At 34.3% G+C, this 141,299-nt stretch overlaps 19 protein-coding genes and 1 pseudogene across 33 annotated transcripts in view; 11 read left to right on the top strand and 9 right to left on the bottom strand.

Moving 5' to 3' along the window:
• LOC140812957 (uncharacterized) overlaps positions 1-13,502 on the top strand; it is a 14,415-nt gene extending 913 nt beyond the window's left edge. For 5 of the 8 annotated variants that reach the window (XM_073171343.1, XM_073171342.1, XM_073171339.1 and 2 more), the window contains exons 3-20: positions 2,628-2,684; positions 3,628-3,655; positions 3,737-3,859; positions 4,555-4,666; positions 5,214-5,251; positions 5,361-5,414; positions 6,335-6,403; positions 6,544-6,729; positions 7,831-7,910; positions 8,202-8,324; positions 8,394-8,661; positions 9,155-9,241; positions 9,339-9,506; positions 10,033-10,157; positions 10,296-10,434; positions 11,649-11,773; positions 11,877-12,050; positions 13,196-13,502. In XM_073171343.1, coding sequence (XP_073027444.1) covers positions 2,628-2,684; positions 3,628-3,655; positions 3,737-3,859; positions 4,555-4,666; positions 5,214-5,251; positions 5,361-5,414; positions 6,335-6,403; positions 6,544-6,729; positions 7,831-7,910; positions 8,202-8,324; positions 8,394-8,661; positions 9,155-9,241; positions 9,339-9,506; positions 10,033-10,157; positions 10,296-10,434; positions 11,649-11,773; positions 11,877-12,050; positions 13,196-13,232 — 1,993 coding nt within the window. In that variant the 3' untranslated portion in view covers positions 13,233-13,502. Of the gene's footprint in view, positions 1-2,156; positions 2,221-2,627; positions 2,685-3,627; positions 3,656-3,736; positions 3,860-4,554; positions 4,667-5,213; positions 5,252-5,360; positions 5,415-6,334; positions 6,404-6,543; positions 6,730-7,830; positions 7,911-8,201; positions 8,325-8,393; positions 8,662-9,154; positions 9,242-9,338; positions 9,507-10,032; positions 10,158-10,295; positions 10,435-11,648; positions 11,774-11,876; positions 12,051-13,195 lie in introns of all 8 variants that reach the window. The other 3 variants (XM_073171345.1, XM_073171344.1, XR_012113799.1) reach the window with 3 other exon arrangements.
• On the top strand, positions 13,395-16,679 carry LOC140812958 (uncharacterized). Of its 3 annotated transcripts, XM_073171347.1 has the most exons (8): positions 13,395-13,511; positions 14,008-14,267; positions 14,385-14,468; positions 14,742-14,882; positions 15,338-15,403; positions 15,503-15,670; positions 15,782-16,111; positions 16,220-16,672. In XM_073171347.1, exons 2-8 carry the CDS (start codon positions 14,028-14,030, stop codon positions 16,322-16,324), a joined length of 1,134 nt encoding a protein of 377 aa, XP_073027448.1. In that variant the 5' UTR covers positions 13,395-13,511; positions 14,008-14,027; the 3' UTR covers positions 16,325-16,672. The 3 variants fall into 3 exon arrangements, with proteins under 3 accessions (XP_073027448.1, XP_073027449.1, XP_073027447.1); XM_073171346.1 differs by lacking the exon at positions 13,395-13,511 and having other exon boundaries at positions 13,934-14,267; XM_073171348.1 differs by lacking the exons at positions 13,395-13,511; positions 14,742-14,882 and having other exon boundaries at positions 13,931-14,267; positions 16,220-16,679.
• Positions 16,680-19,875: 3,196 nt separating this feature from the next.
• LOC140813345 (protein CUP-SHAPED COTYLEDON 2-like) lies at positions 19,876-22,314 on the bottom strand. 2 transcript variants are annotated; one of them, XM_073171853.1, is made up of 3 exons: positions 21,540-22,314; positions 21,127-21,410; positions 19,876-20,585 (listed from the first exon to the last, which is right to left on the bottom strand). In XM_073171853.1, exons 1-3 carry the CDS (start codon positions 21,721-21,723, stop codon positions 20,079-20,081), a joined length of 975 nt encoding a protein of 324 aa, XP_073027954.1. In that variant the 5' UTR covers positions 21,724-22,314; the 3' UTR covers positions 19,876-20,078. The 2 variants fall into 2 exon arrangements, with proteins under 2 accessions (XP_073027954.1, XP_073027953.1); XM_073171852.1 differs by having other exon boundaries at positions 19,876-20,618; positions 21,540-22,310.
• Positions 22,315-25,653: 3,339 nt separating this feature from the next.
• LOC140812548 (probable aminotransferase TAT2) lies at positions 25,654-28,310 on the top strand. Its single transcript, XM_073170843.1, has 7 exons — positions 25,654-26,072; positions 26,649-26,988; positions 27,087-27,305; positions 27,424-27,483; positions 27,598-27,753; positions 27,853-27,946; positions 28,078-28,310. The coding sequence occupies exons 1-7, from the start codon at positions 25,813-25,815 to the stop codon at positions 28,206-28,208; spliced, it is 1,260 nt and encodes a 419-aa protein (XP_073026944.1). The 5' UTR covers positions 25,654-25,812; the 3' UTR covers positions 28,209-28,310.
• A 343-nt stretch (positions 28,311-28,653) lies between these two features.
• Positions 28,654-31,152, top strand: LOC140812549 (D-amino-acid transaminase, chloroplastic-like). 2 transcript variants are annotated; one of them, XM_073170845.1, is made up of 5 exons: positions 28,654-29,168; positions 29,518-29,582; positions 29,861-30,033; positions 30,148-30,821; positions 30,895-31,152. In XM_073170845.1, the coding sequence occupies exons 3-5, from the start codon at positions 29,915-29,917 to the stop codon at positions 30,990-30,992; spliced, it is 891 nt and encodes a 296-aa protein (XP_073026946.1). In that variant the 5' UTR covers positions 28,654-29,168; positions 29,518-29,582; positions 29,861-29,914; the 3' UTR covers positions 30,993-31,152. The 2 variants fall into 2 exon arrangements, with proteins under 2 accessions (XP_073026946.1, XP_073026945.1); XM_073170844.1 differs by lacking the exon at positions 28,654-29,168 and adding an exon at positions 29,180-29,435.
• Positions 31,153-36,009: 4,857 nt separating this feature from the next.
• LOC140812275 (homeobox-leucine zipper protein ATHB-52-like) lies at positions 36,010-36,855 on the top strand. The gene is given in 2 exon segments (XM_073170508.1): positions 36,010-36,690; positions 36,692-36,855. Coding segments are annotated over 2 exon segments (621 nt in total). The 5' UTR covers positions 36,010-36,117; the 3' UTR covers positions 36,740-36,855.
• Positions 36,856-40,466: 3,611 nt separating this feature from the next.
• Positions 40,467-44,161, top strand: LOC140813202 (uncharacterized exonuclease domain-containing protein At3g15140-like). The gene is made up of 6 exons (XM_073171678.1): positions 40,467-40,788; positions 40,919-41,112; positions 41,986-42,066; positions 43,326-43,451; positions 43,683-43,806; positions 43,952-44,161. The coding sequence occupies exons 1-6, from the start codon at positions 40,549-40,551 to the stop codon at positions 44,150-44,152; spliced, it is 966 nt and encodes a 321-aa protein (XP_073027779.1). The 5' UTR covers positions 40,467-40,548; the 3' UTR covers positions 44,153-44,161.
• Positions 44,162-45,315: 1,154 nt separating this feature from the next.
• On the top strand, positions 45,316-54,932 carry LOC140812583 (uncharacterized). Its single transcript, XM_073170895.1, has 6 exons — positions 45,316-47,042; positions 48,920-49,060; positions 49,376-51,128; positions 52,597-52,856; positions 52,932-53,740; positions 53,820-54,932. The coding sequence occupies exons 1-6, from the start codon at positions 45,759-45,761 to the stop codon at positions 54,910-54,912; spliced, it is 5,340 nt and encodes a 1,779-aa protein (XP_073026996.1). The 5' UTR covers positions 45,316-45,758; the 3' UTR covers positions 54,913-54,932.
• Positions 54,933-61,351: 6,419 nt separating this feature from the next.
• Positions 61,352-63,000, top strand: LOC140812934 (anthocyanidin 3-O-glucoside 2'''-O-xylosyltransferase-like; annotated as a pseudogene).
• Positions 63,001-74,572: 11,572 nt separating this feature from the next.
• Positions 74,573-76,460, top strand: LOC140811556 (uncharacterized). Its single transcript, XM_073169506.1, has 2 exons — positions 74,573-75,296; positions 75,421-76,460. The coding sequence occupies exons 1-2, from the start codon at positions 74,745-74,747 to the stop codon at positions 75,808-75,810; spliced, it is 942 nt and encodes a 313-aa protein (XP_073025607.1). The 5' UTR covers positions 74,573-74,744; the 3' UTR covers positions 75,811-76,460.
• Positions 76,160-77,027, bottom strand: LOC140811332 (uncharacterized). Its single transcript, XM_073169188.1, has 2 exons — positions 76,854-77,027; positions 76,160-76,687 (listed from the first exon to the last, which is right to left on the bottom strand). Exons 1-2 carry the CDS (start codon positions 77,025-77,027, stop codon positions 76,160-76,162), a joined length of 702 nt encoding a protein of 233 aa, XP_073025289.1.
• Positions 77,028-77,385: 358 nt separating this feature from the next.
• On the bottom strand, positions 77,386-78,599 carry LOC140811557 (uncharacterized). Its single transcript, XM_073169507.1, has 2 exons — positions 78,187-78,599; positions 77,386-78,080 (listed from the first exon to the last, which is right to left on the bottom strand). Exons 1-2 carry the CDS (start codon positions 78,355-78,357, stop codon positions 77,469-77,471), a joined length of 783 nt encoding a protein of 260 aa, XP_073025608.1. The 5' UTR covers positions 78,358-78,599; the 3' UTR covers positions 77,386-77,468.
• Positions 78,600-81,182: 2,583 nt separating this feature from the next.
• LOC140811649 (uncharacterized) lies at positions 81,183-83,931 on the bottom strand. Its single transcript, XM_073169675.1, has one exon. It carries the CDS (start codon positions 83,704-83,706, stop codon positions 81,370-81,372), a length of 2,337 nt encoding a protein of 778 aa, XP_073025776.1. The 5' UTR covers positions 83,707-83,931; the 3' UTR covers positions 81,183-81,369.
• Positions 83,932-88,085: 4,154 nt separating this feature from the next.
• LOC140812885 (uncharacterized) lies at positions 88,086-92,332 on the bottom strand. Of its 2 annotated transcripts, none has more exons than XM_073171260.1 (7): positions 91,834-92,332; positions 90,682-90,909; positions 90,252-90,325; positions 89,474-89,633; positions 89,271-89,390; positions 89,067-89,175; positions 88,086-88,469 (listed from the first exon to the last, which is right to left on the bottom strand). In XM_073171260.1, exons 1-7 carry the CDS (start codon positions 92,062-92,064, stop codon positions 88,288-88,290), a joined length of 1,104 nt encoding a protein of 367 aa, XP_073027361.1. In that variant the 5' UTR covers positions 92,065-92,332; the 3' UTR covers positions 88,086-88,287. The 2 variants fall into 2 exon arrangements, with proteins under 2 accessions (XP_073027361.1, XP_073027362.1); XM_073171261.1 differs by having other exon boundaries at positions 90,682-90,919; positions 91,834-91,961.
• A 1,263-nt stretch (positions 92,333-93,595) lies between these two features.
• Positions 93,596-96,327, bottom strand: LOC140813189 (transcription elongation factor 1 homolog). Its single transcript, XM_073171658.1, has 5 exons — positions 96,225-96,327; positions 95,232-95,372; positions 94,304-94,374; positions 94,109-94,130; positions 93,596-94,017 (listed from the first exon to the last, which is right to left on the bottom strand). The coding sequence occupies exons 2-5, from the start codon at positions 95,342-95,344 to the stop codon at positions 93,957-93,959; spliced, it is 267 nt and encodes an 88-aa protein (XP_073027759.1). The 5' UTR covers positions 95,345-95,372; positions 96,225-96,327; the 3' UTR covers positions 93,596-93,956.
• Positions 96,328-99,605: 3,278 nt separating this feature from the next.
• Positions 99,606-101,420, top strand: LOC140813065 (serine/threonine-protein kinase-like protein At1g28390). Its single transcript, XM_073171483.1, has one exon. It carries the CDS (start codon positions 99,881-99,883, stop codon positions 101,303-101,305), a length of 1,425 nt encoding a protein of 474 aa, XP_073027584.1. The 5' UTR covers positions 99,606-99,880; the 3' UTR covers positions 101,306-101,420.
• Positions 101,421-102,006: 586 nt separating this feature from the next.
• Positions 102,007-105,607, bottom strand: LOC140812550 (uncharacterized). Its single transcript, XM_073170846.1, has 9 exons — positions 105,475-105,607; positions 105,300-105,372; positions 105,071-105,149; positions 104,149-104,233; positions 103,710-103,818; positions 103,306-103,394; positions 103,153-103,217; positions 102,994-103,072; positions 102,007-102,425 (listed from the first exon to the last, which is right to left on the bottom strand). Exons 1-9 carry the CDS (start codon positions 105,598-105,600, stop codon positions 102,285-102,287), a joined length of 846 nt encoding a protein of 281 aa, XP_073026947.1. The 5' UTR covers positions 105,601-105,607; the 3' UTR covers positions 102,007-102,284.
• Positions 105,608-109,106: 3,499 nt separating this feature from the next.
• On the top strand, positions 109,107-113,789 carry LOC140812462 (probable E3 ubiquitin-protein ligase ZFP1). 3 transcript variants are annotated; one of them, XM_073170729.1, is made up of 7 exons: positions 109,107-109,258; positions 109,509-109,547; positions 111,165-112,022; positions 112,132-112,535; positions 112,673-112,771; positions 112,874-113,038; positions 113,367-113,789. In XM_073170729.1, exons 3-7 carry the CDS (start codon positions 111,179-111,181, stop codon positions 113,511-113,513), a joined length of 1,659 nt encoding a protein of 552 aa, XP_073026830.1. In that variant the 5' UTR covers positions 109,107-109,258; positions 109,509-109,547; positions 111,165-111,178; the 3' UTR covers positions 113,514-113,789. The 3 variants fall into 3 exon arrangements, with proteins under 3 accessions (XP_073026830.1, XP_073026829.1, XP_073026831.1); XM_073170728.1 differs by having other exon boundaries at positions 109,509-109,586; XM_073170730.1 differs by lacking the exon at positions 109,509-109,547 and having other exon boundaries at positions 109,122-109,258.
• A 1,224-nt stretch (positions 113,790-115,013) lies between these two features.
• Positions 115,014-118,621, bottom strand: LOC140812777 (glutamate receptor 2.8-like). The gene is given in 6 exon segments (XM_073171133.1): positions 115,014-115,568; positions 115,887-116,284; positions 116,405-116,717; positions 116,798-117,566; positions 117,569-118,043; positions 118,111-118,621. Coding segments are annotated over 6 exon segments (2,649 nt in total). The 5' UTR covers positions 118,418-118,621; the 3' UTR covers positions 115,014-115,181.
• Positions 118,622-136,349: 17,728 nt separating this feature from the next.
• LOC140811331 (uncharacterized) lies at positions 136,350-137,420 on the bottom strand. The gene has a single exon (XM_073169187.1). The coding sequence runs from the start codon at positions 137,418-137,420 to the stop codon at positions 136,350-136,352; it is 1,071 nt and encodes a 356-aa protein (XP_073025288.1).
• Positions 137,421-141,299: the final 3,879 nt, after the last annotated feature.

Raw genomic sequence — 141,299 nt, 5'->3', positions numbered from 1 at the left:
AGCTTTTGGATGTGTTATGTTCATAGGAGCTTGGAAAATTTAAAAACTTTTAACTTTTTCAAGGACTGGAGGAGAGTATGAGATCAAACATTTAACAACTCTCGACTTCAATGAGGACTAGAAGGGAGTGAAACTCTTGGTCTCACTCTACTTGCTTGTCAACGTGAGGTTCACACCTACACAAACTTAAGTTTGATGCTAAAGATGATGTGATTAACAGTTCTGGTGTCTAATTTTTTCAATAAGCATAGATTACTAGTGAACATTTTGGGAGTTCCGAGAATTTCTTTTGACATTGTCTTTATTGGTCAAGACAAGATAACTAAATCAACCAGTGAATGATAGATCTTCCGCTAATGTGGCAATGATAAAGTGTCATTTTTTTAAAAACGGATATTTACAGTTCAATAATGCTAATTCCGAGGTTCCAAAAATTTTGAAGTGCACAATGCGTTTGTAATATATTAGGTTATCTGAAGGAAGTTTTAGTCCCAATATTTTCTCTATGCACCTTATCAATGGCATAATCGTGTATACTTTACATTATAGAGGGTACTTAATCCGATAGTTACAAAATGCATGTTGCGATGACCAGTCTTACTGGACCTTTGCATTTGTTAAGTTACGCCAAGCTGCAATGTGAATCACTTGGACGTTTTGCAATTATTTGTGAAGACAAAGTCTGTATACTTCTTATTAGATTTCCTCCTCTTGTGGTTGCCCTAATACTGATGGTGGATTATCTGATGTTGACCATTTGAAATTGTCTGTTTGGAAACTCATGAGCTGGTATTCATAATGGTCGGATATGAGGCCAAGTTCCAGAAGAAGGGATGTAATCGAGTCGAGCCGAGCCGAACTCTTGAATGTTTGAGTTTGGTTCGTTTATAATCGAGCCGAGCTCGAGCTTTATTTAACGAATATATGCATAGCTCACGAGCTTATTCAAGCCTTTATCGAGTCTAAACAAGTTTAATAAATATGAATGATACATTTAAATATTCATTAAATTAATTAAAAATTAAATTATATATTTAAAGAAAAATATATTATTCTTATTAAAATTTGTAAATTTATTATAATAAATAAATTTAATAGATTTTTCTATATATTTCATACATAATATGCAAAATCAATAAATCAAATATCAAAACTATTATTTTTTCATCTAAAAGATTACTCATGAACTTACCAACGAACGTGTTCACGAGCTAACGAGCCGAATATTGTAAAGCTTGAGTTTGGTTTGTTTATCTTAACGAGCCTCATTAAATGAGCTCAAACGAGCTTTTATCGAATCGAGCTAGCTCACAAAAGGTTTGGTTCGTTTACATCTCTATCCAGAAGCTTAGAAGCCCATGAGTGATCCATTAGTTATTTATAGAGGTTCATTTACGAGATCGAAGTCTACGAGATTTCATAGAGTCTCTTGATGGAATAATGTAGTAGTTGGAGGGCCAAGCAAAGCATCATAGGCCAATTTACGGAGCAAGAGTTGAACTGAACCAACTACATTGATGTCCATGACTAGGAATTAGAAAACTTAATTACAAGCTCGATTCATTTGGAATTTCCAAGCATAATGTTTCTACATTTTGAATTGTTTGAAGTGATTGGAAATAGATCTTTGTTGACCTCTCATTCAGCCAATTGGTGAGTAAAAAAAACTTTGGAGTTCCCTTCGTTATTTTGTTCGTGGATCATGGTGAGGGCCACATCAAATCCTTATCTTATGTAATGATGGTTTTGACCATAAAATTAGGTAACATGTGTTAAGATGTTGTCGGGAGACAAGCAAGTGATAGGCTTGGGCTTTGGCTCATTGCCTCCTTCTGAATTATACTGCTGCAAAGGGACACATGACACAACATATCATATGGAGAGGAGGAAATACATAGCTATGAATTGCCATTTAGTGTAACCTTTAATTAGAAATCTTGGAACTGTATGGTTTACTAATAAACTAACTAAATCCTGCATTCTATAAAAGTTAGGTACAAGAGAATTTGGGGCGATCCTTTTTCGTTTTTCCTATCTGAAGTGAAATTTTTTATACATGTTGAAAAAGAGGGAAAAGATCAAAGTGGCCCAAGAACCAGTGGAATGAACCTAGTCTATAACGTTCATTCTTTGAATTTTCTTTAAATCATACCCAGGTGCTAGTGATTTGGGTGTTCATTTTGATTTTCTAGCAAATTGAGATTTGAGATGACACCCGAGGTAATGGAATTTCAAAATTTTACCTTTGCTTCTATTTGTTGTAGTAACTTGGTCATGTTCTTGAGTTTTTGAATTGTTATATTCATTGCTTTTGTTTGTAGTGTGCGAGAGTAAAAGTTAAGCGAAATATTTAAAACATTGTCATGTTTAGAATAAAACAAAGTTAAGGATTGCAGCAACTATGAAGGCTAATTGATTTTTCCAATACTGGTGGTCTTGATTATTTTCTTAATGTATTTCTGTGGTTTCAAAGTGTTAGTGGTTTGTTGCTTTATTAATGAATCTTTTTATTGTTTATTACCTTTCAGGTTCGTCTTGATTATTTTCTCAATGTATTTCTGTGGTTTCAAAGTGTTAGTGATTTGTTGCTTTATTAATGAATCTTTTCATTGTTTATTACTTTTCAGGTTCGATAAGGAACTGAACAAAGAGGTTGCCCTAAAGGTCATTGATTTAGAAGAATCGTGAGTACAAATTAGACTTACATTTGCTAGTATAAGATGTTTGATGTGCCTCTCTTTTTACTTTGATGTTTTTTGACGGAATGAAAGTTTCTTATTTTAGATTTTTCATTTTTTAGATTTCATTAGCAGGAGATGATCTGAATGTCACTTGTTGCATCCACCTGTTTGTACATCTTTCTTTCTCTGCCATCAAGAAACAAAATTTGTCTGCACTTTCACGTGCCATGTGGGAGGAAAAATACTGGGGTGGAGTGAAGTTTGTATTATAGTTATTTACTAGTTCTCAAAAGGATTAGGCATGTTTTTTTGAGAAATGTGAATCTGGGAAGTATGAACTAGAGGGAGGAGTGTGGTGGATCCCCTGAACCCAGATGCAAAAGGTACTCATGTTATTGTTTGAATAGTGTATGTTACTAGCTGGTGGGGTTATTACACGCAATGTAGCATTGGACATTGTATAATCTCTAATTTATTGCTCGTTGAGATGATTCTTAGAGTCAGTTGTTGCGAAGACATTTGTTGGGCAGTTAGATTAAAGTAGTATAAATCCTGGATGCTTCATAAAAGGGTATTTCGGGCACGACAATCAGCATTTATCATGTGTTGAGAAACTTTTCCAAAAAGCTTCATCACTTGTTTTTTGTAACCGCTGTCAACTTTGTGTACAACGGTAACTTATTCCTCGAGTCTGTACTCTGTGTGGCATTATCAGGGTTCTGGTTATAGTGGTGTGCTTTGAACTCTTGCCTAAAACAAGGTTTTAAGTTTTCTATACCATGGATTGCGCAGCAGCAAAATATGTCAATTCATCCACCCTTCAAGAATTCAACACGATGATCGAATACTTTTATTAAGCTCTTTGACTCTTCTTTTAAGTCTTCCATTTCTGTTATCCGTGATAATTTTTTCCTGGAGTATCATCTATTTTCTTCTTCTCATCCAGGGAAGACGAAATAGAGGACATCCAAAAGGTATCTTCGACATCTCTGACTTTGTGGGTTGAAATTTTAACGCTGAATGATTGCCTTTTATTTTTTTTTCTTTGTTGACAGGAAATTGCTGTTCTTTCAGAATGTCGCTCTCCTTATATTACTGAGTATTATGGGTCTTTCCTGACTCACACCAAGCTGTGGATTATAATGGAATACATGACTGGTGGTTCTGTTGCTGATCTGGTGAGTCGCTAACATGTTCTTTTATATTTTCCATTATTTTGTCTTTGAAAGGTTTTTACTCCAGTTGAGATATGCCATACTGATTTAATGTTGGCAGGATGACAATGTTAGATGTCAAGTTGACTTGTTGTAGTTAATCTGGGACCTTTTTTATTGTTATATTTATTAAAAAATTTGAAGTTGATTGCCGATATCCTTTTATCAACTGACACCTCCTTCCTTCAAAAACTAACAGTTGGAGATCTATGTTTCTAATCTTTGATGTGTAAACCTTATGAGCTTTCTCAAATTTCTTTTTCCAGTCAAGCCTTGCCAATTGTCAGGTGCAAGTCTATGTATCTATTTGCCATCGTGGGATAGTCATATTTTTTCTATGCCCTTTTCTGAGAGAGGCATCCAATGGTATTGAACCTAAAAGCTGTAAACTCTAGGAGTCTGTGATGAACAGCAGTCTCTGATGCTGTGGTCAATTGGGTACTTACATACAAGGCCAGCCACTTAATTTGGCGTGTACCATGCTTTTACTTTGTGTAGACGCTAAGGCGTGGGCATTTTATTGCCCTTAAATTTATAACCATAAAAATGGAATTTAAATTGCCTCAAAGGCAATGATGTCTTCTAAACAGTAGCTTGAGTCATGGAAAAAGATATACTCATTATTCACAGGATACTAATACTGTTTTGTACCTCTGCAGATTCAACCTAACCAGCCACTGGATGAAGTTTCGATTGCTTGGATTTTACGTGATTTGCTTCATGCAATAGACTATCTCCACAATGAGGGGAAAATTCATCGAGATATCAAAGGTAGATTGGTAGGATCAATCACTTTGTTTGGCCACGTTGGATCTTTACAGTTTTTTGAACATGTTAATTTTTAAAAATCGTTACTTGGACTGGATTTTTGTAGGTTTGCTGTGAATGGGTCATAAATTGGCCAAGTTAAGATGAGTTATAAATCATCTTGTTGGATTAGGTCTAATTCATTTCACCCTTACCTCTCGGTGTTTTAAGCACACCTTTTCTGGCTCGAGTCGCACGACCATTTTCCACCTAGTTCTAATTTTAGATACTTGGAAACCTACCCAGTATTTCTGGAGGAAATCCTTCTTGTTCCAGTTTAGCGCTCCTAATCATATGTTAGATGTATTATGCACCTGAAACCTTTAATTTTTCCAAACCTATAAATTACGACATTAATGATGCCTAGGGTATACCCTTGTATTGCTTCTGTTCTATCTTCAATTTTCGTATTAGTTTTTTTCCTTCTCATCATTGTATTTGAATTTTATTAAGTCCTTTTCCATCATGTATGAATTTGTCTAATGACAAGTTTTATAAAACATTTTGACAGCCGCAAACATTTTGTTGACAGAGAGTGGTGATGTCAAGGTATTATCCGTGGTTACGAAAATTTGATATGCTTCTATTATTATATCAGTCTACTAACTAATTGGCTAATGTAGATGCACTAAGTTGATTTGTCATTTTATATGAATAGGTTGCAGATTTTGGTGTTTCTGCTCAGTTGACGAGGACAATTTCACGAAGAAAGGTATCGGTTTCTTAATTTTAGTTCTTTTCTCTTCTTGAAATATGTTCCTTGCGACGATCTAGCCTTTTATTTTGCCCTATATTAGTCCCCAAGTTGCTCTGCATGGCTCTACATATATATGATCCCTTTAAGAGGTGAGCCTCATTGTCATGATATTGAATAGTATAATCTAACAGAGGATGTCAAATTCAACTTTTCACCAGTCAATCATACACTTTCTTGATAGAAATGAACTAGAAAAATTAAGAGAAAAGATTGCATGCCTTTGATTTCCCATAAACTGATAAATGGTCCACAAAACAACTTTTCAGCCTAAGATCTTAAACTATTAAATTGTTAATTTGTTTCTTGTTCGACCTATCCAATAAGTATGGCATCCGAATTATACAATGTTAATGTTTTCAATATTGAAGTTGAGAAAAGGATTCAGTGTCTTTCTACTTTAGAGTCTAGATATAACATGACAGTGGGAGCATGATTTTTTCATCTCCATGTCTGTTTCTATCACTAATATGATTTTAAAAAATTGGTATGTTTGAATGTTTTTTTTTCGTCTTTTTGGTGGGATAATAGGTTCTAATGATATGATACAGACCACAATTTTAATAAAAATCTTGCTCACTGCAATTCTTAGTGCGATCTAGATTGTTCGCAATTTTAGATTGTGCCTAATAGTTTCATAGTGAGCACGATGACTTTGTTGACGTGAACTCTGCCGCATTTTATGTGCCTCATGATTTGTATGCTTTGACTTATACCAGTATGTATTGACAGCATCGTGTGACCACTTACCACATCTCTATCTACATGCCATTATATTTCTTCATTTCCGCATAATCATGGACATGTCTGTATTCCTATGTTTCTTTTTTACTCAAGGACTGCTTGATTCTCTATCTGATGTAACCATAATGTTGCAGACTTTTGTAGGAACACCATTTTGGATGGCACCAGAGGTAATTCAGAACTCCGAAGGATACAACGAGAAGGTAGACTCATGTCAATGATAACTTTTCCCTAACCTTGTTTATTTGTGAGTTTTATAACTTCAGTTATATTTTTTTGGACACACTTTGTGCTATACTTCTTTCCTTCTTATTATAATGTGGGAAACTTTGGCTTCAAGCAGGCAGATATTTGGTCTTTAGGGATAACGGCGATCGAGATGGCAAAAGGAGAACCTCCACTTGCAGACCTCCATCCTATGAGAGTTCTTTTTATCATTCCTAGAGAAAACCCTCCACAGCTAGACGAACACTTTTCTCGTCCACTTAAAGAATTTGTTGCCCTGTGTCTGAAGAAGAATCCTGCAGAGGTAGCATTCTTTTAGCCCATTCTTTCCATTCCACATATCTATCTGTGTGTTTGTGAGTGTGGTGGGAGAACTTGCAATTTTAGGAGATGATTGTTGTGAAGTCATGGAAATCAACTTTATATCTTCAAACCAGATCATTTCTCTCTCCTTGACCACATTAAGATTTTTCAGAATGTCTAAAGGAACTTACTTTGTTTGCTTGATACATTTTGGAAACTCCTTTTCATTTAAATAGCCATGGTGGTCATGGGAGTTCAAGTTTTCCTATCCTGGGTGGTTTTTTCCCTTGATGAAGAAATCAAATCTAGTCATTGTAAAAAAGACCTGGGATTGTCCTGGCATCCCTGAAATGCTGCATCTAGTCATTGTGTGCTAACAACAGATGGAGCAAAATTCTCTTACACATGATCATTGCTCACTGTAACAAATTGGTTTTGTGAGGAATATATTTGCTGCTGCCTGTTAATGAATGCATTTCTTTCAGCCATCCGAATATCACACTTAGTGTAATCCTACCACTTATCTGTTATATTTGTTCTTGAATAGATACTTTGTCTTGGAAGTTGCTGATTTTTCTTGTGTGTCCCTATCAAATATTCGATAACAAGCTGATCAGTCTCTAGGAATTTGTGCCTTCTTCACAAGTCTTGATCATCAATGGATCTACATAACAATCATTGATCACTTGTTACTTGAGGATTCTTGATGGTTTCTTTTCCTAAAGGGTAGTACGGGAAAAAAACAAGAAAAACAAAAACAGATGCTAATCTCCTATATTCTTTTTTGTGTTTGTTTCTTGCATCAAATTGGCTTTGACATAAATGACATTTTAACATGGACTCACTTTCTCTTTAGCTGTATGTTTCATTAAACCTATAATTTGAGACCCTTCTTTGTCTGTTTATTTATTCTTGGTATCCTTGATCAATGTGCTAACACTCTGCATGCTGCTGACTAAATTTGGTCATCGGTTTGGTTGTGATAATGACTTTCTTGTCCATCTTTGAAACTATCTTGTTGAGAACTGTTTAATTTGCCTTTGATGCTGTTTTGTGTTTGTAGCGCTGTTGTGGTCATTCTTTTTCTCTCTCTCTCTTTTAGAGGACAAGTGCAAAGGAACTACTTAAATACCGATTTATCAGAAATGCTAGAAGGAGCCCGAAGCTTTTGGATAGAATCAGGTATATTGATCTATTTGTGATTGGACACAGTTATTCTTTAATAAAATGTAAGGTGTCTAAACAAAGTGTGGGCTTCCTTTTATTTCTCTACATATAATACTGAACATTTGTCCATGAGTTAATCATAAATTATGGATTTAAATACGGTGAAACGTGCAAATTACATTTGGTATTAATTGCTATTTGATAACACCAGAAAACTAGAGACATGTGTCAAGATTCTTGCGTTAACCTCCACATTTTGCAGTGTTATTTCAGTGACTTATAAACTTGAAATTATTTACCATGTAGAGACCGTCCCAGGTTTCAAATAGACGGAGAGACTCCTAAAAATGGTCCAACTATGTCAGAGGAGGATTCTGGAACTTTGAAGGTGGCTAGAGATTCGGGATTTGAAGACACAGTTCGTGCCAGGTCAGTTGAAAGTGTCGAAAATATCATTTATGTAACTCGTTGCTGTGCTGATTGATGTTAAAATAACAGTAGTCAGGTATGGGGTCTAAGAAACTCCGGATGGGATTTTAGTATTGGTGGATCAACAAGCACTGGAACTATTCGGAGTGCAGTAAAACCACCTCAGGTGAGAGATAGGAAAGCTGAGGCCCCATTAACTCAATATATTTCTAGAAAAATCTCAGACAGCAGCACCCAGCGAGCTACTCCTTCTGGAAGTATCATTCATTCTTCATCAGCGGTGTCTGTGGAAAAAGATACTAACCATCTTGGGCAACAAGAAAACTATATTGAAGAAGTATGGCATTTCTATCCCTTTCTGTATATCATGTGCTGTTGTAGGTTATTTATGGCTTATTGTTAAACATCGTCTAAAGCTCAAGAGCTGGTTATTTGAATATGCTTAAGCTCAATCGAATTATTCATGGCATTGAAACAAACTAAATTATCAAATTTAGGTCTGCTCGAGGATAAGTATTATATCCCGTCTCAGCAGCATCGGATAGCCAATTCTTGCAATCATCGAAACATCACTTGGATACTCATGGCTGGGGTTGACCTACACTTTCTATATTAAGATTTAAGACAAGCTTTAAGATTAATCGATCAAGTTTTCTATTGCACTTTTGCACCTGTGACATGTTAATAGGTTGGAGATTATTCATTGATGGCATGTTGTCATTGGTTGTTTGAACCTTTGGTCTCCTCGTTGGTCATAATGCCAACCAAGGCTCTGTTATGTTTACCAACATTATCCCATTAGTCTCCAATTTTTTGTTTTCTCCTTGCAGGATGATGTGAGCGGCACAGGAACTGTCGTTGTACGATCTCCTAGGGGAAATCAGATGTCCTCTATGTTCAGCTACCAAAGTTCCTTGGTTTGATTACTGATTAGCCGAGCTTATAAACATACTTATTTTTGTTGTTTCATTCTCATCTAAATCAAGGCTGCTTCTTTTTTTTTTGAATTTCCAGTCTAGCAGCACTTATGACTCTACTGAAGACGTTTCCATCAGTGGCACGGTCGTTTATCGTGGCCAACATGATGATTCGGATTCTCCTCGGACTCCAAAATCTAGACTGGGGCTTCAAGAGAGAACTTTTAGTGCGGCTCTTGAAGATAGTGAAATAAACCTTGCCGAGGTTAACATACTTCGATTAATTTTGAACCTTCTTATTGTCATAACATGCCAGTGTATAGGTATGCTGTAATATTCTCACTACGAAGGGCATATCCCTGGCAGGCTACTGGAGAATCATAATCTCATCCTAGAAGCAAAAATTTCAATTTTTATCTTTTATATTTGTCTCTTTGCAAATATATTTAGTCCGTCATGTCTTAAATTTCGGTTTTAGCATGTTTTTTTTTAAATTTTAGTCTTTTTTTCCCTGCATGACGCTGACAATGACGCCAATGCAACCATGCTCCTAATGTGCTTCTGTGAAAATTGTCAAAAGTTGAAAAATATATGACTAAAACCAGAATTTGAAATGTAGATCGATCAAATTCGTAAAAAAAAAAATATGAGACCAAATTGCAGTTTTTCTCATCCTATAAATTGTATCAGTTCTCTTTAAGTGATAAAGTAGTATGAGTGTAAAAAATGGCTTCCATTATGTTGATTGTATCATTGTTTTCTATCTTAGCCTTAAAATACTATTCATTCAGGCCAAGACTGCAATGCAAGGAGGAAGAAAAGGCAACTTTAGAGATAGATCTGCACTGAGCAAGGCCAACAGGGATGTGCAAGTGAGCAGAAGATCGGAACCAACAACAAGCTCTGATTCATCACGGTAAGTAATTATTCCCGATCAAGTGCAACTTCTTGAATGTGAGGGTCTCCTGGAAACTTTCCTCTTGGATAAGTGCATTTTACCTGCATAATTTTTAATTTCTATTTACTGTAATGAAACCTGTAATTTTCTCTCCAGACATTCTCACGATTACTTTGATGCACAAAAAGCATTTGCAAGATCACACCCTTCAAGCGATGATGAAGACAATTCCAGGAGTTACACAGCAGCTTTGTCTACCCCATTATCAGTCCTTCTGATACCTGCACTTAAAGATGTAAGCAACGAGATTATTAGTAGTGGCTGCTTCTTGAGTTTCCTCCCCAATTAAATGTTATTTTCCGAAATTGATTTTTGTCTCACTGTTATCGTACCTCGTAACATGCAAGTTTTGCGTTAACCTACTATGTTCAATTGAAAATATGGCTTGTTGAAGGATTTGGTCATATAGTATTTACAATAGGAGCTGACGATGGAAAAAAGCATTTCAAGATAGTGCTAAGCCCCTGTCAGCTGAGAGTTTTCAAGCATTTCTGGTTAGAATTTAGATATGAACTTATTTTTATTTTAGCATGTTTGGAAACTGAATTCAGAAAGTATTCATAAGCTGCTGTTCATGTAGATGTGATAAGACTTCTGGGAGAGGCTTTATTTAGCCTTGCAACAAGATTGGGTTATCAGGCTCAACAAATTTCTATCTATGAATAATATTCACCATTAATTTAGTATTTACATGGTAAAACCTATTGGAATTTTTTTTTAAGCATTACTTAGGGTGGTGCAGAGAACATACTGTAGGATAGGGCAATGGATGATGCAGCGGTAGAATTCAAGCAATAGCTGCTAAAAAAGGATGTGAAGTTGTTTAAATTGATTTGAACTTTAGTATATTCTTTTCCAGTATGATAAGGTCTTATGGAGTTAGAATTTTTATATACGCTGGAGACAAGTCATTTTCCCAGCGAATTTCCATTTTTTGTGTGTCTGCATCCTGTGCTGATCTGATGAATTTACCCTTTTATTCTCCTAGTTTAGAAATTGTATTTTGGGTGAGTTTATATCAAGACTCTGTCACTCCACATCTTCTGATTTTGTTGGCCCTGTAAACTACAATGTGTTTAGGGTCAACTTAGTTTTTTTTAGCCTATTTCAACTTAGTTAATATGTGACATATTGTCGAATTATGCACTGTGTTTTACCTTTTCGTTAGGAAGTCAGGATCCCTTTTTCCTGATTTGAATTCATGGCTGGCACTTTATTTTTAACTTTCTCATCTCGGAGAAGAGTCAATTCTTGGCCATCAGTCGTCAAAGTCACGTTTGTTTTGTCCACAAATCCAAGAGAAGCGTTGATTCGTTGCTAAAGTCACGTTTCTTGTTCCCTCGAATCCAACAATTTTCTTACCATTTTATAGGAAACACTTCTTTTTGCGAAAACAATTGATTCAGTTCCTCCATGTAACTCTCTTTGTCGCATTTATGTACAATATAGGTAATTGCTGATGATTCAGGAGGATCAGTCCTCCAGAAAGTATCGAACTCTTTAATGGACATGGAACGTATTAGGCATGGGTCTTCCGAACTACTTGTCACCAAGTTACTTCAGCGATTGTCTAGGTTTATTTATATTTTAACTTCAAAATTGCCATTTTTGAATGTCTTTGGCTTGTGAGAGAACATACATCATAGTATTATTTCTGAATTATAATTAATTTTCTAGTTCAAAAGAGAGTTCTCTGAAAGACCTGCAAGAGCTGTCAGCTCGGATCTTTGGGAAGGGCAATGTCGAAATGCCATCTACAAATACAGAAGACGATAGCAAGAAAAAGCAACAGATTAAGGAGCTTCACTCAAATGCCAACATGAGCCCACTTGCTAGGTTTTTGCTCTCGAGGTTTGTCATTTCTTACCTTGCATTTCTATGTTAGAAGCGAAATTCATGAACCAACATATTGGCACCTGAAGTGTTTAAAATAAAACTGCGGCAATAACGTGAATTTTGTTTAACTTTATTCTTAGCTGTGATTTAATTATTTCCATTGTACGCGAGTATCAAGATTTTAAATATTTTTGTTAATTCATTATAAGCTAGTTATCATAATATTTTTTGGCACTGTAATGTGTCATGAATATCACAATATTGAGTCACTCTTAAAATGTATATTGACTTGCTTAATATGATCTATTAGTTTTAAATGTCATGGACATAGTTTGTTTTCCTTGATATGATTTCGAAAGGTGAGAAATTATCCGACTGCTTAGTTATTACCCAATCAAAAAACTTTTAGGATTCCCGAATGAAGGCAAGTGCAATGTGATTATTGGAACCGAAATGTTAAGATAATGTTAGGTTGAGATGCGGTAGTTGAGGAATGATTGCCCTATTACTCTATCATAGAAAAGATGAACAGTTCATAGAAAATAAATAGCCATGAAAATTAAGCCTGCAGACCACTAATCACAATGATTAGAAATTACAGACGGAAAAACATCACTCAGTTAATGTATGACACTCGGCGCAATTGGATTTTCAATGGACTTGGGTATTGAACCTCTGAAGTGGTTTTTTCAACTCTTGGTTCTGAAATGAAGGGCTTGTGCATTATTAGTTTGTCTACATTATTGCTGCGTCTAGAAACTAGTTATCGGTAAACTAGCCATTAAGAGAAGACAAATAAACTTGCCATTGTAAAAGTTTCTTTGTCGTTTCCAAATGTTTGTAAGTTGCCAGTTCTACCTGTGTTGGATGGAACATCTTGATTTGCTTACTGTCCGACATAGGTGGGCAATTCTGTTCTTCTGGAAAGGACACCTTTGTTTAATGAAGAATGCCCCTTTGTTTAAAAGAAACAAATATTTTTTAATCCATCATCCCACTTCACGATGTTATATATAATATCTAGATTGTGTATAATGTATATTTCACAACAGAATGCTATGAACCCATTTTATCCCTGAAATTCCATAATTTTTATATCTTCTTTCTGTCAACAACTCTCCCATATTCTAATAGATACATGTTAACCTCTGTACATGCAGATGGCAAGGCCATGCTTCCCGAGATCTAAATACTTGAAAAACGAGGTCAGAATCATATTTTTTGGTGGGTTCCTGTCTTGTTTTTTTAGAGTTACATGTACATATCATTCAAGGAAAGCTGTAAGTTCGCCTTGGTCATTTTTGTTGGTTATTTTGTTTACGCGATTTTCTTTTTCTTTTCGACTCTGGTGCAAGACATCGGCGATAATTAGTTTAAAATTTGTTATTTATTGTAAGAGTGAAAGAAGCACGTTGTGTGTATCAAGATATTTGTGATGGGAACTTGAATGTTGCCATTCATTGAACATTTCTTGAGGTTTTTTTTCCCTCCAAATAGTAACTTTCTTGAGTTTTATGACCTATTTATCGATCTTTTCCATGCTATTGATGGGAGCTTTGCACCCCTGTAATCTGTATAATAATACCATTTCTCCAGACTGCATTTTGCCTGTAAATTTGATCGGAGAGAAGAAAAACATAGAAAATGGAAGAACAGAGCTTGTCAAGATTTTTTTTCTCCTTTTCTTGTCTATATATCTTGTATGATGTATTGAAAAAGTGAGACAGAAGCCTCAATTATTCATTAAAAGTTTTGATTCGATGAATGATAAAACAATACTCCATATTAAAAAATCTTTATTTATTTTACCGATATTAAATAAATGGATGCTTATTATTGTTCACAATTTATAAAATGCGTTTTAAATGTATAAAATTTATTTTAAAATTTGAGAAAAATATAATATTTCAGTACCCACAAATGTTTCCGGTACTCGAAAATCATAAGATGTCAGCGGCGCTGTCTTCTGTAGGTCATTTCTTCAAGCATCTTATGTCCCGCCAACCCATCACCACCTTCTCCTCCTTCCGCCGCCGCATCTCGAACCTCGCTCCGCCCAACCGCCTCTCATCCATCTGGTCAGTTAAGCTGCTGCTCCAGAAGCAACGACGGAACCGCAATTTCACAACCATTAGCTATTATCCTCTTTCGTTGAATAGCAGCATTACTGGCGACGATTCACTCACCTCTCCTTACCTCTCGGTCCGAATTTGCTGCCCAAGTCACGCCACTGTAAGCCTGCTCCACGTACCTCTCTCATTTACCGTGGTCTGCTTGCGTCTCTGAGTGTTAGTTTCTTCTGTAGTTGGCATTACTTTTGATACGTGGAAGTTGTTTTTTGATCACTAGGATGCGCTATCGGAATCTCTTATGTGTTTCGGAGCTAGTTCGACTACCATTGATTTGCAAGATGACCATGACTCCGATAAAGAGGTAGCAAATAGTCCTGATTGAGGACTTTACTTATTCTGTCCAAATGGATATCGCAAACGAGAGCTTGTTTCGTTACAGCACAATCCATAATCTTATTGTTTATCAATTTGATGGCATTAGAACTTCAAATTCTGAAAGCACATTTAATATCGTTGTTTGATACCATTCAAGCGGGAAAATAAATCAATTATACTGTTAGAGGAGGAGAAGTTAACTTGCTACAGAGTACCGACGCAGATGACTGACATAGGATTTCCGAATTTCAACCTACAGATATGGATCACTACTATATTTAATGTAAGCCAGGATGTGAGATGCTGCATTTCGTTGGCTGCAGACTCTGTAGGATTGAAAGAAATACCGAATTACGAAGTTGAGATGCATGACCATACTGACTGGATCAAACAAACTCAGGTTTATGGGCATCCATTCGTGAATTTGTTTCTGTCTTGACTCAGTTGTAATGATTTTGAAGCCAAACTTTGGGTTTTATGACTTCAAAATCTTTGGGGTTCTGTTTCTTGCCATTAGCGATAGTAGTAGAATCCTTCATGATTTAATGATATGCGGAAATTCAGTCTTCAAGCTATCATCTGAGAAAGGATTTTTAATTAAAAAAAATATATTGATCACATGGGTTGGGATGAATAAATTCTAATGAGTTGATGCAGTGTATTTAATTAGTTAACATTCTTTGTCAAGATTTAACTTCTTAATTTTCTTTGTTTTTTTTTATTACACTCACAAGTTTTTCCTCAAGGATATCTGGAACCCACCGAGGATTCTAGCTTTCTGAATTATGTAGGTGCCTTTAGGTCTTTTAATCAACATTAGCTGATAATGTTTTTTGTTTACCGTATTAATTTCAGGAATCTTTTCATCCGGTGGAAATTACGGAGGGAATCTGGATTGTGCCTGAATGGAGAAGTCCTCCAGTAAGATTATAAGCTCAATTTTCAGAGTTGTTTGTTTTCGTTATTTTATCAGTAACTATCAGAAATATCAATATGCTGATGTTCAGCACGGCCTTGCAGAATCCCTGGGCAATAAACATAATTTTGAATCCAGGTTTGGCATTTGGAACTGGAGAGCATCCCACAACAAAATTGTGTCTACTGCTGCTGCATCAATCAATAAAAGGAGGAGAATCTTTTCTTGACTACGGTACAGGCTCGGGTATTCTCGCAATTGCAGCACTGAAGGTACTTGCTTTCTAACAGAAGGCATTATAAAATTTTGATTAAGTCTGCTGCTTCAAAGCTATCAAAGGTTCCATCTACTCCTTTTCCAACTTCGTTGTTGTTTGAGTGTAGTTCGGTGCAGATCTGGCAGTTGGATTTGACATTGAACCGCAAGCAATTACATCTGCAAAGCATAATGGTGCTCTGAACGGCGTGAGGCCTGATAAATTGCTACTGAGTCTTGTTCCTAGCAAAAATAGTCGTCACTTTGAGAACGAATTTCAGAATGAAAATTCAACCGAGCATGATCCAAACAATTCAAAAATTATTTTTGTGAAAGAGAAGTATGATGTGGTTATTGCAAACTTATTACTCTATCCTCTGCTGGATTTGGCAGATCGAATTGTCTCATTTGCGATGCCTGGAGCTATTGTTGGCATCTCTGGTATCATATCCGAACAGGTATAGTTATGAAACCGATTAATCACTTTCTTATATGGTGAAATCCTTGGGATTGTCAATGATATGATGAGAGTTGTTTTTAACATTTTATCATCAATTCTTGTACAGGTTCCATCCGTCATTAAACATTATTCCCAATTCCTGGATAACATTACAGTATCAACAATGGAAGATTGGGCTTGCATAAGTGGTTCGAAGAAAAGCACTAGTTAGATTTATGTTCTCATTTCTTAGCTGCCAACATGAGCTTTGTGCTTGTGTTCTGCATCCATTTTTAGGTTAATATGCTAATGACATTGTACCACAGACATAGATTCAGCTGGCTTCAAGAGAAACTCATGGGGAAAAAATCATCCTATGATCTCTATATTCCTGAGAGGCCAACATCTAATGCAGATCGCTCTAAAAAAAGGTACAACTTTTGTTTACCTCCACTGATTTTTGATGGTACAAATACATAAACATTTACATACGATCCTAAACAGCAGAACAAAACTGTGTCTTGGGTCTCACTCGTAGTAGAATGAGCATTAGCATTCAATTCCGAGTCTGCTCCATTTGTACTACTCACTCAGCCACAAAATGGATCATATTTGAGACACTGGATTTTGAATGCATTTAACTTATTTGGCTTAATTTAATTCATGCAAATTTCAAATTTATCCTAATCAATCAATAGAAGTACCCGTAATAATAACTATGATATGTATTTCGAACATACTAGTGAATATAAATCGAAATCTATTTTTAAATCAAATCTCTCCACCAAACTAAATCCATTCTTAATAGGACGACCTCAAGTTACAAACTAAGCACAATACAAGTATCATCTCTGGTTCAAAGACATTCCTGTATGGATTCAAGAATTTTAACTAAATGTTTTGTGGTAAATATGAGTCAGGTTGACCCACCTCATGAATATAAACTCGTGAGACAACCTCACAAAAAACTTACTCACTATTATGTGAATTGTCTCCAAGAAATGAATCCAAGTTTAAGATAATATATAAAAGACTCGCCAACACTTGTTCCAATTCCTACCAGTTAACATCGAGTGTTATGTCCTAGTTCACATTATATTATGTGCTGAAAAAAGATGATTTTAAATAAGAGAATTCCACTTATATAAAATGGTAAAAAACTGAAGCTTTTTAAAATAGTTTACTATATTATTTGTATCGTTAAAAATAAATAATACAAGTGATAATCACCTTTACAAATTCTGAATGTGGTGATACGTACATATATATGTATTTATAATATATACACGTATATGAATATCTGCAAAGATTTGATCATCATTGTCACGATGAAATTCCAAAAAAACTTGCACTATTATATCAGTTCACTTGCCGTAGTTAAATCCGTACATTCATAGTCTCTCCCCGGTTACTTTGGATTATTCTATATTTTTCTATTTATCATGTGATCAAATATTAGTCCATAGGTTATGGACATATATGTTAATTTTCATAAAAATATGAATTACTCACGTGATCTAATGATATTAACACTGACGATATAGTATAGACTAACACATTTACTCCTCAATCATTAGGTTATCAATCGAGTTTTTATCCATTGACGCAGATGTCTTCGTATTCTTTCACTGTCATTAGGCTCAGATTTCTCGGTCACATTAATGGGTTCGTATTCTTTCAGATTTGTGGTCAAATTAATGGGTTTGGACCTTTAAGGAATGGTCCATTGGCTCGGCCTCGTCAGGATTTTCATAGAGTTTGCCCACTAGATATATTTTTGGACTCTTTTTATTTTGGAAGAGAACATGAACTCGGACTTTTCCTATCTCTGACTAACAAGGAGGTCTGGCCCATAACGGACTCCACCAATTTCAGATATGAACTTGGATCCGTCCAGATGTAACAATTTAGAGGCCTCAGATGCATTTTAATTTTAATATAATACAAAACTTACAGTTTTGATATGTTGCACACCTATCGTGCACACCTATGTGAGCTCCGATGAGGTATCACTCACTCATTGGATGCGTAATTTTTCTATATTTCATCACATCCAATAGGTGGGTGATACCTCATCGGTGCTCACATAAGTGTGCAAGGTAGGTGTGCAGTATATCAAAACTGTACAAACTTAATGTGTATGATCAATTAAGAGCAATAATTAGATTAAACGGACCCGTAAAACAGAAAAGGATAGATGTGATTGCGGAGAGAATTGAAGTAACACGTCGAACTGTTTAGATCCTAATTGTTTCGGGGAAAAAAAATATTGGGATACCTCGGAATTCGGATCGATACAAATATATTTATTACATTAATCCGAGTAATTATTGCTTGGGTTTTAATTTTATTTAAAAAAAGATATTTTTTTAATAACATTTGGGTGATCCGAGAAATTGATTCCTCGGATAATTACGTTAATATAATTTTCTCCAAATTGTTATAGAATTTAAACCTATGATATTATATCCCCTAAAGAATCTCATTGTCCTCACACCGAAACTTGCCCTCGTCATGTCATACGCATTATTTCAAATGTAAGGCTGTGTTTGGTTGGAAGGATTGGATAAATTAATGATTAGTACGTAAATGATAAAGAAAATGATTGTGGTAGGATTGTAATATATGGTGTAAAATAATATTATGTTTGGTAAGATTTTTAAGTGTAGGATAATTTTGAATTTATTGATTAAAAGACGAAATTGTCCTTCCTCTTCGCGACGGCGACAGTGATGGCGGCGGCCGGCGGCCGGGCGGAAATGGTATGCCGGAAAAGGTCGGCGGGTGAGATGGCCGGAAACTATTGCCGGAAAATTACCGACGGATTACGAAAAACCGTCGCTAAGAGCGACGGTTTTTGAAAAACAGTCGCCGATCTTGTTTAGATCGGCGACGGTTTGTCTCAAACCGTCGCTATTAGCGACGGTTTTTTTACAAACCGTCGCTAATTGGCTGTCGTCAGGTGTTCGACCGGCGGTCGGCAGTTCGTCGCCTGTCGGTGGTGGTCGGCCGCGGGCGGCGGTCCGTCGGTGGTCGGCCGGCGGCGGTCGTGGAGGCGGCGGTGGTTGCGGGAAGTGGTGGTGAGTTTGAATTTAGGAGAAGGGTAAAATTGGAAAAATAAGAGGTATTAAGAGTGGGATAAATAATCCTAGGGGGTGAGGAGGTATTATTTTAACCTACCTAATATAACTTAATCATACCTAGGAGGGATAAGGTAGGTTTATTTAAAAATGAACCAAACGCTTGATTGGGCTGGATAAATTAGTCTATCCCTGTTAATCCATCAAACCAAACGGGGCGTAACAAGGTTAAAATAGAGCAGCACACATCTCATTTGCATGCGGGAAAAACACGAAAACAAAATTTTTTGACATGGCAAGTAGCGAGGACCAGATCGGATAGTGAACTTCCGAAATGTACTGTTTCAACATAATAATTACACCAAAATTATATATGAAAAGTGTGACAAACTTTAAATAATAATTTGGGTGAAACAATCTGCGTATTGCAGTCTATTTTTTACTCAACTTCTCATGTTATAAGTTTGTTTAAATAATTAGTCAAATGGTAAAAAATTTAAATACACTATAAATATTCAACTTTATATTCAAAAAAATAAAAACAATAAAATTAATAAAAAAAGTTAAAAATGACATATTTAAATAAAACACACACAAAATTACCTCCAAGAATTTTGTCTTGATTGTAATATAGAGTATAAGATATATAACGAACGGTGTGATAAATCATAAATTTACATTAAAATATAAAAGAAAATTTTAAATATTCAGCGTTAACTAGAAAAACAAACCACAGAAAATTCATACCATGAATTCGGTACAACAAGAAGAATAATAATGCAATAAATCCTAGAGAAATAGAAGCTGGCAACATAAATGCACTACAAGTTCAGATAATCCTGCATGCATTCACATATATTTAATACTAAAATTTAGATAAAAGCACAAGGCAGTGTAGGTTATTAATTAGAAACTCCACATGCAATCGAGCTCGGTGGGGCCGATCTTCTGATTCTCCGGCGGAGGAAATTGACCCAGAGAGCCATATCCAGACAACGGATCAACGTCGCCGCCTAGCATGGACGGAGCAGAAATACCGGGGAAAAAGTGAGGAAGCTGAAGATTTTCTTGAAGTGTCCTCAGGCTCGGAGTTGCCGAAGCAACGAGGTTGTGCCTTGGAAAATAGGAACCAGAAGATGAAGCCGACTGATCATGCATAATGGAGGAGTTCGGCGGCGGAAACTCGAAGAGGGAATTGTGGTTGAAACTGGCCGGTGCAGTGGTGGAGAAACAGGGCACGTGCTCCTTGGATTTGCCATCGGCACCATTGTAGGAGGAGCTGTCGTGGTCAGTAGAGGTGGCCGAGAGTTCGAGCAGCGGCGGCAGTGAAACTGAAGACGGGGAGCTGACTTCCGGGTTCACTTGGATGCCAGACCTCTTCTTCCCACCTCCGCCAGAACCACCTGCGCCACTCTTTTGAAAAACCCTTGAAATCACCCATTCGTCCTAGAAGCGAAACAAGTGCAAAATTCCTCGTTTTAGGGTAAACAAAAGTCAAGTTAATCAAATAACACATCAAAGGTCACTTCCAAGAAATGATCCGTTCAATCAAAGTCCTTTACCTTTATATGATTCAACGTTAAAACCACTTTCTTATCACCGAAAACCTCAAACATTTCAATCCATTTTCACGCATCCCGTCAGCGTCAAGACAGCCACTGGAACTACTTATTTACACAACGACGTAAAACATAAAAGGCTGAATGTGAATGTGTCGTTTGATCGTATTCATCATATGAAATTTAACGTGCCACTCAAGTAGGACAGTTAAATCAAGTTAAATCTGGATTAATTATCTCTAACAATGGCGACTGAAGTTCATGTGAACAATTGAATAAAATATATCATTGATGTAAAAATTATTACAATACGCGATCCAAAGCATCGCTATTAACCAATTATTGACAAGAAAAAAACGAAATGATTTGAATATGCAGAGAATAGTTGAACTTACCCTGGAGTTCCTGGACAAATAATGATATGCAAGCTTTCCTTCGAGGCGGTATTCATGCATGACCCAGTTGCTCTTCTCTCCTTTCGGAGCCCTGCCCAAGTAGAAAACTAAGGTTTTCTTCATACCCACAAGTGAACAAGTCTTGGAGCTGTAGATTTCCCGGTCTTTGCCAGTGGCTTTCCAGTAGCCGGCCTCGGTAGCCCGGTTAGTCCTTAGTCCTGTCGGGTACTTTCGATCGCGAAGGCTGAAAAAGTACCATTCTTTCTCTCCCATTTTCGCTCTCCCTACACACGCAGTCTTTAATGTAAGATGAAAGCAGAAACCTTCGTACAGCCATGCAAAATTCGGTGCGTTTTTGCCACATATTAGGAAACAGAAACTAGAGGGAAAGAGTCTAAGGAGTAAGAATATACCCGGGAGATGCCACGGCTCGCACTTGTTCAGATCGACTTCAGCGATGGCTCTGCTGGTGAAATTGCAGTTGAGTACCTTCTTCAAGAGGTAGTAGGTGATCAGTTCTTCATCAAGCGGATGGAATCTGAACCCTGGAGGCAAATGTGATTCATGGCTTTCGTGGAAGTAGCTGTAACCCTCCATTTCAGGCTATCCAATCCAATCCAAGAAACCAAAAACAGGAATTCAAAGACAGTAAATTATTATCCTTACTCAAAAGGGTAAGTTTATAAGCAAGCAAATTAAACCTAGACTTAGAACAAGCAAATCGTTGAAGAATTCATCATCATACATATCCCACACACACGAGTCGGAACTTGGGAATGAAAAACTCAGCCCCATCGGGCATTGTTATGGGTGCTTTTGTAGTTGGGGGGAAAAAGGTAACGGGACGATTAAGCTTGAGGAAAAGAGCTGAAGTGTAACAAGGGGGCGTCGTGTTTTCACTGGGGATTTGATGAAGAATCGAGTAGTAGGAATAAAGGCAAAAATAATAATAAGGTATGATATGACTGGAAAAAATCTGCTTGGGCTGTCCTCTTCTGCAACGTCTGCACTCTCTCCTGAACCCTTTATCACAACCATACGGCTACGGGACATAGGGGTAGGGTAGGGTAGCTAGGAACTGCTGTGTATGTATAGGTCTATAAGACAGTTTCAAGTATGCGTGCGTGTGCAGGTATTTCCTATGTCAGTGAAGAAAATGAAAGGGTTGGAACAGAAACTAGTTGAAAAAGTAAGGGTGGGGGGAAAATGATAGATTTTTTCTTCATGAATTCACCATTGTCGATAAAGCTGATTCATATATCTCTTGTGTCAGCGCAGTACACACATTAAATATTAATAATAACAAATATTATTATAATATATATCTATACTCTTAATTATATATATATATATATATATATATATATATATATATATATATATATATATATATATATATATATATATATATATAGTCCAGTTGAAATATATGAGAGAAATTCGGAACTGCCGTTTTATTTTTCTTTTCGTTTTTCTAAATTCATTATTTTAAATTTTCAATTTAATATCTCAGTATTTTTTTACAATTAAAATATAATTCTCATTTAATTATAAATTAAATTAATTATAATTTTTTTAAAAACAAATAATACAAATGTCTTACAAAAAAAGGTCGCTAGTTATAAAAAGAATTGACTAAGTTTTTGTGAGGCGATCTTACGAATATTTATCTGTGATATATGTCAATTGTATTAATATTCACGATAAAAAATAATTATTGGATAGAGACGAGATTTATAAATAAATAATAAATAAATAAAAGTCATTTCTTTCCTTTTATACATATTTATTATTATTTTCTACCATTTTCATTTTTCTTCTTCTGTCGCCATCAAATCACATGCTATGCTCCTCCCTTGTTTTCCTCTTTCCTTTGTTTTTTTCTTCCACTTATTTGTCCTTGCATGTAAAATATTGTTTACTAAAATTCGTTAAATCTTGAAAGATCACTCCCTTCATGTAAAAGCTAATGGTATATAAATATATATTATACAGTCAAATATTAATTTTACCAAATTTATTTGTTAATTTTCATAAAGTTCGAGATAATAAATATAATATTTAAATATAAATGGATGTTTTTTTTTGTGATTGTGACCAATTTTGAGGTAGTTATAATTATATAAAGTAAAAGACAGGAACAGAGGCAAAGAAAATAATGAAAAGTTAAAATAGACAGCAAACAGACTCCAGTCGCGATTTTGGACGACGATTTACTGACATTTAATTAATTAATTGGAGAGCTAATTTTATAATCTAAAAATCATAATTGACTCATTGATATCTGGCCTAATGAATGTGTGTTTCCTGTTAAAAAATTTCGCAATTAATTCGTTTGGAAATAAGGTTTTTCGTTCTGTCAAAAATTTCATTTTTTCAAAATTTGAACATTTTAAAATGACATGAATAGATGTGTACATTCATAAAGTGAAACATATGAAAACACAACTTTTGATTTATTGTCTAATTAATTTATTTTTTTAAATTTATCTACAACACACACACATATGTACATATTAGTTACCCTGCACACGCGATGCGTGTGTGTACATTTTTTTTATCAGTATCGATGGACTAAAGTGAAATTTGAAAAATCCGATCATAATATTCGAAATTTATGTTTTAATAATTTATATTTATTATAATTCAGCCAAATGAAAAAAAAATATATTAAAAAATTTGAGGAGTGTGAGTGGCATTTCTATTTCCACTGAAAAGAGCTAACATTTCACTGCCATTTACACTGAAATTGTAAATGGAAAGCTGGAAAATATGGCTGTTAAAAGTTGCTTTCCGCAATTAATATTATTACAGTTACATCTGATAGATACTTAATTGTAAATAGAGTGACTCTCATGTGAGACCGTCTCACGGATCATAATCTGTGAGACGGGTCAACTCTACCCATATTCACAATAAAAAGTAATACTCTTAGCATAAAAAGTGATACTTTTGCATTGGTGACCTAAATAAGAGATCCGTCTCACAAATAAGATCCGTGAGACCGTCTCACACAAGCTTTTGCCTTGTAAATATGCTCCTTGATTTCCATTATCAATTCCCATGAAATTACAATTAAATGTGAAAACAGCTTCCCCATCATCGAAGCGTATCAATTAAAAATGTGGAATGTAAAGTCATAAATGTCTACTTAATTTCGTTGCATTAATTATTAATTTCAACCGACTTGTTTTATAAGGACAAAATTTGTTTTAGATTTCCAAGCTCAGACTTAAACTTATATTTAGATTTAGAGGTGTCAAAATACGACACGATCCGTCAACCCGATACGGAAAAAATCAGGTTCGGGTTGGGTGGATTCGGGTTAGTGCCATGTTAGGCGGGTTTCGGGTTGGGTCGCGGGTTGACCCGCGAACTTTTTTTTTTGAAAATATTACCTATATTTTTATATATTGTATGTTTGAACAACATTTATTGTATATTTATATGATAAATTTTCATCATTTAATATTTATTTTACATATTTTTATTTTTTTAACAATTTTTTATTTGATTTAGTAAATATACTTTTAATTTTCTACGATTAAAATTTCAAATTTAAATCGAAATGTTTGTTATTATGTGTTTAAATTAAAATATTATTTTTTAATTTTTTTGAATTTTTTTCATTAATTTTTTTTAAAAAAATTAATAAAATTCTAGTTAGACAGGTTGAGTCGAGTTATACGGGTTCGTGTTCGGGTTGGGTTCGGGTTGAAAAAAAATATAAAAAAAATTTCGCGGGTTGACCCGAAACCCGACCCAACCCACCCGATTGACACCCCTATTTAGATTCTATCATAAAAGGAAAAAACTTGTGTGAGACTGTCTCACGGATCGTATTTTGTGAGACGGATCTGTTATTTGGGTCATCCATGAAAAAATATTAATTTTTATACTAAGAGTATTACTTTTTATTGTGAATATTGGTAGAGTTGACCCGTCTCACAGATAAAGATTCGTGAGACCGTCTCACAAGAGACTTATTCCAAAAAATTATGTGTTTGTGTTTTTTGATCTACAACAAAATGTGTTTGCACTCCCTAGGTTCACATGTATTCCCTCGGATGAAAATGATATAAAAATAAAAAAAATATGATTATAATATATGATATTTGAGTATCAAAAGTTTCATATCCGATATTAATATATGATTTTTGAGTACCTAAACATGTATAATAAATATTTGTATTAATGACATATTTGTTTTCTGGATGAAAATCAGTACAAAACATTGAAAATATAGTATTAACATATAATATTTGAGTATCATCTATTTTAAATCTGATAGTAATATATGATTTTTTTTTTAGCACCAAAGCTTGTGTAGTAAATGTTTAATTTTTTTTAAAATTTAATATCAGGAATTAAATCGGCCATTCAACCGAATTAGAAAAAAAACAAGGTTTCGGCTACAATGAGTCGTGGAAGACAAATAATTCTTTCGGATTCTGAACCCAAAGATCCGTTTAGCAGCACCCAAACCGGGTTCATTCAAACCTCCTCCTGGCTGACATAATGTCCCATGCAAAATCAGCAAAACTCCAAAAAATTTGCACCTTCAATTTCCCAGCATTTAATCTTGTGGCCTTCGAATTACGAACCTCAAAACACAACCCAAAAAACAAAGCCAGAAAATCTGCTCCTCTACAAATATAAGCGTAGACCCGGTACTCGGTTCTTGTCATGGATGCTCAAATTTTGGGCGTGGTCCAAGAATTTGAAGCGCCAAATAATGTTACAATTAAAGGGATTCTGGGTTTGTTGACGGACAGCGTAGATTCTGATAACGATGGGAAAAAGGTGATTTCTTTGGGCATTGGGGATCCAACTGCCTATTCTTGCTTTTACACGACTTCAGCGGCACAAGAAGCTGTTGTGGAATCGCTGCGTTCTGCTAAATTCAATGGATACGCTCCCACTGCGGGCCTTCCTCAAACAAGAAGGTAATTTTTTTCCATTCAAGATGTATGTGTTTCTGTTTATATTTTGGTAGAATGCCTTGTGTTCGTCAGATGTTTAATTATAGATTTGATTTTGTTTTCATCGTTTGGATAGTGTCAAAAGGTTTCATGCATGATAAGTAAATAAATTATAAGGGGATCTGGATATTAAATAAATTGCACACACCAAAATTTATGTATAATTTTCAGTTGAAGGAGTGAATATTGGGCCCCTGTCGTATTTTTAAACGAGGGCTTTTATATTTGCAAGTTCATTCTTTTACTGTCAACTTGAAGATGTGAATTTTGAAGAATCCACCTTTTTAGATAATATAAGGAAGAACAAGTTGATACATTATGCTGATGAGACCTGAGACTAAGAACTTCCACCAAACTTCTTGGGTAAAAAAATTTCGGTGCTCAAACAAAGTGGAGAGTTAATTGTTGTCGAGGTAGTGTCTGTTCGATTAGGTTCATGGTTTAGTTTTCTTTGTGGATCGATCTTTTTCAATAGCTCATGTGGATTCAGTAAGTGTATTTACCAATTTTCTGATCTATATTATACTGATTCCTGAACAGAGCACTCGCTGAATATTTCTCCCGTGATCTTCCATACAAGTTGTCGCTTGATGATGTTTATGTCACGTCAGGTTGTACACAAGCTATCGAAATAGCTCTGTCCATCTTAACTCGCCCTGGTGCTAATATCTTGCTTCCAAGACCATGTTTTCCAGTTTATGAACTTTGTGCCGCATTTAGAAATCTTGAAATTCGACATTTTGATCTTCTCATTGAAAAGGGCTGGGAAGTTGATCTCAGTGCGGTCGAAGATTTGGCAGATCATAATACTGTTGCAATGGTAATCATAAATCCGGGGAATCCATGTGGAAATGTATATACTTATCAACAACTTAAGAAGGTATATACTTACTTTTTTTTTCTTGTGATGGTGATTGTTCGATGCTTTTCTTTATAAATTATATGGTCCCTTATAGATATCACATGAATTGAAATTAGATTGCCGAAGTTGCAAAGAGGCTTGGAATAACCGTAATTGCTGATGAAGTTTATGGGCATCTTGCTTTTGGGGCCAATCCTTTTGTGCCAATGGGTGTTTTTGGATCTATTGCACCAGTTCTTACTCTTGGATCGCTTTCAAAGAGATGGTTAGTACCTGGTTGGCGCCTCGGTTGGTTGGTTACAAATGATCCAGATGGCATTTTAAAGGTCCCTAAGGTTTGTTTCCCCCTCTATAATTCATGCATATAATATTCTAAATGCAACATTTGCGTTGCACATACAGAATTGGTTACTCGACCATTGCTTAACATGCCATTTTTGTCCATCCTTTCAGTTTCTTGAGCGGCTCAAGAAGTACTGCGACATGTGTGGAGGTCCTGCAACTTTCATACAGGTCAGAGCATCACTGTATCGATGATTTTCGGTTTTGATCAAGAACTTAAATGATCGTCGAGATGTTCTATTAGTTTCCTTGTATCTCAGCACCGCTTCTTTTTTAATGTTTCAGGCAGCAGTGCCAACAATTATTGAGGAAACACAAGATATCTTCTTCAAGAAAACTATAAATATGCTGAAGCAAACTTCGGATACTTGTTACGACAAGATTGAAGAGATCCCCTGCCTTAGTTGTCCTCAGAAACCAGAAGGATCAATGGCTTTTATGGTGAGTAATCAACATCTTTAGGATTTTATCTGTGATATCAAAATTTTGACATGTAGCCAAATTCTGATTATTTTGTGTAATACATGTTCGATGATGTAGGTGAAACTGAATATCTCCCTTCTGAATGATATCGACGATGATCTCGACTTCTGTTTTAAGCTGGCCAAAGAGGAATCTGTCATAATTCTTCCAGGTAAATTACAACCGATAATTTCGCTTCCACATCCCAATTTGTTCAACGACTTGAAGATTGTTCGTAGGAACGTATTTAAAAGAATTTCACTTTAAAACTTGTCTTGAAAGAATCGCGGTGGTGTGTTTCAGGGTTAGCTGTAGGTCTAAAAAATTGGCTCCGAATCACGTTTGCAGTCGGGCCATCTGCGCTGGAAGAAGCATTGGAGAGGGTGAAGTGTTTCTGTGAACGCCATTCCTCTCTACAAAATGGACATCCTTAAGGCTGAGTTTACTTGCCCATATAGGATTAATAATCATTTTTTATCTAATCCCATCAAATGTTTATTAATAAAAATTTTATTAATATTCATTTTTTATTAATGATTAAATAGACAATAATAATTTATCATCTTATTTTTAAAATTCAAAATACACGTATTATTATTGACAAAAACTTATGTGAGACGATCTCACGGGTCGTATTTTGTGAGACGGATCTCTATTTGGGTCATCCATTAAAATATTACTTTTTACGCTAAGAGTATTACTTTCTATTGTGAATATCGGTAGGATTGACTCGTCTCACATATAAAAATTCGTGAGATCGTCTTACAAAATACCTACTCATTATTATTTATTGATTAGTATTTCACAATCAACTTAAATATTTTAATAATCACTAACATTATCTTTCCTATTAAATCTCATCTACTCACGTAGACATAAGGTAAAAATATTGCTTGTGTAACATAAAATTGCTTTAATTTTTGACTAGTGACATTGGGTAGAATGTCATTAGCCAATGAAATAGAGAGGGAAAAAAAGCCCTTTTTACTGTTTTCCTCAATAATTTTAGACACTTTTTTCCGCCTTTTTCCCCAAAGATCGATAATATATCGAGAAAACGATGTAAATTTAATATAATTTTAATGTATTTCAAATGAATTTAATATTAACTCTTTCTCAAATTAAACCACTCTTTCGAACCAAATTCAAGAAAGACCATGTCTGAAATATATGTTTCACTTCGTGAGAATAAGAGAAATTGGGAAATATACAAAACCAAATCAAAAATGGAAGAAACTTGCATTTGGATTAAAACTACGAAGTTGAAAAAAATTTGCATTTGGAAATGAAAATCCCTGTTCACACCTCTAATCCAGATTAGACTTACCCTGACGTAAGAAATATTCAGTTTCACCCGCTTCCGTCTACACTTGCTGGAACTGGTGATTATTAAAGTACGTATTGATTCCCCGACTCTATCATTCTTGGCTTTGAGCAACGACCCGTTTCTGCTTGTATGTTTCCCTTTTTTTCCTTTCATTACATCAACGATTAACAAACTACGCCGGCTTGTCTCATTATTCATTTCTTTCTTTCTTAAAAAAGCCCACCACTTTGGTACTTTCTTAGTGAATATCGACACACCCATATCTCGTTTTTGCGGAATTCTTAGCTTTTTTGTGCTATGGCAACTTCCGATTCTGTCTCCGATGAGAAATCCGGTACATTCTTTTATTTCTTGGTTTTTTCTTAAATGTCGTGTATTTGATCCAGTTCCTTTTCTCATTCTTCTCTGATATGCAGTAATTGTACCCGAAGTGGAGAATGGCGGAGATTTCAGTGTCCATGTGTTCTCATCGGCAGAAGAGGTGAGGCGCCTACTTCTTCGATTTAGCTTAGATATGATCTCTTTGAGTTGCTTCTTTAATTTGTCTGTGTATTGGTCTAGGTTGGTTTCAAAAGAACTGATTTATCACATCAAATATTTCATGCATTATAAAACGTGATTTACCAGCTCCTGAATTGCTGATTTAGTGATGTTTCATGTTAGCGTTAAATCTGTTTTCTCTGCATTTTCTATGATGTTGGATGTATTTGAAAAACTTCTACCTTGATTTCATTTTCTTGGTTTTGTTATCATATTTAGTTGCTTTCAAAGAGGCAAGAGGAATGGCTGGGAAAGTCAAAGCCATATCCGGCCATGTATTCCAGCATATTTGGTGGGATTATTCTTGACCCTGCTATGATGGTTATCCCCCTAGATGATCACATGGTTCATCGAGGTCATGGTGTCTTCGACACCGCCATTATTCTTGATGGGTACGTACCCATCGCCGATTACCTCATTTTTCGAATTCTGTGTTCTGTATCAAAGAATTGTGATTGATGTTTTCGAAATCTCCAACTTGAATGGTAAATCGTTGCTACTCGCAGACACCTCTATGAATTAGACGTCCACCTAGCCCGTTTTCTCAGATCAGCTACAAAAGCGAAAATTGTTTCACCCTTCCCTCAATCTACTCTTAGAAGCATTCTTATTCAGCTCACAGCAGCATCAAATTGCCGAAAAGGAACTCTAAGATACTGGTTAAGTGCGGGGCCAGGGGACTTTCTACTCTCCCCTGCAGGATGCCCAAAATCTGCATTCTATGCAGTAGTCATTGATCATAACTTTTCTCAATGTAAAGAGGGAGTCAAAGTAATAACATCTAAAATCCCAATGAAATCTCCCTTTTTTGCTACAATGAAAAATGTGAACTACCTCCCAAATGTTCTATCCCAAATGGAAGCCGAGGAGAATGGAGCATTTGCCTCTATATGGGTAGATGAGGAGGGACATATTGCCGAAGGTCCAAATGTGAATGTGGCATTTATTACTCGTGAAAAGGAACTAATCTTACCATTCTTCGACAAGATTTTAAGTGGATGCACTGCTTTAAGGCTTCTTGAACTGGCACCTAAATTAGTCGATCAAGGGCGTTTGAAGGATGTTAGAATCAGAAACTTGACTGTGGAAGAGGCCAAAGGGACGGCTGAGATGATGTACGTTGGAAGCACGCTTCCCATCTTGCCAATCATCTCGTGGGACGAGGGGCCTATTGGAGATGGTAACTCACTCTAAACTTTTTGGTCTCGGTTATTAGACTTTGCATTGAAATTTGATGTATGTGCTTGATACAGGTAATGTGGGAGAATTGACGATGGCCCTCTCGGATCTGCTTTGGGAAGATATGATTTCTGGTCCCGAAACGCAAAGGATCCCGGTTCCTTACAAGTGAGGATTCAATTTTCTTTGGATGTTTAAAGATGGTTGTGATTGTTTCTGGAATTCTGTTTTCTTCTTCATGGAGCACGCTATTGTCAAGACCAGATTCAGTAATTTACAATAGAAATGAGAGTAAATAAGCAGTTTTAAGAAATGTACAAGTCATTCCATGCAAAAGATCAGATCCAACATTCTTGCATTATCACAATGTTTAACTTAATTTTTACAATAAATAGAGTTAAAAAATAACTATATTTTGGCCTTGAAAAATAAAATAAAATTGATGGCCCAAGGAAATATATGGAGTGAAAGTCCATCGAAAGAAAATATTTCTCACATTAGGTTAAAAGATAACTGATGGCTGAAATTTTGAAGAGTTATAAGAACGACTAAGTTAGGGGTCATGAAACGGACCGCTACCACACATACATGGTCGTGTAAAAAATCGAGTATCAACCGTTAATGAGTATCGAACAAAAACAGAAAGAAGAATTCAGAAGCTACACAACTCATCAATTAACAAATCAAGCAAAAATGCTTAGCAAATTTTGTTAATTCTAGTTCATTTTATTTTACTTATTTTCAGTTTCTATGATTTTAGTTTTCTTAACTTTAGCATATTAGATTTAATTTTTAATTTCTAATTGTAAAAATGTCGATTCATAAAAATATAATTTGTTTTGTCGTTGTTTATGAATATTTCTTTCATTTTCTTTGTTTTTCTAAATTAGTTTCTGGTTCTTGATACTTACCGAAAGAGTTGAAACTAACTCCTGATTCGAGGCTAACATAGTTTGGTTTAGAAAGGGGATTTCACACATTTGACATGATTTCGTGACTGGCCCGTCACGTAAATTTTTTTGTGCAAACATTATATTATCATTATCATTGAATTTATTATCTCATCTTTTAAGTAACGGCCCATTCTACAAGCCCAAAATTTATAAATAAAACCCCAAGAAGCAGTGTTCGTTTCTTATTGTCGTAAATATACCCATTATCCCACACGAAAAATAGAAGTTGGTAACTATTCTCTACCTCGGGGGACGAGGATACGAACCTAACCAAAGAAAGTTACAGCAAAGAGTAGGTCTCATGTGAAACCGTCTCACGGATCATAATCTGTGAGACGGGTCAACCTTACCCATATTCACAATAAAAAATAATACTTTTAGCATAAAAAGTAATACTTTTGCATGGGTGACCCAAATAAGAGATCCGTCTCACAGATACGACCCGTGATACCGTCTCACACAAGTTTTTGCCTACAGCAAAACAAGCAAAGTATAATATATACTAAAAAGAGTCTAATGTGAGATCGTTTCACGGATCTTAATCTGTGAGACGGGTCATTCTTATCCATATTCACAATAAAAAACAATAATCTTAGTATAAAAAATAATAATTTTTCATGGATAACTCAAATAAGATATACATCTCACAAATACGACCCGTGAGACCGTCTTACACAAATTTTTGTCTACTAAAAATATTTTAAATGAAAAAAACAATGAATAAAAATTTCATAATAAAATTGGATCTACTCATTTTCATTTAAAAATATGCCCAAAAACATCACATTTTCCAAAATACACTACACAAAAATATTTTAAAATATATCAATGTTTTGACTGTTTTTTTTAATGATAAATGATTTTGAGTCATTATGTAATTCGTATCCAATAATATCAAATTCGAGTGAATATAACACATTTGAATTTTAGCAAAAACTTAAATGTGCATCAATTTGGGAATGTATCAAATGAATTTATTTTCGAGAGTTCAACCTGTTAACCGATTATTGAAATGTCGGATCATATCATGTCGAAAATAAATTAAAATATTTTTTTATTGTATAAGAAAATAGCCTTGATAATTGATATATATTAAGTAACAATCCAACAAAAGAGTGGTAGAGACCAAAATAAATTTATACATCTTATTTACAAGTAATAATAATTATTATATAGTTATATTTATTAATATTGTACCAATTTTTTAATTTTAAAAAAACAACTCGTTTAGTTATTAGTGATTCACCACCGATTTATTTGATTATTTTATGGGTCAATTTAAATTCATTAATTAAACGATTCCGACCGGAATAGAATCGGGAAAAAAATTAATTGGAACTGTCTTTTTGTTTTTTCCCCCTTCAAATGCGAAATTTGGTGTTCAATAATGCTAAAGTATGTAATTATTTGGTGCTAGTTGCTACAAAGGTGCATGAACTAATCAAGCTTCCCAACACTAAATGTTAACAACTGTGGGGAATATTTGACTCTCCAACTACATGCAATGTTGAAATTAGCTAGTTGAAATTTAATGCAGCAATATAGAAATTTTATATATATATATATATATATATATATATATATATATATATATATGTATATTTGTGTGTGTAATTTGAGGTCAATTAAGGTAGACAAGTTCAGAATGGTAGATTTCACGAAACTTCCTAACGGGGTTTGTTTGATTCATAAGTTCATGTTGACGGCGGTCGACAATTCTTTAGCTATATATCAATCTAAGAGTGTAAATATTTTGGTAATAAATAAATAAACTAGTGAAAAGTTATATCAACCGATCTAAAAACAACATGTTGCATTAAATGTTTGCAAGTGTACAATTAAAGCTCGGAAAAATTATATATACGGATAGCCGATATAACGTATGTTTTTTTTATATTAATCGGGTGGGATTTTATTATGTGAAAATACATCTGATCTTGCACACAACAAATTTAAAAGAAACCAACAAATATATATTACCAAGAAGTTTCCAATGTAGTAACTGCGCCGGGGGGTGGGCGATGGTGATATTTTGTTTTTGGGGGGACACGTACAAAAAGTCGTCATAAGACGAACTAATTGAAAATCAAATACATCAGTCTCCAGTCTTGAAAATATATATTCCATGACTGACGATTCTAATTAATATTTTATTATTTGTCACCTCTTGTCACAAATAAATTAGGGAAAAAAAATTGAAAATAAGTTATACTTAATGTCAATCGATGATGAATACGAATTAGTTACTTACATAGATCAATTGTGTTGTTATGTTTTGATGTAAAAGAAAAGAGAGAAGATACATATGATTTGAGATTTCTTTCGCCACGTGCTTGCGATTTTCGTGAAAATAAGGATGAAATAAATTATTGTTGTGCTTATCTAGAGAAATAATTACTTAGTATATAAAATGATGAGCATTAAAAAATAGCTTATCTTGGACTTAGCATAAAACGAGGAAATTATTTAATGGAGGAATAAAAATATAAGCAGGTTCATGCTCCAAGTGTAGAGCTTCTTGTACCATGTTATTTTAAGGTCATTATTGAAGTTAATCCATAAACAGATAAAGTTTTTAAATCGGAATACTAATTCCCCCCAAAGAAGACTGTTTCTAGACTTCCTTTTGTAGGACCAAAACCCACGTGAACACACTTGTTCATGCATGACAAATCACCATCTACACTCTAATGCATTCTACATATAATTTGATTATGGTATCTCGAGTTTTCAAATTTTGATTTTGGTATACTGATTTTGAATTTTATTGGCTTTTACACTTATTGATTTCGTTGGAGTGCTGACATGACTCCGGAAATTTTTTATGTGATATATGAAATTGTCGACTCTTCTGATATCACGTCAAGAATTTGACGAAAATCGACAAAAAAAAAAATTTAGTTCGAAAAATTATTATAAAAAAACAAAATTGGACAAGTTGTTTTACGAAATACATAATTAATATATTGTTACAAACCATTTCGGTTTCATATTTGCTTGAAAGTAAATTATTAAATACAAAGCTTGGAAATATTTCACGTCTAAAAACTCCGATATATATGAAGACATGATTTCAAGTCATATGCATTATATGTTCGTCGTAATTTCATATGTTAAATCTTTTTAACTTTAGTGACTAGCTTAATCTATTAATGATTGTTAAAGAAATTTACAAGTCTAAATATTTTAAAATGATCGGATTTATTATGTATAATTTAATATTAACAATGAAAATCAATGACAAGTTAACTCGTTTATTTAAAGTTAGTTTATATAATTTATAGATAACATGATGTTAATTTTGGGACGGATCATAAAATTACATGCAACACAAAATAAGAACTAAAATGTACTTATTATTATGAGTAGGTTTTTTGTGCAATGGTCTTATTAATCTAATTTGTGAGACCAGGTCGATTTGATCCATATATGCAGTAAAAAGTTATATTTTTGACATAAAAATTAATATTTTTTTAGCTAAAATCGACATATATTACAAAATATACTTTTGACGTAAAAATTAATATTTTTTTATTCAAATCATCATATATTACAAAATAGTTTTTTCGTAATATAACTAATAAAATTGATATTTTGTATAGAAAATGATAATTTGAATATAAAAAGTCATATTTTGATGGGTTAGATACTTTTCACTCGAATCAACATATATAACATAATATTTTTTCATAAAATAACTAAAAAGCCAATACTTTCGAAGATGAAAAATATTATTTCAGGTATAAAAATTAATGTTTTCATGAGTCAGGTCGAAGATCCATTTGACAAAGTTTATCCACGAGACGATCTCACATAATTTTTTGTGTATTATTATTAAAATGGGAAAACTGCATTTTTAGTTATTTATATTTACATATTTCGATTTTGATAATCTTATTCGTCATTTATCTTTCATATTTTGGGTAATTTTAGTCATTTTTTAAATCGAGAGTGCTTATGAAACATTGCATACGTAAATTTCATGTTAATATCATGTCGTAGCTACGTCGAAACAATTACTAACTAATTTTTTTTAACAAAAAAAACAAATATAGTGAAATATGATTAAAATTTGATAATATAGCTGGAATATCAAAATTGCAAAACGATAATTAATACATTTGACAAAAAAATTGAATTTTCCCTTTGTTCAAATCATGTTAGGAAAACGTTGAGAGCTTCTTAATTTCGATTGTCAACTGATGGCTCCAGCTAATATGAGTTGCTCTCTATAAATAAACGCTCGCAGAATTCCTCTAACACCATCATCAGGCAAACCCTGTCTTAAATCCAATTGCCCACTCACAGAAAATAGTGAACAAATCCCAATATAGAAGAAACAAAATGAGTCTCCCAACAAGCAACCCCAAAAACAACTCATCCAAACATGACAAAAAAAGGCTGAATCAAAGCCAAGTCCAGCTCCTCGAGTCAAGCTTCGATGCTAGCAAGAAGCTCGACCCGGAGCGCAAGTTCCAGCTGGCGCGCGAACTCGGCGTCCCCCCGAGACAGATCGCCATTTGGTACCAGAACAAAAGGGCCCGCTGGAAGAACCAGAGCCTGGAGCTCGACTACAGCGCGCTTGAGGTCCGGCTCGAGGCCGCGTTAACCGAGAAAAAACAATTGGAGAAACAAGTGTGCAATCTCCGTGGAGAGCTGAAACGGGCTCAAGAAATGCTCTTCGCTTCCAGTCTGCAGGCTCGAGCTGAGGCTCAGCCTCAAGCCAGTCAAGCTTGGATCCCTCCGGTTTCTTCTCTGTCCAGTTGCTGCGACGAAGGCGGCGGAAGCTCTAGCCTGAATGATGATGTTGTTTGGTCGGGGAACTGGGCCGCCGCTGGTGATCAAGCTGATTTGCATTATGAAGAACTTTATGCATGTTTGATGATGAATGGGAAGTATTTAAACGAATTAATGGAATAATGAGAAGGATTTCTGGGTACAGACACCTGATCTTGATGTAGTTTAATCCGTGAAAATTATTGATTTTTTATCATTAGTTTATTGTTGAAATTCTTTATCAATAATCAGCATTAGCTTTTTAATTAGTCGAAAAAACTAAGAGTGGTTGATGAGTTTCAGACACTGAAGTCACAAGTTTGAAAATCGATCTCATGTTCGATATTCAATTATAACATATGTGATTTCGATCATTTTGTTATTGGAACAATTTCAGTATGCATGTATATTAAATAATCAATAAAAATTTAGTGTTTATTGATTTAATCTGAATGCGGGTCTCCTCTCTCGATGTTAATTTTCGATGCTCTTATTCATAATATTTGTATATTGTTGTCTATAAAATATATTAATTTAAGTTGATATATCATATTTTAATTTTATCAAATGTATATGTAATGCATATTAATTATAAATAAACGAAAAAGTAATTTTGCCCTTGCCTTATAATGGTTTACTATATACTCAAATCGTCTATCACAAAAAAAAAAAAAGAGGCATCGTCTAAAGGGTCAGACGAAGGTTTTGGCGATGGTTTGTTGGTCAGTAACCGGAGGTCGCGTCGCCTCCTACTAACGACGGTTTCTCAGTAATCGTTACAAATTAGCGACAGTTTTGTTGAAATAAGAAGTATATATAGATAGCCTACATGTGTATATGTTTACTAACTAATAAACAAACACGATAAAGCCAATGCAGATTCTTTTTGTCCTTGTTTGAATTTTTTTAAAAAAAATTAAATATAAAACATTAATTAGATACATTTCCTTATATCCAAAATATATATATATATATATATATATATATATATTTATTTATGATATCTTCTCCATATGTTAAATTCATTTTGTTGAAAAAAAAAAGCTAAATAATTGATGAGAAAATTAATTCCTCGAAAAACCTCTTAAAAATTATTACAAGGTGTGATTCTTCCTTACCACATAATAAGTTGACATTAACACTAAACGGGAATTCTCTCTTAATTTAAAATTAAAATCATATCTATGAACTTTAACAAAACATGTTCCTGTTAATGTAATCTTTTGTTTTGTAAGCTTAAATTTGTATTTAAAGTTTGTCTGACAGAAATTAATACGAGAAATCTTGGATATTAATTTTCAGGCCAACTAAAATAATGAGGAAAGTTTATGTTATAAAAAATTTGGGTGCAAAAATATTTTAGTTCGAAGGCAAAATCGACCTTTAAAAAAAATAATATTTAACCAACATGTATCAATAAACATTTGAAAAAAAATTCATTTACAAAATCTGATAATTTATCGATAGCTAGTATATACTATAATATCATGGATTAAGGCAGCCAAGCCAACCTCAGCATGTAGGAATTTGCCACGATATTTCTGGGACTAGACATTACGAGACATTAACATAAATTTTTAAAAATTGTCGTGACAGAAATTAATTATATCTATATATTTAATATATCTTTATAAATAAACAACTATAGTAAATCAGAGTTAAAACTTATTTTAAAATTAAATAAATAAATTAGAATTTTAATGCAAATGAGGGAGAAAAAAAACCCTTCGAGATTCATAATTAGAAATTAGAATCAAGTCGTACCCAAAAATTGATATTTTGTATCTGTCGCTTTTGTTTACTTTCTTTAACGCTTCCCATCAAGTTTTGGTGAGCAAAATTGGAAAATAATTCTGGCGCCGCCTATCAAATCCCTATTTTTTTATAAGTTTTTTTTTAAAAAAAATTATTTCTATTTTTTGTGCTATTATTATATATCAAATCTCGATAAATGACAAGATCATTAAAATCATCTTCTATTCATTGCTTAGTCGTGGGACAACTTTAAGTTGTAGCGTCGTTTTCAATTTAATGTCACGCAATTATTATGACATATAATTCGTACTCTACCAAAAGCCTTCGTTGATAAATTTTTTATAATCAACAAATTACCCTTTTCATATCTTGAGAAAATTAAAAGTTTGCGATGATATGAGAAACCTAAAACTAAAAACAAAGAGTAATTAAATAGAACTACCGAGAATCAATAATCTCGAACCAATTTTGCTTGGACGTTAAATGTGCATGAGTATGAATAATACTGAGATTAATGAATTTCTAGGAAGTTTTCATGTGTAAAATTGCTGACATTGCGTATCTTGATCTGGTTGATTAAGTAAGCAGTAAAAAAGTGATGTTAGATCTTAGCGAATAATACTCTCTTTGTTAGGGACGTAACAAAAAGTAGGAAAAATATAAAAATAATATATATAAGGTATATGAGACATCACTAGCAGATATATACACATATCTCCGGATTCATGGACTTAGCATCTCGATCTATTAACATCCAAATAAGCGTACTATGCACTACTACAAGTACAAAGAAATAAATTAAATCGTGGCTAACAAGTATAACTTTTGACATAATGACAAACGATTGATCTTTTAACACATATATTTCCTAAGTCACGTATACATAGACTTCAATTCCTGTTTTAGTTGTCACTCAAATATATAATCTAATTTCTATATTTAATAACAATTTTTTTATTTTTTTTATCGATGTTTTATATTGCGCAAGTCTTGGAAAGACACGTCTTTTTTAAATAAATATAGAAACAAAAAATTTATTTATAAAATATGTTTTTCCAATATATTCTTAATTTACGTAAAAGTAATAATAATCTTGATTCTTGAATCTATATTACTTGTTTGAGAATTACATATTTATTAGCCATCAATTGTATTTTTCATTTTATAGGGGCTGACTTTTTTGTATCAACTTTGATGACTTTTAACCCTTGCACAATAATATACTGCTACCTATGATCAATTTTCAAACTAAGAAATTAATTTGCTAGATCAACAACTGGCACATGTATAAACCCACGCCACGCACACATGCTTTTTTACAATAGTCATATTCCATATATAATTTATATTTAAACATGTTTTCCTTTTGTTATTAATCTCCAAATGCTTATAAATCTTTTGAAATGTGTATTGTCAATACTAATTATGTATACAATTGAATAATCAAGACGTTCTCTTTTCATAACTCGGACTAAAGGTTCATACTGGTTAATATAATGAGACGAAACTCCAATTTGACCTAACTCATAAAAAATATTATTTTCGTAATTAAAATGAAACGTGTTGACTCGTTACACGGATATAGACCTATCGGACGGTCTTACAAAAGATATGCTCATCAAGAACGAAAGTTGAGGATATTTTTGTTTTTATTTTCAAATTTCTGTTTCTGGTTTTGAAAATAAAAATAATACACTATCATTCTCTCAACATACATACTATTGTCAACTAATATTCTTCAAATAACCATATCATCTTGTTGTACTCTACGTTAAATTCTTATATAGTGTGATATCTATAAGAGAGAGTTTGCAATCTCTAAAAATATAATCATTGATTTTTTACTTTAAAAATTGGTTTTTTGCATCTGTTTAACTTAAAATTATATGTTAGCTTTTATATAATTTAATTGAAATCTAAAAGATGAATAGATGTTGATTTCGTTTCTATGATAGCGATTCTAATAAAATTTTAGAATAATTTATTTATAAAAATCTACTTTTAAATTTTGTGCATGAATACAACTCAAAATAAATCCGAATGGAAAAGGTATTTGGCTCCTTTGAAAAATAATTTAAAATTGAGGTAATTCGATGTGATTTGGCCCAATATATGACTTGGAGATAGGACTTTACTACCCAAAGCAGAATACCAGAGCCCACCAGGCTAGAATTCTCCATACCCACGGGAGAGTACAATAGCCCATCAGCGCTAGGATTCACATCACGCATACTTTTCGCCGCCATGGCCACGTGGAAAACACCACCTTCGCTCCGGCGAACACTCTTTGTTCCCCCCTCCCTGTCCTTGCCACCACTTTTACTCGAAAAACAGCAATCTAATCGTAATACTATACACTGCAGCTCTTCTGCCACGGAAGAATCGCCCGTATTCTCTCCCATCCGGTCCAACATCCGGAAGCCGGGCAGAGACTCAAGCTGGAAGCCAATGTGTCTGTACAACTCTCAAGGAATTTGCACTAAGGTAATTGGTGATCACTTATGTAGTTATTTATTTACCCATTGTAAATTTGCCACCAGGTGATTCGTAAACGCGATATGATATTGAAAATTATTGTAGTGGTTAATCTTTTATTTCTTTGTTATGGGCATAGATGGGTGATCCTTTACACGTACAAAGGTTCAACCATAGTTTCTCAGTAGGAAGTGTTCCGGACTTGAAGAAATTCCGGGCTCAAGAGTTTGATTATTTCTTGGTGCTGGATTTAGAGGGAAAAGTTGAGATTTTGGAGTTTCCGGTTATGTTGTTTGATGTGAAAAATATGGATGTGTTGGATGTGTTTCACAGGTGAGGACTTTTCTCATGTACTAATAAAATATATTGCATATCTTTTGTTGGTTTAAGCTTGTCCTCGAGATAAGGATGTGCTTGTTGAATTTTACTTTATAACACTTCGGAGAACCATGTCATTTTACCTTTTCTATGTACATAAACTGCATGAACATTTTTAGCTTCAGGGAATGAATGTTTTTGTACCCAACTGGTTGTTGAACTTTTAGGAACCTTTTTGGCATGTAAATGATGGGTGTGGATTGAAACTAATGCAGATTGCAGAATATGTTCATTGAGTCCCTGGTTGGGCATTTTTGTAGGGAAGACTGGGGAATATGCTCATTTACATTCTTTGAAGTTAAAACCATACCTAAGGGCGGTCATAATCTTAAGCTGAGTAAAACTTACCAAGATGAATTCTCTTATCACCAAAAAATCATGGATTCCCTTGTTGAGCATTTTACCTGATCCAGTTCAAGTTTGACATGCTTTTCTTGTGTCATCACAAACCAAAAAAAATATATATCATGTTTTTTTAGAATTTTCAAATTTCATGTGTTATAGGGGTTTCTTTTAGATTTGAACAATAATTATGATACTTGGTACTTGGCAGAATTAAAAACCTATAAAAAAGGGAGCTGGAAGCCCTTTAGTTACGTTATTTTGTTTTCGTAAAATTTTGTCTTCTTAAGAAATGAAACTTTATTGTGTTCAAATGGAAAATAAAGTTACCTAAATAAAATAGCAATGATGGTATGTTTTTGCGATCACTTTCTTGATTAGCGAATTGGGAAACGAATATTGAATAATCTGCTGAGAAGCCAGATCTGTTGCTACATGAGTAACATTAAATTGCTGATAATAAATTTCCTTCTCTTATCCATGCAGGTTTGTAAGGCCTACGAAAATGAGTGATCAAAGAATAAATGAATATATAGAAGGGAAATATGGAGCCTTTGGGGTTGATCGGTATGGTCTTAGATCTGTTTTAACTATCTTAATGCTCGAATTATGCTTATTCTGTGTTTGGGTTTCCATGTTAAGTCTCATCAACGTGACTTAAAATTTTATGACAATTTTGCTCGAGAGTTGAAGCACTAGTTTTAGATTTTTTTCTCGCTTTCCCCCTGCAAGAAGCTTTTTGTTTTGGTGAACCAAACTGATACATATCATGGGTTGAATTATTTTCAAAACCATGGTGCTAAAGTAGGTTAAATTCTCTATCCCATGGCACATTATTATCCATTATTGGAGCTTTAGGCAAGAACATAAATCTGCACCTGACTGCAACATGTGCATTAGAGTTACTGAACATTCTACCATTCCTTTACTGAATACTTAAAAATAGCAAATTATTGGCTTAGAACCCTCGTCTTTTGTACCCATTATCCACTGGTGCATTTTTATCTTCTATTTGTACTTAACTAGCCACTGTGTAATTAAATATTGAAAAGAACTCGTACTACCAAAGTGGTATAGTCGGATGTATAAAAAATCTATGTACATGTAAAGTTCTTAGTTCTATAGGCATTGCCTTGAGAAATTTGATCAAAAGTTTTCAGGTATTTTAATTGTGGGAATATATAGGGCATCATGCTTCCGTAAGATAGCTCCATACTACATAACCACACAATTCTGGGAAGTTAATTCCCTAAAAATGTTCTTGATTCTCTAATAGTAATTTCCATGCAGTGATATGCGTGTTCACTTGGTGTCAAAACGGATTTGCATTTTCTAGCAATTTGAAGACGATATTTCCTGATCCAGTTTATGACAGCTCTGTAGCTTGTCTAGGACATAATTTCTAGTCTAAGGTGATGAAAATTCTGCAAAGCCATATTGAATCACTAGAATCCCCGTCTTAAACAAATCAATCATTTGTAGTATATTGACGGCTGACTTGATGTTATTAGTATCATTTAATAGATTGCTTAATCATTGCCTTTTGATTCAGAATTTTGTGACGCTGTTGTCCTTATTTTGTCAATGTTCTTAACTGGAAATTCATTATCAACGTAAAATCCTCGAGGTTTATTATCAAATAATTATAATTTATGGTTGATTTAGGATTTCACATGGCCTTTGCGTGGTTACCTTTGCCTAAATCTTTCTTAAAGATTCTCTGTATAATTTTCTCGAAGTAGTTCTCCCATCTAATTATATGGTGTTGTATTTGTTATTTTTGGTAATGGTATGACAGAAACTGATTCATTGTTAATTATTCTCAGTGTTTGGCACGATACAGCTGTAAAGTTTGAAGAGGTTATTGAGCAGTTTGAAGCATGGCTAGATAAGCATAAATTATGTGGAAATGAACGAGGTGGGTGTCTAGAGAAAGGAGCATTTGTAATTTGGTGAGATGCTTAATTAAATATCTGAGTGTGAATAGTGTAATCTTAATATTTGAAACGATGACTCATATTTTATATAAACCAGGTTACATTCACAACATTACATCGATTTTTATCGTCAAAAAATTTAAAGACAAATTATATGCTGGGGCTTATGTTTCTTTCCAGAAGAAAGGAACAGTATAATTTTGTTTCGGTCATCCATCTGACATGGCATTACTCTGTATGCGCCAGTGGTAATTGGGACTTGAAAACCTCAATCCCCCATCAGTGTGCTGTATCAAACATGAAACTCCCACCATATTTTATGGAATGGATCAATCTAAAGGACGTGTACCTAAACTTCTACAACACAAGGGTGAGTACATAAAGTTTTTTGTCTCCAATATTGCACCACGCACATCGCCGAATTCTGCTCCTATTATTATGTGCTCTGCTGTTTTGCTGCACTCGTTAGAAAACAAATAAATTCAACAACTAAGTTGTTTCTTGCATGGATGTAGGCACCAGGAATGCTCTCGATGATGAGGGGACTCCAGATTCCTCCACTAGGAAGTCACCATCTTGGAATCGATGATGCAAGAAATATAGCACAAGTGTTGCGACACATGCTTACTGATGGTGCCATTTTGAAAATAACAGCCAGAAAATCCCCAGATGCTCCTGATAACGTTAAATTCCTCTTCCAAAATCGTGTGAGGTAGTTTTTTTTTTTTTTTTTTTTTTTTTTGGCGCGGATAAGGTCTGTACATGTCTTGCGATTTTCAAAATATTGAGTATGATGTTGAATAATATTTAATAAATAATAGTATGTTTGATTTGATTGACTGAATTTATGATAAGATGATAAACTATGATTTTGTTTTTTAATAATAAATTAATATAAATAAAACAGATATATAAAGGATAATAATATAATTTTAAATTAAATATTTTGATTGATGAATGATAAATAGTTAATAATTTGATTGATGTGAAATAAAAAGTTAATACACAAATTTGTAACCAAGAGATAAATAAATAAATAAATAAAGGAATCACAAGAGAAAAAAATTGCTAAAAAGGCAAATAAATGAAAATACCCCAATCTGGCGGTAATGTTCGGTGGGAAACTAGCACAAAAAATTGAAAAATCAGATTGACGCAGCTAACATCACTCTTCCGCATCAGCGCGTGTAGTGCCATACAAAATTACAAATCCTACTATATATACTATTACAGCAGTGTGTTGTAAAAACTGTCTTTAATTAATTTTGTGATGTTACGATGAAAATTATAAACATACTACTACCAAGTTGTTTCTCATTCTTGGTGTCTGGTGTTCTACCAGAACACCGGATTTCACCCTTAGATAACTTAATAGTGTTAAGAGCTCGATGTTAATATTTTCTTAAATTATGGAGGTTGAAACATATGAGCTTCAAAGATATTTAATATTAGTCAAATATAGATTATTAGTCTGGTTACGGACATTTGCAGAAGAAACAACTTGATTGTCAACAGAATAATCTGAGTTACATGATATTTTTTATTCAAATAAAATCTTTATTAAAAAAAAATAGATTAATCAAACAAGTATTGGATCCGTCCACACCACCTCGTCAACCCAAAAGCCCAACCCTTGGTGGTGTTGGGAAGAGCACCTGCTTCACAATTAAGAAATGAACATTCTTAAACATTTCGACAACTCAAGTAATTCGACAATATACATATAATGAACGGAATCTGACTGAAGATCGGGATTTGTTTTTCGAAGGACCAAATTGGGAAATGTTGTATCATGTTGGAGCTTGAAGCCACGCGCTGAAAATTCGAGTGGGTGAAGACCCAAAAAATATGTATATATTCTCCGTTTTAGACTAGGAACCCTTCATTCTAATACACCTCCGCCCCAGTGGTCTTCTGTCACAGCTTTCTCCAACAAAAAATCCCTAAGGGCGCTTGGTATCTCATTAGAAATGGGAAAAACTGAGAAAATGTCCATGTACTCTGAAAATCTGGTTTGAATCTGCGATGCTGATTTTTTGTCTGAACAGATTTGGGGTTGAAATATTAATCTTTTAGGGTTTTTTTTCGGCTTCTTCTGCATGATCAATTTATCGGACGGTCAGTCTCTCGTTGCCTCATTGTATCTTTTTTGCTCGTTTCCCGAGATACTTCGAACAAAAAGAGAAGTTTGATATCGAATCAACCTGTACGAGCTGTATTTTTTGTCGCGTGGTGTGGATTATATAGGGAGGCTGAGACGGAAAAAGGAGATAGGTTGGAGTTTATATTATAATTTTATTTTCGTGTTAAGAGGTCTTTGATATGCGATTACCGCGGTCTGAATCAGTTGTGAATATTGGGAAGGACGAGAAATTTAGGAACAAGTTTAAGGGTAAGAAGAAGCATAAGAGATTGGACGCAATCTGTGAAAAAACTTACAATAGGAGTCACCAAGGGGTTCAAAATGTTGATTCGAATCAGTTTAATGATGTAGAGAAGGAATCGGAAGTCAGAAGGAGCAGTAGATCTCGGAGAGCTCCTGTATTACTCGATTCATCGCCTCAGCCTCCTAAAAAGAGGCGAAAGGTTAATGGTCGTGGTGCTGGTAGTATTGAAAAATTCAGAAGAGAATATGGGCTGAAGTATGAATCACGTTGCTCAAGTTCTAGGAATCTGGCCGGACAGAATGGTGCTTGGGGGTCAAGATTGAGATTCAAGGGAAAATGGACAAGTTTTTCTGGGAGATCAAGAGGGGAATCTTCTTCGAGGGGTAAAAGGAAACTATTTGATGATTTTGATGGATTTAGAAAAGACATGGAAATTCGTTGTAATGATAAGAATGTGGAATTAGTAGATGAAACATCGACAATTGTTAAGTCTAAAAGGCCAGGACGAATTAAAGCTTCCAATGTTTTGGCAAATGAGGAACATGAGATATGTTCGGCAGATGGTGGAAAGGATGATATAGAATACAATAGGGATGAGGTGTTTGAAGTGATAAATGAGGGAGACAGGTTACACATGGAAATCAAATCAGAAGTAAGATGTGGCATTGGAGTAAAAAATGGTAATTCAGCATCAGATTTGAATGAGAGAGAAGTGGCTGCCATCCAAAAGGAATCAGAATCGGGAGAAGGTCACAACAATATTGACACTGAGACCGGGTATCCAAATTTGGGGATTGAAAACCTAGCATATGATGTTGTGCCTGAACAACCAGATGTTGAGGGAGCTGCAAGTGATCAAGAAAAAGGTGATGGATATCATGATAAACCTCCAGAAGATGAGACATATAAAAACTTAAACGGGAAAGAAAATGCCTCAGATGATGTGGACAGAAAACCAAGAATTAAACTAGGGAGACGCTGTGGTTTATGTGGGGGAGGTACTGATGGGAAGCCTCCTAAATTACTTGTACTGGATGGGATGGGCAGTGATAATGAGGCATATAGCGGGTCATCTGCTTCAGATGAATATAGTTATGATTCATGGGATGGATTTGGTGATGAATCTGGATGGCTTGGACGGCTTTTGGGTCCTATCAATGACCGTCTTGGTATAGCAGGGATTTGGGTTCATCAGCAATGTGCTGTATGGAGTCCAGAGGTGTGTTTGACATTAAAATTTTATATGCATTGAGTAGGGCACTTGTTGAATTTTCTGATATTATTGGGGTACAGCGTTTTAAGCTAAAGTATCATCATCCCCCTTTCATTTTGCATTCCTTTTATTGTAACTATCTCCTATCCAGTTGTGAACATAAAAAATTTCACGTGCTAATAATGATGAAAAATGTTTCCCTCCCTCAGAGATGGAAATTGAAACCGAAAGGGCTGTGTGCTGTATTAAAAACGGGGTGTGGGTTTGTGTGTATGTTTTGTTTTTTATTGTTAATGCTTTATTTATCGCACCGCAAAAGGAATGCAGATAATCTTGTTACTCTTGTAAATAAATATTTTGTTAGGAATCATTTAATGTCACATGATCAAGTTTTTCTTTGGACAAATGAACCGCGCGAAGATTTTTTTCCTATCCATCATCTTCTGAGATATATTTATTGAGGACAAGGTTCTTATGCATGAAGGAATGAATTCATAATCAATTTGTTATCCCCAGTGGTATTCAACGGGATTGGTTTTCTATGTTTTGCAATTTTCACATGTCTATTCATTTTGGATTCCTAGAGCTTTTATTTTCGTAGCTTCGTTCAATACTTGACTAATATCTTTGTTGCCTAGGAAATTTTAACTTGGTACCAATAGAAAATTTTCATGCCTAATTATTTTTACTCTAGTTTACGATGGTTTTGGCATTTCATGCGAGCCTTGAATTTGATAGTGGCTTGGCTTCTGTATTGTTCTGGAGTTCTCATAGGTTTCCCGTGAACCTTGAAGATGCTTTGTTTTGTTTCCCCTTTCATCGTACATATGTATCTTTCAAGCCCATGCGGTAATCTTTATTAAACTTAACCACTTTATGTATATTCTTTTCTTGTGGAGATTTGACATCCATATTTGCAAGACTGGTCAGAAGGATGTCTTCTACCTCATTGCACAATTTATATTTATTAATGATTTCGTTTATGGTGATACGAAAAATTCTGGTCCATATTAGTTCTTACTTCTGTAGGTATAGGTATTAAGCAATTCAACAAATAGATAACAAATGTCAATGACAGTGCTAGCTTGTATACATAACTATGGAAAGGAATGTTTGAATGTATTAAAGAGTCTCTGTTTTTAATTCTTAGATCCTGATGTATCATTTTGTAGCACTTATTGAGAATTTCAGTGTTGGTTTGATGGATGGAAGACCACATACCCTCATGTTTATTTTCTTTCTTTGGTTTTTTGCCTCGTGCTGATGTTTTTTCTTTCCAATTTATTTTTGTACTTGGGCTTCTTGATTTGGTAGCATTCTTGTACCACACTTGAGTATTTTTCAGTATCATTATGAGTTTCTTACTTTTCTGATACAAAGGTTTTTCCTGCATTGTGTTGCTTCATTACAGTTGTTCTAGTGTTCATATCCTCTCCTTCATACATTATTGTTTTTCCCAGATTAGTTACTGCTTTGTGTGAGAAAGAGCTCTCTTCATTCTATGTGTATTATTTGGAAAAAAAAATTGGCATGGTGCTTCTTTGGTATTTCCATAGTATTTGACTAAGCATGTTTAAAATCTGATGTTTTTGATGACAAGTGATGTAGTTCAGTATTTTGTTATGATTGCTAAAAAATAGTGGGAAGAGAAAAGAGAGCGGCTGCATATGTTTTTAACTCTGTGATTTGCCTTGTGAAGTGATGTGAAGTTTGAAAGAAGTGATTTGCCTTGTGAAGTGAAGAGAAAAATTGTATGTTTTTGATTTTTTGAGAAGATGCATGCTGAACATATTTGGCGTTTGATTTCTTTTGTTAAAGTGCTAGTTTTTGTTTCTTCACGTCGAGACCTTATTTTGTGCAGCTACGCTGACTATTGTTTTCAGGTTTACTTTGCTGGTTTGGGATGCCTGAAAAATGTCAGGGCTGCCCTTTACCGGGGAAGGATGCTGAAATGCAATCGCTGTAAGAGACCTGGAGCTACAATAGGGTGTCGTGTTGATCGATGTCCTAAAACCTATCACCTTGTGAGTGTGTCTTATCTAGTACACTTTACCCCCCAGCGTTATTACCATATTGAATTTCTAAATCACTCTTTGTGTCTTCATCCTCTACATATATAATTTCTGTATCCTCCCCTCTTATCTAGTACACTTTGCGCCCCCCCAGCGTTATTACCATATTGAATTTCTAAATCACTCTTTCTGTCTTCATCATCTACATATTTAATTTAACTCTCCTACCTCCCCCCCCCCCAAAAAAAAAATTTGATGCTGGATGCTTTATTGTTTCTTTAATGATTAGTTCTAATTTAAAATATGGTCAATTGCTTACTTTTTTAGCCATGTGCACGAGCCAAAGGTTGCATCTTTGACCATCGCAAGTTTCTTATAGCCTGCACTGATCATCGACATCTCTTTCAACCTCATGGAATACACAATGCACATAGGTTAAAGAAAATGAAGGCGAAAAAAATGAGGTTGGAATCACGAAAGATGTCAAATGATGCGTATCGAAAGGATATTGAAGTTGAAGAAAAGTGGTTGGAGAACTGTGGGGAGGATGAAGAGTTTTTGAAACGTGAAAGCAAGAGGCTTCATCGAGATTTATTGAGAATAACACCTGTTTACATTGGAGGTAACAACTCTGAGAAAAGAGAGACCCAATTTGAAGGCTGGGAATCTGTTGCTGGGCTGCAGCATGTCGTCCAATGCATGAAAGAGGTTGTCATTTTACCACTGTTATACCCAGAGTATTTTAAAAATCTAGGTCTTACTCCTCCAAGGGGAGTTCTGTTGCATGGATATCCTGGAACAGGTAAAACTTTAGTTGTGCGTGCGCTGGTTGGTTCCTGTGCTCGAGGGGAAAAAAGGATTGCATATTTTGCTCGCAAAGGGGCAGACTGTCTTGGCAAATATGTTGGTGATGCTGAGCGCCAGCTAAGACTTTTGTTTCAAGTAGCTGAGAAATCTCAACCTTCTATAATTTTTTTCGACGAGATAGATGGTTTAGCCCCTTGTCGCTCTAAGTGGCAAGATCAAACACATAGTTCAGTTGTATCCACTTTGTTGGCGTTGATGGATGGCTTAAAGTCCCGAGGTTCAGTTATCGTAATTGGAGCTACTAATCGTCCCGAAGCAGTTGATCCTGCCTTAAGGAGGCCTGGAAGATTTGATAGAGAGATTTATTTTCCACTGCCTTTGATGAAGGACAGAGAAGCTATTCTGTCTTTGCACACTCGGAAGTGGCCAAAGCCGATTGGTGGATCGTTGCTGAAGTGGGTAGCAAAGCAAACTGTGGGATTTGCTGGTGCTGACCTGCAGGCTCTGTGTACGCAAGCGGCTATAATTGCTTTAAAGAGGAGCTTCCCCTTGCAAGAGGTTCTCTCAGCTGCTGAAACTATTGCATCTCAGGGTCAATTGCCATCAATTCCTTCCATTTTGGTCGAGGAGAGAGATTGGTTGCAAGCTTTCTCATGCGCACCACCTCCATGTTCTCAAAGAGAAGGTGGAATTGTTGTAAACGACGTGTTTTCTTCATCTCTTGACACCCATCTAGCTCTTTGTCTTCTGCAACCACTGACGAGATTGCTAGTTCTCCTGAATCTAGATGAACACATCTGGTTGCCGTTGCCTCTCAGTAAGGCCTCTACATCGGTTAAAAATGTGATGGTTTCTGCTTTGGACAAACGGAGAGTGCAGAGTGATAATTGGTGGTCACGCGTCGATGATTTGCTTCAAGATGTTGATGTTATAGATGAGATCATGAAGAATTTATCCCTTGCAAACATTCTGGTTGGAGAAAATAGGATTTGCATTCCTGATGTGATGGGGGACGATGCTAATGAGACCTGTGGTGCATTTTACCCTCCCAACCTTCAGAACACCGTGCTTCAAAGAAATATGTCTTACACATCATACAATAAATCAGGATTTCACATGCTGATTTCTGGAAATCCAAGATCTGGCCAGAGGCATCTTGCATCGTGTCTTCTTCATTGTTTTGTTGGCAACGTTGATATTTGGAAAGTGGACTTGCCTAGTATCTCTCAAGAAGGTCATGGAGACATGGTTCATGGGTTGACACGAATACTGAGTACGTCCAATTTTCCATTTCAACCTAATTCAATTATTTGCATCATAGAAGGAAAGCTGTTAAAGTTTCATCCACTTATACTGACATTTATAGCCTGCAAGCTTTCTTTCTGAAACCTCTGTTTTGTCTTATATACAACACAATATATGCTTTTGAAAATGCATTATAAATTAATTTCAGGATGCTTATCATGTGAGGTATTTTCAAGCTTAGAATGAGTCGTACCTCAGTTAGTAATCGCATGGACTGCAACTGGTTGTGCTAGGTATCCAGATTCCAGTACCTGCTTTGAATTCACAAAGTTACTTTAATTTGGTTTATATTGAAGTTTTTAGTAGTTTTACTCAGTTGCATGTAGAAGTATGAGGATTTGGTAAAATATCAAAGTGTCTTGAATCCACAAAAAAATGAGTGGTTATTGGATTTCATCATTGTAATTCTTTTGTTTCTTGATATTTTATATACAATCATTGTCAACAAATTTATGCATACAGCATATCATAAAAATGCACCTGTCATGCTTATTACATTATATTTCAATAAATTTTACTGTGGGAATTAAAACAGTCAACGTTCTTCATCTTTTTATGTTTTGGACAGTTGGAATTTACTATTTAGTTTTATTAGGTCTTCTTTTTTCTCGTCAGATATCACAATCTTTGTATTTTTTATTAGTATTTTCCTCTTTTTGCTGTCGCTCTGTCGTATCTGGAACTGTAACTGGTAGATGGTTTTGTAAAGACCTTGGTACTCTTCTAAATGCTATTTTATATGCTACTATTATGCATGGTTGGTATCTTAGTTGATTTGCTGTCTTGGTTTGTTAAGGTACTCCGGTTGCCTTTATGTCTCCATTTTTGCCTATTGTGTTATCTCATTTTTTTTGAAAAAAAGATCTTTAACTGCAGGAATGAAAGAAGAATACTGTGGCATTGCATTGAGATGACAGTTTGTTTGCTTAATGACTAAAGTGGTCTATGAATCTGGCTTAGTTTGTGCAAAATTTAAGTACATACCTGGCCTGTCTCTACTCCACCGAGTAACTTGCCCTATTATTTTGGTCTTGGGGTACAAATTTTCAGCGGCAGGAACTCGTTGAGTTCAAATTTGAGCCTTTTTCTTTTCCATAGATTTTATCTGCATTGCCATTTCTTTTCCCTGTACACCTATTTTTATAGTGAGTCGCATTAGTACTTTCTTATTCTTTTTTGTTCCTCACTACCCACCAGCTTTATTCATTTTAAAATATTTATGTGAACAAGTTTAACTCATGTTTCCAAATTTAATCTTGAGAAGGCAATCATTTATCTATATGTCATAACAGTGCTTGCAGTAGTCTTAGGAGGAAATACTACTTGAATTAATTGATAGTTAATTCATACTTCCATGCGTTATTAGATTGTTCTAAGTTTTTCTTTTTTAAAATTTTGTCATAGAATTTGACCGCTTTCATTGTTTGTCATGTCAGTGAGATGTGCTGGTACAAATTTGTGTATGATATATATGCCAAGAATTGATTTGTGGGCTATCGAGATGTGTAATGAAGCCAGAGAAGGCAACCATGATTTAGCTTCAATGGAACCTCAATGCCCTAAAAATTTATCTTCGGAGGGGAAGTGTGAAATTGAAATGGAACATGACGCGTGTCCTGTTAAAGTTTCATATCTTTGGACCTTATTCATTGAGCAGGTGGAATCTATGTGTGTAAATACATCCTTGATAATTCTGGTATGCTTCTTTTTCTGGTCTCTGCATTGTCAATTATGCATTAAGAATTCTTATCACTTGTTTTCCTTTTGACAGGCCACGTCGGAATTGCCATTTTCGATATTGCCTCTTAGAGTTAGGCTGTTTTTTGGGAATTATGTTGCAAGTAGTGGCTTGGGTCCACTGGACCATAAGGTGCCACATTTCTCTGTGCAGCTCGACGGAAAGTTTGATCATGATAAGGTGATTAATACATTTGTTGCCAGGTTGTCAAAGGATATGGTGCAGCACTTTGTTGTCTCCATTTATGGTAGAAATCACACTCTTGGGAACTCACTGAATGAGAAAACTTATGATATGGCTAAAGGTGTTGTGGATAGAGTTTGTGATAGTAAATCTAGTCCGGTCCGTGCCGTCAGCCCAGTTCCATTTATGAATAAAAGTATAAAAGGAAAATCAAGCTTGCTGTTCGCAATCTCAATAGTAGGTTATCAGATTTTATGCTATCCTCATTTTTCTGAACTTTGTTGGGTCACGTCTAAGCTGAAAGAAGGTCCTCATGCCAATGTCAATGGGCCGTGGAAAACTTGGCCCTTCAATTCTTGCATTCTTCGTCCTATCAATTTGGCAGAGAAGGCAGGGCCTGCCTCTGGTTCCAGCAGTATCAGAAGTAAAGAATCTGGTTTAGTTAGAGGACTTGTTGCTATTGGTTTATCAGCATATAGAGGTGAATACACCTCTCTCAGGGAACTCTGCTGTGATGTTCGGAAAGTTCTAGAAATTCTTGTTGAAAGAATTGGTGATAAAGTTAAAGCTGGAAAAGACAGAACCCAATTCATTCGTCTCCTATCACAAGTTGCTTATCTCGAAGACATGATTTTCAGTTGGGCATATGCCCTACGAAGGTAATGCTACTATATTCCTATGTCTTTGCGTCGATTTTTTCTGTTCTCGCCTTCTGACATTTGATCTTAGTGTTTCCAGTTTGGAGGTTGATCCTTGTGTTTCAGCGGCAACCACCAAAGGTTGTTTGGGATCCTTGGATAGTGATGTCTGCAAGCATGGTTCTTCTAAAGGTGATGGCTTTGGCCTAGAAGTTCATAACAGAAGTATGCATGGACCAGAACTGCTTGAAGGAAGTCTGCTGGAAGTTGCTGCGAAAGAGGGTGGACCTACTGATACAACTACAGTTGATGATGATCGGTTAAATGCCGATGATGAAGTTGTGGTGGAATCTGGAAAAGTCCCTCCCCAGCTAGTTGTCTTGGATCATCCTTCCCATAATGAAAGCAGTTTGCCACCAAATGATATTAATTTAGAGTGTCCGGAGGCAGAAATTGCCAGAGATGAGCCAGAATTTGGAGGGGATGCTGAATCGTTCAAACTTTGTAATGGTGTTGCAGAGAATGGCTGTCGTATCCTTGTAGATGGTCACTGTGACTCTGGTGAAGAGCAGGGTTCTTTGTTTTCTTCTGCAAATGCTGCTCACCTGGCTATTGATCTATCCTTGACTGATGTTAATATCTTGTACAAAGATACATCTTTGAAGCGTACCTGTTTCACCGGTGATTCTGTCACGTGCTTTTACCAATGTTGTCCTGACTGCATTGTCAACCTCCAGAATCTATTGCTGAAAAATATAAACATCGAATGGGAAGATAAAGGGAGTGATAGGACTCTGGATGATGTTCATGATTTTCTTTCCTCGTTATCTGCTAATCTGCACTCAGCACTGAGTAAGTTCACCAAGGGTGAAATCTCGTGTGCTGGTAGAACACCAGACACCAAGTATAAGAAACAACTTGAGTGCCAAAAATGCAAGGAAACGACCCTTCCTGAATGTGAAAGCTTGGAGCCAAAATTGATGAACTGTGGTGGTCATGCGAAGAATGAGAAAGTAACTATTACAGATCATTCCTGGATTTCATCTGGAATAAATTTTAGCTTCGTGTTCAGGGATGGTGTACTGGCTAATTTAGATGAAGGTATGGATGCTTCGTATCACTGTAAATTAGAGAAATTATGTCTTTGTTTCCTGGTAGAGTGGTTGGTTACGAGCAATCAAGAAGCCTTTTGATTCATGGCCTGTCGCCTGCAAATTTTGATAGATTTTGCGGAATATATACGTCGAATGGGACTTCAAGAATGTAAATGCATATGCTTCAACATAAGAGTGGAGTGATTATATTATTGCACATCAGTGGTATAAACTAAACTAGTGGAACCAAGAATGAAGAAAAATTCAAAGTTCAAATTGGAGCTGGCTTTGATTTGAAGCTTAATATTTTTAGTTAAATATTTAAATTCTGAGCTTGACTCGTGATATTCTATCAAACTATTGTCCGAGAATAAACGTGTAAATGGTTTGAAATTTATTTATTCAATATATATTAATTATATTGGATATAAAATATTAACATTCGGGAGTGGTTTCCAAACCATTGAATAAATAATTTGACTTGAAAAAATTGGAATAAGCTTGAATTTGGCTAAATTGATATTGAAAACTAATTGATAAGTTTTCAAGGCAGTTTGATTAATTTTCACACTTGTTCTTCGGTATACTTGGTTATTTGATTTGGGCAAAACTAGTTGGGATATTTCGGTATAGTAGGCTTGGTTGGATTCTGTAAATTTGCTGCATTAATTTAATCAGGAGCGTTGGTGGCCATTGTATCAACCCTGAAGGTTAATAATCTCATAATAGGTCGAAGTGTTGAACTCAACCTATATGAGTAAAGTAACAGTTTAAACAAAATTTCGGTTAAACCAAAGTCATTCATCAAACCAAATCAATTATAAAATTAAAAGAGTGGGTCTCATGTGAGACCGTCTCACGGATCTTAATATGTGAGACGGGTCAACCCTACACATATTCACAATAAAAAATGATACTCTTAGCATAAAAAGTAATATTTTTTCGTGGATGACCCCAATAAGAGATCCGTCTCACAAATAATACTCGTGAGAGCGTCTCACACAAGTTTTTGCCAAATTAAAAATATGGTTCGGTTACTTTCGATTTTCGATTTTTTTTAAAAAAAAATTGGTTAAATCAATTTAGTTTCGAGATATATGGATCATCTTCATGAATTAAAGAAAATGTGCAAAAACTCTATTAATAATACACAATGATATTATAATGAAATAACCGACCGAAATGCTTTAATTTGGATAATGATTATCGACTATTTGTTAATTAACACTTCCTTTCCCGCCATAAAGTCTGGGCCTTTGGTATAATCAGGATGTTTGAAAGACAGGAGTTCCATTTACGAAATGTCTGATGAAGTGGAGGAGCTTCTTTCGGTTCTAAAACCTGATAATTTTGCGCACTGGATAACGAAGCTTGCTGCCAAAGATAGACTTCATATGATTCATTGCGGCTAATTCCCAGAATGCAGAAGATGTGGATTTCCAAAATTCATAAATCCAGAGGATATCCCAAACTAATGTGCATGTTGCTCTATTAGTTTGGCCAAACAAAAGGGTGTCATCGGGTAAGAAAAGTTGTGTAATTTTTGGGGCGTGTCTGGCGTTTTTCACACCTGGATTTTGCACTGTTTGATATAAGTGAGGATAAAATCTTGAGAGCAAAGGTGAAATAAATACGGGTGCTTGAAATATTTTGTGGGTCGGGTGGTCTCCAAATAATCCATGATAGTTCCAATCCATTTGTTGGAGAACCCCAAGCGAACCATTATTCATGTCTAGCTTTATAGCCATCGATACCTGCCTTCCACAGTTGCGTTTTCCAATTAAGGCATTAAAAAACAACCGAAATATTATTTGTAATGAGGCGACCAGGAACAAAAGCACTTTTTCCCTGATCAACGATACGATCTCATGCAGGCAAAATTTAAGCCGATTAGCAATTGATTTTTCCACAATCTTGGCCACCATGTTGCAGAGACTGATATGGCGCTATTCTGCATGTGACCATCTTGGGCTTCTTGCATTTTGGTTTAAGGATCAAATACGTCAGATTCAACTCTCCAATGGATTTGCTCTCATTAAGAATCCTTAAGCATAATTAAGGAATTGATTTGAGGTTGATGATATAGATATGAGGGTGATGTGTTGATATTTTGTGTTAGATTGGATATGAAGTACAAAACTAGTGCAAGCTATTGTGTCGACCATGCGAAAATTGGAATGAAGTACAAAAAAGACAAAATGTAAATGAAGAAACTATTATTATTATTATTATTATTATTATTATTATTATTATTATTATTATTTGACAGCTGAAATCTTGTAATTTATTAAGATGAAGATAAGTCCGCAATTACAAGTTTAATCAACCACAAAGGAAAAGATCCATGCTCCCAAACAAAATGAGAGGAAGATGAAAAAGCAAAAGCAGTTAGCGAGTGAGCCACCCTGTTAGCCGATCTCCGAACATGAATAAGATGAGGGTATTCGAGAGCATCCATAAGAATGCTAATGTCCGTTGCAATAGAACCCACATAACTAAGATCCTCTTCTGGTCTTGTGACTGCTTGCACTGCGAGAAGAGAATCCGAGGTGATTTGATGAATATTGATGTTGTAGTGTCTTGCGAATTTCAGGCCAATCTGGATGACGAGAAGCTCGGCTAGTGTAACAGATTGGGGCTTTTCATGCAACTCCCCGAAAGCCAAAATCGGTTGTCCCTCATGATCTCTGATCACACCACCAACTGCACAACTAGGGGAATCCTCTTTATAGGCAGCATCTACATCCAACCGAAATTGGCCTACTGACGGGGCAGACCAAGTTCCTGGAGAGCTGATCAAAGGTGATTCTGTGCCGCTCATTACTGATGCACGTGCTGTACGATATTCCCAGAGCAGATTTTCGCACCAGTCAGCATCCAATTCTCGAACCTTGCCATTACAGTCATGAAGGTAGCGAAGCCTCTCATTCCAAGTAGCCCAAGTGCGCATAATAAACATCTCGAAATCAGGTTTGCTCAACTTTTCCTTCATCCCTAGAAATATATCAAACACATCCAGGTGTCGGAGTTGCTTAAGTGATGACCAGATCCAGCTTCTTTTCCAGCAAGATTTCACAGTCGGGCAAGAGAAAAGGGCATGACTAGAAGTATCCCAGCTAAACTGACACATTGGACACCTTCCAGTAACCGGAACATGGTGTGCAAGTAGATTTTGTTCCGTAGGGATAATATGATTAAGCGCTCTCCACCAGAATATTCTCACTTTTGGAGGAATCGATAAAGACCACAGGAACTTCCACCAGCTCTTTTGGTGAGGGGCCGAGCTCGAAGAAGGCTGTTCAAAGAGGCCTAGAGCAGCCTTATAACCATCTCGTACCGAATATTGGCCTTTCTGATCATATTTCCAAAATCTCGTGTCCTTTCTAATAGTCAGTGAGATGGGAATAGAGGTGATTTTCTGAGCAATATGCGGAGAGAAAAGCTGTTGGATCAGAGGTACGTTCCAACTACCATGCACCATGAGAGACTTCACTTTTTTATAGGAAGCATAGTCAGGAGTCGGTGTTAGGCAGATTCTAGGACCAGGTAGCCAAATATCCTCAAAAGTATTAATCCGAGCACCGTCGCCCACCTTCCAACACAGCCCTTCAGCAAGTAAAGGGCGGCTCCACATCAACGCTCTCCATATGGTTGAAGGATTGCTACCCATTATTATTATTATTATTATTATTATTATTATTATTATCGAGTATGAACGGTTAATTTGTCAAGTATTAGGTATAGAATTTGAATTTTACGAGTTAGGATATTACATGCAGTTATTATTGAAATAAGGAGAGTTATTATAGAAGTTAGATAAAGACCTTTTTTTTTGTGGACTTAAAATCTCAACAACCCAAAAAATAATTAAAAATAATTCAGGTCTCATTGATATTATCAAAATAATACAAAAACCATAAAACGAAAAATATGTAAATAATCCAGTTATATTTAAAAGTCTTAAAATGATTCAAATCCTGAAAAATGACAAATTTGGGTTATACATGATTCTCTCTTCACAATTATGATTTTTTACATATTATCAAATTTCAATCTCATTATATTATTTTTGTATTTCCAATTCTCATGCCCAACGTGGCCTTAACTTGAAACCAACTTTAAAAATTACATCATGCAATTGGAAAAATTATTAAAATTGTCAAAAATTAAAAAATACTGTAATAAAATTCAATTTCAACAAAGATACGAGACATAATAAATGATAAAAAGACAGACAGGCCAAACGAAAAATGTATTTTTGTGAATATTAATGAACTCAGCGGCATGCATCGTGTCCAGACGGAAACCGACGCTCATGTGGAGTAATTAATAACCACAATGCTTCTCTAAAGCAATCTTCTTTTTTTTTTTTTTTGCATTTAATTTTATTTTACAATATAATCCACTTCCAATGGCATAGACATAATAATTTGTAGAGTGTCTCATGTGAGACCGTCTCACGGATACTAATATGTGAGACGGGTCAACCCTACTCATGTTCACAATAAAAGTAATACTCTTGGCATAAAAATTTATACTTTTCATGGATAACCCAAATAAGAGATCCGTCTCACAAATTCGACCCGTGAGATCGTCTCATACAAGTTTTTGCCAATAATTTGACCATCGGATTCCGAACAAATACAACATTTGGATCGACAAGTGGAAGCAAACTTATGGAGCCCGAATGATGTTCGTTCTTTCGTAAAGCATTTGAATTTAATGATGTTTATTTGATATTTACTATAATACAACTTTAATAATCATTTTTACATAATAATTAATTAATACAATGCTTTGTTCTAAAACTTTTGTTATATTTATAACAACATTGAATATAAAACCTAATTGCACATTTTAAATCAACGCATTAGTTAGATCCTGGCTGATGGAGTTTGAATGTGACGATCGAGTAAAAAAAATAAAAAGTCAAATATATATTTTAAGAAATTTTCAAACGATGTAAATCTAAAATAAAATCGAATAAATAATATATTATTTAATTTACTCGATTTTATTTTAGATTTAGATTGATCGAAAATTTCTTAAATTTTCGTTTGATTAATTGGTCGTTAGTTGGCATGATATAAAATCAAAAAGTCGGTTTTACTTTTATATTTTTATCTTATTCTTTTTTCTTTTTTTAACAGGCTGCTGCTTATTTTATTTTTTTAATGAATAAGAGGACCGCAGCAATTCAATTAATGAACCCTTGACAATTAATTATTTGACTGAGAAAAAAACTTTGATATGGTCTTCTCTAATTTCTATTTCCTATTCATCGTGAAAAACAGGGAAATTAATTTTTTTTGGTTTACTAGCTAATTTGTTTGATTTTGAGTTTTGATATTGTCTCCTTTGATTTCTATTTCTGATTCATCGTGAAAATTAGAGAAATTAATTTTTTAGTTCATCAACTTATTTGATTTTGGGTTTTGATATTTTTTTTAGGTTTCGGTACATTAACTTTAAATTTTTTGTTATTTTAGTCTAATTACTAAAGTGATATAAGACAACGAAATCACGACAATTTTTCCGGTTTGCCAAAAGCACCCCAAAGAAATAGGACTGAAAAAAATAAATTTAAAATTAATACACCAAACTTCCAAACTCAGTAAACAAAAACTCAATATAGAAAAACTCAGTGAACGGAAGTTAATGAACCAAAATAATTTATTTTTTCTCTGAAAATTATTATGTACCAGTAAACTACAAGTCAATCAATATATATTTTGTCAAATTTTTGGTCAATGTTTCGAGTTTTCAATTTTTTTTTAGTTCGATTTTCTCTCAAATCGTTAAATCCAAAAATTACGAGAATGTATGAACAGACTATTTCGCATCATGTCTTACAATATAGTAAGGGTGAGTCTCTTGTGAGACCGTCTCACAGGATCATAATCTGTGAGACGGGTTAATTCTATCGATATTCACAATAGAAAGTAATACTCTTAGCATAAAAAATAATACTTTTTAATAGATAATCCAAATAAAAGATCCGTCTCACAAATACGACCCGTGAAACCGTCTCACATAAGTTTTTGCCATATAGTAAAGTCCATAGTCATATGATGGGTGGAAAATAAAAATAATGGCACATACTTAAAAAAAAAATTAACTACAAAGATTCTTTTTTTTTTTCCACCGACAACGTTTTCTAAAAAAATTTTACCAACCCGGAATTTTGAGAATTAGACTTTCACACAATTCAGGAATCATGAAATTTCCAACAGAATTATAGATGGAAAGATAAATTTCGTGAAGACTATATATAAAATCTAAATAAATAAAGACGAACTATAAAAATATTGTTAACTAATTAAATATCATTTCATAAAATATATAATCTAAATAAAATTTTGATAATAATGAACCTTTTTATGTACCGCGATATACATTGGTTTGGCAAATTCTGGTGGGTTTGCAATTTAATTTGCAAGAAAGAAAGAAAGAGAGAGAGAGAGATTCACGGGAAGGATGGATATATTATGCATCACACACCTCCTAACCAGAAGAGCGTGCTGAGTCGTGTGCATGTATACTCCCACCAACCTCCCATTATATATTTGTCGTTTGATACAACAAAGACGAACGAACAAAAGAAGTCGAACTATTCGTTTACGCAAGAATGAATAATCCAGAGAAACCAAAGCTGCACATAGCCATGTTTCCATGGATAGGCATGGGTCACATAATCGCCTACGCCACTCTATCCAACGACCTGGCTGACAGGGGCCATCGAATCTCTTTTCTGCTGCCCAAAAAAGGTTTGCTTAAACTCCAAAACCAAGATGTTTTCTCAGAATCTATCAAATTCTACACCTGTTGCGGTACCTCATGTCGAAGGCTTGCCACTTGGCGCCGAGACTACAGGTGATATCGACTACAGCGCCAAGGACCCGTTAGCCATAGCCTTCGACTCCATGTCTGATGAAGTCGAGGAGCTTCTTTCGGGTCTAAAGCCTGATGTCGTGCTTTTCGACTTTGCTCACTGGATGCCGAAGCTTGCTGCCAAAATTGGGTTCAAAACCGTTTGCTATAATACTGTTGCCGCCTCGTCCATGGCTATCGGGGTGGTTCCAGCAAGGCACTTCCCGAAAGATCGGCCCATGACGGACGACGAACTGGCGGAGCCGCCTGAAGGGTATCCTTCTCAGACGGTCGTCATCCGCCGCCGCCCCCACGAGGCACGGGCGCTGTCTTTTATCTGTTCCACTTATGGAGCCATCACTTTCGACGTTCGCATCACCACCGCCTTGCAAGAGTGCGATGCAATTGGTACACGGACTGTTCGTGAGTTAGAGGGCCCGATGATTGATTACCTTGCCAGCCAGTACAAGAAACGCGTTTTCCTATCTGGGCCTGTTCTCCCACAGGCTCCCAAAACTGTTTTAGAAGAGAAGTGGGACTCATGGCTGAGCAAATTCAAGGCGAAATCCGTAATCTACTGCGCGTTCGGAAGCCAAAACATCATGCTAAAGAACCAGTTTCAGGAGCTGGTACTAGGTTTCGAGATGACGGGGATGCCTTTCTTCCTCGCCCTGTCAAAACCTCACGGCGTTAACTCCATAGAAGAAGCATTACCCGAAGGATTCCTTGAAAGGGTTGGAAGCAAGGGAGTGGTTTACGACGGGTGGGTGCAGCAGACTCAGATTCTGAACCACCCTTCCGTCGGCTGCTTCGTCAGTCACTGCGGATTCGGGTCTATGTGGGAATCTCTGTTGAGCGACTGTCAGATCGTGCTGGTCCCATGGATGGGAGATCAAATTCTGAACGCGCGGCTGATGGCGGATGAGTTGAAAGTGGCTGTAGAGGTTGAAAGAGGTGAAAATGCATGGTTTTCCAAGGATGATTTGTGTATGTCCATAAAATCTGTGATGGATGAAGACAACGAACTGGGAAAAACAATCAAGCAAAACCACCTTCGCTGGAAGGAAACTTTATCCAAAACTGGATTTTACGATAATTATATTGATAATTTTATCAAGAATATGTACGAACTTTAGGTACACGACTGATTGAGAAGAACTAAAATTTTCTCGTTATATTGTTTTGGATTTCACAACAAAAAACCGTTTTCCTCATCAAGTTTCAAGTTTTTTTTATGGATTATGTATTTTGTTTCTTAATTTTATCGGTATTTGGGGCCCCTAAACCTTATATCACTCTTAAATTTCTCTTGTATCATTTTCTTATCAGACCGAGTTGAAATCATAAATTTGATGGGTAAAATTAATTGAATAATTCATGAGAATCCAAATTTGTCGGTTTTTTTTGGTATTAAATCAACGAATAACGTTTATACCATACCTAAGTTTACTTTATCATTACTTTATAATAAACTTTGCGATCTCGCTGAAATGGGTGAGCCGGGTAAGAAGCTCCAACGGATCAGATCAACAATTTATAATGGTTGGGAATTTGAGAAAATAGATGGCTTTGATCATGGCCTGTAAACAAGAAAGTAACTCGTGAATGGGCGCCGGAGGGTGTCCGGCGTGGCCACTCCGATGCTAAAATCAGTAAGTTGGAAAACGATGAACACAAACGATATTTTGAAGGAAAATATGTAAGTACTTTTTATTTTAGGATTTCAGTATCATTAAATGATATTAATACCTGCTATTTATAGTGAAAGAGTGAGTAGTTACCTCGATTATCCCACCATCGACTAAGTCGGTTTATCATACTAGCTTCTGATGACTTCTCGGACACTTCAAACCCAAGTTGTTCTGACAGATTGGACTGCCTGCATCGGTTATACTCGAGTGAGGTTCATATCCCGAGATGGTGCAATTCTCGAGGTTGCCCAAGTGGTAATGTAACCGGGAACTTAACCCGGACAGGTGAGAACTACGGATAAAGCCCCAATGCCCGGGAAGGGAAGATTTACCCGGGCGCTCATGAAACCGACCCGGTACCCTGGTTGTAGACATGGGTATCAGGTGAACGCCGACCTGGATCCTAATAAAGGTATCAATAGAGAAGCAATATTCGAGACGCAATGGCACAAGAATACAGAAGAATATAAATGACAATTTTTAAAATTAAAGTATTTACAGCTTCACCATCATTAATACCACGGGCTGGATAGTTTCATTTTTTGACTAATAATTCGAGTGTTAGATCCAAGTGGTCAAATTTTTAGGTAGATAATAAAATCTCCACCATCATTGTATTTTAAAAACAAAAATTAAATAATCGAAAATTTTAGTTTTAAGGATTTTTACGTAATCTATACATTATTAAATTGTGAGAACTAAAAAAGTGATTAAATTATTAATAATGATTATGACAAACACAATAGCATATTCTTTCGTGATCTACGTTCATCCTTCTTTAGATTTGCACGCATGATGGGACCGGTTAAAAATAGGTATTATATACATGGATAATTTCACCCGATCGAATTATGAAAATGATAAGAAATGAGAGTATAAAGAGATGTGTTCAAACCAGATATTGTTCTTCCGAGAAAAACTAGTGCTGACATGCAAATACTAAGATAACCACGTGTCGAAAAGATGTTCGACGTAACCATTCTGATGTTAAAGTCAACGGATGGATGAAGAAAACCAATGTAACAAAGATGAATTATGTAACAACGGTGTATGAAAATCTAGAGAGTAAATGATATGTGAGATATATATGTGAATCAATGGATCTCTTAATGTATAAACAGACATGATATTTATAGAAAAAAAAAGTCAATGATGACTTTATTTTCAGTGTCCGCTTACTAATTATATCAAGATGGTTGCTCATACACTGTTTTTCTGACACGTACGTCACACTGTCCCTTTTGTCTTGTCAAATCCATGCGATTCTAACACTAATGATTACCAAGATAAGGTATCTAATACTTATGTGCTCGAGTGATGTGCAATTATCGAAGTAACCCGGATGGAGAACCATCATCCAGAAACTCGTCTGGAAGTCCGTATTTCTGGTAATCTAGGAGATGATATCTCGGACATTCATTAGTCCAGCTATTATCAAATTGGGTCCGAAACTTCTTAAAACCTTATCCCTGACCCGGGATCATCCAATATATATGAGCCGGACATCCCACGAGGTATCACCAATGCAGAAAGTGAATATCTTAGATTCGTCCTTTTAAGTACGTTTGAATATAATAATTAAAAACTACTTTGCTAATATTTAATCATAGTATTTCTATAAAACCAAACATTCATTTATTATGTATAACTAAATAAGTTGGTTCGAAAGAACGTTGAAAGTACACCGAGTATTATCTCAAATTTTCTATCCAAATAATTTTTTTTTTTTGGGACGATGTTATTTTCATTTTATTTTTTTTAATGTATATATGCGTTCTATTATATGAATAAATTTTATACATGTCGGGAAGTATGAGTAACATAAATTAAAGTTATTACAATAAAGAAAAGCTTGGAAATCTCAAGTACTCCATATATCTAATTTACGATCTTGAAATCCACTTCGATACCATTGTATATACGATACGATAGCTCTTATTAATTTTACCTTCTTATTTTAATATAAATAATCAGGTCAACACTTGATACGTGGCCTACTACTTCGCAACGTGGCCCACGACCCCAGATCATGGCCATCACCCGAACTTTGCGGGCAAGTCACCTACCTGACTCATCTATAAATACCCTCTGTAGGTACTACACAAGGAGGTAACTTTTCTCTGGATACTCACAAGCACTCACAAACGTTCTTATCTTTCTTTCCAAGTCTTTCCTTTGCGTGCATTTCTGACTTGAGCGTCGGAGTGGATACGCTGGAATAACTTCCGGCGTCCCCTAACGTTCTGTGATTTCAGGATTATTGCCCAGATCATCCCGGGCGTTATCTCTCAAGGGACAGGGAACTCAATCGTCCCGGACTACTAGTAACTGGCAGTAAAAGGCACTCACCCGTGCTTATACCCGAATACCCGACTCGACAAGTTGCCCACCCGGCTACTACCCAATTTACTCGGACGACATCAATAAAATTATACATTATTTTTAGGTTAGACCAGAAAACTTACACGAGGAATCCAAATGAGTGTTCATTATTCCGTCGGCGGAAAACAAGCAAATAAGAGTCAAATTATTGATGGAAGCTCCACTACGTAATAATAATAAAGCATATCTTTAGCATATAAATTTAAATTTTTTTAAAGGCTGTTAGTTGGTTCATTAAATATCTTTTTTAGATGTATTTGTAAAATGGATCTATTATATATATATAAATAAATGTATTTTTTTGGATAAGAAATAATAAATATGATTAAAATAAAAGATATATATATATATATATATATATATATATATATATATATATATATATATTCGTAAAATAGACCAACACAAAATTGTATGCACTCAATTTGGCATATTAAAAGTAATCTTAGTCCAGTCTTGCATTATTTTGTCCTCTTTTATTTATTTTTTTGAAGCAGGCGGCGGCTTCTTTTATATTAGTGCAACTTTGTATAATATTTTTTATAATTTATTTGATTTATATTTAAATGAGATCAAAATATAACTATAAGAAATAACAAGAAATCACACATAATTTTGATATATAAATTAAAAATAAATTAAAAATTAAAATAATAAAAAAATGACCTAAATAAAAATCGAACATATAACCTAAAACTCAAAAAACAATTACTCTATCAACTGAACTACATATAACTTACATTAAAATTTTAACATTTTATTAATATATAAAATCATTAAAACAGACCATGAAACCAAAGTTAGTTATTCTAAATGTCTCAAACTTAATAAGATAGTATAGATTAAAGTAGATCTCTTGTGAGACGGTATCACGAATCTATATACGGGTCAACACTATCGATATGCAGAATAAAAAGTAATAATCTTAATATAAAAAGTAATGCTTTTTCATGGATGACTCAATTAAAATATCTATTTTTTAAAATACGATCCGTAAGATCGTCTCACACAGATTTTTATTTTTATATTAACAGGACCTCAGTGGGAATATGTTGATGAATGGTGAGGACAAGATAAGAAAGCAACTTGATTTTGTCTTCTCAAATTTCAATTTCCAATTCGTCCGTGGATATTATAAACTATTTACTAAACTACGTACGTGTCGAGTTTCAAAGTTTCAAAAGCGACAAATATTCAAACACTAAATTTTGTCAAACACAACAAATGAAAAATTATTCTGTATATATTATTAATTGATTATATATTATTATTTCATTCAAAAATTAATTAAAATTTTACAAATAATTATATGATTATATTTATACATATATATGTTAAAATCTTTCAAACCAAACCATATATTAATTGTATTTTAGAGAAGTTTATTACATTATATTTTTAGCACAACTTTGCAATAAAAATGCACACTTAATCATTTACAAACATTATCATAAAATTGTCACCCATCGATTGGCCCAAAAATGGGAATATATCAGCGACTTTTTAGCTGTTACCTGCCGTTTGAATTAAATTAATATATTATTTACTTAATTTTATTTTTGATCTACATCGAATAAAAAATAATAAAAGTAAAAGTCAGCTTTAGTTTTCTACAAGTATTTAACTCGTGCGATGTACGGGATAATATTATTAAAAATTAGTAAAAAATGAATAGATATTTAAATCGAAAAAAATATTATAATTATAAAAAATAAAAATAAAAACTATTTTTCGCTAATTTTAAAAAACTTTATTAAACACAACGCCTGTTGATTAATTTTTTGGCAAAAACTTGTGTGAGACGGTCTCACGGGTCGTATTCGTGAGACGGATCTCTTATTTGAGTTATCCGTGAAAAAATATTATTTTATATGCTAAGAGTATCACTTTTTATTATGAATATGGGTAGGGTTGATCCGTCTCACAGATTAAAATCCGTGAGACGGTCTCACATGAGACTCACTCTAATTGTTTTTGCTAATAATCACTATCATATATCAAAAATTCAGATTGTGATAGTCTATAGGCAATGACAGTGATGCTTATCATGTTTAGTGTATTGATGTCGGCCACCAATCTTAATACATATTAAATTCTTTAATTTTCGAGGAGCAGTATATTTTTATTTTTTAACATGTGATAAAAAAATTTTTAAATCACTTCATAAATTAAAAATATTTTTTTCAATAATCTAATCACATTCACAAGCAATGACATTACACTATCGACACATTGAATGAACATATTTCATTTTTTTCAAAAGTGTGAATACTGCTTTTATATACACAACACCGTCTAATTAATTTAGAGAAGCCCAAAGAGAGCCCAGGATAAAGCTATCGAGTCATTGACCATAAAAAAGTTGCGGGGTTACCCTTACCAATATGGAAACGTGGAGTATCGTGGACGTTGAAACTTCTCGATGTGCAAGCATGGGGAATCAGAAAGGCCCCCGACAATCAACACAAAAATACCACAAGTTTCTGCAGATTCATCAATTCTAGTTGTTTATTCAATTCAGCAGCCAAGATTAAATTTTTTGTATTCTCACTTTCTGTAAATGTTGTCAAATTTAACAAATATTTAAGTTTGATCTGTTATATCCCGCATATTTTTTATTTCCACATGGTTTAGTTGAGCCTCGAAATTAGACTTACACGAATCGAGATCACAAACGCTTGGAAACGAATCAGTAATCACATTTGGCACGAACACTGGCACCCCAATTTTGTGACAAACCTAATATTTCGAAAGAAAAGGAAACAAAATAAGTTTATGTATAATCATAAATTATCTATTATTTACTATGTGTATTACAAACAATGTCGATAAATTTTAATGTATCTTCTAATAAGATGTTTACTTTCTTTAGAATTAATTTAATCATTTCCATTACGGGATATTTTATACTATCATATATACATGAACTTTATAATATAGAAGAAAATTATCACATTAGTAATACGTAATAATTAAAATTTTGTTCAAATATAAGAATAATATTTTTTACTTCTCGATCATGAAAGACATATTTCAAACTTAACATATGTGATTTCTCGTTGTTTCCATATGTAGATAGTTCGTAACAACGAACAAATCTAAATTTAAACGAACATTACATCTTAGAATGATTCAACTCATATATATAGTGCTAAAAAGAGGAATCATTTCAGAATCCAATTTTGGAATACATAAATTTAGTAAAATAAATATAATTTCGTAATCCAGTGAATAAAGCATGATGGGTTGGATAGTTTGAGAAGCAATATTCGAGAGGCAATCGCACAAAAATACAGAAGAATATAAATGACAATTTTTAAAATTAAAGTATTTACAGCTTCACCATCATTAATACCACGGGCTGGGGTTTGTTTCACCTGCCTGCACGGGCAATGAACGGCCCGGATCACTCTATATGAGTGATTTGGGTCCACCTCCCTGTAAAAAAAAAAAAAAAAATTGGCTCGGAAAAATCCAAACCATTGGATCGATCTTTGCGAGCACTGCCAGCAAGGGGCTGGATAGTTACATTTTTTGACTAATAATTCGAGTGTTAGATCCAAGTGGTCAAATTTTTAGGTAGATAATAAAATCTCCACCTTCATTGTATTTTTAGAAAAAATTAAATAATCGAAAATTTTAGTTTTAAGGACTTTTACGTAATCTATACATTATTAAATCGTGAGAACTAAAAAAGTGATTAAATTATTAATAATGATTATGACAAACACAAAAGCACATTCTTTCGTGATCTACGTTCATCCTTCTTTAGATTTGCTCGCGTGATGGGACCGGTTAAAAATAGGTATGATATACATGGATAATTTCTCCTGATCGAATTATGACAAGTGATTATTCAAATAAAATATATGTCCTACAAAATACGATCCGTGAGACCATCTCATATAATTTTTTGCTATAATGATAATAAATGATATTTTTTGGATAAATAATAATAAATATGATTAAAATAAAAGATATATATATATATATAATATATATATATACTCGTAAAATAAAAGATATAAAAATATATATATATACTCGTAAATAGACTAACATATATATATATATATATATATATATATATATATATATATACTCGTAAAATAGACTAACAGGAATAAAAAATAATAAATATGATTAAAATAAAATATATATATTCGTAAAATAGACTAACACAAAATTGTATGCATTATTTTTTTTTGAAAGAGGCGGCGGCTTCTTTTATATTAATAATAGGACCACAGTGGGAATATATTATGTTGATGAATGGTGAGGACAAGATAAGAAAGCAACTTGATTTTGTCTTCTCAAATTTCAATTTCCAATTCGTCCGTGGATATTATAAACTATTTACTAAACTACGTACGTGTCGAGTTTCAAAGTTTCAAAAGCGACAAATATTCAAACACTAAATTTTGTCAAACACAACAAATGAAAAATTATTCTGTATATATTATTAATTGATTATATATTATTATTTCATTCAAAAATTAATTCAAATTTTACAAATATATAATTATTCTGTATATATTATTAATTGATTATATATTATTATTTCATTCAAAAATTAATTCAAATTTTACAAATATATATATATATATATATATTTGTAAAATTTGAATTAATTTTTGAATGAAATAATAATATATAATCAATTAATAATATATACAGAATAATTATATATATATATATATATATATATATATATATATATATATCTTATCTTTCAAAACAAAACGATATATATATTAATTGTATTTTAGAGAAGTTTATTATATTTTATTTTTAAAATACCACTAGCACAACTTTGTAAAATAAAAATAAAATGCACACTTGATCATTTACAAACATTTCACTTGGTAAAATCATGTTTGTTATACAGTCAAGCACATGAATGAATTCAATAACACTATTGTAAGTCAAAAGAAAATGATCAGTGCTTGCATATTATTTGACTTTTTGATTTAACATAAGAGGGAGTAATCTCATATATTTAGTACAAATAATCTAATTTAAAAAAAAAAAAATCATTCCGAAGTGATTGATGTTTTTCATTCGTTCTGTGTTACGTTTTTATTAAAAAAATGAAAAGTTTGAATGAACTCAAAAATACAAATGTCTAATAGAAGAATAGACAAATCCGACCAAGAAAACAACGCAAGGAAATAAACTAAGAGGAAATTGAAGATCGGCAAGATGTTTGTTAATTGTCCCACATCGGTTGGATAGATAACTTGGAAGTTGTATATATTGGCTTGGACAATCCTCCCCCCTTGAGCTAGCTTTTGGGATTGAGTTAGGTCCAAGTTCCAATCTTAACCTGGTATCAGAGCCCGGGTTTCACCGTTATGTGTTGGACTGCCTATAATTAGGCCACCCGTTCTACCTATAATTGGGTCATTTGTAAACTCCACAACAATGTTCTCTGTATGGTCAGCAATTGATTTGCGTGACGGATAATTTTTTTAGATCATTTATGAAAAAAATTAATTTTTATATCAAAAATATAATTTATTATTATAAATACGAATAAAATTGACCGATCTTACACATGACCATCCAACAGAAACCTGCTTTTTATCAAGATGATCGAATCAAAACGGAACAAGGAGCAAATAAAATCATAACAGCGGGGGGAGCTCCACTACGTATTTACGTAAATAAAATATATCAGCGACTTTTTTAGCTGTTACCTGCCCGTTTGAATTAAATTAATATATTATTTACTTAATTTTATTTTTGATCTACATCGAATAAAAAATTCGAGGAATAAAAGTAAAAGTCAACTTTAGTTTTCTATTGTATCCTTCTTTCTTATTTTCAAACAGACCACTGCTTGTTTTATTTTTCAACGAATAAGAGAGGAAGCCTCGACTTGGCTGCGAAAACAACTTCGATATTATTCTCTTCACTGATTTATATTTCTCAGATTCTGAAATTTTGAACTATCAAACACTCACATATATTCTTACATATATCGCATGTGTTCTTCATTCTCTAATTTATATTTCTCATTTACTGATTCTGAAATTTTGAACTCTCAAACACTCACATATATTCTTACATATATCGCTTTTGATCTTCATTTTATCTGAAGTCATTATTCTTACTCATATTTCCTAAACACAAAATTATCTTCATCATCCGGTGGATTTCTCACGTATCTTATACCTGATTCACCCGGATTTCATCAATAGGACTCAATGTCGTCCTTCATGAGCCAAGAGAAAGGCTCCTACATATCTATACCCGAGAAGTTATATGCACAACCACTTAGTCATATTCAATTTCTACTTTCCCTAAATGTCAATGAAACTCCCATAAAAGCCCGGGGTAATGGATGACTCGAAATACTAAATGAATAGTCCAAATCAGAGTCAATATACAGAGTACCTTCTTCAGCAGCCAAGCATGAGGACACCCGAGATATTTTCTTCCCGGGCAATCGAGCGCCCGAGCTCTCATGCAAGCTCCCGAAAACTTCTACCTGGGCTACCTCGAGAAGCGCATCACACTCGATTGTATTGATATGGACTATCTAATCTGTCAGAATATTATGAGTTTGGCGTATTTTAGAATTCATCATAAGCAAAAGTATGGGCAGCTGATTTGCCATACTTAGCAGATATGCACTGAAAACAAGGTAATATGATATCTTCTCCTATAAATAGCAGGTACATTTCTCATTTACACATGCTGGAATTTTGTATCTTCGAGTATTCACATATATTCTCACATGTATTGCCTTTATCTTCAACCTGCTGACTTAAGCATTAGAGTAGATACGTCGGACACTCCTCCGACGCTCATTCACGGGTTCCATTACTTGTTTGCAGGTTACAGTTGAAGCCATTATCCTTGCTCAAATTTCCACACAGAATGAGTCAAGTACCTGATCTATCTCTTATATGGAAGGACCGCGAGCTGCAAGAGTGTCCATATAACACTTGATCTCAGTGAGATAATCCTTCATTGTTAGGCTTCCCTTCTTCAGGGTCTATAATTGCAATTTGTATTGCATTACAGGAGCTTTTGATCTTGAAGCAAAAAGCTTTGAAAGTCTTGTCCAGAGTTGTGCAGAGGTAGCACCCCCAATCATCTGTCCTTGAATGCCTTCAGTCATCGAACCCAGCAAGAAGGAAAATAGAAGTTGATCTTGACGGCACCACGTAGTATAAGAGGGTCGAAGGACTTCATATTCTGCCTTTGTGTTCATCATCCTAGGTGGAATATGGGAGTCTTGATCAGCGATGAAGGACTCGAGGCCCGGTCCTCTGATTCCGGCTAAACTTTGAAGTCTCCAAAAAACGAAAGTTATCATCACTTAGTTTTACAGCATTGATATGGTTCGATGGATTGTGGAGCAAGAGATTTGCAGTAGAATGAAGAGTAATATGTAAGATGGATTCCACATGTAATGTTGACAAAGAATTCTTGAAAAACTCGATTGATTCATTACTGCTTCACATGATTTAATCACTTGACTAAATGGATGGTTACGCAAGGAGGATTTGTGCAAGGCGATTAAGTCTGCCATGGATATGGACAGCCACTGGGAAATTTCACAACAAATGGAAGCAAACTCTGTCGATCCCTGAATTCATGGATAATTATGTTGATGATTTCGTAAATCATTTGACTAAACTGATTTGGATGTGCAATTGATTTCCCAGTCGATGTCTGCATTTTATGCTTTTATACAACATCGGAATCAAGTACGAGGTTACCATCCTCCACCATGCGAAAGAAATGTAATGCAAGTGAAATCTTACTATATTTGATTTGTAAATTTATATTAAAAACTTGTCAATAATAACATGAAATTAACGTCCCAAATTTCGATATTGGAATCTTTAGCATTACAACTTGTATAAAAATGTTTTAAAATTTTGTGTTTGACAGTTATTTAAATACAACTGACAAACCACAATATCTGCTTTAAGGTTTAAACCTTTTGTGCAAGAATATGGGCTTGATTGTTTGCATCAAGAAAGCAATGTTGAACCACTATATTCTCATTTTGTACGCAAGCATTCTTGATTTCGGCTACAAAATCTGCATCTTATCCAAAGCTTTCACGACAGTTAGAGCATCTGTTTCCACGATGCACTTGGCAACATTGAGCCTTTGTGTGAGAAATACTCCTTCACGGATAGCCAAAATTTTGGCAAGATGGAGAGAAAAGTATCTGGCATACATCAAATGGTGGATGACTCTTCGGGCTAAAAAGTTGGCCCAATTAAATGAACAATATGGACCTTCCATAGTGTGGTCTAGTTTTTGGGCTGAAAAGTAAGGCCCAATTTCTATCGACATCATCCAATTCCAACCATGGAAAACTTACTAACCGATCCTTGAGGTTTTATAAAAGAGAAATCAAATAAAATAGAATTGCCAAGGAACTACATTAATAGCCGGTAAACTGTGGAATTACAACACGCCTACTTCAGTTTTTTTTTTTTTACAAAATTTACGTTTGAAGCATTTATTTATAAATACAAAAAATAATTTTAATATTATTAAATGATAAAAATGGGTTCAAGTGCTTAGGCTAGAGCCAACAGTATTTGAAACACATACAGAAAAAGCATTCATCCAAGAATTTGGTTTATTCTAGTAATCTCCAAAGTTGATATCATGATCCAAGAATTAAAATGGCACGACCAAGTGAATCGTAAAAATAACAAAACCCAGCCAAGAAATGGCGATGGTTGTGCACTCAATGACTCCATCCTTTGTCTACAAAGATCAATTATTAGAACACCACATGTCCTCTTATGCATAACTGAAAAATAAATGTGTATCAATGAAACCACATGACATCCAAATCCCACATGGTTCATTTCCAATCAGCCAATTTGACAGCTTTTCGAAAGAGAACCATATATTTCTTTTTGTCAATTTATGTGGAATAGATAGACACAACAAAACCATATAGAAATTTCAAGAAACGCACCCTTCTATTTTATTTCATCTAAAGGTATGGATCTCAAAGTACATGAAAATCTAGAGCCCATGAAAGATTCGGACGAGATGATAGAGCCTGAGGAGTTGCTGGACGAGTCCTGGTTCTTTGGAAACTTGCTTCACTGTGATAAATTTAGGATGTTTCGAAGTTTTTCTGATCCTTGCACTTCATCCAACCATTGCAGCAAAGAGATTTTTGGTGAAAAGTCGTATGAAGAAACCTATGAATCGATCAAGAAACTATCTGGGGACGCTGAATCCCATAGGTTTAATCTGGTAAAGGCTCCATCTCTGCCAGCTTCCATGGAAGAAGGAATCCATGAAAACTCTGACGCAAAAGGGGGTATAGAACCTGGAAGAAGCAAGTCCAGCAGGAGGATTTTGTCCAAGAATAATATAAGTCGCGCCCCATCTCTGCCCACGAGTTTTAGAACTGAAGAGGTTGAACTTTCTATGCCCACGAGTTTTAGAACTGAAGAGTTCCAAGATGAAGAGGTTGAATTTTCTATGGGGAATTTGATCAGGCAAGCTTCTATGAGAAATTCAGACACCAGGACACATGTAAAGGTATGCTTCTTTTTATTTTTCTTTTTTTGGTTTTCTTTTGATTAATAGCGATTGCTTTTTGTGTAGTCTTTCTTTAATCAAACACTAGTGTTTCAAAATTTGCCTTGTTGCTACAATTTTGCAGGCCGTGTCACCAAATTCTAGCACAAAAAGGCATCAACCAAGAAAGAAACCGGGGATAGAGATAGTAAAAATGGAGGGCTTGGAGGAGATAAGAACTCAACCAACAATGAATCAGCTCAGGAAACAGAAGAGTTCTAGTATTGTGGAATCCAAAAAATTGCAAGATTTTGGCTTTAATATCAAGAAAAAAGACACATGGAATCCTCAGAAAATTAGCACCATTCCAGGCTTGCGAGAAAAACACCCGTTTTATCTTTCTGAGGCACGGCGGACGCATAGTTCCGCTCTGCCGGTTCCCAAATGGGATGGAAACAAATCCACAGAGGCCGTGAAAGAACAGATCAAGTTCTGGGCCAGAGCTGTGGCTTCTAATGTGCACCAGGAATGTTAAATTTATTTGGTGGAGTTGATTCACAAAATAAGAGGTTGATTGAAGAATTGGTTTGGTTCTAAATTAGTGCATTCGATGTTTGAAAATAAAAATCATTCTCAGAAAAAGTTCCATCTTTCTTGTCTACACAGATACATTCTTTAATGACCTCGTACAGTATGTAGCAAAAACCACATCAATAGATGTCACAAAATTGGCTTTTATATGTCATATTCTTCATAAATTCATACTTTTAACAGATGGGATTACAGATATTGTCTAATTTATTACATCATTGAACCTGCGGACATCCCATACTCTCTGATCCCTCTTGACGCTCATCATGATTCTCAGTTAGTTCACTCGTTTCTTAATCAATTTTGTCAAAGTAACCATCTCTGGCGGATGTGTTATACTGAGGCATCGGGGCTGAATTTGTATCAAGAAAGTGTAGCATCACGACCATGATAACAGAGCACAGAAACATCGGGATTGGACCAAAAATCCAGAGCAGCAAATTGGTAGCAAAATAGAGTGACCTCAAACCAACAACCCAGAAATTACTTGCTTTTATGACAGCACTCTCAACATCTGCAACAGGAATCTGACAATTCGGCGTGGATATAAGAAAATTTGCGTGTATGAAACTCCTCACTGTCTGGAAAAAACAAGCAAAGGCCAATATCAAGCAAGAAAGTAGAGCTATATATTTGATGTAAATGATAGTCGGGCTCGTGTTTCCGTATATTTTGTTAGTAATGAGATCGTTGTGATTAGAGCTTCCGATCCATGTTCCTATTAAAGAGCTTAAAACAAGTGAGATTGAAGCTAAGGAAGTTGCTGCAGATATGTTTGCTCCAATTACGGCTACTGCTTGTCCTCTCTCCTTGTCTTCAATCTGCTTATCAAAATGGCAGTTGTAAAATAGTTAATGTGAATGAATACAAGTCAAACCCTAAAATTTTCCGAGTTCTCTTTACTCAAAACATCATGGATTTAAAATATTTCAATCTGAATCGATCGTATATTACTTAATGAAAGACAGGTAATTAACAGATTGTGACCTGCAAGATTCTTTGAACCCAAACCCTTCTGTTGTAATTTTCGTAGCCGATGACAGTGGTTTGAGGAAGTTTGATGCATCTGTGGAGATGGAACACATGGTAGCCAAGCATGATGAGTAAACCACTTGGGACTAGAACAAAATCCAAGTAATCTTTCTTCCAAATCTGCTCCATTCTTTCTTTAATCGCACAAGTAGAAGCACTTGTTCTTTCAATAGAAGAGTTGATGAATCTTTATTAACCAAGAAGATGAATATGATAATTTGAGTAGGTTCAAATTTGATTGTTTCCACATAATATAATATATATGTGAGCCGCATTTGGTGGACTAAACGTGGTGTTACATTGTTTAATAGTAGTTCTTTGGTCATATGACTTTACTTTTTCTTTTGAAAGACAAATTTGCATGTCCGAGCCGCCCATTAGGTAGAGTATTTGATATTTAATTATTAATTTCTTCCTCAGAGTTTGATAAAGTAACATTAATTGCCTATGAACATAGTCAGAAATAAATCTGATATTGTACTCAAAATTAAAGAAGAATATGAAACTTGGATCTATTCTTTTGAACTTTCATCCCAAAACAACTCCAAAAGAATCAACAAAGATAAGAACTCATGCGCTGCTTCGGTTTTCATCATGTGCTCTGTGATGCAGCTCAAATGCATCAGTGACAGCCTTTTTTCCAAGATCAATCTTCTTGAACAAACCATGGCTTCCTCCAACAGGAGCATACTGATGCAAAGGTGTCGTGTTCCGATCAACGGTAACCAACACCACCACCATAATCACCGAGCAGCAAAACATCGGTATAGGACCGAAGATCCACAGCAGCAAATTGGTGGCAAAAAACAGTGATCTTATCCCAGTCAACCAATAGTTGCTCCCCTTTATCACCTCTTTCACCACACAAGCCACCGGAATGTCGTTATTCGGCATGCTGATGAGGAAATTAGCATGAACAAAGTACCTTGCTGTTTGAACAAAACAGGCGAAGGCCACCAAAAAACAAGAAAGTATAGATATGAACTTGATGAACACAATGGACGGAGTTCTGCTTCCGTATATCAATTTGTTCGTGAAAATACTTGATGTGTTCGAGGTAGAGCTTCCGATCCAAGTTCCGATAATGGAACTTAGTACCAGACAGATTGACGAAAGTGCCGTAGCTGCTGTTATATTACTGCTGATCACTGATATTGCAGGACCTCTGTCCTTCGCTGCCAACTAATTAAAAAACGAAAACCCATTAAAATTACAAGGAATTTCAATCAAAACCGACAAGATTTGTTGACAACTTCGGAGAACAAAACAAGGGCTTTTGATTTGTTACCAGATACATTCTTTCAACCCAGGCTCCTTTGTTATGATTCTCGTATCCTATGATTGTGGTGCGAGGACACTTGAGGTATCTGTAGACAAGGGAGAGATGATAAACAAACATTAGGAGAAGCCCGATTGGAACCAAGACAATATCCAGGTAATCCTCCTTCCACCGATCCATTGTCCCTTCAACTCTTGCAAAAGTTCTCAGAAAATTAATAGATGAATCGAACCAACTTCTGCTAATTCGCACGCATCTATACAGTAGTAGCCCTCCAAAGTGGATTCAAAGGTTTTTTTTTTAAGAATGTGCAAATTCGTAATCGTACCATAATCGTGTGAACAGAAGGAATTAAGAATGCGATTTGACATGGGGAATCTTGCTCCACTGGTCATTTGTTTTTTGCTCCAGTGGTCATTTGTTTTTTGTACAGGATTATGCAATATTTTTTTTTTAAAAAAATGAAAATTATATTCAATAACTTCCAATTTATTAGTCAGAGTCGTACGATGCATCCACTCCTCCTACATTGCAATAATTTTGAAAATATCTTACTTACAATAATGAAAATTAACATTTTGAAAGTAAGAATTTCTTATTACGAGCCTATAAAATGAGGGATCAAGTAAATTGATAATCATCAACTATCGTCAAGTTGAAATTTATATCCAACCCTACTTTTCTTTCGAAATTTTATGTGGCAATGGTAATTTTCCAAAAGGATATTTCCTTGTTTGGGTAATCCGAGCTCGTTGTAGAACCCGAATAACTTAGCGACTCCAGCATGGATTGCATGTCTCATAACTATTGGGTTGAGTTTGAACCGAAGAGGCCCAACTTACTCGGCTCAATAGATAGACATATACAAAAACTCTTATGAAATCGTTCATTGATCTGACACGATTCATGATGATGATTATTTTTTATGTCTAAAATATTATTTTTACTATATTTTTTGAATTAAGATTTAATCAAGTCATCTTTTTTTAATACAATTTTTTGTCAATTATGTTTTATATGAATTTTTTTTTTTGGATTACATTTTTTTTTTTAGCTACAACTTACTATCCTCCAATTTGATATTTCTGGCAATATGTTTTATATCGCTAAGTAAAACCTTTGATTTTTTGGATATTAGTTACATTTTGTTTTTAATTAGCGACGTTTATTCATTACTTACCCTATCCTCGTTTGATGGAGTTTGGTTCATATAATTCTGGTTAGTCCAAAAATTCATTTGACTCATTTAACAGTGATGATATTTGCAAGCTTGCGAAGAAGTTTTATCCTGGAGATTTCACAGATCAAGAAATTGTTGTTTTGAAGTATGAATTGATACATTTATAAACTCGATGTGATGCAGAATTTAAAGGTTTCTACACTTGTTGAGTTGTGTCAGCAATTGACCGAGAGTGGACGGTCAAGTGTTTATGTTATTTTGACTAGATTGATTCATCTTGTTTTGACATTATCTGTGTCTACTGCCACTATTGAACGAGCTTTTTCAGCAATGAAGCATGTGAAGACGGAACTTCGCAATAAAATGGAGGATGACTTTCTTGCCGATTGTTTGACACTCTATATTGAACGAGATTTAGCTAAACATATTGATGTAAATTCTATTATTGATGAATTTTATGTTTTAAAATCACGTAAGGCACAACTTCGTTGAACGATATGATGTACTTTTTTTTTAATAATATATAACTTATCATATTGAGTTCAAGCCCACCCCAACTCTTATTCCTGGATCCGTCCCTGTTTCTGGCTTCATCTTCATCCCTGAGGATAAACATTTTTCTATTTTTGACGATTCCCTGAGGATAAACATTTTCTTTGATGGATCCTTGTATATTTAATTTTTTATTCATAACAAAGATTCATGGGCCAGTTAATCGGCCTTTAACAAGTAGGCCCATCCTTGTTCTGAACATGGGTATTGCCTTGTAATCATATATGGGTTTGGTCCATGATAAGCCCGTCAAGTAAATATTGGGCCTGCTGAATCAATTCCTGGTCCCAGCAGAAACACCGGTTGTTGGTTGCAGAGGGCAAGCCGGGCCTGCAGGCACTGCCTGTAGGGGTAGATCCAAGGGCCAGAAAAAATTCTGGCCCATTTTTTTTTATTTTTTATTTTCCCCCCTCCCCATGAAGTGAATTTTGGGCTCTTGATATGGTGTGGGGCAGCGTCGACTTTACCCCATCTAACATGATAGTAAATTAAATATGTAGGCCAACTGTCATTTATTTTAGGAAACTGGCAGCCTTCTCATCCACCCCCACTGTTCTCATATGATGATGATTTGACCGTATATATGTATATATATATATATATATTTAAAATTTTTAAATGTTAATTAAATAATTGGTTTGTTGTATCCAACGTTGAACATCACATGTTTTTACCACTTTTTCGTAATCGTCCATGTTATTAAAATTATCGCCAAACGATTATTATAGTGAAAAAAAGAACAGCCTGTCCTGTCAGAATATACGGACACATTTGCAATTTGAGCTTGTCTGAATTCTCCTTCAAATTCCACTGGCCTCCATTTTTTTTTTACCAGGACACCATGTCCATGCATGTACGCTTGTCTTTTCATTTTTGTCTTACTTTCCCTTTTGTAGGTAGAAATTTTTAATGAATAAAATAAGTTGAAAATAGAGATTGGTGTGCTCAATACAAAAATTACAATAGAAAATATTTGATATTATTAACAAGGTCTTAATCATTGAATTATGTTAAGATTGGAACTTGTACCTAACTCAACTCCAAAAGCTAGCTCAAAGAGGAAGATTGTTCAAGTCCATATATACAACTCTCAGATTATTTATCCAACTATAACACACCCCTCTCATACTCAAGAATGAACATCTGAAACGTTGAGTTCTCAAATTATTTATCCAACTGATACGAGACAATTAACAGACTAAGATCAACTTGAACAGAGATGGATTGAAACGAGACTGTTACAGAGGTGAAATTACAATTACTGGTTCAGAGAAGCACGATAACATTGATCAAACATTACGGTAATAACAAAAAAGCATCATTGTATTTTTGTCACAAAACAACCTAAAACATTTAACAAAATTTACAGAAAAGAAAAGAAACATGGTTTGGAAGTAAAAACTACTGTGCACTCTAAGCCTAAAACGATTCCTTTTGTTGTAATTTGTTGCCAGCTCAGCTCAAAATCCGACACCAGCAGCGCCCAGCGTGGCTCGCCTGTGCGGCTCCAGCTTCCTGATTGCGTTCTTCCAGAAATGGGACTCGGGTAAGAGCTTGGCAGCAGCTGTACTCATCGGCTCAGACTTGCATCTAGTCAGCGCCAACGGCTCATAAGCAACAGCATTCACCAGTTTCTGCTCGATTATGGTGGCCATAGACGCAGCCGCCGGAGGCAGGGAGCAGGATGAACGCCGCGGCTGCTGGAAGTCGTGTTTCTCCTTTTGTGAGTTGGGCTTAGGCTTTGAGTCAACGCTGAGCCTCCTCTTCACCGGGGCTTGTTCGCCGCCACCACCGACCTTGGCAGGTTTAGACGGTGGTTTAAGTGGCCTTTCCGGCAGCCACCTGAGAAAATCAGTGCTGCAAACCCATGTTTCCTTTGAAACCTCCATTGATAGCTTCGGTTCACACATCATTAACAGCAAGCAATCCGGCAGCACAGGGCTTTCCTTTTCTTTCTTTGCCTCTAGACGGCTAACAACGAATTCTTGACTTTCAGGGTCCCCAATTCCTGTCACTGTGGGTGAAGTTTCTGTCTTTTGTTCTTTAGTTTCATCTTCTTGATAACTTTCTTCGTCGGAATTCAGCTGGGTTTCCACCTGATTTTCCTCACAGCACTCTGTAAAACCGGGGTTCGATTCTTGTGCTCCCTCTCCATCTTGCTTCTCCATCGCGGCATCACCGTGGAGTGTTGGCATTTCGTTGCCTGCACTTTCTCCTTCATCTGATTCATCAGATATAGTTGAATCGCTAAGTGGGGCATCTTCTGCTTCTTCCTTAATCGGATGATCTACATAATGTTCAGCATTTTCTTGATCTAAAAGAGCTTCAAACGAGGACATATTTGACTCAACCTCTTCCTCCTCTTCTTCCTCCTCCAATGTCTTCTCCTTCGTGACCATTCTTTCTTCCTCCGGCTCTTTTTCTTCCACCATTTCTTGAAAGCTAATAATAAGCAGTCCTCCTTGACTTTCTTCCCCATCACAACCGTATCCTATTTTCGAGATCACTTCTGCTTCATTCAGGGTCCCCTGCTCTTCTATAGGCTCGACTAAAACATCATCTTCCTCAAAAACCTCACCTGTTTCAGCTTTATTTCGCATAAAAATTTCATCTTTAACTTCACATACTCGTAATTCCTCTTGTTCTTCTCTTTCTACACGAATTGTATCACCATCTTGTACCTCTTCAAATTCATCAACATTTGTACGAACTTGTTCATCGTTTTTTCCCTCTTCAACATCCTCGTAATCAACTTTATGAGTGGCCTTTCCATCCCAGCTGAACTTGTTGGCAAGATCGGCCATCTTCATTGGATCAGATCTGCATCGCATCAATAAAAGAGCATTCTTGGGGGGTATGCAAATGCTCACTCTTGCTGTTTCCTCTTCCCCCTCCAAACTCTGCCCCTTTACTTCGATCTTATCATTCTTAACCTCAATATCTTCAAACACATGCCTTCTTGAACTCCTCATTGAGTATTTCTCCGCCAAGATCTCCTCCTCATCTCCGCCGCCGACCACGAGTTCAATTTCCCTCCTCTTCCCTCCTTCGCCGTCATTCACAGACACCAGCCACCGCGTGAACACCGCTCCGCATCCATTTTCATTTTCACCTGATCTACGCTCCTTTTCTGCCTTCTCCCTTTCACTTGTAGAAAAACACGAGCCTTTGCACGGGAAAAAACAGCTGAACTCGGAACCGAACGATCTTAAACCTTCACAAATCGAGATTGGCAAATGAACCCATCTTTGGTTCCTGTGAGTCAAGCATTCTTGAGACTGCTGCTGCGTCTGAGCGTGTGCACTGGGATTCGAAAATCTTTGCTGGCTGCTAATTCTATCCTCACCCTGGTGCGCTCCATCGCCACCTGCTTGTTCAATCTTTCTAAAACTAACATCCCCACCCCGCCTTTTGGAAAAACTTCGAGTTTGCTTGACCTTTTTCTTGGTCTTCACTCTCACCTGTCCAATGCAGGTAACCTTAGGTGAAGACGGCTCCGGGTTCTCAAAGCCGCAACCTCTTTTCTTGCCAGAGGTTGTAAAGAAGGGAGAAGCCTGGCCACCCTTGAGGCTGCCATTGGTGCGTAGTCGACGACTGAGGGAAGAAGTAAGGGAAACAGGGCCACAGTCCCTAGCGGCGCGGCCAGGGCTGAGGATTGATTTAGACAGTTTCATAGAAGATGATGAAGACAGCCGAGAAGCGAAGCAAATGAAGAGCTCACTCGTAGAGGCAGCGGTGTTTGTGCTGCTGCTACCTATGCTTGAAGTGCGGAAATAATGGGGTCTATCTAAATCCATCCGTGTTTTCTTGATTTGCGTGATTTTTTACTGCTCTCTTTTACTGGATGCTTGCCATGGATGGGATGAACAAAGATTTGATCGATTGTGGAGTAAAAGTTTGGCGAGTGGGGGAAGGTGGATTCCGTAGAATCGCTGTTGGGATGGTGAAAACAGCGGTCTGTGTGTGCGTATGTATTAGAGAAGGCGGGTGAGTCTGCTCTTGAAGGGCTTGCAATTTTTTTATTTCTCGGTATTCCATTTCTTAAAATAATTGGCTAATTAATTATTATATCGTAAACAAATTTTATAGTATTTCATTTGTCAAGAGTAAAATCATGTGATAAATACTATTTAAATTAACACACACCATGCATGTATGGAAAATTTCAATAGATTATCTTTTAAGTTTGTAGGGAAATATTAATATAAAACAAAAAAATTTCTATGATATGGTCTAATGAATCAATTTTCTAAGACATATTTCTCACCCGATCGAACCATGAACAATATTATTCTTTATGGCAAAACTATTAATTTTCATTCTAGTAGTCTAAGTATGGATTGGGTGAAATATGTTAAAAATAGTAACAAATATATAAAATGAAATATCTATTTATATAGAATGTTGGGTAAAAATTAAAAGATTTTTGATGTAATATGTTGTATGAAAGTGGTTACTCAAATGACCCAAAAGTTTTATAATATACTAATAATTATCATGTATATGAATCGTGATTATTAATAGATTGAGTTGATACATAAAATTTTGTTATATTTTTAATTATTTTTTTTATAATGAAGTTATATTAAATAGTGATTTGTAGAAATAATATGTGAATTTTTTAATCTTTAAGTGAAATATATTTGTAATATTATTAAAACGCGCCCAAATCCTGTCTCATTGATATTAAGATTTGATCCCCAAGATTTCGGGTTCAAGAATTTTCGAGTTCGGGGATTTCTCAAATCAAAACTTATTATTATCTATTATTATCATTAGTGATAATATTATTAATAATAATATTTTTAAAATTAATAAATTATTATTATTATTATTTTGGGGACTGGTTCGTGGATGAGGAACATTTTCGGGGATTTTAAAAAATTTCTGAACCCAAAAAAATCAGAGATCTCCATCTTCATTTCGGATTTTTCTCGCAGAACCCTATTAAAATCTCAATTTTGATATATAATATAGATAATAGATATATGTATATATATAATATACATATAAAAAAAACTCCTAAATGTGACAATTAAATGTGAGTTGTAGTAGTATGAACCTTGACTCGCCATGTTTTTAGCATATGTGATTTCTTCGTGACAACGCATGATAATTAATATGATATAAATATCATTTAATTTTTTTATTGGTCAAAGTGTATCCATATATTATATTAATATAAAAAAAATGGGGACATATAATAGGTGCCAGAGGATGTTGAAACTTCCATTATTTGTCAAAATTTTAATTGCAATAATTTCGAAATCTGGTTTTCTATTGTTTGGAGTAAAATGCAATTACACTCCATTTTTCTTTCCTCCAATTCCAGGTTTGACAATATCACTCCAATCATTCCATATAATTTCACAAGCAACAACTTGGCTACACAAGACATATAGAATAAAATCAAATTTTAAAAGAATGATGGGATGCTAGCAGGTGGGTGGATTATTTTTGTTTAATTTTAATAAAAAAAACCTAACATCAATTGGAACGATATCAAAGAAGATATATATGTTTTTTTACAAATATTATATGCTCATAAAAAAGCAGAAAAAATAGGAATTTATGGTTTTTGAAAACATAAATATGAAAATAAATAATTGAGAATGGTGATAGGGACAACAAAGGAAATGGATATTTATTAGTACAGTCTAAGTCTACCCAAACACTGCCTTAGGAATCTCGAGTAATGGCATTTATGATATTAGTATCTGAAACAAGGGGCTTTGTTGAATCACGTCACATGGTGGTAGTCGAGATTAAAGAAGAAGAGTCCATGATGCACGTGACCGGCGTCCATTACTATGCACGACCAAATCATTCACACCACCACGCGCCTTCTTAATCTATTTAGGGGCACGCGCTAGACCTGCCTTCCTAAAAACCTAGGTACACACAGGTTAAGCAAGACCGTGGAATCCATTATCAACGTAAATTTTGTTTTTGGTTTTCATTATATATAATCACGAACAAATAAAACGAACCCACGTTGGATCCGGGCGTTTCACAGATCTATTGTCATCCTATACTACACTCCCTCGGAGGATTTAGGGCGCGATACTCTTGGCTAATGTGAATTATGCAGGCGGGGGAAGACGATAGCTGGGGTCTCATAATTGAAATAGACAAGCACTAAGGGCTAACTTGAACTAGCCAAGCATGGAAAGGAAGTGCGTGTGGACTGGAAAATGACTGCCATTTTATGTCCTCTTTATCAGTCAAGAAACACAACTAGGTCACTGGATCACGTGTTATGTACCAATTGGTTTCGCTAGGCTATAAATTACTCACCTTGGTGTTGTTGCTTTTGGCTTAATTAATTAATTATTACGGTTGAAGGTAAAAGCGATTCAAGTAGGTAAAATCACGGGATTTAATAATAATTAAGATGTGTGATCTAATACGTTGGAAATGGAGAATGGGAGGGTGGGTTTTGACTGATAATTACACCATAAAATGACAAAAAACAAAAATTTGTGTGAGCCGATCTCATGAGTCGTATTTTGTGAGACATATATCTTATTTGGGTCATCCATGAAAAAATATTACATTTTATGCTAAGAGTATTAATTTTTATTATGAATATCGGTAGAGTTGACTCATCTCATAGATAAATAATCATGATATCGTTTCACAAAAGACCTACTAAAAAAAGCTTTGGACAAAGCTATTTTCAATAATAAAAAAGCACTTTTCAAGTAGAAGAAAAGATGAACAAAGGAAAGTTGGTTCGTAGATAGGGTTTTGTGATGCGATTGTGGAAAGTGATATTCGGGGTTTCTTGATCCACATGCACAGGTGATTAGGTGGTCCACATTCCGCAGTTGGGTCACTTTCATGTTTCATTTAGGATTTAAGCCCATGCTAAGTCCAATTAAGAAGGATTACAAATTAGAAAAAGAGCTATGATCCGGGCCTACAGAACGTTCCATCTTTATTTTTCAGTTTCATTTAAATATTTTAGAGAATTAGATGGACTTGTTTCTTTTAAGAGGGGCCAAAAAAATTCAATTTAGATTTGTACGTTCTCGGTCTCTTTTAGAGAGTGTCTAATGTATAGGTTTCAATAGTTGGAAAGAAATTTAGTTCCAGTCGTTTTCACAAGTTTAGATTTCCAAATCTACATCAAAGATCCGATGGTGCGATTAGGTCGCACTTCACTCGAAAAAGCCTAATATGAATTGGATAAGAACTACCGTTTCTTATTCAACAAAATTGATAGAAAAAAGTTTTATTTATTTATTTTTATAATAAGATTTTATCATTCGTAAGTCATATTAGAAAACAAGAATATATCAACGAGACTAATTCAGATTATAAGATAGTCATTCTCCATGGACTTTCATGAAAGAGATCATAGTCTTTGAGTCTGCACTCTTTCCTAAAGTAACTTTTTATTTATTTTTGGAGAATAAGTATCTTGTGAGACATTGAAGTCTATAATCCTGAAACGAGTTGACTGGATCCATAACTATAATGAATACTATTATAATTTTGACATAAAAAATCATAATTTTTATATGAGTTGAGTCGGGTCAAAGATTTGTTTCATAAAATTGACTAGAGACCGTCTCACATTAATTTGTGTTTTCTAGAACTAATTTGCTAATTTTACTATTGTCACCAATTGTCTACCTGTTCTTTTCTAGGCTGCAGCATTGGTCATTGTAGTTAGTCTACGAATTTCAAAGAAACTCGAGAACAGAGGCCAAAAAAGAGGGACTGCGCAAGCAAGAACTAGACGTAATCTTTCGAAGAATTTAACAAAGCAAAGGTGTCATTGCATCAGTATTCATTTAAATGATTTTGAATTTGAACAAATTCCAAGGACCGACGATGAAAGAAAAAAAGTTTTAATGCTATCAGAAACAGACAGCTGAAAGCCTGAAACAGAAACTTGGTGGAAATAAAGCTTCCTGTGAGAATGAGAAAAGCGTATAGATTTTGAGATTGAAAAGCATGCGACACCAAATTTGGGGGAATTCAAGTGACAATATCAGGTTGTTGAAGATTCTGTAACGTGGGGAGGCATGAGATTTATATTCTAATCTAATTTTATGAGTCAAGACGTTATTCGTCCCTGACCTGTTATCCCCAACTGAAACCTAGAAGTTGAGTCTTTCCGAACTACTTAATGGGGTATAATTTGTATCATCTAGGTAGCCACAGATACTAAAAGACAGGCAGAGTAAATCATCGATCATTCCCGAAAACCTTATATTTATCAAGACATAAATTAAACCTACAAAAGTAAAAAATTCCCAAAGAATGCATGGATCGCCACCATAAAAAGTACAGCTTTTTAGCAACTATATTTTACCATAAAAAATTCATATGTCGTGTACAGATGAGAGGGTCGGGTCTAGCCCGAGCTAATCAAATTCTAAGACAACTTTACCTGGAATGAGCCTCTTATCTTTGGCATCATGCGCTTCTCTCACCTGTTTAATTGAAAAGGTCTTATCAACAGGTACTTTCAGCTTTCCCGCCTCAGATAGCCGGCGAATTTCATACAAACCTTCAGGATCGGCCCTCATGTAATTCCACCAATATTCTGTACAGTAGTACAATAATGATGAATTGATGTTTAGCATCGTCCCTAATTACTTAGACGAAGTGAAACCAATTCTTGCACTCTCTAATCAAGATGAATTTGCAAATAAATTTTTTTCTAATCTCAAAATAATAGAGCCTCGCGGGACGAAAAAGTTGCAGGAAACCTAATCAATATCCGTAGTGATGACCAAATAAGCACATCCAGTTTTCTTCACAACAAAAAAGTGTAAGAAATTAGCATAGAAATAAGAAGAACCAGATTGAGGTAACATCTATTTGCACAATTCAAGACTAATTAATAGTTCAGGGCGAATCGCAAGTTCATGACTTCCAGACAATAACGATCATCTCTTGGTAGTGTTAGCACATCCCGATCATTAGATGAGTTTCTTATTTCATACTAATATTAAAGTGCACAATCAACTTCATCCAGTAGTTTCATGTAAGAAATATGCTGTGTAACACAGTGTCCATGTTGGTTAATTACTCGTATAAATGCAATAGGGGAGAAAACATGCAATGGCGCTTCTCTTTCAATTTTTGCATTCATGTTATTTTAACCACAAATACACTAGAAGCTCAATGCTTGGCTCACCGATTCCATGTGAATATCGATATTGAACTTGCTTCTTCAACAATATAGCTGTTGATATAGGAAGGCCAACTGCTAGTCCATACCTATCAGTCCAGGATGCAGCCTCTCCCTGGTGAAGACAACCAAAACCATGCATCATTGTATGGATCATGGAATTTTGGATCTAAGTAGCTTTCGGGAAAATGCCAGGTTGCCTCATCATACCTGCAATGTCATGTAATGCCCCCCTCTCTTCAAAAGATTTATACCTATTCTTTCTGTCTCAGCAACGCCAATGGTGTCCAATACAGCATCAAAATAACCATTTATTGATGCTTCATAATCCTGCAAATTGGACGAATGTAAAAAATCTAAATATTAAAATATCTGAAAACAAGAAAAAGTGAGGGTTTATGATGGATTATTGCCTCAGTGGCATAGTCAACAGCTTGTTCGGCACCTGCTGCCAAGATACGAGCAATGCATTCACCTCCACATGTGGTAGAAACATGACATCCAAAAGCCACGGCAAGCTGAATTGCAGAAAAGCCTACAGCTCCTCCTCCGCCCACCACTAACACCCTTTGTCTATGACAATCCAGTTAACACAGCAAATTCAGAAAGAAAGTACAAATATACAAATGTAATTGGATAGAGTGCTATTTTATTTCTTACAATCTAATGTCAAGGTATCCACCCTCTGTTATACTCACAATGAATCATTTTAAACTCTTCGAGATCATAAATTATCTCCTAGATATCTAAAGTAATAAACCACATAACGTGTACAGGTATAATTCAAATCAATAAGCCGATGCATCATTTATCAAGATATAATTTTCAAGCTTAAATTATCTGGTAAAGATATGTCAACAATAGGATGTGATTGCATGACAGTGGTAGTAAAAACACAGTATGCACATATAATGGATGGACGGCTAAAAATAACTAGATAAAGGATTTCATTATGATGACCTTCTTGATGTTACTTAATGTTTAGGAACCAACAAGAGGCAACAAATGCAAGTCAACTGAATTTTGGTCGATGCAACTTTGGAAAAGTACTTGCGGTATTCTTTCAGGCTTTGAGCTAGTTCTTTGTTTGTCTATAATTCACTAACAAAAATGCCATTTCCCATTGTTCTTGTACAAGCACATGATGGAAAATCTATTGGAACTATAATTTAATTATCAGTTGTAAAATACCCTTGCTTAATCCTTGCTGTACATCTCAGCGCACGCCAGGCAGTCAAGGCAGCAAAAGGGATGGCACTTGCTTCCTATAAAGACAAAATAAATTTGTCATGCTCCGGTGTAACAGCATCTACTTGGGAGGAAAAAACGCAGATAAACAGACGACATGCTGCCAGAAAATTGCAAAATAAAACTATATGCAGAAACAAAAATGCAGGACATAAATATGCAACCTTGATTATCACTTATTAGTAAAGCTCAAAAAGAAAAAGACGACAGCAGTAGGTTGATTGTACCACAAATCTGCAAAATAGAACTATATGCAGAAAAAAAATGCAGGTCACAAAAATGCAATCTTTAGTTATTGCTTATAAGTAATGCTAAAAAGTGAAGGACAATAGCAGTGGGTTGATTATCCTGCAGATAACTGTCGGCAACCTACCACATGCGAAATTGATTCTGGTTTTACGGTAAGTTCATCTTCCGCAAGAATTGCATAGTCGGCATAAGTACCCCTCACTGCTGTAGGATGAAGAGCGCCAAAAACTTCCTGCCCTACACTGAGCGAGTGTACAGAACCTCCCAAAGCTGCAACTTCGCCACTAATATCACGTCCTAGTATTAATGGCAAAAGTGGTTCAAACAGTGAACGACCATAGCCTGATCGCATCTGTGAAAAACTACATTTAAACACAAGGTAAAAGGACCAAAATATTGTATTTAATGATATCAAACAGAGAGATGAAATTGATTCTACAAGAATCACAGAAAATAATATTGCAGCTGACAATTAAGATTTCCAGCTATCTTACTAATATATGTCCATAAATAGGTATTTTCAGAAATTTGATTACAAGGGAAAATGGTATAGTTCAGCATAACAATAGATTGTTGGATACAAGAGCCAACTTAAATTCAGAATGCATGAAATATAAAATATTTATTAAACAAACTACATTATTATCATGCTTCCCACTAACCATTAGGAAGTTCAGAATCAAGTATAAGTTCTACATAATACCTATAATCATGTAAAAGGAACATCAAACAAAATTGATCAACAATCACGAAAAAAGATATATGTATGATTATGAAGTATAATGTAGGATGTCATCCTTCCAGTGATTCTAATACTAATTTAGCTATTAGATAGACCAATTTGAAATAAAATCCAGATAATTCAGAGCTCCAAATATTCTATCTGTTAATTTTTTTTTCTCACGAGGGAGATAAATTTATGTTCCAAAACTACAAAAAAAACCAATAAAAACCAAATAATAACAAACACAAGCTTATCAGTCCTTACTATTTTTCTAAGCATATAAATGTATTGAAATAGCCTAGTCTTTCTATGTTGATTATTGGACCCGATCATCATCTAACATTCAAATTACTACATATACATTAAGTTAATATCCTTTGGAAGAGTAAAACTTTTATTCCACAATCCTACATTTGATACTTCACTTATTTACATAAATTACAAACGCTAATTCATTTTTATCCAACCGCGAATCCAAAAATTCAATCGCGAACCAATGGTGAAAATATCTGACTCGAAAATAACAACGAGCTTATAGATTTGGAAACTAACTCTAGTATCGAGCGGATTGACCGAGACGGCGCGAGTCCGGACGAGGACCTCATTAGGCTTGAGTTCAGGCAAATTAACATTTTCTCGGACCTCCAACACCTCTGGTCCACCGAACCGCGGTAATAGCACCGCTCTACAGCTCGTCACCACACTCCTGCGTGATTCAAATGAACTGTGCGATCCATTTCGAATCACCACAGATACGGTTCTACTCCGCAGTAACCACCGCATGAGTGACTATAATATCGATTGGTGTGTGATCGTCACGAAATTAAAAGATGAAACTTGTGATCTGTAGACCGCCAAAATTGAGAAAGTAAACTTTTTTTCTTGAAGGATATTTGGTAGAGATTGCTAGCTATATTTGATTTGGTTGAATGGCAAGCTGGGATACAAAGTGAGAGAGAGAGAGGTAACGACGTGTATGTGTTGTTATCCGCACAAGGGTTTTAGAACAGCAAAACTTCGGGTAAATTGCTCTGGAAGCCCTCAATCCTAATACAAATGGTCTGTTGGTCTTTTTAGAAATATTATTTGTTTGCTACCTAATCTAATCTAATCTATCTTAATATGTGTTTATACTCCTTAAAACTCACATTTTTTCATATCAAATTCGATACAAAATATTAAAAATACAATATCAATATATGATACTAATATTTGACTTTTGATTACCCAAATATATGATGTTAGTGACATATGTCGTTACAGATAAAATTCGATATAAAATATAAAAATATAATATTAATATATATTTGAGTATCAACTGTTTTATATTTGATATAAACGATAAGATTTTGAGCATAAATTTAGAACAACTTTATTAATATCAACATTTGCTACACATGTTTACGTATTCAAAAATCATATATTAATATCATATCTGAAACAGTTGGTACTCAAATATCATATATTTGTATCGTTCTTTCTTCAATTTTTTTGTACTCATTTTCATCCGAAAAACACAATTAATTAATATCAATATTTGATATACATGTTTGAGTACTTGAGTATCATATATTAGTATCATATCTGAAATATTTACTACTCAAATATCAAATGTTTGTATTGTATTTTTAATATTTTATACTAAGTTTCATCCCAAGAAAATGAATATGAACTTAGGGAGTGCAATCATATTTTGTTGTGGATCAGAGAATGTAAACAAATAGTTTTCTTTTTATATGACTGACAGACAATTTGTGTTTGGATTTAGGCCGTGCAGAACAATTTACCATTGTTGTAAACGACTTTTTAAAGTGTGTTCTTTAATTTTTTTTGTATATATATATATACACACACAAATATATATATGGGTGTATATATAGAATTTAGATCTTGGTTTGGTAATGCAAGAGGTGACCAAACACGACATATTTTAGACCGGTAGGTCAATGGAATGAGTGAAAAGAGAGGTAGATCATAAAAATTTGGATAAATGTAGTTAAAGAAAATATTTTAGATCTTGGTTTAAGAGATGATTTGTGAGAAAATGGTTTGATTTGGAGAATTAATATCTATGTAACATACCTCGTAAACAACATAAATATGTTATGATGGTGGTGACGATAGAGATAGAATTTAGGAGGTTTTCCATTTACTAAATGTTAGAAATCGAAGTAAAAATAAAGAATGTGTATCAAATATTAGAATTGCATTTAAATATGTTATAAAAAAATTAGTTGTTAAATTATACAAATTTCATAAAAGATTGTAAGATACACAAAATCTATAATTGTTCTGCAACAAAAGTTACAAAACAAACCACATCAAACGCTTTCAAGTGCGAATTTCCCACCAAATAAATCTTTGGTTGCCGCAGGCTGATATCCGACAATGGGCACAAATTTGAATCAACCAGGATTCAACAACTATTATTTAGCACCATCAAGAGCCATTAACATTAGTAGATCAACCCACGTTAAAAGTATTATGTTACACACTCAAACAAGTCGTCACAGCAAAGGAATCGTACTAGTTTTGCAAACATACAAATACATAGTTGTTAAAAGATACAACTACTCGGACTGTTATCTATAAAAAGAGCTCTGTGAATGGTATGGCAAGCCAGTCTCAGTCTCAGTGTTAAAAGCAATTTCTGGATCTGTAAACTCCGATATCCTCTAAGCATCTTCATCCTCAAGGTTATTGACACGTTCGCACTCATCAATCCACTCACTATATCTGTTGTGAGAGAATTTTGTGCCTTCAAATGCGGAAAGAGGAAAATAAACTACATATGGGATTACAAGAAAATTATTCATATGTTACTTACATGTCTATCGGTTCTGTCAAAGCTGCAAACAATTTAAAGCATAAAGTTAGCTCGAATCTTGGATATAATGGTTGGAGGACGGGGTGTTATAACCAAACAAACATAAAACTAATTGATGGAAAAGTTTAGAATTTCCTCAACTATTGATGTGCTGAGCAAATTCATTTTCTTAGCAAGAGGTAATAAATTGCATGCCTGTTACGGTGGTGCTAAAGCTCTCTTGGCAAATCCGGCATGAGGCCTCACCAATCAAGTTCTTCATATCACTGACGCGTAAAACAATGGTACATCATCACGAATTATGCATAAGAGGAGCAAAATAAAAGAGAAGTAAGATAAATTAAAGTAAAAAAACTAAAAATGTGAAATGTACAACATTTTAACTCATTCACAGCACTGCACTCACACTGGTATGGGGACCAATACAATTTACCTCCTTCATTCAGGCATATATAATCCATACAACGAACAGACTATTTTCACCACCTCAAGTCCTTAGTCAAACTGTAATTGATTTCATAAAACAAACCTTAAATAGCCAAATTAAAATGGAGATTGTTTCTGTGCAATTACCACATTGCTTCTGTGTTTTAAGGAGCATGCATACAAGGTCGAAAGTCAAATCTTACTATCCATCAATCAAACAACACTTGCATACGAGAGTCACAAATTTTCTCTAACTAGTTGTAGATGTTCCACATCGGCTAGATTAAGTATCCGGGAGTTATATATATGGACTTGGACCGTCATCGCCCCTTGAGCTATCTTTTGGACTGGAGTTAGGCCGAAGTCCTAATCTTAACTTGGTATTAGAGTCATGTTCACTGTTATGTGTAGAACTGACCTATAGATCACTCAATAATTTGTTGTAAACTTTCGACTTCAGTTGTTCATTTCTGAACATAAAGAGTGTGTATTAGATGTTTCACGTCAGCTGAATTAAGTCTTTGAAAGTTATATTTATGGACTTAGAAAGTTATCCTCCCTTGAGCGTGGAGAGGAAATAGGCCAAAGTTCTAATCTTAAAACAAGTCATTACTCAAAACGAACTAAAAATCCACATTCATAATCGGAATAACGAGCCTGGTCAGTGAAATGGAGAGATAATTTATAAACCACTTACATGCGGCAGTCAACACTTGTGCCATGATTGCAGAAGGGACAGCTGAAAACAGTGTCAAGTTTGTCCATTCTCTTCTTAGGCGGTGGCTTCGCCGTGGACTTCCTTTTACCCATGTTTCAGATAAAGTATGCTCCTTTCAAACTAATCATTGACGAAAAAGTATCAGCATCACTTGGGTCAAGTACACAAGCATACAAGAACAGGGTATAAAATACGGGTTTCAATATATATTTCAGTGTAGTAGGTTAAGAGAACTTCAAACAATTTTTTGAGGATATGTAAAATTTCGTGTTCAATTTGGAAAAAATAGTGGTAATTCATGTATACTAGTTTTTCATTTTTTCTGTAGCTAACAATGACTTGAAACAAAATATACCAATCACGGAGACGAAAACATCCCATATCAATCACTGTTAACGGGAAAAAAAAAACCTCACTGTTTTAGTACAAATTATTAATAGATGGGCATTCCAAAAATTTTCATAAGATGATCATAAAGCAAAAAATACGTTAACTGTCCAATATAAGATGATCCAGCAACCAGAAGATAATAAGAGCACATACAGCAACAACTTCTCTCAAACATTCGAACTTAAATGCTTTAATTATAAGACATAAACTTATGAATGCACGATAAAAGTTTGCATCCAACAATCTGCAGCCTGATCAACGAAACAGAAACAGAAATTTAATTGACCAGATTTGGCAACCCTAAATCATTTATCAAACTGACTCAAATCCAAAGGCGGAAGATTTCTGGGCAATGCTCGATGTCGTACATCCATGGAAGAAACTAAAAGCTCAAATTAGATCAAAGAAACCCTAGATTCAAAACAAAAATAGAAGCAAGCCCTAGCGATCTATAACAATTAAGATTAACACATAATAAACACACGCAAAGCCGAAAACTAAAGCACACAGAAACTTTAACGGTGATTATCCATAAAGAAAAACACAGAGAACGCTGAAAGGAGAAGGGATCAAGAAAATCGCCTTTGAATATCTTGTCCTCAGTTCCTCGATGATTTCGAGAGCTACAAAAGGGCTGTTTTGGTTTGTACGTAGTGTATCTGTTCATTACATGGAGAGTTATTTTTTTTAAAAAAAATTTGACCAAATCTATTTCTCCAAATATCTCTATAAAAAAATCGCCTTTGAATATCTTGTCTTGGAATATAATTTTACGCCCCAAAAAAAGAATATGATTTTTTTAAAAATATATATATATAGGACCTTATGATAAAAAATAACAACTCATCATACATTTAGTTGGAATTGGTACTTCAAAATTTTAGTTGGAATTGGTACTTTAAAATATATATATATATATAGTTGTGATTGGTCATTTTTCATTTATCTACAACCATAGTATTGTAGGCAATGTTTGAAAGTGAGACGAGACAATGAAATATATTTGATTAAAGAATGAATAAATGTATATATGGATACTCAAATCCTCGTATAATTTGAGTCAAATATTGTATTAAGAATCGATGTAAAATAATTAATATTTTTTATGGAGTAGGTTTCTTGTGAGACAATATCACGAATTTTTATCTGTGAGACGAGTCAACCCTACCGATATTCACAATAAAAAATAATATTCTTAGCATAAAAATTAATATTTTGCATGGATGACCCAAATAAGATATATGCCTCACAAAATACGATCCGTGAGACCGTGTAATACAAATTTTTATTTTTTTCATGTGATCATTTCTCATACAAGTACAAAATAACCCATCCTTCATTTTGTCTCTGGTATGACTTTGGTTAAATCAAATCTGCTTGCAACTAAAACTAATTATCATTATACAAAGAACTAATAATCTTTTTTTGGATAAAGTTGATTAAAAATCACACACACACACACACACACACACACACACACACATATATATATATATATATATATATATATATATATATATATATATATATATATATATATGCATTGGTTGGATGTTGAGCAATAATGAGGCAAATAAATACACAACGGATTTGATGCTTTAAGTTTTGACGGAATTGCAAATTGCATTCTTTATCTTTCTTCATCTTCGACACATTTAATCAGTTATCTACAAAATAATACATTTCTTTTTTCATATGAGTGTGACCAATAAATTTAATCATTTATTATCTTTCCAACCAAAAAAATTAATTCCAATTAAATTAAATATAAAACACACACACACACACACAATTAGATTGTTTCGAAAAAGTATGAGCGATAAGTTGCATACTGACAAATGTCATTGTGTGTTTCTTTCAGATAAACTAACACTCAAAATATTAGTTAAAGTTCTTTTGTATTTCAGTGGTCACGTACCATTTTAGTTAGCCTAAGAATGAAATGAAACTTAGAATTTTTCCAAAAAAAATATTTTGAAAATAATAAATATGTGAATGATTTTTATACACAATAAACCTGTTTTAATTGATTTCAAACGCCTTTTCTCTTACACTGCTGAGCAAACAACACACATGGGCTTCGTCAAATGCCTAAGAAACCGGATATAGTTCATCATTATTCATAAATATCTAAGGTGAAACAAAGCTTCAAATCGTATTGAGAAAATACAACTACAAACGTATTCCATAAATATAAAAAATAAATGGTGACTCTTAGGATATCCAGGACGGTGAAATAGATGAACTTTTTATCAATAGTTATGAGTCTGATTATCCATACTGACATATTATCGGATGAGTCTATTACATGTGATTTGCTCAATGTGATTCACCTGAATACTGTAATTTACAGACTATTACATTATATCACAGATTTAATTCCGAATAAGCTAAAAACAATCATAAAAAATGACAATTGTTTTTCCCTTTTCGAATAATTAATTAGATTATAATGAATCATTAAGCCATTTGTTTAGCCCGAGGGACATCAAATATATCAAATAATTACACAAGTCTCGTGTTCTAGACCCCGCAACTCCCACTCCAATTGTCATTCCCATGGATCCCACCAACGTTTAGCTTTCACCAGATATTTTTTCTTTTAGGTATGGGAAATAAGGGGGAAAAATCACAATCTCGTTGTTCCAATTTTAGGAGATATTGAAATGAAGGGGCAAAAAACAGAGAAAAAAGTGGATTGATGCAAGTAGATGAAGGCAAAAACTTATGTGAGATGGTCTTACGAGTCATATTTGTGAGACGGATCTTTTATTTGCGTCATCCATAAAAGTGTATTATTTTTTATGCTAAGAGTATTACTTTTTATTGTGAATATGAGTACGGTTGACCCGTCTCACAGATTAAGATCCGTGAGACGGTCTCACATGAGACACACTCGTAGATGAAATAGACTCGAAAGGAATTATGCATTACAAAAGGGGTAAGCGCAAAATTGACTGAACACAGAATTTTCTTTCGAGAGTGTTTGTACATCAACATATATAGTGACAATTCAGGTACAATACTAGCTCGCCGCCAATAAAATATTAGGACCTCTAGGGGATATTATTCTATCTATTTATTTTATAAAGAATCCAACGTAATTGTGTGTATTATACATTTTCAGAAATTTTAAAAAATAACAAATAATCAATTATGATTTATTTTGGATTAATTATTTGTTATGCATGTCCTATATATCCATAAATGTCTCAATCATGGCAGATGGTTCGCAACTGCGCGCTTATGATAGATCACATTTATGATGAAACTTAGATTGCCGACAATTTTTTTATTGTAAACATTAATTGGAACTTTCTTACACAGGGTAACTTTTTTTTTGATGAAGTAAATACTCTTCTCTGTTATATTTTATTGTGTATTAAGCAAACTCTTGATTAATACACTAACATACAAACCAAATTTGTCAGATAAACCATGCTATATAAGCTTTGTGTAACAGTTCGTTCAAGAAAATATTGATAAGAGAATCGAACTCATGATTATTGATCAAGCGTTCATCGATTCCATCAACTCAGATAAGTTTCGAAATAGTATAACTATTTATTTCTTTAACAATTGAGTTGGGTGATGATGAACCAATAGTGCTTCAATATGCCAAGATCATGACACTAACTACACCTAAAATTTGATCAATGAGCAAACAATTACAATCACATTGAAAGTTGAAACAAAAGAAAACTCAGTTCTATACTTCTATTAAGAGAACTTCTCTCGTAATGATTTCGATCGGCCTCGACTCAAAATTGGACTCGAGCTGGGACTCGGAGAATTAATTAAAAGAACTAAACATATAAAAATAATTTATGCACAGAAAAACCTAGCAAGGTAACCTAATTTATCCCAAAATGAAAAAGGAAAAAGAAATTGACGGAGAAAGATACCCATGGTCCAAGACGGAGGTGGCATGTTGACCCCATCCCGCCTGCACGCCATCGAATGCAAGAAAAAAAAAAAAACCATTAAAGAACACCCCAACCCCTCAACTCCCAATTAAAATTGGAGGCATAATTTTCAATTGATTCACAGTACTCACAGGTCTAATTTGGAGGAAACACAAGGCTGTAAAAAGATCACCACCTCCCTGGCTTCCCACCACTTTAATTCTCTTTACGATTCCCACCTTCTTTTTCAACTATGGCTTTTGCCTTTATTCCTTTTCAATGCCATTTTACTATAATACTACGCTTAGTCCATACACTTTGTGAAATTCCTAAATGGGTTACCTTTCATGCAACTTGGAGTCCGCTATCGCCACCTGCGATTCGTATAACTGGGAATTGTTGAGTAAAAAGCCCATCAAGAATCATTGTAGAAGGCCTTTCAAGATTGTTGAATTTGATTTTTCAGTTCTCAGCTCTGCCACCAATGGCTTCTCCGCCGGGAATTTACTTGGGAAAGGCAGCCATGGAGCCGTGTATAAAGCGCAAATCCATCAGATAAAAGCTGTCGCGGCAGTCAAAAGGACGAAACAAACGCACAACTCCCTCGCTGGAAATGGTGGTAGTACCACTGATGCAGAGCTGGAGATTCTGTCTAGAATTTATCACCCCCGGCTGGTGAACTTGCTTGGATTTGCTATTGATCCGAATCAACGTAAACTGATCGTAGTAGAGTACATGCCGAATGGGTCCTTGTACGATTTGCTCCACCGGTCGGGTAAACCCCCGGGTTGGGTTAAGAGAACCCGCTTTGCTTTGCAGGTTGCAAGGGCGGTTCAGTTTCTGCACGCATCAAATCCGCCGATCATTCACAGGGATATCAAATCGTCCAACATTTTGATAGACTCGAGCTTCAGTTCCCGGCTCAGCGACTTCGGTCTGTCTCTGAGAGGACATATGGAGGACGTTAAGGTGAAATGCACGCCCCCGGCGGGGACGTTGGGATACCTAGACCCGGAATATCTCGCCCCTGGCGATCTAAGCACCAAGTCGGACGTATTCAGCTTCGGGATATTAATGCTGGAGATCATCACCGGCAGGAATGCAATCGACGTGAATTACAGTCCTCCGTCGGTGGTCGATTGGGCTGTTCCGGCGATAAAAATAGGTGACTTCACTGGCATTTGTGACCTAAGAATCGGGCCTCCGCGAAACTGGGAAGCTCTCAGACGGATAGCCGTGTTGGCGGCTAGGTGCGTGAGGTCCACAGCGGCGAAGCGGCCAGGAATGGCAGAGGTGGTGGAATGTTTAAAGATTGTACACCAGAAAATGAAGGCACGTGCTCCAATTTGTATTAATCTGGGGAGTAGCGTAGGGGAGGATTCTCGTGCAGTCAAATATGAGCCGTTGGATGAGAGCGTGGAGATGGCCAGGAACAGTAGAACAGGGAGCAGGAGGAACGGGAAAGTATCCAGTGTTTCGACTGCAGAACTCAGGCATTACGCGATTGGTGGCAGAATCGGAAGGTCAAAGTCAATTGGAACAGCTAATGAGATTAAATTTCTACCGCCCGATGAAAGTAATGATCACATAATGAGGAGGAGGGAGGGATTGAGTGTCAAGATCCCCACGGTGAGGTTGAGTAAGTCAAGGTCAGTGGGGATTTTGCAGGGGAAGAAGTTGGCCAGAAACAATGGGGCAGCAGATAAACAAGTTAGAAGAAATTTGAAATCTAACTTATTGGTTGATTTACAAGAATAGATAGATATATTTAAAATTTCATGGTTCGATAATAACTGATATCATCATTCAAAAAGCTTGTTGAAAAGTTTGGTTCTTGATGCAAACTAATTTTTTATATTGTTATCTTGTGAAATGATCTAGTTTCAACAATTCGATTTCAATGCTATTATGTTTTTGAAGTAGAATTGGCTTCGATTGGCTCTATTTTTCAATAGTCTAAATCTCGTATATGAACAAAAGCTGATATGTGTGCATGACTTATTAACTTTTTAAAAAAAAGTTGCATGGCTATGCTTAGAAAGTTTCATACTAACTTAATGTGTTAAAAGAGAAAAATTTGAATTAAAAACAGCATGTAAGGATGGGCCTGCGGTTAACCACAAATTTATTACATCGGGCACTGGATACACCTCGCAAAAACGATAGGCAACAATAAATTTAACCATATTGGGCCCTAAAGTTGATGCTTATAGTTCCATATATCGAGCAAAATTGAACTCAAATTTATATTAGGTAAAAGTGCTTCAACGGAGTTATAATCTTTAGGAAAGATGTGCAGTCATTCGTCTCTTGCAATCAAGGCATCATAAAAGACAAGCGCACATGATTCACGGGTCGATGGTTTTAACCAAGACAAGCTACCCAATCTTGAAAGAAAAAATATACCGAAATGGACAAAATGAAGAGGATTATGCACATGAAAATTTTCTAAAATTGGCAAGTCCCGACGGAAGGTAAACCAAAAGCAATACAAAGTTTTTGCCTATTCTCACTTCTTGGTGTAAATGAACAATTCAAAGCCCGCGGGTTGATAATAATTACTGAAAAAACACTAACCACATAAATTGGGTAAAGAAGTCGGGAACTCCCAACCAGTTGGTTTCGGCATCATGTTTGAGAACTTTAGCAACATGCTTATTGCAGCCAATGGTTCGAAGAAGCTTCTGGAAACACAATACTAGGTTACAACATAAAGCTTTCGAAGAAGCTAGGGAGTTCAACTTTCTAGAGTTTTCAGTTTCTTTTTATATTTCCGTTTTTTCTTTTTTTCCTTGAGCCGACAGAAATCCTTGACGCTCCTTTCCCATTGTTTACGGTGATTTTGATAAAGTAACATAGCAGCCCTTGCATCTTCTACCTACAAGTGAGTCAGTGTATATATGACAAAAACGATTAAGATGCATCGAATAATATTAACTTGTCTGTTTTTTCATACATATTAAGAATATCACTGGGAAAAAAAAAACCAATGGTCTGTTAAAAAATTGTTGGAAGCAGCTAACATATTTAATGATAGGGATATATTTAAAAGAGAGAATGATTGCTACTAAATAATAAGACACTTCATGTATGGAGGGATTTACTTATTTGAAGCATATCTAACAAGCTGGTCAAATGAAATTTCTCAGACTTGTTTCAATGATTTTTCAAATTCAAGAAGAAACCAGTAAGGTGCACTTGGGCAGCTGGGATAGTATCTCCATTTCTATAAACTGAGTCAGCAAAAACTTTCCATGGCTTGGCCGCCAAGAAAAGGTGGACCATACTATCAGGCTCCAGAATAATACAACTTGATTGATCGATAAACTAAACTTGCATTCGAGTCAATTTAGCTGAACAGTGAGTATAAACAATTCCACAAAAATTTTCTAATTTCTAGTATGACAAATATCAGCATAAAATATTTAAGAGAGGAAAAAACTCACAGGGCAATGCTCGCCATTTTGAATGTCAACACCAATAAACTGCATCGCTAGATTCTTCAGGGAGCGACTCCGTCCTTCCCTAACTCATCGAACAAATTTTAATGCGGGCAGCAATAGAAAAGATACTCAGTGGTAGTCGATAGGTTAGTAAAGATGTACTTTAGAAAGGGTGCATATTCTGATGTATCTCGTATATCCTTCTTCGGATGACTTAACAGCAACGCCTACATACAAAATTCGATCCACACTTAGAACAAAAATTTTTAGAACAGACAAATGTATTCTGCAACTTTCATATTTATAAACACCAACTTTGAGATCATTGCGCAATGCATGCCCAACAAGGATCCTTCCCTTGATCAACTCTGCGACCTTCTTCTGAACGACAATGAAATTCTTCGCTGGAAGTGGAAAAAAAATGGTAAAATAATACACATTGAAGCGAAAAATATCAGAACGTAGCAGAACAAGAAAGTAAAAGAAAAACAGAAAGAGGGCCATAAACAAAACAAGATTAAAATCAATAAGCTCTAAAAGACCATAATATGTTAAGCAATGAACTGGAGGATAAAAGATTAAATTTTTAAATCTTCAGCATGGCCTCATAATTCCCATTAACCATTGACGTATCACGCATGAAAACTCAAAAGGTACGATGAATAAAAGACACATGTGGGAAGTATACAAGCAAAAACAGCAAGATTGACAGCCCCAACCTTTCCTCAAGTCATGTGGTCGTATTCCACTGATTTGCGTGCGGAAGTCAACTACATAATCCACTGGGCGAACATACTCATCACATACAACATTTCCCCATTTGTTTACCTACAATACACAGATGCAGATTTAAAAACTAAATAAGTAAATGTAAGAACTACTACTGCCATTCATGCAACTTAGAAGGGAATGCCGAACCCCTAAACCCTTATAAGTCACAATGGTTTTTTCTGTTTTTGTTGCTTGGTTTTGATGTTAGTTCGGATGAGTTGTTTATATTAGCAATGGTCTACGAAAATCTAAAACAATTGCTAAAACGAAAAATCTGCAGGTTTCGTAGTAACTTTTAGTTCACAACGCTTGCTAACAATGTTCCAAGATGTAGACATGTTATGTTACAACCGAATAACAAGCACAAAAAAGTGAAACTCGAAATACCACTGTGACCCGTCCTAGAGCACTCTTGTTCCCCGTCAGGCTGACACCAACCATTTCACAATCCATAGCCAACATATCTGTAAGACTGTCATATAGATAGTAAGCACGGAACAAAAGAACCAATCTTAAAGATGCATGAAACAATAAATATCAGGAGAAACCACGAGGAGAAAGTTCCTAAAGAAGCCAAGACTCTTTTCCTGAGCAAGCAGAAGAATCAGTAAGTCTTTGGCCTCGGGTTAATTTCAATGCTTGACCATAAATATAAAAGAATAAATCATGTTGCAGGTAAAAATAACATTAGACTATCACTTCCTCCTGCATCCCCACGATGCGACCACTTGCCGTCCTTAGCACCAAAAAATGAAAATATTAACCATTTTGTCACAGAAGCAGAACATCGAACAAACTCAGCATTTACGAACAAACAATAAAAACAATAATTGAATAATATTGGTTTACAACGGACAGACTATCTTACATGTCTGCATTGACTATACAAGTGATCGTATAGTTGTTATTTGCTAATAAGTTTGAAAGGTTTTCCCACCTAGAAGCTAGTCCATTGGATTGGACTATCTTATCCAGGTCGTCGAATCATTGCCGGTAACATGACACGTGTTTAAGTCAAAAAAATTCGATCATGTTCGAGTTCGACACAGACGATGTACTAATTGGTTTCCCTTGGTAATGCCATGGATTGGTGCAACCCCAAATGTATGAGTTTTAAAATGAATTTGATCGTGTCAAAACAATGCAATGGGCGTCATAAAGGGAGCCCTCTCTTGTTTCAAAAAGGCTTTTGGAATTTTCAATTACCAAAAATCATGTTGCATCAAATTCATTCGCCAACAAGAGAAAGCATACAATTACTATCTTTTTTAAACCAAGAGAAGCAAATTTAATAAATGAAGGTAACAACCTGCAATCAGATGATGTAGGAATCAAAGGATTGGTCTTTGAAGCGTCAGATTCCTCATCCAACCTCTCCTTCCTTTTGCCTGTAAACCCCAAAAATTAGAGAACAGGTAGTTACCAAAGGCCATAAGTAATTAACTGTACCTCTCCTTTTACCTATAAACCCCAAAAGTTGGAGAACAGGTAGTGACCAAAGGCAAAAAATAATTAACTGTATGTCTACACAAACCTACCTAATGTGCTTCCCACAGGTATATTTTTCGTATTTCTGGTTAACTGAGTACTGGCGCCAGTGTTCTTCAACTTCTGCAAATCAAAATACGCGAAAAAAAAAATTAAAATGGAGCAAGAAAACAATAAATGCACAAATACATCAGTATAGAGATGATGAAAACAATGAATCATTACCTCAAGCAACTGAGCCCAATTAGGATTGAGATTTTTGCTAGGGTTTTTATGTTCGTAGACCATTTTCAATTGAAGTCCGTATTTTCCTTTAATCTGGAAGGGGGAAAGGCATAAGTAGTATGGCATAACTAGAATCGCGCTTTACGGACCATTGGGAATGCGATTTAGTAATATTTATTTATTATTTTAGAATGGATTTAGTAAGAATTTGATTATATTAAAATTGAGTACCTAAGTGGAAAGAGACAGGAGAGAGAAAATTGGCCTCGACTCAAACCCGACCAATAGTTTCACGAATTCCATTAATTACGCGAGAAAAGTTCCATTGACAGATGAGTTTTATTATACTAATATATACCACCTGTACGATCATTTATCGAGAAAATTTAAAATATTGATTTAAATATATTTGGAGATAAAGTGTCAATTATGTGTCGCGACATCTGCTAAGAAAAACTACTGACAGTTACACTTTATCATTTTATTTTGAGAGTTTCAATTGATAATTGATAGTGATACACACACATTCAGAGTCTCATGATTCATTAATCGGGGCATGAAGGCGATGTTCCAATTTTGAAGATTGTTTGATCAAGACAGAGTTGAAGATGATTGGTGATCTCCAAGTGAAGTATATATTATTCATAAAGACATCATTAGAAAATATAGAGTATTTATTTGAATAAGTCATTGTATGATGACAACAATATTGAAGTTTAGTAGATTCGGATAGACCTGATCCAGTTGATGTAGGTCGGTTGGATCAAACCACGTTAAAATTGTCAGTGTTCTTATTTTTGCTTCTAGTCTAACATTTAATAACTGGGCTAATTATGAAAACTAAGCAAGACAAGAAAAAACGAGTCAACGCCTACTATATAATTAAAAATAAGGAATAACTAATTTTAGTGTCGTAGCAATTTTTTGAAAAATCAAATTTTTTTTCTCAAATTACAAAAAATTCTATTTTATTTAATAAAAAAATCATAAAAACCTATTTATGTAAATGTGAATCTCATCTATATATATCATATCTTAATAAAATATCTTTTTATCTTTATCTGTATTTTTAGATTTAAATGATCATATATCATTCCTAACATAAAAAATTAGTATATAAAACCATTTTAAACTTTAAAATTTTAATATAATATATCTAAATTTTTTAAACAAAAATTATTTAATACAAAATTTTAATATGTAACCCGCGTACAAAGTGACACTAACATATATATATATATATATATATATATATATATATATATACTAGCCATCAAAGCACACTTATTACATACATAACGTAATATATGAATATTATGTATGATGTATATCATAATAATCTATTCACGCTTGAATAGATTATTCAAAATAAAACGACGACACGATCATTATCATTCTCTGCTTATATATACATATACAATACTTTTTATTTGTCATAAATGATCGTAATTTATATATATATATCTCTACACTAGATTAATGTTATTTGAAATGCATCACTCAAACACCTCCGCGCGCGCGCAAACTTAAGAGTTAAACCAGATGATCGTGTTTTACTTAATATACTGGATGAACATGTTAGAAACATAGATGTGCGTGTGTAACATGTGCTGCTGTGCATCGCTCATGTTGTGAAATAAAATCATAGGCATGCATATATGCATGGATATGTAGCATCAATCGGTGGTATGCACAAAAATCATTACGTATATATACTTCACATGATTCCCAAATAGCTGATCTAATTTAATATTTATTTGTTTCATGTCATGCAAAATATTTGAACCATATCTACTTATATTGATGCCACATCGCTGGATACGTGCATGATTTTCCCAGCCCCGGAAACAAAATAACTCTATTTATATAAAACAAATTCAAGAAATAATGAAGAATCTAGCATTGTAGACAAAACCCTTGTGCAACACTTTCATTTCGGTTAAAATTACACACAAAAATGCATCCATCGGCACCCCTCTTGTTCTCTATTTTCTTTTCGGTCTCTCTGTTTTCTGCAAAACCAGAAGATGCTGCAAATATTGGCGGTGTGATACCATCTCCAACCTCGAATTCTTGTAATAACTGTACCATATGTCAGTACCCGTGTCGCTCAGAGCCGCCGCCGCCATCTGGTTACCAGCCATCCGTTATTCCACCCCCGCCGCCCCTCGCAGTAGAGAACTGCCCCCCGGCCGCTCCTGTCCAGTGCTGCGGCGGCCAGTACTCGTATCCACCGCCGATGCCGTACTACAATCAACCGCCTGTACCTTACTACAACTACCCTTACAACAACTATTCGGGGTTGCCTGGACCTTCGGTGAAGCCATGTGATGCCGCTACGTGGCGTTATGCCGTTTTCTCGTGCTTGATTGTGTTACTTATCTTGTCACTTTGAAGGAAAGAAGAAGAGGTTACAGCCGCGCGTGCATGATTTCCTCATTATTGTAAATTTTAGTTTCCATTATTATTCGAAATATAAATAAATATATTTAGTGGTAAATAAAAACACATTCTGACATCAAATCTTTTGACTTAATCAGAAGGAAACTTGATATATAGGAAGATGAGTAGGTTTTTTGTGAAATAGATAATCTCAAATGAGTCAATTTTGTCGATATTCACAATAAAAAGTAATATTTTTTCATGGATAAGTTAAATAAGAGATCCGTCTCATACCCGTGAAACCGTCTTACACAAATTTTCGCCTAGAAAAATATATAAAATATTGTTGTCTTTAGGACAATTCCATAATTTATTTATTTCTCCACCAAGGTTCAGGCTGATCGATAGGATATTTAATATACAGTGCTTAATCATATTTATGTTATATATATAAAAAAATTTGTCCGTAATTGTATTGGTAGGATTTTGTAGAAGCTTCAGATTTTAAGGAAATAATGAATTCAAGTTTCCTAATGTTTAGCATTAAAAATCATATGTAATAAAAATTCATATGAGACAATCTCGCGATCAATTGTGTTAGACGAATATCTAATCTGCTCATATTTATAAAAAAATATTATTATTTTTTTAAAAACTGATTATTTTTTACTTCATATAAGAACCAAGATGGTTTAAATAATTATATAAAATAGAACAATAAAGAATCTTAGAGCAACAGAATGTTGAAGCTTGGATGACACGGAAAGCAATAATTTGGAGAATGCACGTAACATGAATAAAATCTTAGCCATGTGATACTTCTTCATTTTTCAAATAATTTTTTTAAATAAATATTTGGTTTTTATTGGAAAGGTAAACTATCATATTCGAGAATGTTTTTACAACCTCGTGAGTTAATTTTGTAAAAGTAATATTTTTATTTGAATTACTCATGAAAAATATTATTTTTATTGTAAATTAAACATTTTTTATCTGTCTCACAGATAAATTCATATATATATAGAGATTCAATACAATCAAGGGTATAGATGGTAATTCCTTGGACGGTCGTGGATATCAAAAAGATAATTGCAATGGCCACGTAACCACGAACAGTAAGTAGGTAAATATAAATAAATTTATAATTAATATAAATTATGATTTATGCTTGATTTTTTAAAATAAATTATGCTTAATTAAAAAAATAGATTATATGCTGGAGGAAAAAAAATACAAAAACAAAACATGAGAGCAATAGAAGAATATTAATTATATGTGATTTTCCATTAAAACTCTGTCTCTCTGTAAATTGCTGGGTGTCTCTTCTCTTTCTTTTGTTTCGTTCAGATCTCTTGGTTTTTCTCCGCTGGTTATCCTTCAATTGGAGTTGCTTTCAGATAACGTAATCAATTATCCATTGCGTAAACAACCATTTTTTTAACGATTTTTTTTTTTATAAAAATTTAATCTTTATAAATTTGTGAAAAGCATATTTTCACACATGCAATGCATACATTTGTTTCTCAAGGTCATATTCTTTGTGGGTTTTTCTTTGATTATGGTTTTATGATCATCTGTGACTTTTGATGCGTGTTTGAAGATTAGGGTTTTTGAGCCCATATGTTTTTTTTGAAAAAAAAAATTTCTTCCAGGAGTTGCAAGTTGGAATCTATTGCTGGTGACTATCAAAGGTGAAGACTGGTGAAGGATAGAACCTTTTAATGAAAAAGGTTTTCCCCCCTTTTTTTCCTAATTCTTGTTTTCCTTTTCCTTGTGTTTTTGAATCATATGATTGCTTGGGACCTCTTGATTATCTGTTGCAACTTACCGGGCTTCAACGCAACCAATTTATTCTTTTGGGCATTTGAGTTTTATTTTGCTACTTGATTGCTGGGGGACAAGATTAGAGAAACTTTGAATGAAATTTTAATTCAATAAATATTTGGGATAAATGGAAAATAAGTTCAGAATTATGTATCATCCCTTCTCGTTGATCTCAGGTTGAATTATCTATGTTCTGCTTTACACAAAAGTATTTGTTATTGAATGTAAGATGCACGATAAACGCATGTGTGTGTGTTGTGAAAGAACTGGAAATTAGTTGTACTTCGTGTTTTGAGTTAGGGAAAATGGTAAAAGTATTATTATACAGGCAGTTTATTTATCACAGACATATTTGGTTAGTCAAATTCATCATTGTGGGGGATAATTTAAACCGGTGTTTCTTATTCGGTACAATTATTTCGGTGTTCTGTTTCTAAAATCCAACAATCTGGAGTTTATAGGACCGGTTACTTTAGTTAATTTAATCCAACTGTTCGTTTTACTTACTTCAATATGAAGAGGGGGGTTCGGGTAACTGTCAAGTTTTTGTTTGACATTTTCTTTCCTTATAGGGCCTTTTGTTTCACTCGTAGATCTCCGTCCCCAATTTTTTAGATCTCATAATAATTGAGATGCTCATGACCATGTTCCCATTTGATTTCTATCAATAATTATCCATCTTGACCAAGCTTTATATGCTTTCTCGAGGCAGTTTTATATCAATGTGCAAATTATTAATTATGTTATAATCATCATGTAATAAAGTTTTTAAATATTAGAAGAAAAAGTTGCTAATTTGGTAATTCGTTCTTGAACCTGGATAGTAATTTCAGCTACTTATTAAATTAGTTTTGTACCTTTGTTGACTCCCAAATTGAACTGTTGCTTAGCTTTCACTTATAAACTAAGACATGTTTTATTATTTATTTGCATTTATCACCCTGCAACACAATCCGTAATTTGAATGGATCAATAGTAATTGCAACTTAAGTGATAACAACTTTTGTCAAGTGAAAATGCTGGAGTATGAAGAACTTAATTGAAGTCAGACAACTGACTCTTGGAAGAGAGGGCATTCCAGAATTAGAAATTATCATTTCACATTTAGGATGTATTTTTGAGTACTGGGAAAGAGAACTTTTCATGCTCGGTCTTCTGCTTCTCAAGGTCTTCCGCTTATCAAGATTGTGTTTTCTTCGAATCTATGTCCTCAAATAGTACATAGAATTTTTTTTTTGCCTTTCTTTTCAAGTAAATAGATCTATTGGATCCATATGTTAACTCTGATGTCAAACTTTGGGAGTCATCATAATGTTAAGGTTTTGTGATTCTTGTTTGCTTTGTTAATTCTAGTTTTTGTCGAGAGAAACCTACATGACATGATTTCTGAGTTGACTCTAAGACTTTTATTTGCCAATTTTTTTTGTTTCCCCGTGTTATTTTTAATTTGACTCATTATGATTTTTTATTGTGTTCTGTTGTAGGTGTTTTGGTCGAAATGGAGCACCGAAACACACAGTTCATTGGTCATATGATCGATTTGGAAATATATGCACAAGGTCATAACCATCAACATCCCAAACCTTGCATCTTTTATGGGAGTGTCGCAAATTATCCTCAGCAGAATATCCACCCTGTGGCTCCCTCTATTCGTAACAGGCCTAGTTTTAATCATCATCACCTGCCAGAACATCATGGCAGTACTTTCTATGGGATGCCACAATACGACAGGATCCATCCCCAACGTCCTGTCATAAATCTTGATTTATCTGTTTCCATGTCATCATCTGGCCGTTATAATCCTTACTTGGCGCCACCCCCAACCGGCATTAGAGATTTCCCTGTTCAAATAAACCATTGGACGTATGATCAGTTTTCTCCTTTGAGCTCTCAGAGAATTGTAGGTGTTCCTACAGACAGCTACGGCAGAAACATGTCATACATGGATGGTGTCGGAGGATCATTTAAGAGAAACAATGTTGAGGGGGCTCAAACAAATTACCAGTATAACAATGTTTTGGCAGACTCCAGTTCTTTTGTTACCCCTATGACTGCTAGACCGACTGAATCTGATGTTACTTCAACAGATGCCACTTCATTTGCGCCACCTGAATATGGTGGAAATGACCCGACATCCATAGTCGAAATTGGATCTCACCAAAGCTTGAGGAACATACCTGATTTTCAGGTGCATAATGCTGGTCACATGATCCAGGGAAATTATGCTGCTCCTTCTGTTCCATTCCCTGGAAATCCTTGGTTCGACATGCATTTTGGTGCAAACAATGGTGATATCTGCACATTTCCATGGGCGCGAGCTCCTGAGCTACCTTTTGTGCATGGTAAAGGTCTACATCTAAGATATAACCGGTTTCTTTTGTTGGTTGAATTGAATTTTTCTCTATTTTGACAATGTCTTCTCCTGTCTCTTATCTTTTCTTGGCATGTCAGCTAGCATAAATGGAGCTTGTGTTGAAACGGGGAATATGGGCTCTCAAGGCTATCAATTGACCAACGGTAACCAAGGTTCGAATGGTTTCCTACATCCCCCTCGACCTCCTATTCCTCAAATCCACTCCAATCCTCATCATCCAACCCCGCCGGTGCAAGGCATTAGAGGATACAACGTTAACTTTCCTTCACAAATGTCAGCCTCTTCACCCAGAAATTCAACCAATAATGCTTCAAATAATGGCATAAATCCTTTCCCAGACGTCGTAGACGCCAGGCCTACATTTCTAGCTCCGGTTCTACCCACAGGTGTTCGGTATTTACAGTCTCATCGAAGGGAAATCATACTCGGCTCTAATGCCAGACGCAACAGCCTTCCTCACCTGAGAGTTTTACCAGAAGAGGTAACGATTTTATCTCATCTCTATTTTATTCTCTTGTTTCGTCTGTATCTTGGTTTGGTGGTTTGAGGACTATGTGAGTAAGGGTTGTGAACACTCTTGCAACTGTTTGAATTGTTTTCCATGGGCTCTCATTGTAGGAAGTTTATATCTTAGAAGCTCCAGGTCATCAAGAAGCAGGAACTTTCATGGATCAGCATACAGATATGCGTTTGGACATAGATCACATGTCATATGAGGTAATCGTGGGACTATATTTGCTCCAATAATATACGCTACAAATGTGTGTATGTGGTCATGTTCTAGTTTAGCTGAGGATTAACAACAGAGATTTTTGTCAGGAGCTTCTTGCTTTGGGAGAACAAATAGGGAGTGTTGTCACAGGATTACATCAGGATTTCATCCGAAACAACTTGAAAACGAGAGCTTTTACCTCAGGGTGTTGTGTCAATCTTGAAGAGACACCATCCGTGGACGAGCCTGTCAATTTCTGTGTTATATGCCAGGTATTTCAATACATTGATTGGTTGATTGACACATACCCTTGGTTTTTTGCCATACCTCGAAGTTCTCTATGTGCGTGCTTACCATTTACAGATTAGTTATTCATGTGTTATTGATATGGAGTCTCGCTACATTGACCCATTTCTTTATTGTTCCTAAATTAAATTCTTGATGATTTCACGACCATCCAAATTGTCCGATGATATACTGACAAAAGTATTGGTTGAAGACGAATCAAGAAGTTATGATCAAGTATCTGCACCCGCTTTTTGATTCTTATTGTTTGGGATATCCCATGAAAGAAAACTTCATAATCGTACTTTTATGCAGACTGCTTACATGGATGGTGAAACCATTGGAATTCTTGACTGCGAACATGAATACCACCAAGAATGCATAGAGACATGGCTGCTGTTTAAGAACTCTTGCCCGATATGCAAATCCACAGCCTTGCACGAAAAGGAGAAGGATATGTAAATAGCACGGTATTTGGATGTATGAAAACTTTTGCTTTTGCCAAGGATTGGTCATCATCCATAGGAAACTTCTTTTCGTATACTCTATGTATATATTCGCACATAGACGACCAGGTCTTGAAACATTTATTGGGCCTTGTGTCTCTCTCAAAAACTGTACAGGCTCCTCATTGTTCATTCTGTCGTGCATGAATATTGTATCAATTTTTCATTGAATCTCTGTATGTACGATACGTACGTACATACGTGTATGCATCCAATGCCATTTAAACCCACAGGTTCATAGTCACCTATATGTGTACATTTGAATGTATTCATGTTTTCACCGGCAACCCGATTTTGTAATCATACAGAGCGCAGCAACATACCTTTTTCATCCCAGAAGCATCATCTTTGGATCCAACAATAACGGTATGCCCTTGGGGAAAGGCTGCAGCATCATCTCCAAGGCCAAGCGCCGCCATCCTATGGTCTATTTTTGCGGGAATTTGTATCAAAGCATTCTCAACAGTTGAGGACTCAGAGCAGATGTCTCCATGGAAAAACTAAATATATGACATGCAAGTTATCACTGTATGTGTGCATCTAATATATATAATTATAAAAATATAGCATGTGCGTAATTCTATAAAAAAATATTTTATTTCTTATAAAATATACATACATATAACTTAAAAAAATCTATATATACACACACACACACACACACACATATATATATATATATATATATATATATATATATATATATATATATATATATATATATGACAAAGTTACAGGTTAAAGTAATTAAGATATATGAAATTTGGCAAAAAAAACTTCAAAAAACTAAAGTTACAGGTTAAAGTAATTAAGATATATGAAATTTGGCAAAAAAAACTTCAAAAAACTTGTTCATAGTATAGGAGAAAAATAAAAATCACTAAAAATGATAGGTATATATAAACAATTAGTGACAATTTTTGAAAAAATCGTCGCTATTAAAATTGCGTGACTACTATACATGTCACAACATAACATAGTTAGGCTATCTTCTACCGGAATTACTAATCTCATCAGAACACCCATTATTTTATCTCATCACAATATTATTGAATCACGTGAGTTTCTCAATTAAAATATTGAGATAATGTATAAATGATTCCATGGCTAGAATTTCAGCAAAGAACATAAAAAAAAATCTCAATAAGACGTATGCTCGAGTCTCGACCGTTCATTTCAAGAATATAATAACTTTCCAAAGTCATTTCAATTTTCTTTAACACGTGTATTCTTTATGCCTTAATTTATTTCCGGAAATGCATCACCAACTAGCCAATAATGGAGACAGCCAGGACCCGTCATTACAAATAATATAGAATATAGAATTTAGAATTAAAAATTTACAAAAGATCTCAACTAAAAATACGACAAAGCTGATTTCCTTGTAAATTAACAAATAATTATTTGGTACTGTATATACATGATGCATTTGCATAAATACCTTATTTTATATAATTTATAATTTCTTCCAATTATTATAAACTAATATCTCTAAGTATGTAGTCAAGCTAAAAAAATATAAAAAAGATTTCACTATAAAAGAGTATTTTTTTTTAAAAAAAGAAGAAGATCGAGATAGAGTTACAAAACACACACACACACACGCACGATAAGATATATCTTCCTATGTTCCATCCATTTCTTGAGAATTTCTTGGACATTCAACATCGCGGACTTTTCTTGAGAATTTCCTCCTCCTTTCCATCCATTTCTTCACAACCATCAACATGAGCTTCCAAACCCCTTCATGACCAGCCATGGAGTCTTCAACTTGCCGTTCCGTGTGAAAATAGTACACTACAAGCGCAAGCGTTGATGTGCCTGCGGTTAATATGAACAACACGAAGAAGCTTTGAGGGCTCAGGCTTGCTGTTTCGTTGTCGGATTTAGTTTCCACACATTTCTCCGAGGCTAATAAGCTGTCCTCTAAATCCTTTAGCACCCCGGTTTCAAATGCATTCAGCAAGGCTTCGTTCATGTCTGGAAGTAGCATGGATCCTTTCGGAAATGCCTGGAATTTATGCATATGCTTGTTTAGGCTCGTCAATGTGTTTAAAATTTATATAATCTGAATATATAAATATGTGTCTGTGAAAGATGGTAAGAGCAATATCACACATAATTTGTTCAAAATGGATGGACCAATAAAGTAAATTGAGGAATAATCTAGGGGAAAAAGGGTGAGGGAAGGTTCGACACTGCCCTACATGATCTGACTATTGATTTTAAAGAAATTAGTTGACTCGATGTATATGTATATAAATCTGATCTTTTCATGAGGACAATGTCCCACAAGGTAAGATGAAATCGGTGAGCAATTAACACTTACAAATCCATATCCCCCAACTTGGTAAGTAGGACCAGCAATAACAAAACTTTTGCAATACTTGGCCACGAAGAGTTTGGCCACCGGGATTTCAAGAAAGGCGGCTGCAATCTCACCACTCCGTAAAGCATCAGCATAGGCCTCAGTTGAAGTGAAGTTTTTGATGTTTCCATGTTTGAAATTCAGCGCTTCCACCAAATATCTATTCACGAAAGATCTCATCGAGCATCCCACATTCGCGTTTTCGCTCTTTAATTTCTCGATATTGTCTAGCACTGGTTTGAGATGTTGCACTGTTAGCATGCTCGTAAGACTTGCCGTATAGCTTTGAGTGATTATTAGAGCTACAAATAACCACACGACGGTCGCCATTTTTGACAAGTTGCTATGTAACTTATCACCTATGAATTGAAGGCAAGATTTCAATCCGGCCGGCCACGTTGTTTCTTAACTAAATTGCGTCATAAATCTTAAGGAAAGTTCAAATGTTTAGACTGATATTTTAAATGAGAAGTGGTAACCTTGTAATGGGAACACGGTGGCGAAAGCCAACCAGAATAGAGTTCCCATCCGATGAAGAAACGTCTGCCTTCGTAGTTCAGAACAGTAATTTTTCTCAATGGTCCATATGACGAATCCATTGTAAATATTTATGGACAGTGTTAGAAGCCACATGGCCTTTGTAAAGGGCTTCATGAACAACCATGCTCGGCTGAAATGGGATTGAACTGGGACTACCATCACCACTCCCGACTCCGTGTGAGCATGAGTGAATTCTACATAATCGTATCGACTTGATATTATCGCAATGTCACCAACAACTGCATCGAATTTCTGCTCAAGAATTCATGTTAGTTTTTTAGTAAGCGTCACAAATTTGACAACAAAAACTAGAAACGCTCTCTCTCACGTACCTTTAACTCTACTTGTTTCACCAGATCAGTGTATGTTCCATCGAAGACAATGAACTCGTAAGGCAATGGATATTTCAAATTCTTTGCTGTTCTATCGAAGACTTGAAGTGAAAATCCAGAGAATATTCTCATGCCTGTGGAGGGATCGTATTCGATATTGACAAATTTGTTTGTAAGAGATCCATTGGGCACGCCTATTCTCATCGGATTCGATATTGTTGGAAGATCCCACCCTCTTGGAGTAGTCCAAGGCCCTCCGGGCCAAAAAACATGTCCCAAAATTTCCATAGAGGAGTTGTAGCCAGTTGTGTTATCAGCATCTGGAGAGAAGCCTAATTGGTCGGACCAGTACCCCAGTTCCCGATAACTCCTCCCAATCACGTTGACGATCTGAAACCGAATTATGGGAGCTAATTTTCTTTCTACAAACAGAATTTTTCCACTCAATCCGAGAAAATCAGTTTTTTGAATATTTTCAAGAATTTGAGAGCCATTGTAGCTTCCTTTGTTCATTGCTGATCCCACTGTTCTTGTAACATCATAAGCCTGTAGGGCCAAGATTCCAGGCTCAAAATTCTTCTCCTCAGGATACTTCTTTCGAAAAACTTCGGTAAATCGCTCGTGAAAATTGTGAAAATCCTGTGTCATTTCGGAGAAATACCTCCTCACTCCCACCACACCTTGCATGCTTGAGATGACAGAAGCATTCATCGAATGGACTAAGCTTGATGTCGAATCGGTGATGATCCAAACGTAACCACTCTCCATCATCATCATCTCTTTAGCTTTTTAAACAGGCGTTCGGCCAGTGCTAGATTAGCATGAACTAAAAACACCCTGCATTGCCCTTTCTTCAGATTTTCGAGCTCGACCCGTAGAGTTCCAAGCGGGGCAAAAGAAGGAAGAGGTACAAGGCTGCTGAATTGGACGTCAGACTCTTGCAAAGCTCCGTACAGATCATTGAGGATGCCATCGGCGGCAGATTTCGTATCCTCGTATATGATGCCAACCCGTCGCCAACCCCATGAGTGAATTATGGCCGCCGCCGCCGTCATCTGCTTGGTGGTGCTGGGAGAGGCTTGGATAAAGAAGGACCAATGCTCGATGGCCCACGGCGGCACAGAATCTGAGAATGAAAGAATTGGAACATTAAATTGTTCGCTAATCTTTGCAACGGCATATGATTCCTCCCATGAATTCGGTCCCAGAATAGCTTGCGCATGGTTCTTTTTCACAAGGTGTCTCGCTGCATAAATCTTGAAAATATCAAACCTCGATTTTTACAATGATAAACAAGAAATCAGCTCGTTTACCTGCTTGAGCAGCCTGCATTGGATCGCCACCCGAGCATTTTACTCGTAAAGTAAACCTTTCTTCTTTCTGCTTGTATAAATCTTCGATGGCCATTTCCATGGCTACTATCTCTTCCTTACCAACACGGGTACTGCAATCCACAATGGCGCCAAGCATGACCGTAGGCGCGGCCCCACAAGACAGTTGTGTTCTTACTGCAGAATTTATGCATGCTTCTTGCTCCGCCAAAATCTTTGCAAAAATAAGAAGGAATGATGCCAAAAAACCGAGCATCACGATATTAGCAACCGGTGTCCAATCACGCATCTAGCTAATAATTATATCAAAATTTCTTCTTTTGGGCTTCAAGAATTCTGTTGAAGATGGCGGGTTTTATATATAAACGGGATTTACTTATTCTTCAAGCTATTTCGGGAATTTCGTGGAAAAAGAAGATTGACAGTGATCACAATTCATTAAGACTAACTACTTTAAGCAAGAACCCCCTCACTCTTAGGTTTCACTTTCCTAAATTAATAAAATTTACAAATTTATCAAGGCTTTATTGCATCACGCAGGTCAATAAATTCAATTCTTTTGGGGGTATTTTTGGGCTATATTTACAAAATGTATGGCTCGGTTGTAGTACGCTAATATCTAGTTACGTTAAAGTCTCCGAACCGAGAAGACTCGGGGAAGCTTCTCAAAAACATACGTAATAGAGTTAACCAGGAAGGAAGCACCATGTGTTTGTCGTATCGCAAAGTATATAAAAAGATTCCAAACTCTACATTTTGACTAGGCCAAATTAAAATATAGTGGCTCGTCCAGGTGGTTTGTAGGCTGGGGAAGCTTCTCAAAAATAAAGTTAAAACTATTGTATTTTTAGTTATACTAGTAGCAAAGCACGTGCAACGAACTTAAGTATATATACATTATTAATATTGATACTAAATTTGCAAATATATGTAGACACATAATTTTTTTCACAAATTATTCAATATAAAATATTATTTATAGTTTATCTACCATTTTAAACAACCATGATTTAGTTTCTTCATTCTTTTCTTGTATAATTTTCGAATCTTCACTATATTTTTCATCTTTTTATTTTATTTTTTCTATTTTTTTTTTCGAATAAATTCAGCAATCATATCATCATATCAAATTTTCATGTATTTTTTTCATCGTCACATTTGATTTTGATTAATCTCTTTAATACTTGCGTGTATTTTATATAGTCTTCTAATCTTGTTTATTTGGGTCATCACCCTTTGGTTTAACTTCATTTTATTTTTCTTGCTTTTTAAAGTCTCATCCGGTTTTACCACATATGATATATATTATATCTATTTTGCATCATACACATGGTTCGATCGATGATCCAGCAAAGACAATTATTTATTACACTTCAACAATCTCAATCTCAATAATTACACTTCTTGCAATATATAAGAATCGATCTTAATGACTTTGTCTCTGATATATCTAAAAGTTATAATCACTAATCGGTGGTAACTTTGCAACGTTAACTAAAATCTTTCAGAACCGTAAATCAACTCAAACGTCACATTTCAATTATTCTATCTTGTATGAACAGTTATTATACCTAACAAATCCGATGTGTATGTTATTTTACATTCCAGAAATCATTTCTTTAAATCAAATATATTCCCACGAATCAAATAATTTCATCGAACACAAAGTACTTTTAATTAATAATAATACTTTAAGCATATATATTAATTGTTGGGTGACAACGGCCTTATGCCCTCGCCTATGTGCTCCATTAAGTTGCAATCATAGTAAAAATACACAATGAATTAATAAATATAATTTAATTAACTTAGTAAGTGAGTAATATTAAATAAGTAATAACAATTTTGTTAGTTTGAACAATGAAAAATTGTTTTTATTTATATAAATTCATCGTATATAATGATGAATTAATTAATATATAGAAAAGAAGAAAAATTATTTTTTTATGTATATAGTTTCATCATATACAATGAAAAATTAATTAATATTATATATATATATATATATATATATATATATATATATATATATATTTATATATATATGACGATGATGATTTTATAGTAGAATAATGCTAATACAATCATAATTTATATTGTGTTTAGAATGCAATTGAAAATTGGATAACAAAATATATAAAAATGAAAAATTTAATTTTAAAATTATTATTATGTAAAATATTATAATAACACATAATGAATCATAAGTGAAATCAATAAATTATCAATCTAATATTTATTTAATTATTACTTAAATCAATTTATTGGAATTTGTCATTATTTAACATTTTTTATCATCTACGTAAAAATATCAAGACTTTAATAAAAAAAATTGATATTAACTAATAAAAATAATTTAAATACATAAAAAATTCTTAAGTTCCTGAAAAAATTATTTTTAATAATCTAATATACTTGTTATAGTCTAAAAAAGTTGGAAACATATATAGAGTGGAAAGTTTACAAAATTTATTAGTTATATCTGAAATATTAAAATTTACTATACATATAATATTTTTAGCAATGTTAAAATAAACAATAAGCACAAAAACACACGCAATCTTAGTTCATATTTAAAAATCAACTTGTTATAATATGTAAAATAAAATAAAAAGATAAATCAACAATATAAGATAAGATAAGATAGAAACATTAAATATTCATTAGCTTAACTACGAAGAAATCCACCCACTTTAGTAACTAATTTTAGTATAAAAATAATTAGTAAATTAATAAATTTAATATGCATTAATGTTGAAAGTCATTTAAGATTGATAATGAATTACAAAAAAAAAACCGTTAAAATTTATTTTGCTAACTTAAATAAACAAGAGTATATTAGAAAATTCACAATTAGAAGTCATATATTTACATGTATGTTAAATATTTTTACTTCTCTACCAGCTTTCGTACCATATTTTTCATTTATGAGAAAAATGATTAAAGTCATATAAAAAAAATAACTGACGAATATTAAAATTTGACAAAATAGATAATCAAATTGCGAAGAATTAAATATATAAGGCAATAAATAAACATTCCCAATAAAATTTGATGTGATATGGGAAGATCAAAAATTTATTTAAATTATAATTAGATATAAATTGTACATATAATAGATAATTATCTTGAGCAATAGGAAAAAAAAATTATGAAGAATCCAAAAAATATAAATTGGATTTACATACATCTAATAAGAAAAAATATTTTGTTTTAGTTCGGTATATTGGCGCATATAAAATAGCAGACAGTACAAATTTAGCAATATTTTTTCCACAAATCTGTTATAGGAAAATGTATAATGTGCAACTTCGAGTTGTCAATTATATATTTTATTGAAATCATAAACCAATTCGAAAGATTTCTGATATAAATATTTAATTCTTTAAGACTTTTTTAGTATTAAATTGAGACAAAGGCAAAAAAGTCTTCTAAAAATATTAAACAAAAATGGTCTGCATGCAGAAATGATTAATTTGTTTAATAACATTATTTGGACAAAAAGCTAAAGTATGTCGGCCGGCCACTTTGAAGTAGACAGATGATAATATCGCACTAGTTGGACAAACTAAATTACCAACTTGCTAGTTATCATGTATGGAATTTTAACTTACAAATTATGGAATATTTAAATAACTGGAACTTTTCTTGAAAAATGTAATAGGGTATTTTCATATGCATGCAGCACGTGTCCAGAGAGAGAAAGAATAGTTTTTCCATATTATAAACATGCCTCAAATACTATTCAAATTTAGGTCAAAATGAGTATTTACTGTCTGCAATATGTTTGGTAGATGGCATTCATCACTTGTGTATTATGAAAGTTGGTGGCAAAACGTTTGGTTTCATAGTGAATTTTTTCATCTTTTTGTTTTTATTTTAATAATTTTTAAGTGGTTTTAACGTAAATCTCGATGTTCAGTTTCGTACTTTATTTTCTTATTATTATTATATAAAATTATCGAATGTGAGACCAACATTTACTAAGTTGTAGTTTTGTGTTGGCTTTGTATCAAGAAAATAGTCCCAAGCATTTACTAAGTTGTAGTTTTGTGTTGGCTTTGTATCAAGAAAATAGTCCCAAGCTGCATGATAGTGAACGTTGTCTATTCCAAAGTCACAAACCGACTCAATTTGTCATTGACTTGTGGCCCAAAAGAAAATGAAATACATGCAATATACCGAACAAATTACTTTTTCGACATCGCGAAATAGGGGTGGGGTGGGGTGGGGTCGAGTCGGATATCATCGGGTATTTATAACCAATACAGCGTGACATCGAAAAGTACCTCAATTTATTACAAAGCCACCGATAAATAATTTATGGGTCCACGATTTCTTGGTCAACGATGAAGAACATATGAAAACAAGTAATGAAAGCTTCAATCTTTTTAATCAACACGCAATAATAATCAATCAAATTTTTAGAAGTTATAAGAACTCCCAAGCAGTTCATGATCATCAACCACAACTGCCCAATCCATTTCGCAATGAAAACTTCGACACTACAAAAATAAATGCTTATGATGACATTCATAAATGTTATCATATTCAATATTTAGTGACATTTAAGTTTTAGTGACACTTCTAACAAACGCCCTCTGTTCCAATGTCGTCTTAAACTTCCTGACATTTTTTAATGCCATTATAAGATGTTAATTATGACAACTTCATATGTGTTATTAATTATTCATATAATGACAATTTTAAATGTCAGAAAAACTCATGTTTAATACATTTATACATGCCTTGTTATTATAGTAATAATGACAAATTTATGTCAGTTAAAATCATTTATAATGACAACTAAAAGTGTCGTGTATGTTATTTATAGTCACAATAACAAATGTGAGAATATTTGGATTGGATAAATATTGGAGGAGGGAAAAATAGATAAAATAAATGTGGGAATAAAAAAACATATTAGATTAGTTATCTGACGTTTTTAATTGATGTCAATAGAGAGTAACAATTATTTTCCCTCCTCTAATATTTAACCAACCCAAATATTCTCACATTTATTTATAGTGACAAATTTTAGTTTTTTAATGATTTTTTTACGATGTTTGTTTCCCTCCATATAAAAAATGACATCAATTAAAAATGTGAGGATAACTAATCTAATATATATTTTTTATTTTACACATTATTAATTTTTTACAAGTGTCATTGTTAAGTATTTGTAACAACATTTAATTAAAAGTGTCTACAATAAAGTGTCACAATAACTATTTATTGTTGTAGTTTCGAATACAATTCATATTTTTTTATACCTTTCTTCATCCTCATATTGTTAGTATTGATCCCCGCCGGAGTTTCTAGGCCATTGTCTGTGGACGTCGAACTCGAGCTGATTTTGGATGGGTTTGGCGATGGAAGTCAGTCTTCTGTGATACAGATGAATGTTTTACACATTACCGAGTTAGCTGATTAGTTAGTTAGTCAAGATTAGTATTCGGTTAATTAGTTTTTTTAATACCTAACCGAGGGGTGGGGATGACTCGAACTTGAGCTATTTACAAATAAGGAGATGATGAGACCATTGAGCCAATTGGCCGGTCTCAGTCAGTCAACTAGTTAGTCACCGTATTTATCCCTTTCATATAAATACGTGAACAAGTGTGTAATGTATATCATTCATTTCTCATGTAGGCCAAATTGAAATAGTGGAAAATGTTGCGGAGGTATCAAAGAAATTCACGATTACTTCCAGAGTGAATACATCATGTCTTTTCTCATGATGGGGTTAAATGAAAATTTTTCCCCCTATTCGGCCCAGATCCGATTAATGGATCTCCTTCCTCAAATTAACAAGGTGTTCAAAGGAACATTGGGTTTTTGGCTAATATTGTGTCTGATGTAGGCCCTCGAATACTTTTCATAGAGGTACATGTTTATCTGTTGTGACACATCTTATGTTATCTAAACATCTTTCTTGGATAGTGGATTTCGATGCTTCCCGACACGTTTGTTCTGATAGTAGTGTTTTTCATACACATGATACCCATCTTTCGTTCCACGGTCTCACTCCCTGATTTGAACTCATTAGATGTTCAATACAGTGGTGATGTTTGCCTTGGTCCTCATCTGGTTCTGCACAATGTTCTTTATGTGCCACATTTCAAATTCAATATTATCTTTGTCAGTGCCTTGAAAAACAACCCTCGAGTTATAGTGACTTTCTGTCCTGACTCCTTATAATTCAGGATGTCACCTATCAGAGGATGATCGACAAGGGTAGATGCATTGAAGGCCTTTATGTGTTTGATGGAAATTCCTTGAAGCCCAAAGAGCAGGACATCACAAGAACAGTAACTAGTAAAGTTTTTGTACATGTTTGGCACAATAGATTAGGCCATTTGTCTGATCAAATACTCAGTTCTATTGAAACATGCTTTACATTTTGATATTCACAAGGCTCCTGTTCATACTCCATGCTACATTTTTCCTTTAGCAAAACAAAAGAAGCTATCATTTATTTCTAATAACCACATGGCACAAGTGCTTTCGAATTAATACATTGTGATATTTGGAGTACATTTGCTGCAACATCGTACAATGGCTATCGGTATTTCCTCACGAATGTTGACGATGCTCTACGATTCACGTGGGTTTATTTACTGAAGAAAAAATCAGATGTTTCTCATGTCATTCCTCGGTTCTATGCCTTGATAGTAACACAGTATCAAGCCCACATAAAATCCATCGGTCTAATAATGCCAAAAGAAAAAAAAAAGTTCTTACTGAATTCTTTCTCCAAAAGGGCATCACACATCATCCGTCTTGTGTCGAACGCCCTCAGCAAAACTCGGTTGTCGAAAAGAAACTTAACATCTCTTGAATGTGGCTCGGGCTCTATTTTTCAAGCTCACATTCCCTTATAATTCTGGACAGAATGCATCCTCACCGCAACATTCTTGATCAATCGAAGAACTCTATCTCGACTCTTACACGATTGATCATCTTTCAAAATGAGACACAAGTTACCAGTTGATTCCACCTCTCTACGTGTATTTGGTTGCTTGAAATTTCGCCTCCATATTATCTCAATCTCACACAAAGTTTGAGCTTCGAGCTAGACGTTGTGTCTTCCTTGGCTATCCATCGGGCATGAAGGCATATAGGTTTCTCGATCTCCAAAATAATCAAGGCTTTATCTCAAGGGATATGGTGTTCCATGAAGAAGTGTTTCCAAAACAATCTCGGAAAAACCAACTCATGAGACATCTCTTCGATGTTCTGCACATACCTCTCGTGCACCTTCATATCTCCAGTAGTTTCATTGTAACTTGCTGCACAACATGTCAAGCCCAATGAATGCAAAATCCAAATACGATTATCCTCTATCCAACTATGTTTGCTACAAGTAATTACACCCCAGCTTCAGGAACTTTGCTCGCAATGTCTCTGCCAATTATGAGCCAAAGTTTTATCATCAGGCTGTCAAAACTGAAGAATGGTTGCATGACAGCGGAACTAAATGCTTTGGAGGCTAACAATACACAGTCCATTGTGAATTCTCCTCCAAAGAAACACACAATTGCTTACAAATGGGTATACAACATCAAGTACGATTCATGTGGCTCTATTGAAATATATATCGTCCGTTGAAATATATATCGTCCGTTTAGTCGCCAAGGGCTATAATCAGTGAGAGGGCATCGACTTTATCAAAACATTCTCTCTCGTCGCAAAGCTAGTCACTGTCAAGATCCTCCTAGCGCTTGCCACAAGCCAAAGTTGGAAAATCATTCCATTAGACGTCGACAATGCTTTCCTCCGTAGTAATCTCTTCGAAGAAGTGTACATGGATCTTCCTCTTGGTCTCCAAAGATAGGGGAGCTAAGTAATGGATCTGGAAAATTGGTATGTAAACTAAAAAAATCTCTATATGGGTTGAGCAAGCCTCGAGACAGTGGTACTCCAAGTTCTCTGCTTTTCTTCTCCAACTCGGATTCCGTCAGTACAAAACTGACAACTCCTTATTCATAAAGGGTTCAGGCTCGTCATTTATGGCTCTACTTGTCTACGTGGATGACATCATTGTCACTGGACCCTCTTTGCATGAAATTAACAACGTCAAACAGATTTTAAATCAACAAATTCACCTCAAAGGCCTTGGCCAACTCAAATACTTTCTCGGTCTAGAAATTGTTCAATATGCAAGTGGCATTGTCATGTCTCAACGCAATTACACTTTGCAACTTCTAGAAGACATATGTTTCCTTTCTTGCAAACCCGCACCCATGCATCCAAAGCTTTCTTGAACCCTGTTGATGGTGAAGAACTTTCTGACAAATCTCATTATCGCCAGCTCATTGATCGACTTCTCTATCTCACAATATTCAGACCTAATATTGCTTATGTTGTCCACAAACTAAGCCAGTTTGTTGCTCGTCCCAGATCTCAGCATCTACTGGCCATTCACCACTTGATGCGATACCTTAAGGGTCATCCTATTCAAGGTTTATTTTTCTCCTCTGTTTCATCTTAACAACTAAAGGCGTTTTCTGATGCAGATTGGGGTTCTTGCCCCGATTCACGAAGGTCCACTATAGGTTATCATGTATTTCTTGGTGATTCACTTATTTCGTGGAAGGCCAAGAAGCAGCCGACCATTGCTCGCTCGTCTGCTGAAGCTGAATATCGTGCCGTCCATGGCTGCCACAACAGGCGAAATTTTCTGGATCAATCAACTACTGTCCGAATTCGGGCCATCCATTCCCGACACCTGCATTGTTGTTATGTGACAACCAAGTCGCCATTCACATTGTGTCTAATCCAATGTTTCACGAACGAACTCAACACATTGAAATCAAGTGCCACTTCATTCGAGACCAGGTCACCGATGGCTCCATCAAAATCTTACGCATTCACTCACATATGAAAATGGCCAATGTTTTAACCAAGCCATTACCAAAGGCGTTATAGCTTTCGTTACTATCTAAGATGACAATCAAAGACATTTACTATCCATCTTAAGGGGGATTTTGACACACAAAGAGTTAGCTAATTAATTAGTTAGTCAAGATTAGTAGTTGGTTAATTAGTTAAGCACTGTATTTATCCCTTTCATATAAATACGTGAACAACTGATGCTACTTCATTTATTCTTGATTCCTTGTTGATTTAGCAGTCAACCATTTGTTGATACAATTTCGAACTATTAATTTTTTTTAGGCAAAAACTTGTGTGAGACAATCTTACGAGTCGTATTTTGTGAGACGAATCTCTTATTTGGGTCATTCAAAAAAAAATATTACTTTTTATACTAAAAATATTATTTTTTATTGTGAATATCGATAAAGACCCATCTCACATATATTACGTTTTATACTCTAGATGCTACGTTGGTTAATATTATTATCAGGCTATCTGCCTAGATTTTTTTAATCAATGTTTTTATGAATGTTTCGCAGTAATAGTCTAATAGACTTTTTTTCTGAATTTATCCTCAATAATAATTAATAAATAAATAATAATAAATAAACAGACACACAGAGATTCAACTGTCAATTGGTAAGATTTACATGATGGCACGACAAAACTTTAAAAAATATTTCGGTTTTCTTATTTATTTTAGTTCTTGCTAATTATCAATTTTATTAATTAAAAAAATAGATACATAAAAATGTGTTCTAATTACATAAGTCACCGTTAATTCTCATAATATTGCTAAGGTTCGATTCTAAGCGTGTTTATTAGGATAAAATTAAAAATAAAAACGAATATATTATTGGATAAGATTTCTTCAAAGTATTATTAGATAATTTAACATTTGTTTAGTATAGATCGAAGTGGGATTGGACAATGCTGAATCAATATTGTTTGACGTGGGAATCTATTAGCCCATTCAGTGTGTGTACCTCGACCCATTCCATGTAATCGGATTCAATATTCATTTTCTAACGTCATATCCAATGATGGCTATTAAACAGTGGATTTTATTGTAGACTTGGATGGATTTCTATTTCTCGGATCTGGTACGTTGGATCCGTCAAACAGGAAACCGGGGTGCCCAGATTCACAATATGTCACAACCTACTACTTGGCGAGACGGAACATGACGACCTACTTTGGTTTTCTGTAAACCTTAATTTACTCTTAATAAGATCACAAAACTATAGTAAATACTCCTATATAGTAGCTATCTTTCAAATCATTTTTTTTCTAAAAAAAAAAAAAAAAAATTAATGGTAGATTATGAGCCCTTTAAGAGAATCCAGATTCAAAAAATCAATCTTCTTGATGTTTGCAACTTGTCCTATATATGAACCAAAAGTTATGCACAAATAATTTGGTTGGACTCTTTTACTACTCAATTTTGTGAGACGAATTTTCAGTCTGACCCAATTCATTATTTTTTCTGATAAATATAAACCATATCCACTCGTTTCATTAATGTTAATATTCATCATATTGTACAACTCAGTTGTGTACTTTCTCTATAAACGTTTATTTATTTATATATCCCAACATTAAATAACACTATCCACGTTCGCCAATAATAAATTTTGGAAGCTCCTACTAGAAAAACGAAAAGTTGTCTTCATATACGTGTTAAAGTATGGGACAACATAACTTTAAGCACGGGGTGGGGACTAACATATGGGGTGACATTATGCTATATCAAAACAAGTCAATCGAGAGATATCTTGTTGTAATCATTTTATTATAAAATAAAATAACATTGATAAATTTTATGCTATACTCGGTCTATCATCTTACATAAAACAAAAATCGAAATATATTTTCCGATTTAACATAAACTCGTCCGACCCAAAAATATATTTTCTGATTTAACATAAACTCGTCCGACCGATGTGCTCATACATACGTACACACACTCACATATACACAAAGTTGATTTTTTATTCTCTTTTTGCGAAATAAATATTTGGAATTTTTAATTTGATCAATTAAAAGTCAAAGTACCTAATTAAAAGTGTTCGTACCGATTAAAATGCTAGAGCCAATTTAGAGACTTAACCCGGCGCATTTATTGTCTTTGGCCACGAATGTCTTCTTCAACTAAATTAGCTGGCTTTCTTGACTGATCAAAATGGTTCCCACTATTTAATTAATATTAATATTTCATAAATTATTATTATTATTTTGTTAGAAGATATGGATTGCCAGTAGTAGCTGTCCCCCACCCTCTCTCAGGTTCTAATATAAAAAAATAGGGACAATTTTAATTTTGATCGTATCTATGTGTTTCTTTGATTATCTTTCAATTTCAGATTACTGATGTGATATTGTAAACATCCACATATCAGAATCATGTATATGTCACATAGGTGTCATATTAGCACTAATATAAAAAAAAAAACGGGAAATTTGGTTTCAGTCCTCAGCCGCCTTTTTTCTTTGTTTTCAGTCCCTAGGTACTTTTTTAGTACCACATTTCCACATAAAGTGTACCACATTTCCACATGAAGTGTACCACATTTTGTATGAAATAGTACCACAATTTTGTGGGTAGGGAGTGAATGCAAAGAAATATTATGATTGGGGATTTTTAAATAACTTCCCCAAAAAAAAACTAAAATAGCAAAAAGAACAAATGTGGCGGACCAAAACTATAATTTGATAATATGAAATACCCAAATCGCATAGAGAAATATAATATTGAAGTTTCTTCAAGAATAATCATTTTGACCCGGTTTAAGATCCAATTTTATTAATCAAATAGTTACTCATAAAATTGGATCTTAAACCGGGTCAAAATGATTATTAAAACAACTTAAAATTTTAACGATAAATATTTGACTATTAATCTATCATTAGCTAATCCACTCAACCAAACACACCCTCAATGTCTCATAATCTCAACCGGATGTTTCACACTCAATTTTTCTTCTCACTTGAGTTGCTCTCTTGAACTTGAGATACATCTCAACCATACATATACCCAAGTGCCTCAATTCCCGCTATTTTCTTTTATTTTCGACATACCATTTTTTGACAAATCACGCTGCAAACCAAAGTAAGTAGTATAGATTAACGAAAGCTGGACGAAAAATTAAAATGAGCGGGACTGAAAGAGAATGTCAATTGTGGATTCCTTGGTAAAAAATCACCTTTGAGATTTGAATTTCTATTGTAAATATGCATAAATACAATACTGACAAACGAACATTTCTCTCAAATAAAATAAATTTCTAAAAAATTCAGAATTCTATAAATCACTATTCTAATCTAATCCTATTAACCATATTTGATCAATCTTCTTAATGCGATAAATTCAGCTTTTATATGTTTTTTTAAAAACAACAAATCGCAGCTTTTATATTTTTTGTTAGTGGTGGAGACATTTTAACTGTTTCATCAGCCTTTTTGGCTTCATAAATTATAAAGTTGTCCTCCATGATTATTGGCAAGTACAAGTGGAGGAACGTTTTTCGTTAAAATTGTTGTTTTAACTTTTATTAGCAACAAAAACAAAGAAGAGATGGAATTAAACACTTTAAAAGGGAAAAAAAAGGTGGTAACAGTTAAGCTCCAAGATTCATGAATTTTTTGGGTTCAAAATCTCACTTATGTGAATATTTTAGATAGTTTAGATTAAATAAAAAAGCAAGAGATGGATCTAAAGACTAAACCAAAGAAAAAGAAGCGTAAACGCGAGAAATCAAGATCCATGAAGTTTCGAGTTCGATTTTCAATTATGTTGTTAGTTTATATTAGATAGAAAACAAGGATTGTCTATATATATATATATACATATATATATATATATATATATATATATATATATATATATAAAATTATAGTAGATGCGTAGCTACATTCAAAATAGACTATCTAGAAAAATTATTTTGATTTTTTAAAATTCTAATTAAAATGATAAAAGTTTAAATTATATTTTTAATTACAACAAACATTGCATTTGGATGAGTGGATTTAAAATCCATGAATTTCAAATATATTTTTGTTATTTAAATAAATATTTTCATAAGCTTGATCAGATTAATATTTTATATTTTTATATAATAATTAATGTTAATAATTTTATGTTAATAATGATGTAATTCATGGTAATTCTAGATAACTCAAATATAATATCGCACTTTCCATTTATGACAACGAAGGAGACAGTTGGCGAAATGATCTTACGTGTGGTTCCTATAAAGAAAAGTGGAAGTAATTTATACATTATCTTGATTTTCGAAGGTGGTCGGACATATGCTTTCTTTTTCATAATATTTCAGCTTTTGTCATATATTTGGATTGGATTCTAATAAATAGAGATCTGCCACCCGGCTTCTAGATTTAGGTCTTTCTTTTTTTTATTTTTTCTTTCGTTTTGGTGAAAAATAAAAGAGATTTGGTCTGAGTTTTTTTTGAAAAAACGTTTTGTATATTAGTTTTGAAAGTTTGTTTAAAAAAGGAAGATTTTTTTTAAAAAAATGCTCATCTGTATAGTTGTATTTGTGTTCGGTCTTAATAAGATCAAAAAAATTTCTGCAATTTCCTATTTACACATAAAAAGTGTTTGCAATATCGGAGCTCGCTTATGTATTTTCGGATAAAATTTGGAACAAAACATTGAAAATATAGAACTAATATATGATATTTGAATGCTAACTGATTTAGATCTGGTACAGACGACGTAATTTTGAGCATAAAATTAGAAAAACTATATTAATATTAGCAGTTGTTGCACATATTTGTGTGCTTAAATATCATATATTAGTATCAGATCTAAAAGAATTAATAATGAAATATCATATATTAATATCACATTTTTTAATGATTTGTACTGATTTTCATCCGAAAAGACAAGTTATTAATACCAGTACTTATTATACATGTTCAGGTAATCAAAAATCATATATTAGTATAACATCTTAAATATTTTATACTCGAATATCATATATTAGCACACTTTTTCAATGTTTTGTAGTGATTTTCATATGAGAAATGACGTGTCATTAATATCAATACTTGTTAGAGTGAGTCTAATGTGAGACTATCTCACGGATCATAATCTGTGAGACGGGTCAACCCTACCCATATTCACAATAAAAAGTAATACTCTTAGCATAAAAAGTAATACTCTTTATGGGTGATCCAAATAAGAGATCCGTCTCACAAATACGACCCGTAAGACCGTCTCGCACAAGTTTTTAGCCTACTTGTTATACATGTTTGAGTACTAAAAAATCATATATTAATGTAAGATCAGAAATATTTTGTACTTGTTGTGAATAGTAGAGAATATAGAGAAGAGAGAATGATTTTTGTGTGTTTTATTCATCACTGAAGACCTCTATTTATAGAGTAGATTTACAGATTTGAATAGATAACAATATCAATAATCATCTATAATATCTTTTCTATAACACTCCCCCTTAGATGATTATCTACTCAGCAAATTACTTCTAAGAGATGTGGGAGTTCAAATGTTGCCTCGTTAAAACCTTGTCAGTAAAACCCAATGGGAAAACCTGAACGAAGGAAAAAGAGTACAACAATAGATACTCCCCCTGATCTCAATCATCTGATATCCTTCAACTGATACATTCCTATCTTGTGCACCAATTTCTTGAATGTTGAAGTAGGTAATGCCTTTGTAAATAAGTCAGCTACATTGTCGCTTGAGCGAATTTGATGGACGTCAATATCACCATTTTCTTGAAGCTCATGTGTATAGAAAAACTTTTGTTAAAATATGCTTTGTTCTATCACCTTTGATGTAGCCTCCTTTTAACTGCGCAATGCAAGCAGTATTATCTTCGAATATTACTGTTGGGTCATCTTTGGCTGTTGGGAGTCCACATGATTCTTGAATATGTTGTGTCATAGATCTCAACCACACACACTCCCGACTTGCTTCATGCATTGCAATGATCTCAGAGTGATTTGAAGACGTCGCTGTTAAGGATTGCTTCACCGACTTCCATGATATAGCAGTGTCTCCTCGTGTAAACACATAACCTGTCTGGGATTTAGCTTTATGTGGATCAGAAAGATATCCTGCATCTGCATATCCGACTAAAGGAGACTTTGATTTTGTCGAATAAAATAATCCCATATCAATTGTACCCCGAAGGTAACGAAATATGTGTTTTACACCATTCCAATGTCTTCGGGTTGGACATGAGTTATATCTCGCTAAAAGATTAACAGAAAATGATATATCTGGGCGAGTACAATTTGCGAGATATGACAGTGCACCAATGGCACTTAGATATGGTACTTCTGGACCAACGATTTCTTCTCCATTTTCAGGTGGTCGAAAAGGATCTTTGTTAGCATCAAGTGATCGAACATACATGGGTGATGCTAATGGGTGTGCCTTGTCCATGTAAAAGCGCTTTAATATTTTTTCTGTATATGATGATTGATGAACAAATATTCCCTCTTGCAAATGTTCTATTTGCAATCCGAGACAAAATTTTGTCTTTCCTAAATCTTTCATCTCAAACTCATTTTTCAAATAATTGGCAGTTTTAGTAAGCTCTTCTGGAGTGCCAATAAGATTTAGATCATCAACATATACTGCCACAATTGCAAAACCCTCATCTGTTCTTTTTATAAAAGCGCATGGACAAATAGCATTATTTGTGTATCCTTCTTTTAACAAATATTCACTAAGACGATTGTACCACATGCGACCAGATTGCTTTAATCCATATAAGGATTTATGCAGTTTTATTGATAACATAGCCTTGGGTGCTTCACCATTTTCTTTCGATAGTTGGAATCCTTCAGGCACTTTCATATATATATCACTATCAAGTGAACCATAAAGATAAGCAGTTACAACATCCATAAGTCGCATATCAAGAGTTTCTGATACTGCTAAACTGATTAGGAATCGAAAAGTAGTGGCATCCATCACAGGTGAATATGTTTCCTCATAGTCAATTCCAGGTCTCTGCGAGAAACCTTGGGCTACGAGTCGGGCCTTGTATCTTACAATTTCACCATTTTCGTTCCTCTTTCGTACAAAAACCCATCGGTATCCTACTGGGATTACATTTTCAGGTGTTCGTACTACAGGTCCAAACACTTTATGTTTTTCTAGTGAGTCTAATTCAGTTTGTATGGCCTTCTTCCATTTCGGCCAATCATCTCTTTGTTGACAATCCTTAACGGATTGTGGTTCTGGGCCTTCATCATGTATGATGTCAAGGGCGACATTTAGGGCAAAGACAGTGTCAACAATTGTGTTATTTCGATCCCACAATTTTCGAGATGATATATAATTTATTGAAATCTCATTATTTTCATGAGAATTTGATTCTTCAGGAATAATATTATCCAAGTTTGGTTCATTGATCTCTCTTACTATATCATCCAAGATTTCTTCTTCGAGAGCTTTTGAATTTTCTTTCTCTTGTACCTTTCTTTTTCGAGGTACAATATCCTTTGAACCAATTGGTCGACCACGCTTCTGGCGTATTTTAGATTCATTTGCAGGTTGAATAATAGCTGGTCCTATGGGGACATCAATTTTGACAGGGGTATTCTCTGCATGTATATGTGATTTTGTCACATTCTTTGTATTAACAAAAGCATCGGGCAATTGATTTGCAATTCTTTGTAGGTGAATGATTCTTTCAACTTCTTGCTCACATTGATTATTTCGAGGATCATAATGAGATAGTGTTTTCTCATTCCAACAAATCTTTTGTTGTTCTTCGGGACACAACTTTATTTCGCCTAGATTTGGAAATTCCAATTCATCGAAGTGGCAATCTGCAAATCTCGCAGTAAACAAGTCTCCTGTTAAAGGTTCCAAAAATCTAATAATAGATGGTGAATCATATCCCACATAAATCCCAAGTCTACGTTGTGGGCCCATTTTGGTTCGCTGTGTAGGTGGGAGGGGGACTTGTACTGCACAACCAAATACTCGAAGGTGAGAAACATCAGGCTCTCGACCATAAGCAAGTTGTAAGGGTGAGTATTGGTGATAATTAGTTGGCCTTATACGAATCAATGATGCAGCATGTAATATGGCATGTCCCCACACAGATGATGGAAGTTTGGTTCTCATCAATAATGGTCTAGCAATTAATTGCAAACGTTTAATGAATGACTCTGCTAAGCCATTTTGTGTATGGACATGAGCAACCGAATGCTCAACTGAAATCCCTATTGACATACAATAGTCATTAAATGTCTGCGATTTAAATTCAGCAGCATTATCAAGACGAATTGTCTTGATTGAGTGATCTGGGAATTGAGCTCGTAATTTAATAATTTGCGCAAGTAATCTAGCAAAAGCTATATTTCGAGTTGAAAGCAAACTAACATGTGACCATCTAGTAGACGCATCAATCAATACCATGAAGTATCGAAATGGTCCACATGGTGGGTGTATAGGCCCACAAATATCCCCATGAATTCTCTCCAAGAAGGTTGGGATTTCAACATCAATCTTTGTAGGAGAAGGTCTTATAATTAGTTTGCCTTGTGAACAAGCTACACATGGATAATCATTGTGTAAAAGAATCTTCTGGTTCTTTAGAGGGTGTCCATGTGAGTTAATTATTAATCTGCGCATCATTGTTGCCCCAGGGTGACCAAGTCGATCATGTCATAATTTGAAGCTCTGTTGGTCAACAAACTTCTGGTTTGTGACAATGTTTGCTTCGACTGTTTTTATTGTTGTAAAATACATTCCAGAAGGGAGTGCACATAATTTTTCTTTTATCTGCTTCTGGCCAGATATAATAGATGTTATGCAAAGGTATTCGAAATTATTTTCATTTAATGTTTCAATATGGTATCCATTTCGGCGGATGTCTTTAAAGCTAAGCAAATTTCTACTGGATTTGCTTGCATATAAGGCATTTTCAATATATAGGCTTGTATTATTTGGTAAAATAATTTTTGCCTTTCCATAACCTTCAATAATTTTTGATGCACCCGATATTGTTGTAACATTATTTTCAGCTAATGTTAACTCCAAAAAATACCTTTTATTTTGAAGAATGGTATGTGTTGTACCACTATCCACTAAGCATTCATCCTGACATCTCATCGTTAATCTAAAATAAAAATATAATTCAATAAGCTAAATTAAATAATGCGTAAAGCTTTCAAATTAAATATTTTATTGAATAATGAAAACATTTATTGAATAACAAAATAAGCCTCCATGACAAATCCTAAACATGAACTGAACATCAAAATAAAAACGAGACCACGATAACCTAATAAACAATAGAAATTCAAAGTAGGAACAAGACCAATGAAAGTAATTACTCATTATTTTCTAACACACCACCACCAATCAAATTATCTATATTTCCATCTGGATTAGCAAAGAAATCAGAGACGTCCAAGTGAGTTATATCAATTAGATCATCATTGTCCACAAAATTTATCTCCATTTTTCCATTTTCCTTGATTGATTTTTGGTATAGATCCACAAGATGTTTTGCCGTACGACAGGTACGAGACCAATGCCCTTCCATTCCACATCTATAGCATTTTTCTTCATATACTTTGGAACTCTTCTCCTTTGCTTCTTCATTATTGGAATTCCACTGCTGGTGGCTTGTTTTATGTTTCTTTCCATTTTGTTGCTGATAGTATCTTCTTTGGCCACGCCCACGCCCACGCCCACGCCCACATCCACGTCCACGTCCACTTTCATTGTTATGATTTTTAGTGGAATTAGCATTCACTTCAGGAAATGCAATTTCATATTCTTCAGGAAATGTAGTTCCATTTGCTTCAGGAAATGGTGTGGATCCAGTTGGGCGCATTTGGTGATTTTTCATGAGCAGCTCATTGTTTTGTTCAGCAACTAGTAAGCATGAGATGAGTTCAAAGTACCTTTGAAATCCACGTTCACGATATTGCTGCTGCAGGAGCACGTTTGAAGCATGAAAAGTGGAGAATGTTTTTTCTAACATGTCTTGATCAGTTACTTTCTCTCCACAAAGTATCAGTGTGGAACTAGTCTTGAATAATGCAGAGTTATAGTCACTTACGGACTTAAAATCTTGTAACCGTAGGTGCATCCATTCATATCGGACTCTTGGGAGAATTACAGTTCGTTGATGGTCAAATCTTTCTTTTAGATTTTTCCAAAGCTCTCGTGGCTCTTTCACAGTGAGATATTCGACTTTCAACCCATCATTGAGGTGATGACGGAGAAAAATAAGTGCCTTTGCACGGTCCTGCTGGGACATTTCATTTCCTTCTTTTATTGTATCTCCTAAATTCATAGAGATAAGGTGGACCTCGGCATCCAAAATCCATGATAAATAATTTTTTCCAGTCAAGTCAAGTGCTTCAAATTCAAGTTTGGTGATGTTCGCCATTGCAACTTAAAGAAAGAAAAAAAAAATTATATAATTAGAATCATGACATAAATAGAGTAAAATTGCATAATATATATTGAAAATAAGTATTATAACAAATTATGCATGTTACTACTTTTACTGTGCAATTTTGAAATTTTGTTATTCTATTTGTTAAACTAACATCGATGCAGGTGTATATTGATATGCGCTCAATTAATAATTTATGTATCTATTACAAATTACACTAATTACAAATTGTACCATTATAAACTAAAGAAAAAAAATAAAAATAAAACCCTTTTATGCACAAATATAAAAATGTTTATTATTTAAGATGACATTTTTATATTTGTAATAAAAATTAATTAGGAAAAGGTAGAGAGATACACTTATTGTTTTAAATAGTTTGAAATCAAAATATTATATATTTTATAATTATTTGGAAGTCAAATAATTTCAAATTACAAATAGATTTGATTTTCTAATTCAAATCTAAAGCTCGTTTTCCTTGATTTTATGAATCGTGATTCGCGAGAATTCCGAAAGTAAGTGGTTTAAATTTTAAATGTCAAAAACTAGATTTTTGATCAACAATTTTTGAAAGTCGAATATATCCAATTTTGGTGAGATTTGGTTTTATTAATTTGAGAAGATGAAAGTCTCAAGAATCTAAAATATTATGGTTCTGTTGATATCAAACATAGTGATGAGATTGATTCAAAAAAAAAAATATCATGGAAGTAGTAAATACTAGTATTCACACAATATTTTAGCGACTAGTTAAAACATCAAAATCCAAATAATATAAATCTTAAACAAGCAATCCAAGATATGATAAAAAAAAAAAAAAAAAAAAAAAAAACTTGAATCAAAACAACAATACATTTATAATCAATATTCTTCAAGAATATTGTCGAAACATATGATAGTTATCTAAATTCTTCAGGAATATGATAACATTATATTTTATATCAATATTGTTCATAGATATTGATAGATCTTTATGATTTTAGATCAAGATTCTTCGGGAATATTGATAAATCTTATTCATTAATATTTTATTCATAGATCTATCAATATCTTCAACATAAAGTCGTGTTGTGCTACTTCAGGAGCATCAACATAAAATTAAAAGTTGTGCTTCTTCAGGAGCATCAACATAAATCTATAATTTGTGCTACTTCGGGAGCATCAATATTAAATCTAAATATTGTGCTTCTTCAAGAGCATTCATACAAGAATAAGAATAAATTATTTATAAATTTTACCTTGAAGAGCACTCGTGCTGATAACGTGTTGTGAATAGTAGAGAATATAGAGAAGAGAGAATGATTTTTGTGTGTTTTATTCATCACTGAAGACCTCTATTTATAGAGTAGATTTACAGATTTGAATAGATAACAATATCAATAATCATCTATAATATCTTTTCTATAACAGTACTCAATTATAATATACGAGTACCAAATTTTCAATGTTTTGCATCAAATTTCATCTGAAAAAACAATTGGAGTCCATATAGTGCATAACCATTTTTTTGTATGGAACAAAGATTACAAAAAAAAAAATATTTTTTAAAAAAATTTGTGCTAGTTTATAATAATTTTGATAAATATGATTTTTCGGCAAGATTTATTAAAATTATTCAGACTAATTATATTAATTAATTAGGTTAATTATCGAGTATGATAATTTTTGTTAAAGCAAGGTGATTTTTTGTGTGTGAAGAAATCTATTTTTTTTAAAAAAAAAAACAAAACTGGGTATTTCGTAATCATTTAATGACCAAGGGTGTGACGGTCATTATTATGTTATAGTACTAAACTGGACTTGTTATTTTGTCTACGTACATTTTATTGCGCTGTTTTTAAAAATCCATTTTTTAAAAAAAATTTGTCAGGTTTTATTTAAATTTTGATTCAATTTATATACTTTAATAATAAATTTGTTTTTTAATTTATTTTAAATCAGCCGTATTTAATGTTAATAGGAACCGAGCCAATCAAAATGGTTGTGTATTGCATGTATTTCACGTTCCGAATGATTGAACAAGTTAAGAATTAAGACAGAATTATGTCCTTTTGTCTGTACAAGACAAATTTAAACCAACGACCATCGCTTTTTCAAATGCTCTATCGTTATATGTCAAGTCCACACGATATGATATTTTTTTTAATTTTAAATATATTTTAAAAATAATTTGAAAATTATATAAATATTTTGTATCTCAATTTAACTAAATATATTTCTCAAATTGTGAATTGTGAAATGATTATATCGGTTGTATAAATATATATTCAAATCAAATTTAAATATAAAAACATATCGTTTTCATGGGGAATTTTCGAGTCGATCTTTAAATTATTATTACATATAATACACACACACACGGGGTGGGATTCCGAAAGGCTACATGTATTTACAAACATACAAATCCAAAATAATTCTCGTTATTACATGAACAAAAAAAAAAATCCGTGTTATATCAACTATTAAACCATGACATGACGTACGCAATACATAAAATTAAATTATATTGTAAAATTTAGTTGACATACAACAAATCTTTATATAAAAAATTATTTACACATAGCAATATTTTCCAGTCAAATTTTGTTTTGAATTTATAGTATAGTTGGTTTATTGATAAAAAAATTATGTTTTTTGTGAGACGGTCTCATGAATCTTTATCTGTGATACGGTCAACCTTGTCGATATTCACAATAAAAAGTAATACTCTTAATATAAAAAGTAATAATTTTTCATGGATGACCCAAATAAAAGATCACTTACGAGACCGTGTCACTCAAGTTTTTGCCTTCGTAAAAATGAAAATACTATGAGAAAGAAGATGAAAAAGTACATTGGGATGAAAATATGGTATGTTTAGAGATTGAAAATAATCAGTACTAGACTTTCCTATTCAATTATATAAGTATATTTTAATGTAAATTTCGATTATATTTGGTTATGCATCAGTTGGTTCTCCCAAAACTTAAATTGATTATTTTTTATAAATAATATGTTTTGTATGATACGGTCTTATTCATCAAATTTGATCATTATAATAAAAAATAATATTTTTGACAAAATAATTTTTTTTATTAATGATCTATATAAAAAAACATATTTAATAAAATTAATTAATTAGATGGTTTAATAAAAAAATTATATTAAAAAAATATGTATTGAAGATCGATACTTGGAGTTATAATTATCAAAATATATTTTGAGAATATACAAAAATTAGTGGGACACGTAATGAGGACATTTGTATTATCTATTTCTCAGGTTGGTCAGGTGTACATACCACACACGCAGTGGACATTTGTTAACCTTATAGCTCTCACACGAATCGTTGCCTATATATATATATATATATATATATATATATATATATATATATATATATATATATATATATATATTGGAAATGGATTGATGCTTAGGTCAGAGTTGTCAATTATAATTTAAAAAATTCAAAGCACTGATAAATTATTTATTAAGAAAATTGGCTTTCAATTCTCAGCCAGTCGATTTTTTTTGTGTTCAATCTCTTGATACTTTTTTAGTACCACATTTCCACATGAATGTATCACATTTTGTATGACATAGTACCACAATTTTGTGGGTAGGAAGTGAACCCAAAAAAATATTTCGATTGATGATTTTTCACCAACTTCATCTTATTTATTTTACAATTACATCAAATCATCAACTAAATGAAAATTTTGAAATACACGTTTAATAAAAATAAGATAATCTGAGAACAAGCGAGTCATACTTTGTTAAAAAAATGGACGGATGATTCTACGTTGTTGGACAAGGTGTTTTGTATCATATATCACATCTAGTACGACCAAATCTCGATTGAGATCGAGCTTGTAATCTAGTTGA

The sequence above is a fragment of the Primulina eburnea genome, chromosome 14, assembly GCF_022965805.1.
Source record: "Primulina eburnea isolate SZY01 chromosome 14, ASM2296580v1, whole genome shotgun sequence".
Classification (NCBI taxonomy): domain Eukaryota; kingdom Viridiplantae; phylum Streptophyta; class Magnoliopsida; order Lamiales; family Gesneriaceae; genus Primulina; species Primulina eburnea.
This window is presented reverse-complemented; position numbering and strand designations above follow the sequence as displayed.

Excerpts from the sequence above, each read along its gene's own strand:
- LOC140812958 (XM_073171346.1), top strand. The coding sequence starts at position 13,956 with ATGTTTCCGGTACTCGAAAATCATAAGATGTCAGCGGCGCTGTCTTCT. Across the intron at positions 14,268-14,384 it reads GCTGCCCAAGTCACGCCACT|GATGCGCTATCGGAATCTCT; the intron begins GTAAGCCTGCTC and ends TTTGATCACTAG. Across the intron at positions 15,404-15,502 it reads CTGAATGGAGAAGTCCTCCA|AATCCCTGGGCAATAAACAT; the intron begins GTAAGATTATAA and ends ACGGCCTTGCAG.
- LOC140813345 (XM_073171852.1), bottom strand. The coding sequence starts at position 21,723 with ATGGAGGGTTACAGCTACTTCCACGAAAGCCATGAATCACATTTGCCT. Across the intron at positions 21,411-21,539 it reads CGAGCCGTGGCATCTCCCGG|GGAGAGCGAAAATGGGAGAG; the intron begins GTATATTCTTAC and ends CTGCGTGTGTAG. Across the intron at positions 20,619-21,126 it reads ATTTGTCCAGGAACTCCAGG|GACGAATGGGTGATTTCAAG; the intron begins GTAAGTTCAACT and ends TTTCGCTTCTAG.
- LOC140812548 (XM_073170843.1), top strand. The coding sequence starts at position 25,813 with ATGGATGCTCAAATTTTGGGCGTGGTCCAAGAATTTGAAGCGCCAAAT. Across the intron at positions 27,306-27,423 it reads GCATTTTAAAGGTCCCTAAG|TTTCTTGAGCGGCTCAAGAA; the intron begins GTTTGTTTCCCC and ends CCATCCTTTCAG. Across the intron at positions 27,484-27,597 it reads GTCCTGCAACTTTCATACAG|GCAGCAGTGCCAACAATTAT; the intron begins GTCAGAGCATCA and ends TTAATGTTTCAG.
- LOC140812549 (XM_073170844.1), top strand. The coding sequence starts at position 29,399 with ATGGCAACTTCCGATTCTGTCTCCGATGAGAAATCCG. Across the intron at positions 30,034-30,147 it reads ACCGCCATTATTCTTGATGG|ACACCTCTATGAATTAGACG; the intron begins GTACGTACCCAT and ends TGCTACTCGCAG. Across the intron at positions 30,822-30,894 it reads CGAGGGGCCTATTGGAGATG|GTAATGTGGGAGAATTGACG; the intron begins GTAACTCACTCT and ends TGCTTGATACAG.
- LOC140813202 (XM_073171678.1), top strand. The coding sequence starts at position 40,549 with ATGGCCACGTGGAAAACACCACCTTCGCTCCGGCGAACACTCTTTGTT. Across the intron at positions 40,789-40,918 it reads CTCAAGGAATTTGCACTAAG|ATGGGTGATCCTTTACACGT; the intron begins GTAATTGGTGAT and ends TTATGGGCATAG. Across the intron at positions 43,807-43,951 it reads TAAACTTCTACAACACAAGG|GCACCAGGAATGCTCTCGAT; the intron begins GTGAGTACATAA and ends GCATGGATGTAG.
- LOC140812583 (XM_073170895.1), top strand. The coding sequence starts at position 45,759 with ATGCGATTACCGCGGTCTGAATCAGTTGTGAATATTGGGAAGGACGAG. Across the intron at positions 52,857-52,931 it reads ATACATCCTTGATAATTCTG|GCCACGTCGGAATTGCCATT; the intron begins GTATGCTTCTTT and ends TCCTTTTGACAG. Across the intron at positions 53,741-53,819 it reads TGGGCATATGCCCTACGAAG|TTTGGAGGTTGATCCTTGTG; the intron begins GTAATGCTACTA and ends TAGTGTTTCCAG.
- LOC140811556 (XM_073169506.1), top strand. The coding sequence starts at position 74,745 with ATGGATCTCAAAGTACATGAAAATCTAGAGCCCATGAAAGATTCGGAC. Across the intron at positions 75,297-75,420 it reads ACACCAGGACACATGTAAAG|GCCGTGTCACCAAATTCTAG; the intron begins GTATGCTTCTTT and ends ACAATTTTGCAG.
- LOC140811332 (XM_073169188.1), bottom strand. The coding sequence starts at position 77,027 with ATGGAGCAGATTTGGAAGAAAGATTACTTGGATTTTGTTCTAGTCCCA. Across the intron at positions 76,688-76,853 it reads GGGTTCAAAGAATCTTGCAG|ATTGAAGACAAGGAGAGAGG; the intron begins GTCACAATCTGT and ends TTTGATAAGCAG.
- LOC140811557 (XM_073169507.1), bottom strand. The coding sequence starts at position 78,357 with ATGGATCGGTGGAAGGAGGATTACCTGGATATTGTCTTGGTTCCAATC. Across the intron at positions 78,081-78,186 it reads GGGTTGAAAGAATGTATCTG|TTGGCAGCGAAGGACAGAGG; the intron begins GTAACAAATCAA and ends TTTTTTAATTAG.
- LOC140811649 (XM_073169675.1), bottom strand. The coding sequence starts at position 83,706 with ATGGATTTAGATAGACCCCATTATTTCCGCACTTCAAGCATAGGTAGC.
- LOC140812885 (XM_073171260.1), bottom strand. The coding sequence starts at position 92,064 with ATGCGGTGGTTACTGCGGAGTAGAACCGTATCTGTGGTGATTCGAAAT. Across the intron at positions 90,326-90,681 it reads CAGAATCAATTTCGCATGTG|GAAGCAAGTGCCATCCCTTT; the intron begins GTAGGTTGCCGA and ends TTGTCTTTATAG. Across the intron at positions 89,634-90,251 it reads ACAGCAAGGATTAAGCAAGG|ACAAAGGGTGTTAGTGGTGG; the intron begins GTATTTTACAAC and ends GGATTGTCATAG.
- LOC140813189 (XM_073171658.1), bottom strand. The coding sequence starts at position 95,344 with ATGGGTAAAAGGAAGTCCACGGCGAAGCCACCGCCTAAGAAGAGAATG. Across the intron at positions 94,375-95,231 it reads ACAAGTGTTGACTGCCGCAT|TGATATGAAGAACTTGATTG; the intron begins GTAAGTGGTTTA and ends TTTACGCGTCAG. Across the intron at positions 94,018-94,108 it reads TTGACAGAACCGATAGACAT|ATATAGTGAGTGGATTGATG; the intron begins GTAAGTAACATA and ends CTCTCACAACAG.
- LOC140813065 (XM_073171483.1), top strand. The coding sequence starts at position 99,881 with ATGGGTTACCTTTCATGCAACTTGGAGTCCGCTATCGCCACCTGCGAT.
- LOC140812550 (XM_073170846.1), bottom strand. The coding sequence starts at position 105,600 with ATGCCATACTACTTATGCCTTTCCCCCTTCCAGATTAAAGGAAAATAC. Across the intron at positions 103,073-103,152 it reads GAATATGCACCCTTTCTAAA|GGAAGGACGGAGTCGCTCCC; the intron begins GTACATCTTTAC and ends TCGATGAGTTAG. Across the intron at positions 102,426-102,993 it reads AAAATGGCGAGCATTGCCCT|GTAGAAGATGCAAGGGCTGC; the intron begins GTGAGTTTTTTC and ends ACTCACTTGTAG.
- LOC140812462 (XM_073170729.1), top strand. The coding sequence starts at position 111,179 with ATGGAGCACCGAAACACACAGTTCATTGGTCATATGATCGATTTGGAA. Across the intron at positions 112,772-112,873 it reads TAGATCACATGTCATATGAG|GAGCTTCTTGCTTTGGGAGA; the intron begins GTAATCGTGGGA and ends GATTTTTGTCAG. Across the intron at positions 113,039-113,366 it reads ATTTCTGTGTTATATGCCAG|ACTGCTTACATGGATGGTGA; the intron begins GTATTTCAATAC and ends ACTTTTATGCAG.
- LOC140811331 (XM_073169187.1), bottom strand. The coding sequence starts at position 137,420 with ATGGCGAACATCACCAAACTTGAATTTGAAGCACTTGACTTGACTGGA.